The sequence below is a fragment of the Sinohyriopsis cumingii genome, chromosome 5 (assembly GCF_028554795.1).
Source record: "Sinohyriopsis cumingii isolate HCF-2022 chromosome 5, ASM2855479v2, whole genome shotgun sequence".
NCBI lineage: Eukaryota > Metazoa > Mollusca > Bivalvia > Unionida > Unionidae > Sinohyriopsis > Sinohyriopsis cumingii.
Window position 1 is genome coordinate 137,786,011 of NC_142965.1, and position 144,179 is coordinate 137,930,189.

A 144,179-nucleotide genomic window follows, 5' to 3' on the forward strand; every position below is an offset into this window, starting at 1 on the left:
GATTGGGAAGCAGGTAACCGATGCAACTGCTCAATAAAATGGTCCACAATTGTTTGTCTCCTTGTTGCAAACTCAAATTGGCAATGGCTGCCCCGATGACACAATACACCACGAAGATTTGGCAGAAAAAGACGATTTGCGTTTTAGGCACACGTTCTCCACACCACACCCACAAGGGTTGTTTTTGTAAATCTTGCACAGAAGAACTAGGTGAAGAAGGAGTGGTCGACGTAGCTGCGTCTGTGTGAAAGGGCATGATGGTCACTTCTTTTTATAGTCGATGACTTGCGAAGCGTCGATCCAAGAATCAAAACTGGGTGGATATCCTTTCCAACGTACTTTGACTTCTTTGACACGTCGTTTGCCCACTTTACGGGTTCTGCGTTCGAGAATGCTTTCGATGTCGTACACGTCGTCTTCTTTATTGGTGACACGTTGTAACTCAGGTAAATAAAACGTTCCTTTGAGCACTTCTCTGTTCATGTCTTCCAAGTTATAGACGGTAGGATGACGGCCATGCACTCGTCCAGTGACGCGAAACAATTCGGTCGTCCAGTTAGGTAAGTAGCCTTTGTCGAAAGTGCGTTTGGTTTTGCCAATGCACACCCAATCTCCTACGACCAAGTCTCCACTTTTCTTGGGGACAGCCCTCGTCGGGGACGTACCAAACAGGCGCTCAAACACCAACACTTCGTTGTCGGGAGTCACGTCTTGCGGGGCACGTCCGATGCTTCGATGGTAAGATTGGTTGTACGCTTGCACCAGGTGCGGTAAGATGTCGATGTACTTCAGAGTGTGGTGATGCGTAAAATATTTCCACATGCGTTCTTTCAAAGTGCGTTGAAAACGTTCCACGATGCTGGCTTTGGTTTCGGGATTCTCGGTGGTAAAAAAATGAATGTCACGTTTCTTTAATTCTTTTTGGAAAGCTTGGTTCAGAAATTCGGTGCCTTTGTCCGTTTGCCATCGAAGAGGCTGACGACCGCTTTGTTTCAACACCCGTTGCAGGGCTCGCACTAACTCGCTGCTCGATTTGGAAGTCAAGGGCACGACCCAGGCAAATTTGGAAAAGACATCGATGACACAAAACAAATATTTGTAGCCACGATTGTAGCTGGCCAAATGAGAGACATCGGCTAAATCGGCTTTCCATTGATGATCGATGCCTTCCACTCGGGTGCGACTTCTGGCAAACTTGCGTCGAATGGGTTTGTGTAAAGTGTAGGTAGCTTGTTCTTGCAACCATCGTTGCACTTGAGGTAAACGGAGACTTTTCAGTCGAGTTTTGGCAGCACGATACAATTTTTGAACTCCTGCGTAACCTGCAGGATGCGAGGGATCGTAGTAAATGCTGGCTAAGACTTTTTCCATTTTTTATTTTTTGTGTTAATAAGGCACCCACTCTTGGAGGATGCTACTTTTTTTCTCTTGGGGTATTTTCTTGGATTGCAATGCTTTACGTGTGCGACCGGCAATAGGTGTTGAAGAGGAGGATGTCTGAGCGGGGGATATCGGTTCTTGTTTCACTTCTGTCTTCACTTTCTTTTTCTCTTGTGATGAAGAAGGGGTGGCCATCATCTTTTTAATCCATCCAATTCTGGAGGTTGGTGGTGTTGTTAACTTGCGTACTTTTTCTGGTGGAGTTTGAAACCCTTCTTCTTCTTCTCCTTTTTCTGTCTTGGTCACTGGTAGTGATGGTACTGGTACTGGTACTGGTGATGGTGCTGGACTTTTCATCAAGCTCTTAAAATCATTCAGAGTGGGTAGAGCTGTTTCGTCTAAAGCTTTCTGGTGAAAGAGTTGCAGTCGTTGCAAGAGTTGACCGTACTTTTGCGATTTTTCTGTTTCGGACAAATCTTGGCGATCCATCAAGGACTGCAATTCGTGTTGTAACTGGGACATCTCGCTCAAATTGGGATTGGGAGGTAAATGCGGGGTGCGTTGTTCTTGCCACCGATGGTATTGCATCCATCGTTTGTAAGGCACTAAAGCTAGTTTTCGTCCTTCCATGGGGTTGTCAGGGGTCGATTCTGAGATCTTGGGACTTCCGAGGGCCTTTTTATCTTGCTCCCACCAGTCCTCCCAACATGGTTCCCAAGACTCCTTTCAGTATGGGACCTAACAAGAGGGGAAAATACCTCCACGTTGGACCAACATCTTCTTCTTTTGACGAATGGGAATTTTCTTTTGAACCATTTGGCGAAGAACGTGACGATGTTTGCCTAAGCATTGTTTCTGGTGTTTGGACAAAGGGATCGTGCCTTTCAAGACGTTCAAACAACATTCGCACACGGTATCGATGACCTCTTTGGAGGCCGATTGAATGAGTTTTTTTCGTAGGGGTGGAGATGCTTTGGACAGGACAGATAACATGTCCCCATGTTTGACTAAACGTGGTGGCAGTCCTTTCCTTTTCTTTCCTTGGGGTTTTCTGGAGGGTGACATCTTTGAGTCTTCAGGAGCACCAAAAACACTGATACCCTACTTGGTCACACGCCTTTTTTTATACTGGAACGCGTCGCCACTGATTGTCTTTACGTCGTATCAGTTTGAGGACAGGCATGACACGTCGTTCAGGGGTACGTAACGGACTAAATCGAGCCAGTTCTTGCTTGGACAAATCCAGTAAACTTTGTAACATGCCCGATCTTTCTTGGACATTGATTTTGGGAGAAGGTACTTTGTGAGCAGCAGCCACTGCCACTAAATTAGAGGGTCCTGCCACTGGGGAAGTTCTTTTGGGGGTCATCAACGGAGAAGTTCTTGGTGTGATCAACGTCTCCAAGTACTCTTCAGTTCTTGGTGTCATCAACGGAGAAGTGGATGAACGTGAGGCTGCCGGAGACGTAGTCACCGCCGTGGCAGGTCGTGGTTTGCGAGTGTAAGGTTGCGTCCTGGCCGAAGAAGAAGTGCCTCTCTTGCGACTAGTTTTCTTCTGTGGACTTTTCTTTTTCTGGGGACTTTTTCTCTGTTTCTTTTTCTGGGGGCTTCTTTTCTTTTTCCGGGGTGGTGTCTGGTCAGAGGAGGGTCCCGCCACTGGAGAAGTTCTTCTTGGGGACCTGGTCTTTTTCTTCTTCTTGGAGCTTCGTTGGACTTTTTTCTTGGGTATAACTTTGGGGGCATTAGGATCCCATCTTAAGAGTGAGCGAATGATGACCCCTCCTAGAGTACCGCTCCCTCCAGGTTTCAAAATGATTTGTTTTTTGGTTTGAGTGTCGATGCGGGGATCGGCCAGTTGGACCAAAGCGACTTTGTTTCGATCGAAAAAGCGTTTGGTTTGATGAGGAATCTGAATGATTCCTTGGAGTATTTGACGTGCCGTCACCGTGAACCATCGTAAGACTTCTTTGAGACTAGCTTCTAAGACACGAGCTCGTATTTGTGGATTTTTTTCTCGACTGATGCCATACAAGGCACGAATCAATTTGACGGGAAGATGCGACTGAAGGGACGTCATGTTCACACTGTGTGAGACAGACGAAAAAGGGTCTGAGGTTTTTGTAGATTTTTTTTTATGTGGAGTGAAATTAAGTCGAGGACGGAGACGTGTACAGGACAGGCCCTCCGTCTTGGCACCAGTGGTGAAACAAGTGGGTACGAAATCGCAAATCCTCGGGGGTCGTAGGTTTCAAATCGACGAGTAAATAGGCGTGTGGAGTTTGAGTGGCATCGTCGTACGCCTGAGTCAGCCAAGACGTTCCTAACTGTTTGGCTAAGACTTGCACTTGCGATTTATCTCGAGGGCTTTTAAACAAGACCACGTAATGCGCATTGAGACTGATGGTGCGATGGGCTTTACTTTGTTGAAACAAATTTTGGGTGATGTAAACGACACTGGCATTACGGTGATGCCCTTTGCGCGTGAACCACAGTTTAATTTCTTCTTCGTCTTCTCCTAACATGTCGTCGAAAATGACCAAATGGGTTTGACGGGAGTCAGAGACGATGCCGTCGTCTTCTTTAGGAATGCCTTCCACAAACACGTTGGAATCGCCTTGACTTTCTCGCAAGAGGCTGTACGCCGATTGCCACTCTTTGTAACACCACACGATGCGTTCAGGTGGCCGATCGATCAAATGATGTTTATGTTCGATCAAACGTTTGACGAATTCGGTTTTGCCTGAACCGCTAGGTCCAGCAATGTTAAAGGGATGGCGAAGATACAAAGCCTCCCAACTGGCACGATCTAAGTGTTCGTCGATGACTTTGACAGTAGAGGAAGAGGGAGCAGAGACAACAGAGGTAGTCATAGTGTGAGAAATGTCACTTGTGACACGAAAACAAACAAGACAAGAGTTTATATACTTTTCTCAGAACACGTTTATTGAATGTTTTTTTCAAAAATGAATACGAAAGACAAAAATACATAAAAGCCAGAGGCTTAAGTACAAGAATAAAAGGCACATGATAACCATTAACGTGGAATAAACACAAGTGTCTGTACAACAACATGTTTTGGGTAATGTTCTAACCAGTACTATAGTAGGGGGTAAGGTCACACAAGTGTCCTCCCGAAAGGGTCTTTCAGGCCTGTCCTGGGTGACGGGTTCTTCTGGCACCGTCACTAACACGGGTTGAAAAGTAACTTTTTTCCTTGAACAACTCTCGTGCATACTGGGCCACTTCTTGGGTCCAAGCTTCAAAACCCCATTCTTTCCAGGCACGGACATCTGTCCAATGGGGATGTAAGTCACAAGCTACACACACATCGTCATACACGTCTTGGGTAACTAAAAGTTGACGAATCTTTTTTTCCTGTTGAGGTTGAGAAGTATCCAGATGAAAACGCAAGGCTTTGAGCAAAAGGAGTTTTTCGTGACCATTTAAGGCCATTGAGGTGGTAAGTACTGATCGTAAAGAGTCCACAAAGAATCGGCTGGTAAACGAAATCCCAGAAAACAAGTCACTAAGACACACACCACTTGTCGACCCAAATTGAATGGATACAGTTCTTGTAATAATCGATGGTAATGATCCACGGTTTGAATATGGTCATTGAGTTACCTCCACGGAATCTGTTCAATAATATGTGACATAATCCGTGGCATGGCAACTTGATTTTATAGTGTCTTTGTTTCGGAAGCAATAAAGGTAATTTCTAACTAAACATGTTCGTTCTCCAGTAGGGAATTTAAATGTTAAATACTGTAACTGAAACGTCAGAGTTTGTCTAGATGTTTCGTCTTTTTCTAAGTAGATTCCATGTAACAAATGTTGGTAATCCTTTAACTCGTCTTCCTCAATACGTTGCAATAAGTGAATCTCGAAGTAACCAGAATTACGAACGTCTAGTTCATCATCATTCACAAACTGAAAGTGTTCAACAAGGTCTGACCACTGAAAAAATTTCTGACGAATCAGTCCTCTTATACCATTCAGGTACCAGTGGTTAAAGATCTGGTGACGTAACGGATGCAGTTGTTCTTTACGTTTGACTTGTATTTTCACCAGCTCTCGGTAAATCCTTTCTCTCAACTCCTCAGGCAAGCCCAAAATGTTCTCTTGTAAAGTATCCATAAGTATATACACTGTTTTTGGAATCCTTTTGTGGTGGCCAATAGCCTCGTTTAACTTTGTGCCTGATGTAATATCCACTCATAATCAGTCTTCTTGTACTTTGGAACAGAGCATAATTTAAAAACGGTTGAATAACTTTGAGTTTGCGTTTCACTTGTATTTTGATCAGTTCTCGGTAAATGCGTTCTCTCAACTCCACAGGCAAAGCACGAATGTTCTCTAGCAAAGTATCCATGAATAGGTCATACTAAATCCTCTTTGGTCTGACACAAGAAATGTACTCTTTGCACAAACATGGTTTTACTTCAGTGTCGAATTTAAATCGTTTAGTCACTAATCTACACATTACAATTCGTTCAGAAGTTTCCTCTTTCACTAAGTTGACATTGTGTTCAAGATGTTGGTAATTCGTTAACTCTTCCTCTGGAATTCGATGCAGTAAGTTTACAATGATGTAGTAGATAGAATCGTCCATAACAAACCAATCCTTTTTAAAACCAGGGGATCGTTGATCAATGTCTGTCCAATGGAACACTTTCAATTGAATCAGTCCTTGTATAGCCTTCAGGTACCAGTGGTTCAAACACCGGTGACGTAACGGATGCAATTGTTCTTTACGTTTCACTTGTATTTTGACCAGCTCTCGGTAAATGCGTTCTCTCAACTCCACAGGCAAAGCACGAATGTTCTCTTGTAAAGTATCCATGAACAGATTATGGTAAGTTACTTCAATGTCTCGGTCCCACTAAGGGTAAGTAATGACAATTCGGTGACCATCGAGCATGTTCAACGTAGGCCGAATCTTGCGGTTCCCAGTGGTGAAGTGACACACCGCAACTGAAGCACTTGACTTTATCTCCTTCGCCCAAGTAGAAAAATCCGGCTCTGGCTAATTCTTCGGGGGTCGGTCCTCCCAGATACTTAGGCCATTTTCCTTTGAACGATTGAAAACGATTTTCAAAGTCGCAGTATTCCGACAAACTCACAGGAAACGAATATTCGTCTTTCACAGGTTCGTTTCGATGAGGGTTGAGTGACATGGGCAGGAGTTTGCTCAGGGCTGGATGACATCCGTAGGGGGGTAGACGTGAAGGTGAACATTCCTCTTTAAAACGAAACCCAGTAAAATGTCCAAGAGGACGAGCGGCATCACTTTCGCATTCCTCAGGTTTGACACGCACAGTATCACTTTCCATGATAGGGGCAGTGAGAACAAAGTTCCCATGATGCTTTACGGCATCGCTAAGGTCACAACGTACACCATTGTACCCATCGCAAGGCTCACAATCGCATTCCACTTCCGAAGCCTCACACTTGAAGTGTGCCTTTCTAAACAACTTGTTCTGTGTTTCTCTGAAAGTATTCATCTTGTTCGCTCGGTCTTGGTAGTCACAATGAACTATCGATCTTGACCATAGCCCCCTTTTTATACTAGTCGCAATTCAGTCTCCAGCGTGTACATCTTTCCTTTTTTATGTTTTTTATGTCTTGTTCTGGGAGGTACCGTCTCTAAGGTACCGTCAACATTGTACCGTAGTGTGATGGGCGGAAAGGCCATAGAAAGGTAAGGGCAGTGCGGAGACCATCGAGTATGTTCCAGAATAGCTGAATCTTTATAGATACATAGATCCATTCGTAACTTCAGTCCGCAAGCAAAACACTGTACCTCGTATCCCAATCCTGACTCAGGTCCCAAGTAGACAAATCCTGTTCTAGCTAAAACATGCGAAGAAGGTAATCCTTCCCTATCCGTAGGCCATTTCTGAAACGTGTCCAATCGACGGGCACAATCACAATAGTCAGGTAAGAAGACTGGAAAATGGTAGGGTTTGAACTTGGAGTTCTCATCGGGTTTCTCACTCGATTCTTGCTGTGGCGAAGTCATCCTTCTAGCGTGTGACTATCCTCTTACAACCAATGTTTTATACCAACGTGTCCATACGGTAAGTTGAAATGATTGGGAAGTCGCACTCTCTTCTGGTACACGATTTGATAGACTTTTTCCAAGGGCCGACTGACGATGTGGTGAGTGGGTAAACGTACAATCTTGTTCGGTTGATAGGTGGTCACTTTAAAGTTTCCATCCTCTCCGGATTGCAAGGCTTCTTTCAATACCCCAAAGTTGACCACTCGACTGGTACGATAATTCAGAGTCAGTCCTTTCACTTTGCACGTCGTGTGCACTTCTCCTTGTTTGTCCCGGTATTCGTAGCCGTAATTTTTGGGGCCGCCACTGACGAAACTTAGAATCTTGTCGTCGGGATGCTCGTCTGTCCAGGCTCCTAAACGGTCTCCTTCGATGTCAGGGTGCTGTTGACTCGGGTGATGGATGTAAATGCAACTGTCCGTGTCAAAGTACAGGACGCGTTCTCCTAACAGTTCTAAAGCTTCGTACAATTTTAAGCGAGCATGAGCTGTCACGTAAGCCGCAATGATGACATTTCCAAAAGGGTCGTCTTGTACAAAGTCCAGATCTTCTTCGTAATTGACCAAGATCAAATTCTCTCGAACGACGTCCACGTGTTTCATGTATTTGGTTTTGTCGTGAATCATCTGGAAGTAGCGGGAGGGTTCTGTCAAATATTCCGTCTTGGGTAAACACGGTCGTTGTGCCATTTTACCCCACAAGCAATTTAACATCACTTTGGCAAACGATCGCCTGCCTTCGTTTTTCTCGATGTGGTCAAAAGTGATGCCTTCTTGTTCATAGTATTTCTCTTTGAATTGTATTTGGTCTTCGGGAGTGTGACAACAGGACGGATAGCCGCTGGCTTCTTGCTTCAGTTTCAAAAAGGCATCCACGTAGTCTGCGAAAATGCCTTTCTGACTGGGGTCACCCTTGTGGTATTGTTGTGTCTTGGGAAAGTGGCAAATTTCGTACACTTCTAACAGTTGGTATCCCATGTCCAGAGCTTTGAACAATTCTACGCTGACCCAGGTTCCCGTCAAAGCACGTTCTTCCTGGGTGTGATGGCAAGGCTGGTCTTGGTTGCACGTTTCGGCACAAGTACGGCACAATGGAAACATCAGTTTGCCTTGACAATGGTGAGGTAAGACGGGATGGTACAAGTCCTTGGGAGGCAAAACTTTGCACTTGATCAAGCCTTCGTATTGTCGAATGTTTTTCAGGTCGATGTGTTCCGTCAGCAATTGTGGGTGCCCTACAGGAAAGCGACAATATTTGCACACGTAGGGATACAGCGAACACACGTCCAAGTATTTGATTTCTTCTCCTTTCTCTTCGTCGGCTTGGTACAGCAAACAGGTGGCATTGGTCCTTCCTCCGTACAAACTATCCCTCGGGTTCAGCGGGTCCATGAACTGGTAACTTTCCACGAGGCGTTTAAACTCGGGATCGGTTTTCATACGGTGATCGTACTCTTGTTCCCACATTTCCACCACTTGGTATCCTTGCTGTTCCAACTTTAGGCGCCGCTGACATGTGTCCTGGTACAAGTCTTCCATGGTTCGTTGTAAAAACTGATTTTTAGTGCTACGATCAGGGTAACAGACGGGACATCCGTGAAATAAGCAACCGTTAAACTCGTACACGATCTTGGGGTTTTCTAAGTCCCAGCCATCGACCGAATACGTTCCGATGGTCTTTTCACCCCCTCCGTTGCGGGCATGCTGAATCCACTTGTCTTCCTTGTCGCACAAGTAATGTAACCAACGTAGGGCTTTGACCGAGTATTGACGTTTGACATAGTGGGTCGTTTGAGGGCTGATGACAGCCACGGTGTTTTCAGGCATGAATCGTTGTCGATACACTAAGGAACACGCTTTGGCAATGGTGCAAGCTTCTTTCAAAGGATCGACCCCTCCGTGTTCCATGAACAGTTCTCGAAATTTTACACAGCAACGCCGTAAAATGTCCCCGTCGGAACGACAATACTTTAGCATTTCTTCCTGAAAGTCGAAAGGGTCAGAGGCGTGAGCCTGGTACCAAGCGTAGAAAGCTTCTCGTTGTTCGGTACGCATGTTGTCGGGGTCGTAATAGTGAGCCTCAGGTAAATGGGGTAGAACGGCGTGTTGATTGGCTTCCGTATTGAAAAAGTGTGGAAAGTACCCTTTAGCCATTTCTGTCATTCCAAACGTTTTAGGCATTCGACTCAAAGGCATGGCCAAATAGCTCATCGAATCTTTAAACTGTACTTGTCCCACTTGCATGAAAATGATTTTGGCTCCGTTCAAAGTCACTTTAGGACGCTCGGTGCCTTGTTCCGTATAGTATCTCAAAAGAAACTGTCCATCGTATCCGGAAAAATTGTGAGCCATCACCGTGGCATGACGATGACAATCTCCGTAACGTTCGATGTCCTCTTGGCTCCACGTCTTGTCGATGGGGTCTAAGACCCATTGGGCAAAATCGGCTAACGTGTTCGGTCCCTGAAAGATTTTTTCACGCCCTCCAGGAATCTTGCTGCAGTGAAAGCAATGACTGAAAATAGGTTCTTGAATGCACTTCTCGCACGCTCGATGAGCCACGCAGAAATTAGGAATGTGAATGCCGGTCTCTTGCATGCATTCGAAATCGAAAAAGATGAAATTGCCTTTCTTCTTGTGACCGTCCTCTTTCTCTGGTGGGGGTTGGTATTTTTGCACGTAGCATTCGTGTTCCAAGTCCACGATGTGGTGACAAATGTGACAATTTTTCTTTCCCCGACATACGTGTGCCTTGGCATTATTGGTAAGTATGCCTTGTCCACAGGTAGGGCACAATCTCAGGAGTTGACAAGCACATTTCTTCTGTGAACCTTGTGTTTTCAAATGTTGTTGGTAACAGGTAGGGCTGACAAACGTGCGCAGACAAGTTGAACAAGGCACTGGTTCTTCGCTCAGACAGGGTGGAGAGGCCAAACATCCTGAGCATTTCATTCCACAATGCTTGTGTTGCTCTCGATTGTTATAACCATAATCACATTTCTCACAATAATAAGCATATCCCAGGAATCCGGTGATGGTGGTAATGGTATCGAAATGGTCATCGTGATAATAAACATGAATGTATTTTCCGTCCTTAAAATCTTGGCCTCGAAACAACAGAGGTCCGCGCATTTCTTGAGGGTGCACTTTCAAGGTGTATCGTGGAGCTAGGACATCTTGCAATTTTTGCATCTCAGGAATGCCACAGGGTGTGTCTTTGGACAGGCCAGCTTGTTGCAACAGGAGTTCTGCTTCGTTTCGTTGTTTGGCTCGATATGAACGTTGAATAGTGTTCCAGGTTCTTTTCCATTCTACCGTATCGTTCTTGTTGGCATAGGTTCGTCCCACCACGATGGCACGGGCTAAACACATCTGGTCATGAGGGTTGTGAATTCGGACGAGACTCTTTTTGGTGTTGCGAAGGTCGTCCACCAATAACATCTTTTTGCGTCCAGTCCCTTGAGGAGGAGAGACGTGGGTCATGTCCAGTGTGGCTTGACCATCGGTGATGTCAAACTGATCATTAGATTGTTGTACGTGTTGAATCTTGTCCATGACTTTGGAAGCAGTCAATTCTGCAGGGGTGCTAAACTCGATCCAAACAGGGGATTTCAAACCGTCGTGTTGTATGGAAAGTCTCAAGCGATCGTCTTCTTTGGGTTGACATTGTCGCTTGAGTGAAGTGAGCAAAGAATCCCACACCCCAGTGATGAACACTTCTGCTTTCTCTAACGGCACTTCAGCCTTGAAATCTTTAAACTTCACCGTGTATTTGTAAGCCGTGGTTCTAAATTTTCTAGAGGAGCGCTTTTCCGTCTCTCGAATGGAATAGTATTTTTCAGGGTTGACTAAGGGCGGTGAACTTGGTTTAGAGGTTTCAAATTCTGGTTCACTCATGTCCTCTTCAAAATCACTGGCATGAATTTGTGCCAAGATTTCAGCCCTGGTACGAGGCGATAGATCACGTTTCTGCCTCTTACTTTCTTCTTCTTTCTTCTCAAATGAATAGGATCGTTTCATCTTGAGTGAAAAACGTCAAATGACTCAAGTTTAATCACCATAGACTAATTTATAGTCATGGCAGACCAGCGTATATAAAAGGGTGTGTGTCTCGTCCTTTCACTATTCATTTCACTCTCAAGCCGAGCACAACGATGGAAGAGACTAACCAAATTGAACGTTTCGTCAGAGCTTTGCGAGGGGTCATTAGAAAATTCTCTTCAGACCAGCCCACGGACTACTCTCCTTCCTTTCGAGATAAAAGTCAAGATACTTGCTATATCTGTCAGAAGAAAGGGCATTGGTCTTCAGAGTGTCCAGACCGTCAAAAAAGAAAAAAAAACAGGGACTAAAAAAGACAAAAGTCAAGATACCTGTCATTATTGTAAAGAAAAAGGACATTGGTCTCCAGATTGCCCAAAAAAGAAACAAGAGGAGTCAGAAGAAAAGAGGGATTCTTCAGAAGAAGAGAGGGATTTTTCAGAGGAAGAAAGCAGACAGGTGAAGAAAAAGAAACATGAGAAGAAAAGAAGAAGGGAAGAAAGCGAGGAGGAAGAAGAAGAGGACAAGAGTGTGACGGTGAAGAAATTTAAAAAACAGAGAGACTAAACAAGGAGAAAGAAGAAGTCAATGAACTTTTAATTAAAGTGTTCTGTTGTGAATTGTGAATTGGATTGTAACAATGGATAAAAGAATAAATTAATTATACAAGGTAAGTGTCTTTGAGTTTTGATTTTAAAATAAGAAGCTACACTCACGCACTCACACAAAAGACACGTACTATAAGGGTAAAATGGGTGTTTTTTTTTTTTTTTTTTTAGTTATTAGCAAATTGAAATTGTATTTCTTTTCGAGAAATGTGGGTGGCCCTGAAAAGGGCCTTTTTATTTTGGTGTAGGGGTAAGTTTAACTAATCAACTTTAACTGCCTTAAGCCTTTGCCACGGCCAAGGCCTACTTCTGGACTGCGTAATGTTGATGATGATGATGATGATGATTGGGTTGAAATCACTAAGGGTGTTACGGTAGGCTTAGTCACAGGGTTAACGTGTTTAGCTCGGGAAGGTCGTATTCTCTTCGGTCGTAATAAAGAAGTCTGATACATTTGTTTCAGACTTCTTAACTCCGCTAAAATGTCTAACAGTACCGTGACCGTTTGATTTTCACCCTCTTGTTTCTTTGCTGCTACTTCTTCTTGCTGTTGTTGCTGTTGTTTTTTTCTTACCTCTTCTTCTTGCTGCTGTTGCTGTAGGAGAAAAGCTTCTTCCGCTTCCTTTTGTCGTTGTATAAATTTCTCCAATTCTTCTTTCTGTCTCTGTCTAAAATTCTCCACTTGCGGTAATGAAGAAGGTAACGAAGGTTCCGGAACAAATTCTTGCGAGGTAAGAAAATCCACAAAATCCCAATTCACCTCTTCTGAAAGTAAGTCCAGGTTCCCTTGGGCAGTCTCCCCTGTTGGTGCACCCCAATGGATCGTTTTCTGAATTTCCGTCATGTTGAATCACTGTCATATAGATTGACTGCACACAAGCGCTAGCGAATCTATATAGACCAACTGACGTCACAGACTGCTCTCTTCGGATTGGATGCGGGCTGACTGAATTTTGTAATGCGTGTTTGGATTGGTGAATGAACTCAATCCGTTTCAATCCTTCCTCTACCTATAAATAAGCGCAGTTCACTGCATTGATTCACCTGTTCTCGTCGCTTCAAGATGTGGACCACAGTCGAATCATCCACCCTTGTGTCTTCCATGATGTTTAGAACGGACATGCTCATGTATGTCCGATCCAAGTGGACCGTTGTCTACAGGACAAACACCAGTCTGTGGATACGTAGGATCTACGTAGAAAGACAAGGATGTCTCAAAAGAGTGCTGATTTACGGGCCAACAGTGAGACGCAGCCCAAGGACAAGAAGAAGACCAATGCGGTGCCCTTTATGTTAATGGATACATTAACATAAACCCAAAGGCCCTTTTCAGGGCCACGCATATTTCTCGAAAAGAGAATGACTTTTCAATTGCCTACCCCTTTTTAAATTTAAATTTAAATTTAAATTTAAATGTAAAAAAAAAAAAATCCCACCCACGATTTATTCCCATATTAAATTCCCCTTGTACGTAAAGTGACCCACGATTTATTCCCATGTTAATTCCCCTTGTACGTAATCTGACCCACGATTTTTCGCCATGTTAAATTTCCATTGTACGTAATCTGACCCAGGGGTCTCTGTAATGCTAATTTCCATTGTACGTAAAGTGCCCCACTTCACTACTTACGGATAATTACACGAATGAATTAATGGACTTCACGTCTTGTCTTAACTACATAACTTACTAACTAGCAATTCACTAACATACATTTCCATACATGAAAAATCAATTCTCAAATACATGATACATATCGTATCAGAAGTAATGCATGAGATTCTTAGGATACATGATTCCAATTACATTTGAACGAGGAACATTCGAACAAATTCATATCAATGAAATATTTGAATAGCGTTCTTAGAACACATGAGTGATATAACGTTCAAGATACATGAAACAATTGACTTCCGAACTCAGTGAAAATTAAGTAGGAATTTAAAACGAATAAATTCAACAAATATTTTACAAACTTATTTCAATGAACATATTGTATGAGACTGAGACGAAAACCTTGTGCTTTTCGAGACTCGGTCTCTTTTCTATGAAGACGTGTCTCTCTTTTTCGTGTCCCCAACTTTCCAGACACCCGTCCCTTTGACAATTTAACGAGAAAAAGTACTTTGTACCAGTCTCGGAGTCAGGTTCCCTCATCCACAGAAAACTTGGACTGACTAATTTTGCGAAGAAATTACTTAAAACATTGAATTTTGCATGGGAATCAAACACCCCTCGTTTAACCTAATTAATCAGGATTAACTTTATCTAACCGCCACAAATTTAACACGCCCATCGAAATTTGAATAGTTCTCTCTAATCTGCCTATATTAATAACAATTCTGGAAAAACTCATTCTCTGACGCTTATTTCCAAATCGCACGAATTTTGTTTCAGGTTTTGTTTAACTTTGTAATTTACCACAACTTTAAAACCGCGTTAACATCAACTCTTCTATACGTCTAACCGCTATCCCAGCGGGTCCTAGTTATAAATCAATCATGCCTCCAAACATGAGCATTCCGTCCTTCCCAGGCAGCGATTTTTTACGAGCCCAGACCATATTCAAAGTTAATATCTATCACAAATATCCCATATCTAAAGGAGCAAATTTTGGCCATTTTTTCAGACACAACCTGTCTTCCACTAAAAGTCTTATAACTGTAAGCCACCATTGATACTGGCCGCCATGTATAGCCTATCGTGTGCTGAAAAATGGTGTTAAACCCCACAACAACAACAACAACAATATAACTGTAAGTACAGAAGCTTTTGACCCAAGGTCATATAAATCGGTTCGACCTCAAAATGATTAGAAGAAAGCAGACAAAGAAACAGTAATTTGTGTGAGTCGTTATGTTTAATACTATTATCGTTATTATTATTATTATTATTGATAATAATTTCTTGTCGATAATTTTCAACTTTCAGTGCCTACCAAATTTAACTAGCATCTTTATATCCTTTGAAGCACTGCTTGATCCTTCATAAACTCTTCTGGTACACATTTTTTGCATGATGCAATGTGGATAGCCCGCAGACGACTGTCTCCAGTTGGTCTTATAGTCACCACGAAGAATTCACCCACCCATCCACACACACACACACACACACACACACACACACACACACGCAAACACACACGCAGACACAAAAGAAGACATACAGCCATTGCTTATATTAAAAGCGTTTAATCTGTCCGTCCCTGACAAAGTGCGTCTGTCTTATCTGTCTGTGTTGCGTGTCACCATGCTTTTTCCATCAGCCGATATATCCATATGTTTATTCAAAGAAATATACCCATGATATTAAAACGACATGACATGGAGAAACAGATAATTTGATGTTTATGATTACTGCGCTAATGGCCTAAAATAAATTTGTTGCCACATTCAATTAAAATATTAGTAAAAAGAAATTATCTAATGAATTATTCTTTGACTCTGTCTGTCTGTCTGTGTCTGTCTGTCTCTCTCTCTCTCTGTCTGTCTGTCTCTTTCTCTGTCTGTCTGTCTGTCTGTCTCTCTCTCTCTCTCTCTCTCTCTCTCTCTCTCTCTCTCTCTATATATATATATATATATATATATATATATATATATATATAATCATTTTGAAATTGCTTGTGTTCATTAAATCTATTCAGAGTAGATACAAATGCATTGTTTGCGTGAAAGAGTTGTTGACCGAAAGATTGTATCAAAGGTCAGCCTGATCCACTTCCAGCCCCACCCCCACCCTCTCTGTCTCTCTCTCTTTCTCTCTCTGTCGTACTAACAGCAGCAAATATCAATCACGAGCAGTCCATTTTCAATATTTGTTTAAATAATATTGTTTGTTTTATCCTTGCAATATAAGCCTTTGGACGTCTTCAAAATTTCTTTCTTTAATTTGGATGATATATTTTTCTTTGAATGCGAGATAGATCTGTTTGTTGGCCAACACTGGTGACACGAAGAAAGGTTTACAGTAATTGCCGGCCTTTTCGCGATAAGATTTACGACGACATCAACATTCTACTTTTCCATCGTTCTTCGTATCTAGCCGTAGCCACTAGTTCATCGACTATGATCATGTGTATATGATATGAGGAAACGCTTTTCCTTAGCTATTGTCAGTACCACTGGACATTGAAAGGTATCAACATCGTTAAGGTAATGGGACTATTTGTAAATAATTAATAGCTAGATGTATGTGGTATTAATTGAGTTTTGAAAAAAAATTGATCATGAGGACATGGTGGGCAGATTACCCTACCTTGAGAGGGCCCAGTGTTTTGTCATACTCGTTTGTATTTCTTTGCATTTCGGTACATGATAAAACAAAACCATATATTAAAATTAGAATTTGTTTTTTTATTCATTAATTCAGAGGTCAGTTTGATTCTTTGTCTGTCTGTCTGTCTCACTCATACTAACAACAGCAACTAGCGATCTGTAGCAGTTTATTTTCAATGTTTAATGAATCATACTTTTTCTTTCTCAATACATTTTAAATCTTTTTTTGGACTGTACTCAGATTTTCTTTATTTAATTTTTATCATAGGTACTTTCTTTGAATGATACTGATATCTAAACATTATTGTATCAAGGTCAGTACCAGACGTCATCACTCTTAGACAGTTGATTATTCAAAACTGGTGTCAGAAAAGGGTTACTATCAATTTTCGGCGTCAGATTTATGACGTGAACAGCGTTCTAAGTTTTGATCAACATTTTGGTTTAGTCGAAACAAGATGTAGTTCATCAAATGAGGGAATTTTTTTTTGGCGTATAAGGAAGTGGTGAATAATTTTACGTCGCTACGGTCAACACCGCTGGATAGTGACCAATAGTAACACTGTTAAATAATGGAAATATTTATAAAGTGTATGATAAGGATAAAGACTGCATGATTATGAGAATGTAATGTTAATGGAGAACACACACACACACATACATACATACATACATACATACATACATACATACACACACACACACATACATACATACACACACACAGACATACATTCATAAATACATACATGCATACATACATACATACACACACACAGACATACATTCATAAATACATATATATATATATATATATATATATATATATATATATATATATATATATATATATATATATATATATATATAGTCAACGTGTAGTGTTAAAAAATCATTGGACGCACGTTTAAACACACCATCGTAGTATAAGTTTTAGTTCAAGTCTGAAGAGAGAGAGAGAGAGAGAGAGAGAGAGAGAGAGAGAGATTTGGGGAGCAGGATGGAATGGATCAATTCATTTCCAACATTACTATTAGTGAAAATTAAGGTAGGTGGACGGGTGAAAGACTTCTTCTTCGCATGCATATCGATTGGAGATAGGTTGAGCTATATTGTTATGTTTTTGAAATAATCCTTGTTAAGACATGGCAAGTGACACGTGAGTTCTCTTCATACGACTGCCTAGTTGAGATATTACTGTCAATAGTTACCCGCTAGTGCATAACGAACAGCATACCTGATTACTACCTGTACGAGTAAGGACAGCTGCTTTTGTTACACTCATGGAGCCTACGATTACGCTTTTATAATGGAGTCAGAAGTGTACTGTAAGTATAATACACGCCATTTGTGTGTTTAATTTTAAACTCTGCACGTGTACACGTTTTTATTATATATAATTTGGCATGCCACATTTGATACAACTATGCAGGTAACACTTACAAATATCAATATGCTATTAGTTCTTGCTCATGGTACGAAACAAAACACAGTACCCCCCACCCATCCCCGTTTATTGTGGAAAGAAATGTATGTACTTCTTGACATGCATGTGCACGTTAGCAGCCGTCGCTTAACTATGGTGTAGAAAGAGGGTCAAAACTGCCAGTACCGTTGCAAAGGAATAAGAAATGTCAGTAGTTTTGCTGTTGTAACAGCATCCATATACTCTTGAAATATTATTGTTTTCAGCTGTATCAGTATTCACGTACACTGCAGTCGTATTGTTTACTGCAGCAACAGTATTCACGTACACTGCAATCGTATTGTTTACTGCAGCAACAGTATTCACGTACGTTTGCAATATTATAGAGTATGCATATGTTGTTGCAAAAGGACAGAATACTGTTACAACGTTACATAAATATTGTTGAAAGGACACTAGTTGCAATAGCAAATACTTTAATGCCGCTGTAAGACAAATTGAATACCTTTACAATGGTACCGGTTGGTTTGGTTCTTTTCGTACAATGTACTTAACAGCTAATTTATAGGTATGTCAATTCGCCGCCAGAAATCTGAAACCTTTGATTAGGGAAAAGAATATAAAACCGTATATATCGTTTTAATATGTTTTTAATTCCAGCTATATACCACCGGCTGGGAGACGAATGTTCTCCATTTCCAATATTCGAATAAGTTACTAAGCACAGTTTTGAAATGACAATATGAAACCGTTGAGCAATGACATGTTCAGCCACAGTCGGTTTGGTACTTGGTACATGAAACATTTACACACTCAATAGTCATACCATGTATTCATTCAGAGCTTGACAAATATTTTCCCTTGCAATTGTGCCAATTTAAAATAAAATTGTATATGAACCATCGCAAATATAATTCTAATAATTTGAGACAATATACCCCATCCCCGAAAACAAGAAAAAAGAACAAACAAATGAACACAATCCAAAGAAAGTCAAGACTAGGGAGAGTGTTATGGCGATAAGAAGGCGTTGCTGCCTCGGTTCATGCGATTCTTCAATTAGTGGGATATATTACAAAATTATCGACCACTATATACAGAAGTTGCATATGTATATACTCATATCGTATGGAGATGATATCATCAGAAATTCATGAAGCATATCTTTCAAAATACAGAAACTCAAGACACGATTCCTATTACGTGATCTTTCTTAATAAATAGAATAAACGTATTTTACCAAAACGTGGACCTATACGAGCCCGTTCGTTCTTGTGAGCGTGCATTAATACAGTAATGGCTTGCACAGTTGTTAAGTAACTCCTCGTACAGGTTACAATGTCGACTCTATATCTGTATTTCTTTTACAATCAGAGGAGTTAAGTATATGTTTTGTATATGTATAAAAGCAATATAATACCCCACGGGGACAATAAGATGGAGGGTGGATTCTAGCTTGAGTGCGCGCAATTACGGGGGTGGGGGTAGGGATGAGTGGTCAAATGAAGCAACGTCGGTGTTTGGGAAAATCTGCGAGAAATTAACCCTTAGAAACGATTATGTTGCTCAAACCCTTCGGGAGGAGACGAATTCAGGGTTGCTTGGTATTCACACCCTGCACTAAATTTTCGGAAGAAATGTAGTCCAGCATTTCAGTTTTAAAGTTTACTTCATTGTTATTAAATTATGCAAATGAACGGGACAAAACTAAAATACGCTGATTTGAAAACAAAAATCTTTAACATAGCAAAGCACAAAACGGTACACAAAATAGCGAGATAATAATTTCATACAAAAAGGTTTATGTAAGTCACGTAACATTCAGGCAAAAACGACAATGGATGAAAGAAGTGGTACGTTTGTGGGCATTTGGGCAAAATATCACCATTCACCCCCTTTCCCCATCCCCGTCATTACCATCTTCCTCTGCCTCTGACACATGACGCACTTTTCCTATATGCAACCCATGTGACTCAGGCATGTTTAGTAACCACGCAACCCACGTAAGTGGTGAGTCATGGGACGGAGGGCAGTGACGCCTGTCCGTGCTATCAAGGGTTCAATGGACCAAATTCCCGGGCATTCATACTACTCTACTTGCAATGGCAAAGTGTGTTGTACTCAGATATGCTAGCCTACGGTAGCGATCAATACAAAAACATCAATGAATGAATGTACTGTCTGTATAATATTAACAAAAAGCTCTCTGTTGATTTATCCCACAGCAGTACAACACAGTGCGATATAGCTAATTATGGCTTTGTAATTGACAAAATGAAAGGAAAATATAATATTGAAAATATGCGTGGCGTTTATAATATACAAATACTGAGAATTGACTAACATAATGATTCCCAAACCATGCTAAAGAATTTATGGATGTTAAAAACAGTGCCTTAAAGCTGTCAAACGAATGGAATGTTAAATACGTGACAGATAAATTGTGATAGTTGTATCGTTTGAATGCATAATACAGGTTCATAAAAGAAGCGCAGAACATGTTGTTCCTATTCTCTGAAACAAAATCTAGAACTCATTGATAAGCTGGTAAATTTGGCAATGACCTTAGAAATGGAACAAATAAACTTAGATTTTTTAGCCAAATAAAACTAAACAAAATTTCGGCATATCGTGTTTGGTTTGCAGCGATAAGTTAAAGAATAAAATCCGAACTCGATTTGATTTACAGAACAATATACCACGATGTAAAACATAGGCAGTGCGATTATATGAGAAAATGTTTAGACGATCTCATCAATGACAAAGTGGATGAAATTGACGAGTGGAGGTTTAAAATTATTTGGTAATTGCGACAGTCGCCTGACAAAATTAAAAATTATGTTGTTGTCGTGTTCGATAATGGCTTATCTGCTGTTACTGGGGCGGACTCGACTCTGAAAGACGTTTTACTCCATACCGCAAAATGATTTGCTGTCGATACTATGAGATATGCTTATTTATTTATTTGGCAAGGGTTGATTTACATCTTCGTGTTCGCCATGGTGAGTGCGAGTTGGAGTGCTTCTAACAACATAGAGCAGAAAATGTAACAGTGTTTCCGCAAGTTAGATAAATGATCGCATGTCTGTAAATAAGTAGCCACATGTCATTGAGACGCAACAAATGAAAAACTGTCTGCCTTGGAAAGAAAATACGAACCCTGCGGCAGAACATGTCATTATGAATATTGTAGAACACATACGCAAATATTACGTGAATGATTAGGGGCACGACCATGTCTGAAATGTGGCATCGGAGTCAAATCAAGTAATCAGCTTTGCCAGCCTTGTGGATCTGTTTGTGAAACTATTAAGCGAGCAGAAGCAAATCAAAACCACAAACACATGTGACTGCACAAGCACAAGAAAATACCACAGCAAGATAAATACATGAAATAATAACTAGGATTAAAGCTATCAGAGTTTCTGATCCTGGCAAAATACCCAAAATAAAAGAAGCCATCGACACAATATCTCAATTAGAAAATCCTTTACCCTCCCCTTAGCATATACATACCTCAGTGCCACAGCTAAAACAGCTTCCAAGGCATGATGGAATATACATACCAAATCGTATGAGGAAACTAGACACACTTGAAATATTGAGACCCATATTTGTAGGCAATCCTCAACTATCACCAAGACCACCGATTACTACAACAATAACAACAACAACAACAATAACGACAACAACAACCGTTAAACAACTAAGACGACTTGCAAATGAACATAATATCCGGATACCAAGAGGCGCTAGAAAATCAGAGTTCCTTGCGGTATTAGACACGTTTGAGCAAAGCCGTCTTCGTGCAGAGGATGGAAGAAAACAAAACGTCGTCTCGCATTTTCTATCGCAACTGAAGCGGTTGAGTATGTTCATGCAAAAACACGACAATCATAAATACCAGAATTCAAATTTCAGAAACTTAGTGGCGAGTTGGAAAATCACGTGGTCATTACCCCCCCCCCCCCGGAAAGACGATCGACAACTGCTGAAAAATCTGATTCCTGGAATTGTAACAGTGTTATAGCACTTTGGCTACGCAGGAGTAAAAGCAGACAATGTTCTTAGCGCGCAATTGGGTATGCCGCTTAGTCGTGACAGGACTGACTTAAAACCACCACTACGTGTTTTCATAGCGGTGTACGCACAATTCTTAATTGCAAAAAATACAGAGTATTTAAACGATTCTTCGAATCATTAGAGAAATACACCAGTACAGGATCGGGATGGACTCTCGAAACATGTGCAGAGCTTGAGACTCACCATATTACTCATTTCGTGGATCCAGTTATATACCAGTGCCAGACTTGGTCCCGCCAAGGTCAGTTATCAACGTGAAGAATTTTGACAACGTATGTTTTGAATGGGCAATTTTGTTCGCATTATATCCGGCTGATGATCACATAGATATGCCTCGAAAATATCAGCAATATTTGAGCGAACTCACCTTTGGTGATACCGAATGTCCTGTGCATGTGACTAAGGCCACTCTAAAAAATTTGAAACATTTAACCCAGTTATCGCTGTTTTTATCCACTGGCATAATCGCCACATAGACAGCATGGACAAACACAGATTGATTTATTACTTCTGAGTGAAATGAAAAATCAGAACAGGAATCGCACTACCTGTAGATAAAAAACAACAAAATCTTGCTCGATTACTTTACCGTCACAACATGCATCGCAGCAAGAAATATCCATGCAGACTTTGCATGCATGTATTCCGTACCCAACAAATGCTCACCCGTTTTGACTTTTACTGTGGTGGGATTAGCGAAAGCCACAGAGAATAATCATGCCACAATCAAGTAGAAACCTTAATAATTTTCTGCAGTGCAACGAAATATGAAAATCCCGTATAATCTACTTGGATTTTGAACGGCGGAAACGTATTGAAACAACAGAGGTAAATGCGTCTGATGTCGATCGAACAGGGCAAGTCACTGAATAAATTCCACGCTGAATCTGTTACATAGCACTGCTACGTGATGGAAAGACAGACCAACTGGTCCATTTTTTTATTAAAAAAGCAACAATTTTTATGTAGAGAATTGGTTATCAATCGAAAACACATTAGCCGGCAGTGTTTGTAGTGTTTGCTACCACAGGCGTGCCTGTCTGAATGCAACACATTCTGCCATTGCAAGTAGAGTAGCATGAATGCCCGGGCTTTTGGTCCCACTGGAGTCGAATGGACCCTTGGGAGCACTGACGGACGTCTCTGCCCTCTGTGCCATGACTCACCACATACCTGGGTTGCATGGTTACTAAACATGCATGAATCGTGTGGGTCGCATATGGGTAAAGTAAGTCATGGGACAGAGGAAGAGACAGATGGCAGTGACCGGCGAGGGGGAGGGAACCAGTGACCCAAGCACCCACAACTATACTATTCAAGTGCATTTTGTTCGTGATATATGCATTCTCAAAACATCCTAGGGCTAAAAAGGTGAAAATGAAAATCGGTGACGAGATATACGATGTCTGAAAGAAAGTATCCAGGAGAAACTTGTCAATAGAAGAGTTAACGATGACTTGGAAAAGGAATGTATCGAATACTTGTCTGTTTACTAAGACAAAAGAACGTCAGTCAAAATGAAACCAGATTTAATTGATGGTTACAATATCACCCATCATGTATCAATGCATATTACTCCTGTTGAAGCAGAACAAAGGGACGGAACAGTTTGTATTTCATACAAATAGAAAAATTTGGAACTTCTACATTTTTAAAAGGCAAATCAGTCAGATATTCAAACATCCTAATTTATAAAAGGGCTACATTGCTGTGCGGAGGAAACATTTATTTTCAGAGAAGTGATTTTTGGCTGATCCAGTTGATATAAAACTGGAAGAGGTAAATTAAATAATGCTTTGATCCAGTTTGACGCAAATATCATTCATGAGTGGCATGAATTAAATTTTCTCAGGCAAGTCTAGGGATGAGCCAAAATCAAATTCTAGAAAATCCTAGCAAACAACAGTACATTTACTTGTACTTCCGTTGGTGTAGTCTGGTAATTGTAATACGTTTAATAGTATAGCTGGGTCGATGCTTTTGTTTTTTCAGATTTCATTTGTGTATGATTAGACGTTATTTTAAAATGTAAAGAAAAATGACTGGTCCGGCACAGTACATTCTCCACCCTGCACAATACTGCATCCTCTTTTAACGTAAAACATAAGGTTTATTTAGTATCACGCTTTGCATGGTCTCGCTATTGTATTCGAGCAAATGTTTTACCTATTGTATTGAAGAAAAATCAAAGATAATCATCTATAAATACATTTTGCTGACAGACTTTAGAAATTAAAATCTTTGCCAACAATTATTCATTTCATATCATCACCGTGACATTTTCGGATCATATCCTTTACACATTAACTTAGGCAGATAAAATTTCCTTAAAGTGTAAGAAATGTTCTTTAACGTTATATATATTTTATTTATTTTTTGTGCTTATAGTGTGCCCACGATTGCAAGTTTTAAATTTTATCTACAATTGGAGGCTGCAATAAATAGAATGTTAACATGTTATTTCAGTATCTAACACGTTCTCGAACCAGTCTTGTTTAGGTGGAATGATTCTCATCTTGGTCAAGTGAAAATGTGTATGAATAGAGATTTGATAAGCAGATAATAATTCCCGTTTAAAGTCAGTATGTGGGAATCAAATTGTGTCAGTTTCCAATTATGTTCAAATATTTATTTATCAATTTATCAAAGATTTATTTAAAATATTAACTGGAATTACTAACGTGCTCATTAGCTTTTGGATTCATACACACAACTTTGATTTATTGTGAACCCCTTCAATCCATTCTGGATATCATCGTTGTCGTATAGCATAATATTAAATATTTTGAATTCATTCGCAACATATTTTTGGACTTTGTACGGGACAATAATGTCAGTGTCACTTCAAGTTTCAAATTTTATCGTATAGAAATGAAACGCTTGTTAAAGGTACTTAAAATGGTTTGTTTCAATTCTTTGTTACTTAATTCAAGACTTAGAGTCATAAAAACACTCATAATGATATTTTTCCTTTCTTTCTTTAAAGAGAGTGATATCAATCCGCCTGTCAAGATGGGTAAAGTCTATAGCCGGTGGATCAAAAATACTGTTGCTAATGACTGTAGAGAACAGTATACCCCGAGAGTCACTAGTGTAAGACTTACATACTCCTTTGACCTTTTGTCAGTAGAACTAACGTCAAACCTACGCCAAGAAGATCCTTCCGAAAAAGTGTATATATTTTTCTCTTAATATAGATGACCGCTAAATAAATATTTATGAATACACTGTTGTGATCTAAGGGGTGGAGCGGGCCCTAGAAACGGAATTCTTACACGACTGTATCGTCGAGCTTCTGAAAGGATCACTACTATACGAATTTTCAAAATTTTAACTTTACTTTCTTTCTATTTCTGTTAGATTCAAAGTGTTGAAAATATTGAAATTAGCCACGTGTTCGATCTAAAACGGCTGAACATCGTATTTAAAGGAGGTCAAACTTCGACGTACTTAGGGTTTTTCTTATCTAAAAACGGAGCTTGTCGACAAGAATGGTCACGTGACAGATCGAATCTGTAATCTCTTGCGCAAGTGGTAGAGGTGTATGTTTATACTTTCAGATTAATTTATATCATAATAAAAGAGCATCTATTGCCTCCTCCCATGGGATGAAAGCATTTAAATACATGGTAATTTATTATACTGGGACTAAAACGGCTTTAATATGCAGTTTTAGAGCAGTGGATAAGGAAATACATTTCTCGTGTAATTATATCAGGGGGTCAGTTGAAAGTGGTACCGATTGGAAGTTTACGTCATCACATCTCTCTCTTTCTCTCCCTCTCTCTCTCTATCTCGTACTCTCTCTCTCTCTCTCTATCTCGTACTCTCTCTCTCTCTCTCTCTATCTCGTACTCTCTCTATCTCGTACTCTCTCTCTCTCTATCTCGTACTCTCACTCTCTCTCTCTCGTACTCTCTCTCTCTCTCTTTCGTACTCTCTCTCTCTCTCGTACTCTCTCTCTATCTCGTACTCTCTCTCTCTATCTCGTACTCTCTCTATCTCGTACTCTCTCTCTCTATCTCGTACGCTCTCTCTCTATCTCGTACTCTCTCTCTCTCTATCTCGTACTCTCACTCTCTCTCTCTCGTACTCTCTCTCTCTCTCTTTCGTACTCTCTCTCTCTCTCGTACTCTCTCTCTATCTCGTACTCTCTCTCTCTATCTCGTACTCTCTCTATCTCGTACTCTCTCTCTCTATCTCGTACGCTCTCTCTCTTCTCGTACTCTCTCTCTCTCTATCTCGTACTTTCTCTCTCTATCTCGTACTCTCTCTCTCTCTCTATCTCGTACTCTCTCTCTCTATCTCGTACTCTCTCTCTATCTCGTACTTTCTCTCTCTCTCTCTATCTCGTACTCTATCTCTCTCTCTCATAAAATTAAAGAATGAAAATATGAGCCGTGTATCTGTTTATCTGCAAAGTAAAACTATTTATCCCACGTCCACCCTTAGCGAAAGTTTGATGGCAATAAGCGAAGATGTACACGAGTTTCATAGTGGACACAAATTATTTGAACAGGTTGCAACCATTGATTACTTTTCGTTAAAGAATTTAATTTTATTAGGGTTAATGAAACATACGTTAAAAGAATCAAGTATGACCTTGAAGATGACACAAACCAAAGAAAGTCAGATCTCAAACTACAAGCCCTTAAATCTTTAACAAACATTAGCCATTAACAGAAACTGGTCCCATCCCTAGAGCTATATGAAAATTCTAATGCCACTATGTATATCTATAGACCCCAGGGGATCTTATCCCAAAATCTCAAGTTTGTGTCTTTAATAGTGAAGGACATACTTTGCATTAGTAATGGAGGGACCGACAGACAGGCATAAAGACATAATCTCCACCTTTTTAAAATTTGCACGGGGATGACAGTCATCTGTACTGACGGATTTACACATAACACATCTCGTCTTCTGGAATCTTGGTCTTCATCACGCTAATGTTTACACAATATTATCAGCTTCTACGGTAACAGCAGCAGTTGCTCGAATATGAGTAGCATATTGCTATCCGCTATTTATAAACTCAAAACCGAAAATCTGAAATTTGATTTCGATTGCCTACGTAAACTATCTTATGGGACATAAATCGTGTGTTTACAAGGACTACAATTTCCTAAAGTTTTCTAGATTTTTCCTCATATTATGTAGTAATGCTTCTTTAACGGAAACTACTATAATCGAGCACATACCCAGGATAGTCTCGAGAAATTCCGATGCTAATAGTTACAGAAGAAGAGACAAATTTTAAATCGTAAACTTCAAGAATAATAATTTAGTTTCAGTTCAAAGAATTCTATGTGTATGTATGTATGTATGTATGTATGTATGTATGTATGTATGTATGTATGTATGTATGTATGTATGTATGGATGGATGGATGGATGGATGGATGGATGGATGGATGGATGGGTATGTATGTATGTATGTATGTATGTATGTATACATGTATGCATGTATGTATGTATGTATGTATGTATGTATGTATACATGTATGCATGTATGTATGGATGTATGGATGTATGTATGTATGTATGTATGTACGTATGCATGCATGTATGCATGTATGTATGTATGCATGCATGTATGTATGTATGTATGTATGTATGTATGTATGTATGTATGTATGAATGTATGTATGCATGTATGTATGTATGTATACATGTATGTATGTATGTATGTATGTATGCATGTATGTATGTATGTATGTATGTATGTATGTATGTATGAATGTATGTATGTATACATGCATGACATACATGTATCCATACGTACGTAACTTAACTGCGAACGTACGTACGTACGAAAGTACCTAAATACCTACTAACCTACATACGAACCTAACTATGTACCTGCCTACCTACCTACCTACCTACCTACCTACCTACATACATACATGCATACATACATACATATAACTTTTAAATGCCACTTTTTTTTAAAAGGATCCTGAATTGGGACGATGCAGTTTGCCTGATGGACATGCCTTGGAGAATATCTCATACAAGTAAGGATATCTGACTTTGTAGCTTAATATAAAAAATACTCTTATCGAAGACAGTAATTCCTCTCTTGACAAATATTATACAGATTTGGTTGTTTTCTTAAGAAAACTTGGCAATGATATGTTAGCATTCGTTTCACTGATGCCTATGACACACACACACACACACACACACACACACACACACACACACACACACAGTATATAAAGGAACTATATTTTACAATAATAAAGAAAATGTCCTTAAAGATCCAAAGGACTGTACAAATGACAAAGGGACAGACAAAAAATATAAAATGAAAATTGTTTTATATATTGCAGCAACAATATATATTAATGTAGGGATTATGTTTTGCTGCCTTTTTTGTCATATTTCGATGACGATGAGAAGGATGTTGATGGTGTTGTTGCTGTTTATTATGTTATAATCCACTGGTTGTTTTTTACAGAGTGATCATAATTCGTTATTCTTAACTCTTCTAATTATATTGCTAGATAAACCTCCTTGCTGGCCAAGTCAGACACGGAACTGCTTAGGATTTAACTTATTACTGGCATGGCGCCGATTTTTTTTTACTAACGTATCCTTGGCGTTAAAGTACATTTTTAGGAAAGTATTTCAGATATCATGATATGGAATATAACTGTATTATCTGTAACTTAGTACATCAACGAATAAGCCGGGACGAGAGCGGGGGAAGGGAGACTGACTACTGCGTCATTCTTAGCTTATATAAGAAGACAACATTTTGAAAACTGAAATGAATGTGAAAAACCCACTTCTCAGTTTATAAGATACGTTTTTGTTTTATAATAAGTGTTCTATCTACTAGGGATTCATCATTAGGTAAATAAAATAAAATAAAATGATGCACTGCAGCTATATATACATATTAGCATGATCAGTAAACAATCTCACACCTTCCGCCGTGAATATCAAGTCTCCTAGACTTGGTATCGCGAATATCATCCACCCCCTTACAAAAAATATTGATAGCACGTGTCCCAACATTTCTAATCTCCACAATTCAAACATTATAGTTTTCTATATACATGTATTAGAAACTCCTCAACTTTACAAGGAATAAACTGAATGTAAATATTTACTTTGGAACACTTACCAATGCAACAGCTTTCTACGTCACGAAAATGAAACTTAGTTTGAGTACCTTGGCTAGAAATATGCTAATATAAAGAACATTTTCCCATGTACATTAGCAAGCTTGAGTTGGGTCATGACAGACTATCACTGATAGTTATTGATTTGGTAAACGTTTCTGTGCAATTTGTATAAATTTACGCCAAGACCAGTTCACGGCCTTGCACACACACACACACACCTTTCTCTTCTTATTCTTGTTCCTGTTCTTCTTCATCCTCTTTTTCTTCGACCGCTCACGTGGCATAATGATTAGAGTGTCCGCCTGAGATGCGGGAGGTCGCGGGTTCGAAACCCCGACCGAGACATACCAAATACATACATTCAGCATTAAGAGCTAGGACTGGTCGACTTGTTGTCAGGATAATGTGACTGGGTAGACATCATGTTACATGTCTGCGGCATGACGCATCAGTGCTAGACATGACTATAAACTGTCATACTGCAGACACCGTAGCTACATGTCTGATATTTTTTAAAAGTTAGGTTAAAAATCCAAATCACATCCACACCCACACACCCACAGACACAGGCTTCTTCTTCTTCTTCTTTATTATTATTATTATTATTATTATTATTATTATTATTATTATTATTATTTCACAACCGTTGTCATTTGTTCTATATTTAGTTTTTCTAGAGATCTACCAGAATAGCTCATGGGATGGTTTATTCTCCGTAGTCCGTCCTTTCCTTAGCAAACGTTTTGATCTCGCTACTACCCCTAAACTAACTGGATTGTTTTAAAACTTCACATACACATTAATCTCATGTTCTAGTTAGTCCTAAATGAATATGGTGCCAATATGACGTCCAATATGCTTGCCATATTGAAAATAAATTCTGCTATCGCTACCTCTCCCAGAACGCATGGTCATGCTAACATAGGGTTTTCAATCAAAGACGTTGTATGATGTCCTCTTGGTCGTAAATGAAACTGATGCCGATCTGACGTCCAATGTGGTCTCCACAACATCCATCTTGAAGACATTGTCATCGCTACTCGTCCTACATGAAACGTTTAATTGACACGTGGATTTCACCATTAGACTTCTTATTATGCCAAAATAGCCCTTGATTAAAATGACATTAATCGGATGTCCAATATGGCTGCCGCAGCATCCATCTTGAAAATCTTGTTATTGATACTCCTACAGAATGGACGATCCTATCAACATGGAAATTTCACTGAAAATGATTATGTCTACTCGGTTCAGTATGAAAATAGGACAGTTCAACTATCCGATGCGACCGCCGCATGGACAGCTGAAACATTTACTCATTACCGTTTCTTCTGAAGTATTGGTTATATCAGCATGAGATTTTCACTAAAAGACTTATCTTGAATTCCTGTGTATTTTTGTTCCTTATTTGGGCCAGAGTGGTGGTGGCTGTGAACTGTTTTCTTTTCTTAACGTAAAGCAACCGACTATGACTAGTAGATCACAAAGATTTTGACTCGCATTATTGCTGTCCATGTGAACGTTATGTTCTGCGAAGGCCTGGTGTAATTGTCATTTCTTGGTTTTTGATGCCGACTCTGAGCCATTTGGTATTACTTCGAGTAGTCCCAATATAATTAGTGCAAGGTATCTCTTTCTTTTTAAGGTATTTGTACATTTTCTTGCATGGTCATTGTAGTTTGCTTATTTCCTATTTTCTTGTGTTTTAGAGATGAGCGATTACAAATAGAACAATGTGTATCGTACCTGTCAATGTTTCTGCAGACGATATTATCAATACTTCTATTATTATTACTATTATTGTTATTATTATTATTATTGTTGTTGTTGTTGTTGTTTTGATAGCTTCTTTCATAGGAAGTTACCATTTTGTAGAATAAATTAGTATTTCCTTTAATTATTATTAATATCATAAAATGTTCATTTCAAACTTGAGAGAAATATTAGATCCAGCTTTTATAAAATCACCGTAATGTCAATACATTTTTATGTGAGTCTCAAGCACTGACCAACACAGAGCAGTCACGAATATAAAGAAAAACTGAACAAAGAAAATTATAAGACGTTATTTTCTTTCAGCCTTCGTCAGCAACATAAACTTGAAAAACTGGAAAGAAAAGTACAGCATCTAGAAGAAACTATTGCCACACTTAAATTAGAAAAGCAATCTTTATTAGGCAGGTAAGTGCGCACAAACATAAAAGATTTTGATTTTGACAAAATTAATCATCATCATCATCATCATCATCATCATCATCTTATTATTATTATTATTATTATTATTATTATTATTTCAAGGTCATATTTTAGGAGTATAATGCACCTTCATATTCAGTCTTTAGAAAATACAATACTTAAAATTTGTATTAAAATCTAGAGAATGTTGCCAAAACTTCGTCATCAGTAGTAATGGAGAAGATACTGGGTCCAACGCGATTGTAGTTGGAATTAACATTACGCCAGTCATCTTGAAATAGGACCATATTGGCTCAAGAGCTTTATATCGGGGTACTCTATGGCGTGAATGGGAAATGTAATGTGAAAAATGTATATTGGTTAAATGTGATGAGACGGTGTGCGATCAAGGGGAAATGTATGTGTATGGTATTCGATAGATGGAAAATGTAATGTTAAAAATGTCCTTTGGGTAAATAACGTCACAACAGGGTCACGAAAAAGATAATGCATACAACTCTACGGCTACTGACCTACAAATAATATGCTGACCAGCATCCACATCTACTATACAGCATCTACATCTATTAACCAGCACCATACTTACTAACATAGGTGTAAGGATATCATATAAAATCAATTTGGTAAATATAATCCAAACGCTACCAAACAAAACTAAACGTCTCGATTATCCAATATATTTCCATACAACCCTAAAGTTTCTGTAGAAAAGAACTAAGAGTATAAGTTCTTGTAATGAAGATTAAATAATAGGAAAAGAAGTAGACAAAGCATCAAACACAAAACACATACCATTTGGCAATATTGGGGTATTATATATGTTACTGAGAGAACTGATTAACTCTGAAAAGGGCCGTAGTGGGCGGGGACAAAATATTTATAACCTGCCCCAAGCCTCTTTACTTCTCTTCTTCTTAAGTTACTACTATCCTTCGGTCTTTTCAGCAGGGCAGAGGGTGTGATGCGTCTGCTTTGCCAGCGTTGATTTTCCATGCATATGGATCTCTGGATCCTACAGCATGCTAGAAATATGCGTGGAGGGGTCGACGTTATTCCAGAGCCTGGTTTAACGTAATGGGCAAACACGCCTCTTTATATAGACTAGCCACGAATCGAAACTTAATTTGAGTTTCCACCAACCAGAGCGTTTCTACGATTCACAAGTGAAGAACAAGTAAAATATTGTATATATAGCTGAATTCAGTATCAAAATCTTATTATATTATGGAGCTCCTGTAGTGTATTGTTATACAAGGGGTAACAAATCTAACTAATGCAGCTGTGGCTAGCATTTTTGCACCAGTGGTATCTTATATTCCAGTGAATGACTCCAATTCGGATTTTTTTTCCTGTACTTTATCGTTCAGACATTTTTATGACACCCCATCTCCTCCTCTTTCTGCATTAATGCCATTACTTTACTATCAGAATAGTATGTATCTAAAATGAAACAAAATTAAAACACCTTTCTACAGGACCAAATAGAAAAAAGCGCAGAATGTTGAACAAACATGAAGACGAAAATAGAAATCAGCATGAGGTGAAAACAATGAAGTGTGAAGTGAGTGAAAACATAATTTGAGACACTTTTCACGGCTGATATGACATTCTGACTGAGATAAAACAACTGTAAGCAATGTATGAAACCTCTTTGGTTGCCCCTGAGAAAGAGACACACACCTCCAAGAATTCCAATCCTTCCAAGACATGACTACATGGACCACTAACGACACGACTGCAGCGACAGAAAAGGCCACCACCACACGATGAATTGGACGCATGTATGCTACATGCATAGAGCAATAAAAACAAAAAAGTTGTCGAGTCTACTTTTAATAATGTTCAGACTAATCTATCCTTCGCAGGGCCACCCATATCTCTTAGAAAAGAGAAACCACTTACTATTGGCAAATCGAAATTACTCATCTCCACTAGGCAACACACGTATTTGTGTGTGTTAGTGTGTGAGTCTCTATATTTTATGAATAATGACAATTATTATTAATAAAAACAACCTCACATTCCAAAACAATTAACGACATTCACACACTTTCGGTTTGACACATTATCGTGGATATGAACACGTTACATGTCAAAGAAATTATTTCACAACAGACGATTTCCTCCCTTCTTTATAAAATTGTCTTGCTTGTAATTTTGTTGCTGGAAGAATTGTTTTCTAAATATTTATCCTTTTATCTTCCTTTACCTTCCTTTATAGTGTCCCACACGGAATGGGTTTCAAGCTTCTGAACTCCCCCCACCCTTGCGTGTCTTCCTTCCTTTTCTTTAGACATTTTGGACGCTCCGAAGACCAAAACCTTTCTTTATTGATGATAACAGGTATATTTACGTTTGTCGCTGGACCTGATGTATCATTTCTTTGATGTTCATTGTCTTTGATGATTCTGACATTGTTTAGCCCAATGTTAATATCTTGGGCAGATATAACGATTATTTTCATTTTTGTCTCGAGACGTTTCGTTTTGAGTTTCCAGGTAATTCATGATTGGCAACAGGTATATTTAAATTATTTGCTGTAAATCATTAATTAAAAGGGCTATTTTATGTGTCTATTTATCTTCAGAGGTTGAAACTCTAAATAATAATGTCCTATCACGTAGGGGCTCGATATATAAGGAGAAAAGAGAGATACACTTGCCTAATCCAATGCATAATGTTTGACATCACGAAACAATCACACCTTTCCATAGATAAACCAGAAACAAAGCTACGATATTATGTATCACATAATATCATCATATACGTTCTGATATAATTTTACTTTAATGAGTTTGAGGAGGAATTGATTGATTCATATCCATCACCATCCTCTTCCTTCTTCCCAAGACCAAGATAATCTAGATCGGCCAGGAAATAAAATCATTCAGTTTCCAATAAGGATTATATTTGACATATAGGCCATTTAGAAAGTAACCTTAAGAATTTTTATTTGTTGTAGATTGACTCAACGAACACGTACAATGACACTTGGACAAACATGATCACGACTATTACTAAATAATAGTATTAACGCATGCCAATCCCGGATTGAATGAGTATGTCATGAAAACTCCTGGAGGGTGTTATTATAATGCTTGACATATCATCTACGTGTTTCAACTAATTTCAACAATATATTTGACAACATAATCGATAAAACCAAACACAGCAGACTGGTTCACAATTAACCACTTTATCGTTATCTCGAAACGAATATTTTTCCAACAGCAAAAGGTTTCCCAATACATTGTCTCCTAGTTTGTTTGCTACTCACGGAATTTAAAACAAAGGATGACCCTCACAATGTATGATTAAATGAGGGACAAAATGTAAAATTAGTGCGTATTTTAAAAATAATGGCTCGCTTACAATTAGACCTGTGGTTGAAGACATGCATTTGACGAATGGCATCAATGCACACCTGACATTGAATATAAGTAACACAGTTTTTGATAGTAACGAGCCAGACTTTACCAGCAACGTGTCGAAGTCTCCCCCAGACTGGCAACAACAGAAATCAAGTATCCCGTATGACGAGAGAAAACAAAAACATTTACTATTACATCTATACCCTATTGAACTTAACTTTGCCCAGAAAAATACTTATGATTTTGTTTGACATTGCTTGAAACCACGGGGTAATTGGAACCCATCAGTACGATGAGTATGCAGGCCGATGTTGTTTGTAGGAATTCGATTGCATTCCCGAACAAGGCATTTAGGAGTGATATTTCCACCCGTTGCAATCAGGACATTGAAAGTAATATCGTTTGCAGAATTTGGAAATGACCTTGAAATCACTTATCTCGGATCGTATATAATTATGACATGAAACAAGAAGTTTTAGACATGGATGATGATTAAGAACGAACAAAAACCACATCATCATTTCAAATGAGTGGGGGAGAAGATATTGAAAGAATCTGAAATAAACCAAAAGAAAACAAAACAAGAGAGAGTAACAAAAAACAAAAAGAAAAAAATTACAAACAACAAAAAAACAAATAAGATAAAAATACCCTCGAACACAAAGGTGTCATTAGGGCCAAATCAAGAGCAAGCATTGGTATCATGATTTGTTCTTTAGTTGGCTCAACTAATCAGGTTAGAGAACGTTGTATTGGTTGGTAAAATCAGTGTTCCTAATTGAGAGCAACACGATAGACGTAAGGAACTTGAAAGAATGGAACGCATCGAAGCTGTCTTGCAGCATGGTACCAATACAATCCATTGTTCGCCTCACTGACAAACCTCTTCTAAGAAATGTCTAGTGTAGAATCATTGCTTAGCATAACGTGTGAGAAGGAAATTAACACTTTGGAGCTTCAAGATTTACTCCTGACTCGCGCACTCCTTAGAGTACAGTAGTATGTGCTCAAGATGAAAGTCCACATCAAAATCCTAAAGACATTCGAGGCTATGTCACCAATACGGTCGACAGTCATGAAGTAACACACTGGGTGGCGAACTACATTCCAAGCGATCACAATGTTTAATGTTTTATTTCGTATCACATACCTCATATGAGAGACGATATCACAGACATTATGAGAATGAATTCCATTCAGTTCAACTACGTGAGATAACAAATATCAGATCTGATGGATTCTGGACAACATGGTGTGCATTTGTGTCATCAGCTAAGTCTACGAATCCGATGAAAACGTCTGCTGACTTGATTTGGAATGTTTATTTGCTAGAAGCCATGACATAATTTGAATGTACATCGGTCCCCATTCGTGGATATCTGTTTTCTTTAGATGAGAAACATATTGACTTTTAATGGGAAAATGAAACTGTCCCAGGTAATTGGAAACCAGTATTCATTACAGAATCTTGCCGACCTTGTTATTACATTCATGTTTATCTGTATATGAACATGAAAATTGTTCATGATTATGTATTTGTACTTTAATATTTTAAATGAAAATGTATTTTACGAAGAGAAGAGATCAGAGCAACCTTCACTCTAAATTTGTGTTTCCTTGTTCATGTTTCATTTAGCGGCGCTTATTTTTTAAACACAATGTTGATTGTGACAAAGCTTGTTGGTTGTTTAGCTTCTTGGATTAATCCATCATGTTCTTGTATCCTATTTTCATATATCTGTCTAGTTTTGTAACCTGGGTATGGATGAATTCTAACCTATATGACATTTTCTTTCATTTGACCCCTCTCTTTCTCTCTTTTCTATAGACTGTACTTAAACTCTTAAAGTCAGTCAATGAAACAGAAGAACAGTATGCAACGGCATTAATATCATCAGCCAGAGCGACCTCTGACCCCGCAAATTGAAAATGGAACGATGAAATTCGAGGCTCCGAATCGAAGACTTCAAGATGCCTTCTTGAGATGTAAAAAAAACCCTAAAGTCAGATTAGTTCGTGTTTGATAGCCCATCCGGGAGGTGCAGTTCTCGATATCTCAAAGACCGCACAAATATCTTTTCCAGAGCTTCTTAGAAATAGTCTTCCCCAATATTTCCAGATACCCTGTGTTGGATGCTTTATGTTTTGTTTATTTGTCTGTATTTTGTCTATTGTGTCATCTTCATAAGGCAACTTAACCCCCTACTTGTCTTTTGATGGGTGATAGTATATGACCGAATCATAACAACATGTGAGTGGCGTAAACATTCATACGCATTTCACCTTTCATTTCCACTTTGAGTATATTTAGTTACACGAGATGTAGGGTTGTACGAGTGTTACGTATATCTGATTTAATTCCAGAAGATCGGTTGACCTTAATCATTCTTTCGTAAACACCAGGCATGGGCTAGGATGCTGACCTTGATTCAGAATTAGTAAACAATGTTCTATTTTTGTTTTAAAATGACTGATTGTTGTCAAGGTCATGATGGGACTTTGGGTTTAAGATGTAAACAACTTTTTTTTATTTTTTATTTCTTAGAGAAAATGATTGGTTTTCGTCAGGGTCATTTCAGGTGTACGTGACATAAACACGATCACGTGACCCCCCTTTGATTTCACAATTCTGTTTTTTCCATAACTACGCATTTGTTAGTTTTAATAGAGATGTGTAGAGAAAGATTTCTCAGTTTTTGGCTTTTACACATTGTACCAAGTTGTTTTCTTTGTTGTAGCCATATTTTTTAAGTTAATTATCCTCAAATCATTTGGATTTCAAAAGGAGTAATTCTTTATTCTCTGGAAATATTTGAAGAGTGCTCATATAGAATGTTTGGAAAAACATTGATTACAAAGTTTATTCTGATTTCCAACACAGTGTTATTTACAGGGAACTGTAAACGACAACATTGTATAGGATACGGTTTACGTCATTGCCTTCCATCTTGGATTCTTCGTCGGGACTCGAACTTGAATTCAGTAGAACATTTTATTATTAGGATTTTTGCAATTTAATTCATGGATTATTCTTGGACTATTTTTTTTATTATTCTTGGATTATTTGTGGATTTGATTCTTGAAACCGTAAGTTCGTAATTTTTTAAATTATATTTTCAGAATTCTTCCAGGGAAATAAATTAGATGTTAAATTTTAAAAAGATTGTCGTTTTCACTCTTTCTGTGTTACTGTTTATTCGAGCCTAAACACGTAACACAAGTTTTAGTTTTGTTTATAAAGATTGCTGTGGTTGTAGTTTTATGGTCGTAGGGTTTTAGTTGTATTCATAGCCGTTTGAGTTTTATTTACCCCACCCACTTTACATCTTGTCATTGCACCTCTTTTAGTAAATGTAGGTGCTGGTTCGTAGACGTTGTTATTGGTTAGTAGGTCTTGGTGTCGGTGCGCAGATGTAGGCGCTGAACAGTAGATGTTAGTGCTTGTGTTGATCGGTAGGTGGGTAACGGGAGAAATCTACTGACTTTGGATGGGAGATATGCTCTAGCACATATCTCGCACAAATACCGCTTTGAACTTGAGCTATGCTCCTATCATCCTCAACGCTTGTTTTGAACTATTGTAATGTCATGCTATTGCATGTTTTGTACTATTGTAATGTCATGCTAATGCATGTTTTGTACTATTGTAATGCCATGCTAATGCATGTATTATTCCTTGGTCTAGATTTAGCGAAAACGCTTCGATGAAACTGAAGGATGGCAATCCCAACATTACGGATCTCAGTGATTGTAACAGACCCGAAAAGCTGGCAGAACACTTCTCAGAGCTATACGACAACCAGTGGACAGACAGTTATGAACTCCTGACAACCAAATTGAAGATGAAAGATAAAGACGCCATCTGTTCCTTATTAAACATTGTTCAGGTAAAATATGCACGGCTACCATTATGTTGGAAGAAATAAAGTTATTTTTCCCCCTTAAGTGTCAGTTAGATATGAAGGTACGTTAAATGTTGACGAAAAAGCGTTGTTAAATGGTTAATGTTAACTTTTGAACCTATTCTGATTAAATGTCAACGTTTGAAACTATTCTGATTATATGAAACGAAAATGAGGGGGAAATAGTTGATAACCAGGATAGATAGATAGATAGATAGATAGATAGATTCTTATAAGAAAACAAAACTTCATTATAATTGGATGATGCTGACATTCCGTTCTCTTTGTGCTCTTGCAGTTTGGGGATTTTGTAATTGTCCCCTGTTCAACAACATTAAAAATTAGTTTCTGTTGCTGTCCGCAGTATTAATCTAGTGTACGTATTTATTAATATTTGTCAACATATCAGCAAATTCGACATCCAAATTTTCCACAAATCTAAGTATGTACATATTTGACATTCTATCCTCTACTTCCAATATCAAAATTTTGATGGTTTGACATTGAAATCTCCAGTACCTAGTGTCAAATTGTTGCATATTTTAAATTTCAAAACATTATCACGTTTCTTATTTTCCAATATCCATGTATTTGGGTCATTAGAAACGTCAACATGCTATCTTCAGTAACTATTTACATATTTTAAAACAGGAGATCCTATTTTCAACCCCAAATACATGCAACTCTATATTTGACAAAAATATTTAGAAATTAGACATTTAAATCTATATGATATTTTCTGATAATCAAGGATTGGATATGTGAGTTTGAAATTCTAAATATCCTATATTAAATATTTGTATATTGGAGATTGAAATTTCTGAAGTTCATAAGTGATTGGCATACGTTATGTAACTATTTTGTGTTCGTCGAAAAGGTTAATGCGTAAGTTGAAATATAAAAAGGAACATGATTATATCTTCCGCATTTTACGCAGTTGTTTCCTTTATTGTTATGGATGATATGCTGTAAAGAGACTTTACTTGTTTTCTTGTAGCTGATACATGATACTTGTCTGTTCAAGTCAGACAGTTTAGAACAACAGATGCACACAACACTTGCATTGTATTTGGGTCAAGAATATGAGGTAAGCATAGTAATTAAGTTTAATTTAATATTAATGATATTCTTTGCTAAATCTATTTTTTAAAATCGAACTAAGTACAGTCAACTCTCATTACAACGATGCTTTTTAATGGTGTCCAGTGATAAATTGTATCTTTATAACGGAATCTTTACCTTCTGACCACGCCTGTGGCTATCGGGCAAGAAATATTCATATTTTATTCATATATTATTTTTAAGAACCATATTGTCATGATTTGGGATTTTACCTTCATCTGGTGTATGTTAGATAGTTGTTAAAAAAGAGTGACAGTATTATTTTATTTTTATTCAAATAGTTTTCAAAATGTCACCTGCGCAAAAATCAATGCATATATATATATATATATATATATATATATATATATATATATATATATATATATATATATACATATATATATATATATATATATATATATATATATATATATATATATATATATATATATATATATATATATATATATATATATATATATATATATATATATATGAATCTCCGCTTGACCTTCTCAACAAATTTCTGTTATTAGTAATAATGGCAGTGAAAGGTAATACATCGAAACAAATTTGTCTTAAACACAACGATCCATCTTCCTTTACTTATTCCTGTAGCATAAACGTCCGACAGATGATCAAACATGGATATCACAAAGGAAATTTTTACTTTGGCTGCTTCCATCACTTTAGGCTAGATTTCATCGAGTCAAGAACTTTGAAGGACTTGAAAGGCTAATAGTTTGTTCTGCGGATTTGTTTTTTTTTAAGTCGGCTGTTTGCGAAATTTTATAATGTTTTCTTTCGATCATTTTCTATCATCAAAGAACTGGTTGTATTGCATCGCCACGTTTAGCTAGTAACCAAGGTAGTTATATTCAGTCTATATGGGTCTACTTTCATATTTTGATATCGTTCAAATATCAATCTTTGCTTCATAAATTATCTTCTGTCTTAATATTTTTTTTATGTATGTGACTCTATTCAAGTATGTATATACAATAAGACATGTATAAATGGAATTCTGAATGGCTATATCGACAGTTTCAACTATACTATGAGTGCATTAATACTTTCAGAGCAAAGGAGATGAACATTATTGTGCTTTCAGGGAAAAGGTCATGTATACCATAAGGGACTTCAGGGGAAAGAATTACACTATGTCTATGAATGATGTGAAAAAGGTAAGTAAGATAAACACATAGTGAAACGTGTTAATTATTTAGTATGAACAACCCGGTAATTGGAAATGAGAAATGATTGCGTCATGAGTACCTATACCCTTAGAAACAGCATAGGTTAGTGAACACTATCATAATAGTATTAATCATAGTATGACATCTTCATATTAGCTTTAAAAATGGGTAGCCTCTAAATCTATCCTTAAAACACATATTACCATTTTCATCGTAAAGAACGATAATCCAACTACATCTCACGACTCTTCACCAAACGCATGCAAATATTTTAAATCAGTTCAGCATTGTTTTTTTCTTTATCATGAATGGACAAAACTAAAATTCAAAGTTCATTCACACACTCAGCATCCTTTTGGCTCACGGGCAGAATCCGAACTTATTCTTATCTACATATATACTAAACAGGACGTAATTTCAAGGATAGCCATGGTGCTAATTTATATTTTGAAAATATATCAATCAATCAATCACGATTTGCAATGATTAAACGATAATTCTTTTCTCTGTAGGATATCAAGGAAAGGTTAAGGGGAAATGTGGATGAAAAGATACGCCAACTCTGTAAGGAATACATATCAGAATGTTCTAGAGTGTGTTGGCTTATGTGCATAAAGAACCCACCCATGTATCTTACGTCGGAATCTGGTATTCCTTTTAATCAAGATATTTACCGCAGCTACACGGCAAATGGCCCTTACATAGCATATGTAGTGTGGCCAGTTTTGTACCTACACAAAGATGGACCACTCTTGAAGAAAGGTGTGGCTCAGGGTAAAAGGAAGAAACCAAAATCAGCAAAAACGGAAGATAACAATAGAGACCACGCAGAGGAGGATGCATCTTTAGCACTAATTGGTACATCAGTACGTAAAAGAAGAAATTCAGATCCTCTATCAGTGACGCATGCCAAAGTGCACGAAGTAGGCACAGGAAGATTAGCTTCAACATCACTAATGCTTAAGACACCGAATAAAACCGAAGAGTGTCCTACCGTGATTCCCGGATTTATTAAAGCTGATCAGACACTGAAGAAAGGTATGGCTCAGGGTAAAAGAAAGAAACCAACAATAAGAAAAGGGGAAGATAGCAATAAAGGCCACACAGAGGAGGTCGTATCTTTAACACCAAATAATACATCAGTGGATAAATCAGTCTCAAGCAATGGCGTGACATATAATGATAAAGAAGTCTCTACTATTCGGGTACGTAAAAGAAGGAATTCAGATCCTCTATCAGTGATGCATTCCAAAGTGCATGATGTAGACACAGGAAGATTAGCTTCAACATCACTAATGTTGAAGATACCTAATAAAACCGAAGAGTGTCCAACCGTGATTCCAGAACGTATTAAAGCTGATCAGACATAGAAGGTCTCCACGGTGTCTGCTGAAGCTTGTAACTTGTAAAATTTATTCCCCGTCTTTCATTTATTTTATGCGATCGAAAGTGAGATTCTTCGGTGGTATGAACAATTGGAACCTGGAGAATGCTGTCGATCGGCAACATATTGTACTGTCTTCATGTGTTTAGAAAAAAATATTTTTTGACTACTTGATACTTCAGACCCATACTCGAGTATCTGAATGCTTTACGAAATAATGATGTTGCCTAGTTTCTACACTGGTTGAGAAATTAAAACAGTTTTTAAAAATACAAAGCCATATATACTTGGCTTTATTTCCGTTTTTCATGTTAACACATGTTTCCTAATATCTAACCCAACCCTAATCAATTGATTATTTTATGTTTGCTTGGTTTGGTTTAAACTGCATTGTAACACATCATGCCCCCGAAATGAATTCAATGAGGAAGCCGACCTGAGTCGCCCTTGCTGGTACCGAACCAGTGACCCTCTGATTGCGAATCCGATGCTAATTCAACTGTACTAGAATGCCCCCATCCCCGGTCAGGATCAAATACTGACATATTTAGATAATTTTGCTGCAACTGTCCTGGTGTGTAAGGATTCTAGAATAATTGATCTTTAATATTGGAAAATTCATCATAAACGCTTGCATTATTTAAACACATTTCAAATGCAGGTATCTTCAATGCAGACAACTGCTCCTATAATTCAGTTCTGTAAATATCAACCTTTTCAAAATACGGCGATAGTAACACGAGATAATAAGGTTGGTACTCGAGAAAGGTGCCAACAGATGATGCAAGAGTAACGGCATGTAACAAAGTTGTCATTGACGTTACGCAGCGATGATGAATGGAGGAGCTTATCATGTGCATATAAGCAACAATAATAAAAGAAGGCCAAGACGAAATATAAATATGTCTATTAAGTATGAATACCATAAGTGTGTGTGTGTGTGTGTGTGTGTGTGTGTGTGTGTGTGTGTGATTAAGATTTTTAACGTAGCTTTAACAATGTTTCCGTCGTATCGCTACGATGTCTGCAATGTGGCTGTTTATAGTGATGTCTAGCACTCGGGCATCATGCCGCAGACATGTACCATGATGTCCCACCCAGTCACATTATCCTGACACCAGGCCGACCAGTCCTATCACTAACCTCTTAATGCTGAGCGAGGCAGCTGTTAGTACCATTTTTGTAAGTCTTCGGTATGACTCGGCTTGGGATCGAACCCACGACCTCCCGCTTCCGAGGCGGACGCTCTAAGCACTAGGCCACCGGAGCGGTAATATCATAATTGGAGAGTAGGGTATATTGATTCTGAGGTCAGTTTGAAAAATTAAAGTTTTATCTCTGAATACTTAATATCATTCTTCATTCGTTCTGAATATACTTTATAGTCACGCTATGCCAATACATAATATGTATCCAGCATTAAGCTGTCGGTACATACCCAAAATTAGATAAGTATTTTGTACCGAATCGGAGGAAAGAATAAGTATGAAATTCTGCTACACGCACAAACACATTAAATGAGTTGTTGTTGGGTTTAATGCCATTTTTCAGCACACGATAGGCTATGCATGGCGACCAGTATTAATGGTAGAGGAAAAACCCGGGAAAACCCCGGGAAGAACCACCGACAAACGAGAAGATACTGGCAAGCTTTCTCACATACCCGCATTGGCCGAATCCTAGACTCGAACCCACGCAGACAGAGGTGAGATGGCAGTGATCCGTAACGGAGAGCGCTTTAGACCACTCGGCCACTCGGGGCCCCTCATTAAATGAGTCATAATGAGCCAAACAGAACAACTAATTAAAATGTACATAAACTACATTTTCCAGTCTCCTCGAACATGGAACACAAATTTATTTCCATGTATATGCTTAATTTGTCATGTTCCTACGAAAACTTACATTTACTTAAAATATGTAGGGGCATTATTTTCTGACAATAATTATACCACTGTCAAGCAATACTTATGGCAAAATGACCTCGAGATCTTTAAATATAATGCAACCAGGTCAAGAGTCTCCCATATTAACGCGCTTGGTTTTACAATTATGCGGTCCTAGATTAAATGCCAGGTTTCAGTATGTGCTAGTGAAAACCACACTAGTCACACATATGACACATCGAGAGCGTTTTGTATAAGTTATGAGAATGTGTTGTGAAATGCTATCTTTACGGATTTAAAGTCTATACATGGCGTCTAGTAAATCTGGTGGAGGATGAACACGGGAAAACCACGAGAAGAATCAGTAACCCACGGGACGCTACTGTCCAATACCATATTTATATATATGGTAGTGTGAGAGCTTAAAATTATATTTTACCGTGTCAGTGTAACAACGGGGGAACTTGAAATTCGAGGCATACGGTGCAAAGAGTTCTACTGAAAATAACACAATGCAGACTTTTACCTGTGAATTCCGTACCTGTATTGATTGCTTCCCAATAATTTATACACAGTGTTATGCTTAATAGAAACAAAACTGACATGCACTTGATTGTGTGTGTGTGTTTGTGTGTGTGTGTGATTTTCATCACCACAGGTCTGAGGTTTGGTAATATCGATTACGATGTGGGTAGTGCTATTTACAAGTCTAATATATATATTTTTTATCTAATGATCAGTACATATTGACCAACGCCAAATCCACTCATGTATGTTAGATAAGGATTCTACCATGTGTACCATATTTTAAGTCGGAAGAAAACAATATCAAACTTTTGTACACTTGACATATCTGAATATAAATAACACGATTCTTAAGTAACGCACTTGTGTAATACTCTGAGGCTGAATTTTTGCTCAATAATTATTTAGAGGTTACAAGTGTATACATTTACCAGTTATTTTAGGAATAAATCCCTTAGCAACGTTCCTGATTGTGGACACAATCCTATAACAGTTTTGTTTATCACCGATACATACGCTTATTATTTTTGACCTAAGCTCATACAAACTCGATGACGTAAGGTTGCTTGGAAATCGACAAGGAAGTGAATTCAAAACTATTATCACCTTTTCTGCCACACTAGTACAGTCAGAAGTCCATACAGGTACGACAGCATAAAAGGATATGACTACACTGAAATTAAAGAGGAGATTTAATAATTAACATCATAGAGTGTCGTCGCTTTTGTATTGTGGAAAATGCGGCGTGTTGTCAGTAAACGTATGTTCTCTCTCTCTCTCTCTCTCTCTCTCTCACACACACACACACACACACACACATAGAGTACAAAGATGAATATTTTGGACCTTTTGGGGAAGGTCTATTTTCGGAAATGGTTCACACTTGCGAATTAAAAAACTGTATTGATCCCGTTTAGAGCCGCAGCTGGCAGAAATGAATAACGTGCTTATTGTTTAAATACAGCGACATATCCCATTGCAATGGGGCGGTCAAGATACACCGATAGAGCGGAGGGTGGGGCGTAAACATGTCGGTGAGGGGTCTGTGGCACAGAACTCCGCTTGTGGCCTTTATGACTGCGCCTTGGAAGCTCTTCCATTTGAAGCGTTTCCAGGGCAAAATGTAACCATTTACCTGTACAGAAAACATACTGTTACTTGTAGGAAAACGTCTGGTTGTATTCAAGTGCTCGTTTTTAAGCTACCAGGTGTGGACAGAATGGGTGTGAGCCGGCCTCCTTCCCCCTCCTCTGCTCTACCCTCACCCCCATATGGCAGTGATTGCTAATGTTTCCATCAGTTCACTCTATCGGTGCTATAGCTATACCAAGGTGCTATTGTATATGTTTAATTCGTCAAACTATCTAATTTCCTGCGAGGTGTAATTTATTTCAAATATAATGGTGATCTGCACCCAATTATTATTAATCACGTATATTTAGACAAACAAAATAAATAAATAATTAACAGGAAAGTATTTCACTACGGATACACCATCAAACGGGTGAAGGTTATTGGTTTTGCGTCATTTGCATATGTGTGGCCTGGAATCAGTCTGTTTCTCCAGATACTTGTCAAAATTCTTAACTAACACATTTTGTGTTATTATTGTTATTGTTATTATTATTATTATTATTATTATTATTATAAATTAATGAATATCTTAGACTGAATCATTAATTACATGACATGAAATAATCACATGTTTATGTGCTTACATCTAAGGATGACCAGCATGCCCATATCGTTACATGCTGTTACAAGACTATGCTCTTAAAATAAGTAACAGAAAAGAGTGAAAAGCAACAATCTTTGTAAAATTTAACAAATAATTTATTTCCCAAGAATACAAAATGAAAATGACAAATAAAACTTGCTGTATTGCGAAACGAATCCCAAATGAATCCAAGAATTACAGACGCAATTCCTAATAATATAAAGTCCTGAATAAATTTCAGTACAAGTCCCCATGAGTTCCAAAACTGAAGTCGATGACGTGTCTGTGATAGCTATTAACGTGTTGATGTGTCAACAGATTCTAGTTAAATTACATAAATATCATTGCAGTTTTGAACTCAGTATAAATTCCAGTGACTGTCTTTATCCAAGAATGTTATCAGAGCACTTTTGTATTTCCAGAAAAAACAATCACTTGAATTCAATAATTTCAACAAAATAAAATTCAGCCCAAACTGGTCACAACATAATACAATTTGAAAGTGTTAGATGTTAAAGCACGACTGACCAAATCATCACAATCACAAGATTATATCGTTCTCTACTTGACCTCAGGTCACAATTAGCATTTTCTGAAAACAATTACCTAATGGAAAATAACCTTCTAGAATGATCTAATGAGCTTGTTTATTTACAACACAACAACCAGTAAAATTCACGTAGAAATCTCCAAACTCCAGACCCAAATAAGATCATGATATTAAGCTCATACACATAGAGAATAATTTAACTACGTATTAGTTGTTGACATAAATTAAATGAAAAAAGAATTTAAAAAAATCAATCAGGTCAAGCAGAAATAAATTCAATATTGGACAAGGTCACGTCCAGCATACAATGTTACATTACAATAGCATGTAATGAAATAAAAAAAAATAAAACTAACAAACACACAATTAAGTTAAATATACCTAACAATACAAAAATGCAAATAGCAGAAAACGAGTGATAGTTCAGGTTTTGATGCTGTTCATTTTGACCCATTAAAACGTGACACGTATTTTCTTCTATCCCATAATTTTAGCTATGACACCTGTTTACAAATAAAATCTAACTTTGGCATGCTATTCGATCCATGTTAGCTTTTTTTAAAGGGTTCTACGGTATTAAGTTTGAGCTGTGTTCAAATACCTTAACAGTCATGCTCTTTTATACCTAGCTTTGTAATAATGTGTGCTTATTAAATCTGGTATTTTCATTATTCATGGCAAGGATTAGCTCGAATTCGATAAGACAATCCATTCTTACATTATTCTGGTATATATTTGCCTCGGCACTAGACGGCCCTAAAAATGATGAAGATAGGGAGAGAAAAAAGCCATAAAAGTCAAGCGCTTTATGCCGCAATTGCAAAGAACGCAAAAACTGGTTAAACTTTGTTGTATGTATAATAAATAATTGCATAAATTAAAATGTACTGAATTCAAGTTTTTAGAAATGTTTCATGAAAACAGCAATGCCACTCTCTAGAGATACTTTTTATTTATTTACAATTGTGCATGGAAGAAAACTGTTGTGAAAGGTAGTATGGCATCAAATGGTATGCAGCAGACAACAATATGAATTTGTTGATAGAAAATATCGAAAATGAGTGCAAGACACTGTTTCTGAAGAAACAAAGTTCAGATATGCATATTTCATTTTATAAGGATAATATTGAGATACGTAACTTCACCTAGAATAGGACGATAGTAAGAATGGGCACATTTTAAATCTAAAATCATTAACACATTAAAAGGATTACCTACCTAAAAATAAACCCCATCTCCCCACAAAACGTATTGCAAATTATTGGAAGTAAATGCTCCAGTTTAGAGGAATCTCGTGTTAGCACGTGACAATCAACAAACTACAATTTATTAAGCATAAATCATCACTTAGATATTTAAATACCGTCTGAAATGACTGACGTCGGAAATTTCGCAGAGGAAGGGAAGCAATAGTATTTAAGACATATGTACTGTCATTCTGAAAGTCATATTCCTTACAAAATAGCAAGAAGTGACGAAAGAAATAGAACAAGACACGAAATAAGATATAGCGAATATAAACAATTGCTAATTAAATAAAAATAATTTCACAGTCAAAATAATACTTCCCAATAAATCGTTGATGAAAGTATGCCCATGGCAGGCATACATCTGACATGCAGACACACAAAGAAGACCGCAACAAAAATAAACTCTTTAGACAGTGAAAGCTGTGTTCTCAAAATACAATTGATCTTAAGAAAGTCAATCGAAACTGTCCTTCACAATATGTTTAGCCGACCTTAAAACGGTGAAAGCGAAATGCTTATAAAAACAGTTTCTGAGAGAAGAGCAATGTGGATGATTGCTGGAGAAATGAAATGCTGAATATTTCTCAAGATATCTGTATTATTATAGTTTTACACAACCTTAACATCTAGAATATGAAAGCATTAGCTGAAAATAGAACCAGAAATTGTATTTATTGTTTTACGAAAGCTAATTGTTGCTTGTAATCATAATGGTAACGGATAAATAAACATGACTCCCTTGGTGCAAGCCAAGAGAAGAAAAGGTCAAACGTAACATAAGTTTTTGAAAAGTTACACTTGTTTAAAGCACATTTTGCTGTTTATAATAATCATAATTTGGTATAGTTGTTTCGATAAAAATTTCAAGACTAACGATGTATTTATATTGATAAATGTCTTTCTTCTAATCAGTACATTTTATATCTCTGAAAGGTTTAGTCTTTTCATATAACTTCGTATCACTTAAATTTTCGTATTATTTTGTTCTGTTGACTGCCCTGTTTTTAAACCTACTTGTCCTTGTAACTATCATTTTTCCAAATCATCATTTATATATTATAAACAATATCCTATCGAATGAACTATAATTCTTTACGTTGTTTCGCATGATGTTTTAAGTTTCATTTAGATGAAATTTAACCGATCTCTTGAAGGATATTTCCTGTCTCAACCGGAAACGTTGCGAATGAACAGTGTATTTAGCATCTTTAAATTTCAATTTCAAATTACCTTCTCTATATACCGAATCGCTAGATACTTCTGTTAAAAAATTGTTGTCTAGAGCTTTGTTCTAAGTGTAGATTTATTTTCTGAAAGACTGAGGATACATTTTTTGAAACACCTTGTTTTAGTGTTTCTCTATGAACAGTTGAGATTTCGCATTGTTTTTCGTTTAATTGAATTCACTATAGTATTATTATTCTTTGCTGGGGTGTCGGGTATGTCAGGGAAGGGTATCACCTCTGGTATGAAGACCTGTCGTGTCTTTCTCGGGACAGTTCGATCTCTTTTGGATAATGCCAAGGCAGATATCCCAGAGAGACGGACTGTTCTGGTTGCAAGGAACTGGCACGATAAATTGTGGACATAGCAGCTTTGAGTCAGACTCGCCTAGCAAATGAGGGCTAGCTATCAGAATTGGTCGACAGCTATACATTCTTCAGGAGCGGCAGCGGCAGTTACGAACGTCACAAGACAGGTGCCGGATTCACGGTGAAGTCTGATTTAGTGCGCAAGTTAACCTGGCTTCCCAAGTGTCACAATGATAACCTAAACACACACTGGTTTCAGAAACTAGTGTGCAAAGAGTTAAGAAAGCCACAAGTCAGTTTCCTGTGCAAAAGCCGCAGGAACGGCTCACACCCCTCTTCCAAATGATATGGAATGAAATAGGGGTCCTATATAATCCACTATACAAGTGCAATGGCAACCGTCAGTGCTGCAACAACCATAGAAGAATCTTCCTACTGTGAATCTTTGGCAAGATACCTGCTCAATTGCCTCATTCGCCATATCGAGCATGGTTAACTTCTAGAAAGTCCGTGTAGTTTCCGCACAGGCCGTGGAACAGTTGACATGATATTAGCAACTCATGGAGAAATGCCTGGAACAACATAGAAACCTCTTCTCAAACTTTGATGGCGTCACCCGGGCAATCGACATAGTTAGCAAAGATGGACCTTATAAGATCATGGCAAACTTCGGTTGTCCAAATAAGTTTATCACAGTCGTTCGCCAGTTCCATGATGACACGATGGCCCACATAATGGACGACGGTGATCCCTCAGATGCCTTCTCTGTCATAAACGGCGTCAAGCAGCGCTGAGTTTTGGTGCTAACGGTATTAAGCATGACGTTTAAAGCAATGCTCATTGATGCATTCCAAAACATTGATGAGGGTATCCATGTGAGATTCCGGATTGACGGGAAGCTGTTCAATCCAAGGCGACTGCAGTTACTTACGAAGGTGAAGGAAACGATGATCAGGGACTTCCGTTTTTCTGACGACTACGCTCTCAATGCCATCCCATAAGAACTGCAGACCAGCATGGACAGGTTGGCTGAGGCATGTGACATCTACGGACGATCAGCACGAAAAAGATCAAAATCTTGTAACAACCTGCCCCTGGGAAAACATATTTTGAATCGTGCATTACAGTGAAGGGCCAGAAACTCCATGTTGTCGACAGCTTCACGTACCTTAACAGGAGCCTCTCAAAAGCAGTCAACATAGACACTGACATCAACAACAGAATTACCAAAGCCAGCTCACCCTTATGGAGACTACGTGGAATGTGATGGACCATGGATGAAACAGTCTTACCACCAAGCTGAAAATGTACCATGCTGCAGTGCTCACCACCCGCCGGTATGCCAGCGAGACGTGTATGTCTACAACAGGCATTTCCAACAACTCAAACAATTCCACAAGTGCTGTCTTCGTTAGAGCATGCGGATATGGTGACAAGACAAAAGGGCTGATATCTTATCTGTCTTCACTATGCTGCAGAGGGCCCAAGTTAGATGGGTAGGACTTATCGTCCGTAAGGCAGATGAGCGTTTTTCCAAATCAGCTGCCCTATGACTACTAAATGTAGTCGTCCTTAAGAAACCTGCATATCAACAGTGCCTCATGAGAGACTATTGTACAAGTCCGTCCTCCTTGCACAGCACGGTCTCCTCTGGCGTCGGCACAGCAAAATATCAGCATATTGAGAAAACGTGCCACTCGTAAGGCCAGAGATATCAACGTCTCTACTTATATACCAACTCTTGTGTGATCTATGTGCGGAAGAGACTTCGTGCCCAGATTGGCCTCACTAGTAATATCCATACTCACCGCCTGACAACTAATTGAAGATGTGGTCTTGATCGACACCAGTGGAGAAACATATTCTTTGCCAAGGCGTCGCGCAAAGACATTTAATACAAGCTGTATCCCGGTAACGCATTGCTTTGTATCTCTTATGTTTTGATAACTGTTTAATCAAAATCATGGTGGAATTTATTTAGTAGATTTTAGTGTCTAGGATTGGACCAAAAGCTCTGTTTTTCTTTGGAAAAATGATACCTCGGGTAAGATGGTACTTTGAAAATCATAGTTAAAAACATGCATAACTGATAAGTTACATTGACAATTTTGAAAAATATTATAACCAAAATTTCTGTAAGCATCAATTAACATTGAGCAATCCATGTTGGAACATAGCATATATGTTCTGAAAATGTTTCTGGTATGTTTATAAAACAATGAAAATGAAAGAAAGGGAACAAAAATAAAAGAGAAAAGCCACAAAAATGAAATAACAATGAAGCATTTTAGAGATATATTTATATCCGTGATGTCTGTCGTCTATGATGATACTAATCTTGAAATATGTGTTCTTCCTACATAATTATTTCCCCCGAATACACCTCAATGTTCTCCAGAATATGACCTGCCTAGGAATGTTTTCAAATGATACTACCAGGTGATTCATGGGAGCAGAGTTAGAAAATCCGATTTAATCACATTGTTCATTGTACAACTGGTTTACGAGGATTTAAATTATCAACCAGTTTATATCCTTAATTTTAATTTGCACCATATTTAAACTGTTTTGCTGAGGTACTGCAAAACGGCACTATATGCACAAATTATCTTTGGTTTAATGATTGTGCTTGCAGCTACATATTTTAGTTTTCTTTCGTGATGATTGTGTAAATAATAACAAACTTTTCTATATTATTACCTCGAATTATTGTAATAACATAAATGTTCTTTGTTTCATATTCAATTCGTGATATAGGTATTCCGCTCGCCTAACGACACATTCAGCTTAAAGGACGGATTAATCTCCTGATATTTTTAAGGTAAATACAATCATTATGTAAAAACAAAAATAAAATGTAAGCAATACCATTTGTGTTTCTGTTCCAAATATATATGAAAAGTAAAAATCTATGCAGTGTTTAATGTTATATCAAATCTATAGTAAATGTAAAAACATTTAATATTCACTTGTAGCTAGATATTCTGCATCATTTTACTATGATTTTATTTTTTAGTACAAATTGCTTTAACAGTATGACCCGTATGAACAAAAGTATCTAAGTCCGGTTCTGTAAAACATGGGAAACTGTGGCAGTACGGCGATAGACAATGCGCAAAAGCAGAGAAAATGCACGAAGAAAATTACATTCTGCGCCATGAAGGAGACGACAAGAAACTGCGAAACTAAAGATAAAATGCATGCCAAATCCAAGAGAGAACTTAGGAAGGTAGATGAAATGACAATTCTTTGCGAAATGACAAAAATAGTTCCGACTATTTATGATATGTAATCTAAAAAATAATCATGCTGATATATATATTCTAGTTTCATATGTTTTCCTTGAATAATCGATACAAATGGAAGTAAAATGTCAAAAGAAACATTTATACGCGAATATAAAGTATTTTTCACATAACACTAATTGTGATATGAAAGTACCAGACATGCAGCTCCTGTCCAGTATTTTAAATTAGTTTTCATGATGTGCGGTTGAGAAAGAAAACGTAATACCAAGCGTAATCATAACGAAATAAGCAAACGCAAACGACATCAGCTGATATTTTTTTCTTTTATCCGTTAACAAAATGTTAAATATATGTAAAAATAGGCATGCGTCGACTATTGAATATTTATGAAATATAACACAAACATATTTTGCATCGAATGTATTTCATTTCTTCATTGTGATCAATCAAATTGGTAGAAGGAAAACCCTTATTTGGTAATATTATATTATGGGTAGTTTTAGAATTTTCATTTTATTTTGAGATATTTGGACTATTTATAATGTTTCTGTATATTTCAATTAGAACAAAATACAAGACATGTTTGCTCGAGACGTATATAAGTTTCCTATTTGTGTCCAAAGATCTTTCCATCAAGCGTTCATTTCATGTACAATACCTGTATGCAATTTTTTGTTTCATTTTAGTTAGACGAGGGCATGAAAAACGTTCTAGGTGGACAATTTCAAAATGACTCGTAAATATAGAAAATCCTTTCTTTAGATTCTTTTCCTTACGCCTAGTACATTTTAGTAAGGTCACTGGGGCACTGTCGTGAAGAGGGAGTTCAAAATCTAGTTTTTTGAATTACAAAGGTATCGACCTTTCTTAATTGCGATGGATTTAAAGAGTCATTCAGGGTTATACATGAAAATTGCATAAGGAGCATATTATTCTAAATAAGTATTAAACAAAGATGAAACGTCGGATTATTATTAAGACATATAAATTGTATTGTTAGTTCTAAATTGCATGTTTGAAGGACACACCAAAGAAACAAAAAGGGGCAAATAATCGAAGATCCATACAATATATCAAGATATGGTTTGATCTTAACATCACAGGAGTAACGGAGTAAAAATATACGCATTAATTTTACTTTTAACAGCAAAAATAAACGAACGCTAATCATATAATATCAAATGTAAATGAAGTGTCGAATCTGAATTCACAGCGAGGCAGACGTACAAGGGACGGCCGAGCAATATGCCACAGAAGACGAAAAAGAGCGGTAAAGTAGCATTCTGAATACACATGAAAGTATTATGTTTCAATGATTAAAAAAGTTTAACGTGTTTTATCTGAATTGGTACTCAAAGTTTCTTGTTGCAATTAAAAACAATAGTAAACTAATGATGCTAAAAGAGATTTTATAGCACGTATTGAATGATAGCCAGCGGACACTAATAAATAGGGTCTTCACTTTTAAATTCATTTCAACTTACAGGGCATTACTATGTATAAAGTTCATCAATGATGAGAATTAACTTAAGAATGTATTACAGTTCCCCGTGATTTTAAATGACATTTTGCTTATCAGATCTCTTCTTGAAAAATAATCAACATGCATATTTAGGCCAAGGAGAATTAAAAGAAAAGAAAAACATCTTGTAAATGTAGGTGCACACAAATATAGCATGTCATCAGATACAGACCGCATCTTAAAACATAAATATTAGCTTGTTACGTCATCGGTTTAAGTCCTTCTTTCGATATAAATGATTATTATAAAAGAGGCTTTTAACGAAGTTATAAAAAATTCCAAAATATGTAGAAATATAATTCTATTTTGGGTTCTGTTTATCTTCTTGAACGAATGCGTCATAAACAAGTAAAAGGGTTTATTGTTCTTTAGATACTAGAAATAATATTTTGTTTATTAAACATTTACTCACAGTTTTCAGGATTCTTTAAAAGGAACACGTCCTTAAAACACAAAATGTGCAGTACAGCTCTTACCAGCACACATTTTAAAGTTCCAATATAAGTCTCATTAGAAGAGTTTTAAGAAACAGTTATGGTTATGTTACCTACTTGCACATAGTAAATATTAGAATGCAAATTCGTAAAATAGGACTGTTGCAGCTAAAAAGAGTTTTCGGTATTTTAATTTATTGTTATTCATGTGTTTCGTACAATGATATATTTTGTGTAAGATATTGTCATATCTGAAGTGAGAGTATCAAACGCCATTACAAAAAGGATGTAGCGCATACTAGTTCGCAACATAATTATATTCTGATGTCTTTAACAAATTATTTGTTTTTGACTGAATTACCTAAAATTAGGAGAATAGTTCGCTTGCATTTACAGCTTTGTATTTTGTTCATTATTAGAAGCATATATACAAGTTTCATTCGAGTTTAATGATGTCAAAGGAACCCATTATTGTTTTGGAAGACGTAAAGTAAGTTAAGACCGAGAAAGAATCGCATGCGATCAAATTGACAAATATTTGCAACTAGGAAGTAAAATATAACTTAAGATACTATAAATCTTTACTGAGATTATATGGGTTCCTAATATATACAAATGTGCCTGACTACGACAGTTCTTTACAAAGAGTTCCACGCTTTCTAATCATACTGATATGCTTTATAGTTCAAGGCTTCTCTTTAACCACTTGTCATTATCGTGATCGTTGATTTTCAGTATTAAGGTCACGGAAGACCAGACAACCTCCCGAGGTGTACGAATTGTTGAGGTGCTAAGCGAGCAAGAAAGGTTTGACAAAGTGTTTTTTTTTTTCTTTCTAATACCTTTTGTTCGTTTTACAAGAAATGAATGAAGATTTGCTGGGAGTATCTTACTGTCTAATTGCCGAATGATAAATATCAAATTACAATCACTAATTTTCAACCGATAGCTATCAATTCTATTTAAGTGCTTACCAGTGAAAGATGATTAAAATTATATATGTGTCATGTTACTGCGACTCTTAAAGGACAACGATTCCGCTTAATGTTGTGTTACTCACACCAAACGTGCATGTGAGCAAACTGATATATTAAATTATATGCAATATCATTTAAATAAATTTTATTGGTGCATCCGTTGTGGAGAGATTACACTTTTAACCGGGATAGATATAATCTCATAATGTTAATACAACATATGTATTAAAACGACGAGTCTTCTTTCGTATTTTCACTAGTAGCAAGATTGCTTACATATAGCTTAGTTTTTGTTGCCTTGGTTGAATTAGGAAATACTAGGCTGCTGGTAGAGTTGGCACTGTGACATTGGATCAGCTGTATTGCAGTTTATGGAGAGTGCACTGCTATTGGATGTACTGGATAAAAAATATATTGTAATCGACGTTCATACGTTGGGTGGAGTTAACAAAAGCCACAATCTTTTTGCTAAACGAATTCTTAGCCTAATATGTAAATCATTGAGGTACAAATAGCTAAATGCAACTCCTACGCGCTTACTAGAATAGTAACGTTCTGTTTCAAGACAAATGTAATAACCTTGTCATTAGTAAACAACGTAACATATTTCACAATGTGTTTATCTAAGATTTTAATATGAATACCCAGTTACCTCTGTCTTCTAGTTTTTCGAGACATGCCGCAAACAACCAATGCAATATAGCTTAAAGTCCTAATGTGCCGATGGAATTCCAGTATAATGATATTTGTCTTCGCATATGCTGTAAAATGGCTTTAGAAATATCTGTTTTGCTTTTATATTTTCTTTCGTTTTTGTTGTACCAAATTGTAGCACTTTGCACCGAGATAAGAAACCTAGAGAATTGATATAAATTATGTTGATCATAATTCAAGCAACCAAGAAAGGGCGACTAAGAACGACATATGCTGATATTTACAAAACGATATGAGTATTATTTCTTATACATCGATACCTAATTACAACTAAGTTTATATTCTGGAAACATTCCCAGCTCGTAGTTTAATCTCAGACTGTATGTGGACAACGGGTTTGTTTTGTAAACTTGATGTAAATCCTTAACTTTGGTTTTTAATTGTCCCGCGCGTTTCAATGCCATAAATAGCTTTAACAATTTTTCAGTCGTATTGCTACGATGTCTGCATTTTGGCAGTTTATAGTGATGTCTAGCACTGGTGCATCATGCCGCAGACGTGTAGCATGATGTCCCACCCAGTCACATTATCCTGACACCAGGCCGACCAGTCCTAACACTAACCTCTTAATGCTGAGCGCCAAGCTAGGCAGCTGTTAGTACCATTTTTGTAAGTCTTTGGTATGACTCGGCCGGGGATCGAACCCACGACCTCTCGCATCCGAGGCGGAAGCTCTAACCACTAGGCCACAGGAGCGGTGATTTGAGGGTTGTGATCATGAACTTGACTGTTGTGCCAAATGTATTTAGGTACTAAGGGTCCTGATTGTTGGTCGGGGCGGTGAAAAGACCTGATATGAGAATAAAATTTCATAACCTTCCGATTACACTCTCATTATTATTATTATTATTATTATTTAGCCTCGTTAGCTCGCTTTTACGCCAGATAGATGATCTAACCAAAGATGTGAACAAATATAAGGAAGAAGCAAGAAAGAAAAATGCACAATACGATATTGTCTGGTAAGCCATTACGATACTGTAGTTTTAAGATCTCAAATGTATGGAGAAAGTTCCTTTATCATCGTTTGAAAGAATCCAGTAGTAATATTGTCTTCATTCAAAGTGTATTATTTTTATAATTAGAATGATAATGCTCTTATATAGATTACTATTACATGTAAACTACTCATAAAGCAATATGGCAACTTTACTCTAAAACACCATGTTGTACAATGCCCATGATAATGATGCATGACTTACTTTCAAACAGACAAACATACTGAAACCATGATATATAGATTATTTGTTCTTGCTGCATTGGAAGAGACAACGATATATAAGAAAGATCACGTCAATACCAGAAGAGATTAGTAATAGCTGACGGAAGTACTGACACGACAACATAGCACGGGGTGAAAAATTATGTTTAAAGCAGTGTGCTGTACTTTGATCTTACTTAATATATGACACTTCCGAGATGTGTGTACATCTGCACATTGATACAATCCTTATCGTTATTAGATATTTTGTTGGTTTTTTTTAGTACTGAGAAAGAGAAGATGGATGCTCGTATGCGACGTCTGGAAGCGCAATTGGAAGAAGTCAGAGACGAAAAGAGACAGTTGTTAAATAGGTTTTATTATTATTACAATTATCTCGATTTGATTTCTTTTCTCTTTGCAAACAGGATGCCAATAAGGAATACCTATTTAATCATCACGCTAGTAGAATGTTTTTAAGAGGCCGCTATAAACTGTTTGTTGTTCTTATCAGCTTTGTTAGCTAACATAGTCCCAGGCTCTTCCGTAATATGTGTAAACGTGAACTGAGGTATGTGTTGCCAAGTGAATGCATCACTATCAAGCTTGCATTTTCTTTCATGTTGAGTTATTCCCGGTATAGCAAGGAGTCACGATGGCTCAGTGAGTAGAGTGCAGAGTGTATGGATCCTTCTGATGTATTCATATGAGTGTAACTTAGATTCCTTTAATGACTTTCATTTCACAAAGGAAATTATATGCCCATCTCCACTAAATACAACTCCATAATTTTTCTTCTTCTTCTGTTTCTGTGTATTACTGCTTGCAACTTGCGATTGTTTTGGTTTTATCATTCATCCTGCATATGTTGCGAATGTGTTCTTCGTCGTACTTGCACACATAATGCCCGATTGAGAAAGACACATAGATGAAAATCGTCATGAACTGTTTTATCTAAAATGCAATATTCATTAGGATAGTTATTTTTCTCTGGTACCTACTTTATTATAAATATGTACGTTGATATAGTATTATTACCTCCGACCAAACATTTACGTCGTTTTAAAACATTACTTTTTTACAAAACATCTGATTCAGTCTAATAGGTTCTTATATACAGAACATCTTGGACACTAGCCCTGGTAATCGTTCTTATTCCTATATTAGTTTTTAATGTGGTCCTGTTGCTAACTAAAAAAGAATTTTAGTTTAGTTTTGTTTCGATAGTGTAATATTTAGATTTTTGGATGACAGGTTTCTTACTTTCCTTCCATCTTTTAATTAATTACTTTAATGCGTTTAAGATTTATATTATGTTAATAAATTTCCTATAATGGACAACATTGTGCATTATCCACAGACTGAGTGAAATCAGTGCGATTCGTCTTTATGACAACAATCCAAATATTACGGATCTCAACGATGCTAATCGTCCTTTGAAACTGGCTGAACAGTTTAGCAGTCTCTATGATGACCTTTGGACAGATTCTTTCCAGCTTCTTGAAGAGACGAAAATGAACGAGAGAGACATCATCCGTTTGCTTTTAAAAATTGTGCAGGTAAGATATATACTCAAATATAATGGACTTTCAAGATACACCAGAACACTAGATTTCATGTTTGTTAGAGTTAATAAATTTATGAAACAAATTAGCAACACAAATCAAACACTAATTCATTCTGGCAATATCAATGTCCAGGCCCATGGACCCCGGTGCCAAAGGCAAACACTCACGAAAACCACAAACGAAAAGAAAAGAATAAGCACAGACAAACATATAAAACGCCCCAAATCATTCGACTTTTATGCACATGGAAAAGTGAATACGCGCAGTTTAATAACAGCTTGCTATCACGATACGTGTTGGCTAGATTGTTCTTTAGTTTAAAATCGAAACTTCAAAAACATTTCCGATGGATCGTACGGGCTGCTCAGTGTAAAGATGGTTGCCAAGGATAAAGACAGTTGTTCAAAGGTTGCATAGTTCACATGTTACCAATGTAGCCCGCATTTGGATAGAAGAAGACTTCACATACATGTCACGCAATTGCCATGGAAATTACCTTTTGAAAACAATGTCATCTTTTGTAATGAGACCGGTAAAGCTCGTGCTTTGTTCTTTCGACCTTTTTGTTATGCAAATAGGGATTTCAGCGCTAATTTGCTCCGGTGCTCGACATAATATCATTGAAAGAATGGATAAAAAATCTTAAATAATATTGATCTTGTCGCTGTGTTGTGTCTACAAATTGCCGACCATACAACGTTGCTGGCTGAAACTAAAGATGGGCAGAGCATCTCATCAGTTGTCGATCAGTGTATTTCTACTACATCTTTTGACGCTCATAACGCCTGTCGTTCGAAAAATATAAAGGATATTTTCGCATGATTCACAGTACACATGTGACCTTAAACGTTTTGTTGACTATCATTAAGTGTATCTCAACACTGTTACGATTGGACAAGCTTTTCATGATCTAGTGATGCAGTAAGTTGTTAAGTTCAGGCCAAATTATTGGCAGAATATTTCGTCGTCATACAATGATCCACATGTTAAATATATCTTCAGTGATGGTATCAGTTAAGTTGTGTGCTATATTGGTTAGGTGTGTTCCAACCATCCGTAATGCCTGTAGTGTCTTTGACATACAGAACTGAGTATAATTTGTAAACTAATGTCTCATTATAAGGCCTGGGAAGAATAAAGATACAATATAACATAATACTGTGTTGATACCTCGTCCTCTAGGTCTACAATATTTCTTTCAACATTTTCATTACGTTACTAGAATGTACCCGTTATGTATTTTAGACAAAATTTTGTCCATAAAATAATGCAAAGCACCACTTGAGAAAGAATACTCAAAATTGAAAAACAACAAACAACGAAAACATAATCACACGACCTAGTGATACTTTTCTTAACTTTATCAAATTAATAGCATTACGTCATTTTGCCCCATAGAAAAGTATTGTTCAACTCGTCTACCCATAGTTTTGTGTTGTCCTTGAGTGTTGTTCATTGTGAGGAAGAAATTTATTTGAAAAGGATAATACATGTTTATCGGCATTTTAATTGTCTTATATACAGTTTTGTTTCTTCCTCAGATGGTTTTTGAAATCTGCAAAGACCACGCCAGGACAACCAATTTACAACTCCAGAAAGCTATATTGAAGTACATCGGTTTAAATGAAAAGGTTTGATATGAATTTCTAAGAAGTATACATATACTCATATTCATAACTTATTTGCTGATATTGTTTTCCTATTTTGTAATACCTGTGAAAAGCGAATTTGAACTTTTGCGCAGCAAACGCCAACTCTGAAGGAAATGTTATCTCAGCGGAAACTGAATATGTATGTATGTATGTATGTATGTATGTATGTATGTATGGATGTGATTTGGATTTTTAACGTAATTTAAAAAAAATATCAGTCATATCGCTACGATGTCTGCAGTGTGGCAGTTTATAGGGAAGTCTAGCACTGGGGCATCATGCCGCAGACATGTATCATGATGTACCACCCAGTCACATTATCCTGACACCAGGCCGAACAGTCCTATCACTAACCTCTTAGTGCTGAGCGCCAATCAAGGCAGCTGTTAGTACCATTTTTGTAAGTCTATGGTATGATTCGGTCGGGAATCGAACCCACGACCCATCACATCCGAGGCGGACGCTCTAACCATTAGGCCACCGTATCGGTCGAATCGGACGTATGTATGTATGTGTATGCATGTGTGTGCGTGTGTATGTGTGTTTCTATGTATGAATGCATGCACGTATGCGCATGCGCACATGGACGCACGTATCCATTGTTACTAGTCTATGCGCTTAAAATAAGTGACAAAAAAGAGCGAGAAGTAATAAGCTTTGCAAAATTAAGCAAATAATTCATTCCCTTAGAATCAAAAATAAAAATAAAAAGAGGATTTACTGTATTGCGAATAAATTCAAAATTAATCATAGAATTATAGATACAAATCCTAACAGTAAAATGTTCTGAATAAACTTAAATGAAAGTCCAAATTAAAAATAACTCTGAAAGTTTCGATGTGTCTATGATGGCTTAAAAAGTGTTGATGTACCAGTATTCTTTTGTTGGATCACAATAATCAAATCCAAGAATTAAACAATTATTTAAAATCTCACGGTAAATTCAAGTTTCCTTTTCCAAGAATGTTATCAGAGCACTTTTGTATTTCAGAGAAAACATAATCTGAGAAAAATAATCTGAACAAATAAATTTCAGCCCAAATGAAACACTCAACACAGCAATTGATACAAATTGATTCTAATAGATCGTAATCACGAATAAGAGACTTTCAGAGAAACATCAGTATACGAACAGCTAAAACGCAAGAAAAACCCGGATGAGTGTCAAACGTTTTGTATTCTAGGAATATCTTAATTATAATTATAATGTCCATTATCAAGGTCACAATACAGAATGAGAAAATCGCCACGTAGTCTAGCTGTACAAATACAATGTCATTGACTCAGCTTAAAATAATGATCCTTAATCTGTGAAAAAGAAAGGCAAATATTGTTTGCCAAACTGTCAGTCTTTCGAACATGTTCATCAACTAGATAAAATGTTTCGTTACCCACAGCATAAAATGAAAAGAAACAACCTAACAAAAAACCTAACAAACAATGAAAATTAAATGTACATAACAGTTTGTGTGTGTGTGTGTGTGTGTATCTATGTATATGTGTTTGCATGACAATTTGGTATTGAGCGTTCGACCCTACGTACAAGTATGTAATTTTTCTTGTGTCTTGTAGGGAATATTTCCTTTAGAAATAAATAAAAAAATGCCGTGTCATTTCCCCTCTTTTCCTCTTAGAAATACGATGAAACTGTTGTGAAGGAAGCGATGAAAATTGTAAAGGATTACCGGCAGGAGAATCTTATGTATAGTCTGAAAAAAATCCGTAAGGTAATTGCATTCAAATATTGGATTTAGTTATTAAGATAAATCATTGTCGCATGTCCAGAAATGTAATCATTCTTTTACACACCCTTAATTTGATTGAAATCTGAGATTCCGGGAAGCATACATGTAATACAGATCACAAAGATTGGAGACCAGTGAGATTGTATACATATAGCTTGATATCTGATGAGCAAGCGAATAACATAAAAGGAATAAGTATGTAATACGATGTATAAATAATAATTGAAACAAATCAACACAAATTTTCAGCTTGTTATCTTTGATAGGTTGACATAAATTATGATTTGGCAGACTGGAAAAGTATATACATGACAGGGGAAATATAAATATGGCTATGCTCATCAAACCGTTCGCACCAGCCATATTATAGTTGATTCTGACCTTGTTTCTTCACTATTTCTCATTTCAGCATGTACAAAGTAAACTCAAGGATGAGCTGACAGATACACAAATGCAACAAATGAATTCTTATACAGAGGAATGCACACGTATATGTTGGTTGATGAATATTCGGGATCCACAGATGTTTTTATCGCTTGGACATGTCAATATCAGAGAAGGAATACCAAGACCCTTTGACAACACGTGTTTTGTATCTTACACATGTATAGGAATGTATGTGGACTTCGTAGTATGGCCAGCCATATTTTTGCATGAGGGAGGTCCACTTTTGAGGAAAGGTGTGGCCCAAGGAACCAACAGCCCTTTAGTGACTGAATGGAGTACCACATTATTAAAGTCTGCAAACAGCAGTGAAAGTAGCAGTAAGAAAAAAGGACGTCATAAGCCATCTTTATTGAAACGAGTTACAGGAAAATTCAAACGCAAAAACCAACATGGCTTACACGATGAAAAAGAGATGAACAAGATACAAAATGAAGATGATTTAGAAACAAAAATAGAGAATGACGAATATAATTCTGGTCAAAACAATCAACATGTGAATCATTCTGTAAACGCTCCTTCCAGCCCTACTTCTATCACGCACGAGACAAATAATATCGTTTTATCGACAAAAACAAATATTTCGCAGGTACAAAATTACTCTTCTGATATAACCAATGTTTGGAATTAAAACTCAATCTCTCTTCCTTGAAAATATCATATCAAATTGCAAGCTTGTTCCATCGGGCCAAAATGTCAACAATGACTTTAATAAACCATTGATATTTTGCTGTCCTAATCCAAGATCACAGCCTATTCAAAATGATGCATTGTGTAGTACTTGACGAAATATTAAGTGTTTGTTGCCATGTTTGAACCAGGTTGAGAAGTAAGAGAGATTAACACACTGCAAAATTCTGAAGGTCCGGAAAGGAAATACAGAATGGTTTAGATAATGCCAGACAAAAAATAAAGATGTGAATCTCGCTGCAGACAATCCATCCAGTTCCAATTATATAATTAATGGGACAAGCAACATCGGTTTATTGATAAAAGAAACAACACAAATACTTCTCAGATTACGCATTACTCGTGTGACGTGGCGGGTGTCACAAGCTAAAGGCTGATATTATTTTATGAAAATATTGTTAAAGCAATTACTGACACATTTGTTAATGTGCAGTATCTCATGCAGTAAAAGAAGAAACACAAAAATCATAAACACAAACAAATCAAAGCAAAACAAAAAACTAACAAAACAACCCGTAATTTAAAGAAACCCAATGCATTTTTTAAATCTATGATATTACGATGTTTTGTCTTATTCAGATCTTGAATATATTAGTCGATAAAGAAACATTGATTATCTGTTTATGTTTCTTTTGGTGACCTCAAAAGCAATGTAAATACTTTGAAGACTAGAGAAATAGATATCAGATCAAATTAAATTATGTTGAAAAAATTACTGGGACTAATATGAAACCACCAGTGGAGCTATTTAGTTCCCAAAGTCGAAGATCCTATATTGGAACAAAGCATCATAAAGCAGAAGGTGGAGAAGTCATATTCCGCTAGTGATATTGGTGAAGCAATAAAATGCAGTTCAGTTTAAATGTATGTGGCTTATCACTATCAATGCGACATTATTGTTGTAGCATGATTTATGATTGATATTATCTTCAAATACGCCTTTGTACCTCAGTTCAAGTTTGGACCTGTTAATCAAGACAATTTATATTATAATCAAGACAAATTCATGAAAGCAGTAAATACAAGTAAGTAAAAAGAAAAGAAGCGATATAATTAATGTACGCAGCATTAGTTATGCAATGGACAAGTAGATTTGTTTAATATGCCCAGAACATAAGCAAAATTTTAAAGAAATATGACTTATCTCTGAATGAATTCTGTTAAATACAGCCAAATATGTACTTTAGCGTTTGATGAATCTGGAGAAATAAATGAAACGAGAGGTAAAAATTTTTTTAACAATGCATAAAAACACCACTTGACTGTTAATATTGATTCCAAACAAACCGATGCTCTGTCGAATATTACCATCCACAAGTTGGCACCTTCACAACGAATAATTTAATAAGAGTCGTTGCACTCTGATCGACAAGAGAGAAAACGCAGAATTTTGATGATTCTTAACAATTTTATGTTGTGATTTTTGTTGAACTTTTCTACTATTTATTTCAAACATCTTCTTCTACAACGTCGCATCTCTTTCGTTCGCTTTTTCTTAACCTTATCAGAGAGTAACTGATGAGAATCTGACCGTCCATACGTTATGCCGTTGATCGTGTGTTGTATCATTTTTATATTTGCTTAAAAGTCATCGTCTAAGTTGTTGTAACACTCATCTCAGTAATCGTTGATGTGTGTTTTATTTCGATAATTAATAATTAATATACCATTTCTGGTAAGTATCACATTTCTCTTAAGGCATAACTTTTATAGCAAGACCACAATAAGAAACGAGGTGCACGTGCGACCGATGTTGGTATATCACTAGTATGTTCGAGAATGATTTTTATTTTGAAACAATACAAATGTTGTGATATTCTTATATTCTCTACAAATGAGAGTTACGCGGCATTACTGGTATACCGGTTTACAGAGGTACTGTGTCCCCGTGGTACGTACCAAGGTACTTGTTGCTACTGTACCGGCGCTTCAGTAGTTTCAGGCAGAAAGGAAGTTACAGAAATTCCCGAGTAATCTTGTTGCGAATTAAACGATAGCAACTAAATATCTTTCATTTATCATGACAAAATAATTGAAAAATTATTTAAAAAACAGACTTATTTGTCACAAATTGTTTTCGAATATTACAAAAGTTTTTATTTTATGATACTTTACCAAAATGTTTGACACGCGTCACGTATGTCAGCATCGTCGACAATTTGATGCTGTGAACAATATTTAAGTCATATCCAACGTTTGGAAAAAAATCGAATTTGAAAACAAAAAGAACAAAAGAAAACATTTCATGTATTATTTGTGTACTAGCTTATGATAATGTTTTAAGTAGATGTATTCCTTTGTAAGACTGCGAATGATCATAATATTTGCAGAAGAACAGTTGCTTTGTGTTTGAAAATTACATAATTTCTTAGTGCACAAACTATTTTCTCGTTTGTTGTGTAAATGTTTTATGTTTCCTGACCCTCTCTCATGAATACATTGCCTGATTGTTGGCTTCCCACTCAAAGTTTCCTTGCCTATTTTATCAATATTGTAGGAATAAAGTGTATATGCTTCAGCCTCAACATTCCTATTTTTACCAACACGATCTTTAATCTCAGCACAATGTCTTTCACACTGTGCAAGCTATATTATAAGTTTATTCATCCCACTTTAGTTACACTGTGTAGATTACAATTTGTGTAACAATTAACATACATATAGCAAATTCATCTACTATAAAATCCTGACTAAGTCATTATTTCCACAAGAACAGCAAGCTTACATTTACTTGAATTTTGAATGTAGATGAGGTGCATTTTCATTTGCTTATACACCTCTATAATATAGTCCTTGTATTGACTGGTCAAAGAGCCGATGACAGCATGTAGATCTAATCAAAAAGGGTGGATGGGGGCATGATTTGGCAACAAATTTCTTTTCTTTCATATCTATCTCTCTCTCTCTCGCTCTCTCTCTCTCTCTCACACACACACATACACACATGTATGTATATATATTGGCCATATTTAATAGCATCTTCATCTCATATTACAAATATGTGTGCACACATTGGATGGCTGATGATAATTTACACTGCATCCCTTCATATTACATTGCTTTTTGAAACTTCATTATACTGGTCAAATAGTTTACAGCAATGTATCATTTAAAATAGATGCTCTGGATTCCTTTAGCGTTGGGGGTATTATGCAGGACAATTATAACATGCTGCTAATTGTTATATTTTAGTACTTTTTTACGACGAAAGTAGCACAATGATTATTGAATATTTAAATGTTTATTTTATAATTTTGCACACTTCAGAAATCAGGTACTTACAAATACCTATTTAGATATGAATGCGTTGTTTTCTTATGAAAAGGCAATACGCTAATTAAATTATAAAAAGAAAATGTAAAAGGGCGTAAAATTAACAGTTATATGGTATTGACATTTATCTAAATATTTCCATCAAACGCAACAAGGATGGGTCTATAAAAGTCTTTCACTCACAAAGAAATTAAGACATTTTAACAATGACTAGAAAAACAGATTTGTCCTCGTCAAAAGTGAAAGATATTTTCAGAAATGACATATATTTTCAGTTTCTTATGCCCAACATTGTTGTATTCCTCTTGCACTCAATAACACAACTGTGTCCCTGCTCCGCATCTTACGAGGGATTTAAATAGCAGATTTGTAAAATCCTTGATTGGTGTCTTCTTCGATCAGCGGTTCCAGCATCTGCCAACGTCTATGGGTTTTTGTGCGTGTGTGTGTGTGTGTGTGATTTGGATTTTTAACGCAGCTTTACCACTTTTCCAGGCATATCGCTACGATTCGTGCAGTGTGTCGGTTTATAGTGATGTATAGCATTGGGGCATCATGCCAGCATATGTGTAGCACCATGTCATGCGTGTACATCAAGTCGCGATAATTTCTTGTCGTATCGATGAAAACTGAAGTGTAATAATAAGATAATTATAGCTACAGGGTATAACGTTGACTTATTCATTTGAAAGAATAATAATAATAATAATAATAATAATAATAATAATAATAATAATAATAATTGTTATTATTATTATTATTATTCCAACTTTTGAAATGCAATACTTTACCAAGATACTTATTCAAGATCTATGTGACTTGGTCACCATTCTCAAGTCAACAAGACGATTGGAGTTATCTCTCTTAAACTACGATGTATTTTATTGACAATATATTGGAATCAGTAGCCGGTTCGGTCAGAGGTCATTGTACAGTTCAAATACTACACTTTAAACTGACAAAAAGCTTAGAATGGTGAATATTTTAGTGACAACAAACTACCACTTTATCAAATTCAGCCCCCCCCCCGCTATAAAATATCTGATCCGCCCTTGACTGTTACCTTTTCATTATACTGTATCTGATACACCCATTATCATATAATATGCAGAGATATCCTTGATACCAAATGCGGTCACTCGATACTTGAACATTTTTACGAATTAAAATGTATTAGGACATACTATGTATTTTCATGGATCCATTCACATCGATTATCCGCCAGCTGTTTGTTTTCAAATGACCAGCAAATGATTTTTGATTAAAAAAACACATATGAACAGGTTATATATAATTGTACACATTCGTATAGCAAATTTCGTACATTTGTATCTCTTCCAAAAAACCTAAATTAGTGATTTTCACGCAACTATCCCAACGAAGACGTAACATCTGCATGGATTATGCTTCTGCACGAAACAAAACTTCTGTAACTCTATTGTGCATTATGCGTCTGTAAGTACACACAAAACCTCTGTAACCCTGTTGTGCATTGTGTGTCTTTAAGTACACGCAAAACATATGTAACTATGTTGTGCATTGTGTGTCTAAGTACAGACAAAACCTATGTAACTCAATTGTGCATTGTATGTCTTTAAGTACAGACAAAATCTCTGTAACTCTATTGTTCATTATGTGTATTTAAGTAGCTCCATTCTGCATTATGTGTCTTTAAGTACACGCAAAACCTCTGTAACTCTGTTGTGGATTATGCCTGTTTAAGTACACACAGAACCTCTGTAACTCTGTTGTGCATTATGTGTCTTTAAGTACACAGAAAAGCTCTGTAACTCTATTGTACATTATGTGTCTTTAAGTACACACAAAACCTCTGTAACTCTGTTGTGCATTGTATGTCTTTAAGTACAGACAAAACCTCTGTAACTCTGTTGTGGATTATGCGTCTTTAAGTACACACAAAACCTCTGTAACTCTATGGTGCATTATGTGTCTTTAAGTACAGACAAAACCTCTGTAACTCTATTGTGCATTGTGTCTTTCAGTACAGACAAATCCTCTGTTACTCTATTGTGGATTATGCGTCTTTAGGTACACACAAAACCTCTGTAACACTGTTGTGGATTATGCGTCTTTAAGTACAGACAAAACCTCTGTAACACTGTTGTGCATCGTGTGTTTTTAAGTACACAAAAAACCTCTGTAACTCTATTGAGGATTATGCGTCTTTAAGTACACACAAACCTCTGTAACTCTGTTGAGCGTTGTGTGTCTTTAAGTACAGACAAAACCTCTGTAACTCTGTTGTGGATTATGCGTCTTTAAGTACACACAAAACCTCTGTAACATTATTGTGAATTATGCATCGTTAAGTACACACAAAACCTCTGTAACTTTATTGTGAATTATGCGTCGTTAAGTACACACAAAACCTCAGTAGCACTATTGTGCACTATGTGTCTTTAAGTACACAAAACACCTGTGTTACTCTATTGTGCATTATGCGTCTTTAAGTACACACAAAACCTCTGTAACACTATACTCATTATTCTTGGATATTACCATTGACGCTTAAATGTTTTCAATGCGCATCATATTCTAATAATATTAATATAATGATGTTTCTTCAGTGTGATTCGCCAACGTTACTGAACTATTTGTTTTATCTGTGACGCGGTTCATAATTTTAATGAGAAAGTAAGATAGTTACGTAGACATAAAACGATATTCTAATACAAAATCAATATATATATATATATATATATATATATATATATATATATATATATATATATATATATATATATATATATATATATATATATTTGCGAAATTATTTCTCGGGATGTGAAAAAGACATACTTAGCAGACGTAGCACTAGTAATCGTAGCTGTAATACTACTACTACTACTACTACTAATGATAATAATAGTAATAACGATAATGATAATAACAAAAATAATGTGGGCTTAGTATAGTAACAAATATTTTTAAGCTTTAATAGCTTTACAATATTAGATAGCGCATAAAACATAAAACAACATGTTTACTAAAATAAATACCACGAAATTACAAAACAAAAACATGCTGACAATAGTTAAGGAAGTAAACATTATTAAGTCTTTAAGTATGTTCTTAAGTCTGTTGTAGTAGAAACACATACAGAGGTAGAATATAATTACACTAAATCTTTGCGGATACAGCAGCTATTAGTATAAAAACAGCAATCATGTATAAAACAAAACTGTTTGTTTCCTTACTCTAGACATGTTTAATTTCTGCTCGCGCGTATCTTAATAAAGAAGGTCACATCGTAGTCTGTCTTCAGAATAGTCGTAAAGGCGTTTTGACAACACACATAAGAGTGTTTATTTTCTGTGTTTCGGTTATTGATCACCTGCAATATTACATGCCAGTAGTAATAATGCAAATCATGTGACTGTAACACAAAGGCGATAAGACCATAATTCAGTACTCGTCCACTATTGAAACAACGCGCCCCTCCCGGACTCCCTGTACCGTGACGAATATGTGGAACAATTTCCAACCGTCAAACCCAGGTGATGTGACGTCATAGTAGCAACCAATCGCAACGGGCGTCACATACTGCTCTGGTAGACACCTGGATCAGTAAAACAGACTGCTGTAACTCTTAGAACATGAGTGTGTGTTGGGTCCATTCCCTGTCATGAAAACCCTCCATTCAGGTCGTTAGGGGCTTACTGTCCCACGACCTGAGGCTAAATTAACAATGCTCCTTGAGCACTTTAACGCCTGGGGGATGTGGCTCTAATTCCTCCATTGTAATGGCCACTCAAATCTCTGGAAAAGAGAGACACTAATCCTTATCTAACTTTTGTGTTCAATGTTTTGTTGAAGTTTGTGTGCGTTTTTGTCTTTCCAAAAACTAAAACTTAAAAGTTCGTACTCCTTCTGTTTAATTGTGTGACAACATGTGTGAAAGGGTATAGTAGTGTGTCTGTAAACATGTCTTACCCTTATGTGATAGAATATTATTGTTGATACAGATATATGGTGTGTAAATAAACAAGCGTTCCGTTTTCGTTGGGCAGTATGGATTGTAATCAAATAGCGATTGCTGGGTCATAAAGGTGTGTGCTGGATAGGAATCATAAATCTCTTGTTGCTCATGGGGTGTGTTGGGGGTGTTATTAAGAAGCAGTTGCTGGATAGTATTTGTGTGCTTTATAATAATCAACAAACAAGTGCCACACAGCAAGGGAGTGTGATCTGACTATGAATCACAAAACAAAACGTGGTTGCTGGATAGTTTGGGTGGATTGCAGATAAAAATTAATTTGTCCCTATTAAACATTTCACCCTATAAAGCTTTTAGACCCTATAAACCTTTTGACCCCATAATACCATCCCCACATTAAACCTATGGACAATTTTAACATAGGATTTCCCGTATGATTCCATACCGACCATAACATAGACATATGGGCTAATGCTAATTCCCATGTGACTCGATATGCGTCCATATAATTATTGATACAATGTATGAATGATTTCATCACCCTGAGCTATGGATTCTGTTGGCAGTCAACTGGGATTACATAATTCCGCTACAATAAATATCAGCGCTTTCGAAGGATTTTCGTGAATATATCTAACCTGCACATTGCTCCTCACATTCGCTCATATATGCCATAGATCTTAAAGTTCTTAGTTTCTAAATGTTGTTCACAAAGAAAAGCGCTTGAAATAGAGAACCGGTTGAAAGGTCGTATGATATACTCAGGCCATCTGTCAACAGGTAGGAATGCTAAATGAGTTCTTTATTGATCTCTCAGCATTAAGAGGTTAGTGTTAGGACTGGTCGGCCTGGTATCAGGATAATGTCACCTGATAGGGACATCCTGCTACATCTCTGCGGCATGACTCTCCAGTGCTAGACATCACTATAAACTGTCACACTGCAGACATCATAGCGATATGACTGAAAACATTCTTAAAGGTACGTTGAAAATCTAAATCACACACACCGACACACACACAGACACACATACACACAAGTCTCTGAATCTATCAACATGGGTACATAAGAAATCTTTCAAGTAACTTCCAGTGGGTGGGTGAATATTCTCGGATGTTTTCCTGGGTTCTTCCCAGACAACATATACCGGCCGCCATGTAAAGCCTATCATATGCTGAAAATGGTTAATCCCACAAACCAAATCTTTATTTTCCAATGTGAACATCTTGATGGAAACAATCGAAGTACCGGTACAGTGAAAAAAGTACCTTGATAAGCACCACCGGAATAAAATACCGCGGTATACCCGTATGCCGGTAATACCGGTCACCTCTATGTCAAGAGACTTCCTTATTTTAACCATGGCAAAAACTTCAATTGTAGTTTTGTTGTCTATGTCTGAACAAAATGGTCCATACATTAAGCTCCTCTGCTCCCCCGCCCCTCTTTTGCCTTGTACAATTTGTACCGTTATACTTCTAGTAACCAGAGCAGATTTATTTTTCCACAACAATCATTCCTTCCTAATACCCACAACGTAGCCACATGAGTTCCACTATTCATAGGCGAATCCATGGATCTAAACCAATATTTTGATTTTTGTAACTCGTAACTCGTCACTATGTTGCGATTAACTGTTTGACACTTGTTTCTTGCAGAATAGCCATATTTTATGCTGCATTGTTTTTCTTTTTAATGTGTTATATTTGTAATGGCATCACTTATCCCCGCATTCCAGTATTCCTCAGCGCGAGTTGGTGGTGTTCACGCTTACATTTCCGCAATCGGAGACATTGGTTGACTCCGCTGGGTATGGTTGTTTAAACATCTGAGGTTCTCCGAAGGTGTGGAGAGGGACAAATTAGGTCATGCTATCTCCAGAGTTCAGACGCACAACATCTACGCCATGATTCGTTGTTGTTGTTGAGTTTAATTATAGTAGCGTTCGCACAATTGTGCATGTGCCACTTTTTTCTGACTGCACCGCAGCCTGCTAATTGTTTCTGGGGAAGGGGATGGTGCCACCTCCCCCATGCTTTTATGGATTCAAGGAACCCTGATAGTTTGGCCTCAATCTGTGGGTCCATAAAGGTCCCTACAGTTTAATGGTTTGCTGTCATTAGTGGGAAGGAGAGCTCGGGAACGGTCCTGATTGCTTTATATCGCTGGTTTCTTATTGCATTTGCCTGGTGTTTCTTGCAATTTGTTTTTAATTTTTTTTTCGATTTTTTTTCTTCTTCAAAATGTTCTAAAAGGAAGGGGGATGTTCTATGCTGTTTACAGAGGTTCTTAGTAAAAATCATGTATGAAGAGAGATTTTCAAGGTTATTATGGTATTACTGGTCGAGGTGTTTAGGGTGTGTTTCCTACGTTATGTCATTTATAAGTTTTTAGATATTACCTCTTTAAGTTATTTATTAATTAATGTTTTTAGAGATTGAATGTTATTTATACTTTATTTAGCAAGAGACCGGAGTCCTAGCCGATTACACGGTTCGTTAAGGACATCTAGGACCGGAATCCTAGCTGATTACTCGGTTCGTTAAGGACATCTAGAACATCCGATTTTGCGGTTTCCTTAGTTTTTTATAGGCGCTTCGTAAGTGAATTATTTATTTATACTTTTATAAAATTGAATGATACGTTATGGGTTTTTATGTGGTGGCTTCTAAATTTATTTAGCTAGTTACTGGGTCTTTTGGTTTTGTGGGGATAGTAATTATATTTTGTTCCTAAGTCGTGCTGAGTCTATGAATTGATTTATATTTTTATATGCTGATTGTTTATTTTTATTAGAGTCCATAAGTAACTCTGGGTATGTGTGTGGTGATCCAATCTCTTTTTGGTTTTTGATAAATATTTTCCGAGCGGGTTGATATTTTGGGCATATATTGAATACGTGGTGTAGATCTTCGGTGGTGTGGCAGTTAAAGCAGTTAATGGTTGCTGGTTTGGGTCCTATAAACCTTCCAAAACTGCTTGCTAGTTTAGTTTTTCCAGTTATTATCCTGTTTATGGTTTTCTGTTCTAAATAGGTACCCTTAGGTAGCTGTATGTTCCTATCTACGTTTTTTTGGGTTTCATGGTGCTTTTTACCTTTTGTGGAGGAGTTCCAAAAATCTTGCCATGTTTGGTCTATATATGTTTGTGCGAAGCTTATTGCTTCTGTAGAGCTATAGTTAATATTGATAGAGTTTTGATCTCCTAGTTTGGTTTTTGCAACTTTGTCTGCTGTTTCGTTGCCAGAGATTCCAATGTGCGACGGTATCCACATGAGCTCGACTAATTGATGTGCTGTGGTGATATCGTCGATTAATTGGCATGCTCTGTTGAGGAATTGTTCCCTAGAGTGTGTATTGCGATTTTGGATCGATTTGATAACGCTTAAGGAATCGCTTCTAATGACTGCTTTAGGTATTTGGTTGTCTTTGATCCATTGTAGTGATTCAAGTATAGCCCAGAATTCAGTGGTGTAAATGGAGCAATAGTCGGGCAATCTGGATCCCATTTGTATATTGAATTCAGGGATGACTCTTGCTGCTGCTCTTCTTGGTGGGTTGTTTGTTTTTGATCCATCGGTATATATTTTAACATAGCCCGGGTATTTTTGGTTGATTTCGTTTACCAGTACAGGTTTTAGTAAGTTTTCTTGTCCTTCTTTATTGCCTAATTTGGTAGCTTCAGTGTTAATCCTTGGTGGTTTTTGTAACCATGGTGATTTGTTCTGGTCTGTATTGTTTGTTACCTGGTTTTTTAGTAGAGGTATCTTTTCTTTTAGTTCAAGGATTACTTTGCCACTTGGTGTGATGAGTATGATTTTGGGTTTGAAGACAACTTTACACTTATTTATAGCTATTTTGGTGGGATGGTTGTCTGGGTGGGTATCTAATCGAATGGAGTATCGGAGGAGCAGTTCTTGCCTACGTAATTTTAAGGGTAGTTCTCCTGTTAGTGTTTGTAGTTCTTCTAATGATGTTGAGGGGAGTGTTCCTGTGCATAATCGTAAGGCTTTTCTCTGGATAGTGTCAAGTTTTTGTAGTACAGGTTGCTTAGCCGAGGTATATGCTTGGCAACCGTAATCCAGTTTTGATCTAATTAGGCTTTTATATATGGTGAGGAAGGTTTCCTGGTTGGATCCCCAGTCAGTCCCTGTGATGTTTTTAAGTAAATTGAGATCTTTGTTAAAATTCTTTGTGAGTTGTTCAATGTGCTGTTTCCATGTGAGGTGGTTGTCAAAGAACATTCCTAGGAATTTTACTACTGTTACGTATTTGATTAATTGATTTTGTATATAGAAGCTTGGATAGACTAGGTTGTTATTTCGTTTGGGGGTGAATATGATTGCCACAGTTTTTTCATGAGATATTTTGAAACCCCATTTGTCCTCCCATCTCCCTATGTTGTCTAGGCTCTGCTGGATTTCTTTAACTACTGTGTTATTGGCAGGATTTCCATTCCTCCATATGCCACTATCATCTGCAAATTGTGACAAGTTTATTTTTGCGGAGGCTGCAATGAGGTCAAGGTCATTTACCATTAGGTTAAATAGTAAGGGACTTATTACACTGCCTTGCGGTGTTCCATTTTGAAGTGAAAATTCTTTCGAATGGGTGTTGCCTATTCTTGTGGTAATTTTCCGGCCTGTGAGGAAATCTCCAATCCAGTTGAACAAGCGTCCAGTTATTCCAAATTGGTTTAATTTGGCCATTAGTCCATTGGTCCATACTAGGTCGAACGCTTTTTCTAGATCTAAAAAAACCGCTATGAGGTTGCGATCGGTTTTTCTATGTGCGTTAAAAGCGAGTTTGGTGTCTGTTTCCAGTCTGAGACGTTGGTCAATGGTGGACCGTTTGTTCCGAAAGCCACATTGATTTATGGAGAGTAGGTTATTGGTTTCAAGGTGGTGTTTTAACCTATTTGCGATTATTGTCTCCATTAGTTTGCAAATATTGTTTGTAAGGGAGATGGGTCGGTACGAATTTATGTTGTTGGGATCTTTACCTAGCTTGGGGATTGGTATTCCTATGGTCTGTTTCCATTTGGTGGGTAGTTGACCTTTATCCCATATCCTATGAAAGAGTTTGATTATGGCTATTGTTATATTGATAAGTGATTTTTTGTAGATAATGTAACCTGACTGATCCTTACCAGGGGATGTTTCGTTTTTGGATCGTACGACTACCTTCCATTCATGTACTGTGATGTCGCTATTTAGGTGAGATTCTTTTGTTCCTTGGTCTTGAAACATTTGAGGTTGGGTTCCCTACATTAGTTTTTTGTGTTCTTGAAAGTTTCTGGTGTGATTATTGTTTCTACTCATGTTCGAAAAATGCTTCGCTAGGAGGTCTTCCTTATCTTTATTTGTTATGGCATTTTTAATTTTTGGGGCTGAGGTAGTTGCTTTCCCTTTTATTGCTTTTATCTTGTCACATATTTGTTTTGAGTTTGATTTTAGACTTAGTTTAGAGCAAAAGGTTTGCCATAGATTAATTTTAGCAGTTTTTATAGTTTGTTTTAGTGCTTTTTCTTTATCTTTATATTGCTGGAAGTAGATAGAATTTTTGGTGCGTTTATATTTATTTAAGGCCCTTTTTTGTCTTTATGTGCTATAGTGCACTGTTTAGTCCACCATGGTACAGGGTTTTTATTTTGCATATTAGTTGTCTTTGGTATGCATCGGTTAGCTTCTTCTATAATTGTGTCTGTTATGTTATCATAATACATGTCAATACTTGGGCTTTCGAAGTTATTTGGATTTACTCTAGCTAGTAATAACTGGAATTGATCCCAGTCTGCCTGTTGGTACCTCCAGTTAGGTGGGGTTTCGTTAGGAATGTGTTGAGTTTTTTTTGAATATTGATTGTGATGGGAAAATGGTCACTTCCTAACGTATCTTCCTGATCCACCCACCAATTTGTGATTTGAGCCAATTTTGGGGTAGTGATGGTTAGGTCTATGGCTGAGAGAGTGCCATCCTCAGGGTTTAATCTACTGTTCGACCCGTCATTTAAGATGACAAGATTGTTCTCAGTTATCCATTTTTCAGCCATTTTCCCTCTTTAATCTTTCTTTTTACCTCCCCATAATTCACTGTGTGCGTTGAAGTCGCCACAGATCATTAGATTGTTGTTGTTGTTATTAGTGATTGCCTTTAGTGAGATTAGGTTGGTAGGGCAGGAGGTACCCCATGGGTCGTATGCATTTATTATTTGAATGTTTATGGTTCCTATATTTATCATTGCTGACATTATTTCGATGCTATTATTGATGTTTAGGTTAGGGGGTACTTCTATTACTTCATAGTAGATTAGTGTATCTATTAAAAAAATTGCTAGTCCACCCCCTTTCTGCCCCATGGGTCTGATTTTAAAGATTCCCTGGGTATAGCCTTGTAGTTTGGGGAGGCGTTTGTGTTCTTGTGTTGTGAGGGTTTCCTGTAGGCAGATTACGTCTGGTTTCACGGCCGTATTATTCAGTTTGTTCTGCAGTTCTGATAGGTTTTTAAAGATTCCTCTGCAGTTCCATTGCCAGATGGTGATTTTATTATTTTTTGTACTATTCATTTTTGAGGTTGTCTTTATCTGTTAGTCTTGTGGTCCAATCAGCTAGTATGGTGAAAATGGATTTGAGGGTTCTCATTATGCTACTGAGATCTTGCATTAGGATTCCTGTTGTTAGGTTCATTACTTCCTGTATTAATTCTGTGTTGGGGTGTGGGTTAGGTTTGGGGATGTTTGGGGTGACAGTTTTGTTTGTATCTGGAGTGTTATCAGGGTGGTCATGGTTTGTTACAATGTGGGTTGTAGTTTTTGGTTCTTTTGTTTCCTGATTCGAGGGTATGTTTTGTGGTGCAATGTTTTCCCTTCTGATTCTGCGTGGAGAGTTTTGGTGCTCATTGATTGTTTCAGAGGTAGATTTTGGTGTGTTGGGGTTGTTTTTACACATAATGTTTTTGGCAGAATGGTAGGTGAGGTGTTTTTCGTTCATTAAGTCCACTATTTGTTTCTCTTTTATTGCACATCTGCATTCTGCCGATCTAGGATAATGGTTTTCTTTACAGTTAGCACATTTTTGTTTAATTGTGTGGCATTCTCCTTTGTGTTGACCTCCGCAGTACTTACATCTTGGTTTGAATCTACATCTGAGGGCATAGTGTCCCCAGTGCAGGCATTTGGTGCAAAATCTTGGCCTATTTATGCAGTTTTCCAGCTTATGGCACACTCCTGACTGTCCTAGTTTTATTATTGAGGGTATTGGCTCGGTAGCCTCTATAACTGCTTTCTTTGTTCCTTGTCCCTTGTGATTTTTAAGACGATATACTTTGGTGGTCTGTGTTCCATTTGCTGTGAGTTTATGAAGTAGGAGTTCATTGCTTATGTCCTTGTTGTATCCGTTTAGTGCTATTACTTTTTTAAAAATATTGGTTTTAGTGGGTTCAGACAGATTAGTTGTGGTTTCACTGTGTTTGGTGTTCGAAGTGACTCCTGTTTTCCTCTGAGTGCTATGGTGTCTCTCTACTTTGATCTTTACTGGGCCTATAGTTTCAATTTGGATGAATTTTTCCACCTGTTGAATTGTGCTGCATTGGACAATCAGGTAGTTTCGCCTTGGTCTTATCAGTTTGAATTGTCCAGTGTGAATTTTGGCCAGTGCTGTCATAATACTATTGGTACTTAGACTAGCAATTCTGTTGCACCTGCTGCTTATGTATATACTGTGTTCGATGGAATGATAATTGTAAATTTTGTTTTGGGGTTATGTTGTTGTTTTATTTCCTGTTTTGAGTTAACCTTACTTGTGGTTTTTTTTTGTTGTTTTGGGTTTTTAGCGGGCCCTTGCTATTACCTAAGCATGTGTTTTGGGTTGTTTGGGGTCTTTGGGTTGTCATATTAGTGATGCTGCTGGGTAGTTTTGTAGTGTCTAATTCATTGGATTTTTTCCCATAGGTTGGTGGTTCCCTTGCTGTTATTATCCCAGATGGTCCAGGAGTTTGGCTTGAGTGTATAGTTTCTTTCCTGATGTTTTGGTTTATTGTTGTTTGCTTGATTTCCTGTTGTTGGTTTGTTTGCATATTTCTAGAATTGGTTATTTCATTTTTGATGAGTTTTGGGGTGCTGGTTATGGTTATGTGGTCTAATTATGGGGAGTTTAAGGTATGTAGGTTACTGTCAAATTCATTTGTTAGGTTTGGAATAGTGGTGTCTATATCTTCATTTGTGTTTGGTTTTTCCGCTTACTTGAAGAGGATTGGCGATAGTATTTGCATTGTATTTATATTGTTCCCTGGAGTGTAGTTTTGTATTTCTAGTAGTTTCTGTTGGTGGGGTGGGGGTGTGTTAGTTATATCTGCTGGTTTGTGATTTGTTTGGTCTGTGTTTGTGACCAGAATTTGGGGTCCCAGTGTGATGTTGGTTGTATTCGAGTTTGCTGTGGTTGGTACGACTTGCGTTAATCTTGCTTGTTTTACATGCTTTATTGGTGCTGTGTGGAGTTGTGATACATGCAATATTTTTACTGATTTATTGATAGGGTTGTTTGGTGGTTTGTGTGTTTGCGTGTTTGGATTGAATAGAGCCATTTGTTTGGACCTAGTTTGCATTCTTCTACTTAAATTGCGTATAGCATTGAATGATGACTTATCTTTTGTTTTTGTCCTAACCCAGTCTGCTCCTACGCTAGAAGTCTCTCCTTTGTTCCTTTGTTTTCTGTTACGTGTTCCTATCGTTCCTTTGTTTGAGAATTTCTTTGTTCTGTGCAATTCCTTTGTTCACGGCTTGGCGGTTTGCTCATCGTTTCGTCTTCTTGGTATTATTTCTTTGCTCTTGTTTTCCTGTTCCTTTATTCTATTTTAATTGGTGATGGTGGTGGCCGCACTCAGTAGAACTTTTAAAATTATACACCAAGCCGGTTTTACACAGTAAACAAATCAAGCAAACTGAGAGATAGTTTTCAAACTTGACGTTATCGCCAGGATTCGTCTGGTTCTTTTCTAAATACAAATTCGCACGTAAAATAAAAAACTCGGAATTGAGATTTTTATCGTAAGGTAAATTTAACAACCATAACAAACAAATTTTCAGGTAAAATCATTTGTTAAGGTGTCACTTTCGAACATATAAAAATTATCAGAACTACGTATTTTGGGTTTTCCTGATTCCGGTCGGTTCGGATTTTGGATTTTCCAAGAATTTTAGTCGTCCATATTTTGGATATACCCAGATTTAGAGTTTGTCCAGATTTTGAGTCACAGAGAGATTCTAACATGCATAAAAAATTCTAAGAAATAATATTGAAAAATATAAATAGTTAAAGAAATATGCTTTGTATTTCTTTATAAAAATTTATAAAGCTAGTTTCATAAGATTTTGGCATTTTCAAGGTAGAATAAATGCCAGATTTCCATAGTTTCTTTTGCCATGATGTTGGAATCTCTTTAAACACCTAATTGTTAGAGTCTTCATAAAAATAGGTTACATAAGTCATCACTTAAGTGATCACATAAGTTATCAAATAAGTCATCACATAATAAATTGTACCTTGATATATAAACAATATTATTCATTTAACCAAATTTAATTTAGAAAATTAAAATTTAAAAGAAAGCTGTTGTTTCTAAGCACACAAGAAATTTTAATGTACTCAGTTTATTTTGTATGAAAAATTGTTATATGGCATGTAAATAAAATAAGTATTGTTGGATTTAAATGAAACTGTGATGATTTAATTAGGAGAAAGAGAAGAGAGGACATAATTAAAAGTCAATCTAAATTTATACTTTCAAAATTAATTTATAACGTCATAACAACATACATTTCTTTTTCGTTGTCTCGAATGTTCTTTCTAGCCATTATCATACAAACGTATTAGTACCAACGCAACATTTGTACCCTCTGTTTACCTCAAGCCAGTACCTGGATGTGTTACATGCATACACACTACTAACAAGAGGGATCGCGTGATGTTGAATTTCTTTTAATACCAGACAAACCAGGTTCGGGTCAGGTCAAGTGTGTGTGTGTGTGTATAGGTGGGTTTGTCTTGAAGCAATCAGGCGCTGTCTGTTGTCTCCCTTATAAGTACTACCTGATTTTGACTCGGCGACGCGACGCATTTTCTAAATGACATTCAAGTTATTATAAGTTATAATTCTACATAACTGTCTCAATTATTTAAACATAACATTTCCCATAATATTATGGCAACATTATCTAAACAGTTAATATGGTCAGTACTTCAAAGTTCTGAACTTAATGAATTCACGAATTACAGAGTTCACGAGTTACAGATGAAGTCTTCATCCCCGTCGATTGAAAGATCACATCAGATCTTCCAAAGGTAACAGGTGCCCTGTAACTTCCAATGATGATCATATAGAAAAAACAAAGTGGCAAAATATTGATTAAGTTGAAATGTTTTTATTTTAGATTTTGACACAGGCTAGTACAGAAAAAGTTTGTGTTTAGATATATTAATCATCTATTTCGCAGTATGTTATACAATTTAATTTATACATGACTGTCAGAAAATAGGTGTCATTTATGCAGGCCTGCTATTATCGCAACAGCATGAAAGTATTCCTAATTTTCTAATATGACAATGTATACGATATCTCTCGGAAAGGTTGGGTAATATCTCTTCTTAAGCAGAGAGAATTTGATTTTGCAAGGATTACATTTCTCAGAAACTGTGGTCAAATAGAATAGGCAATTGTGATTAAACATTTTCTCTGACTAGGAACAACTGATTGGAAAGACAGAGATTCAATAAGCATAAAAAATGACATAAAAGAGATATAAGGGTAATACGTTCGAACATGTCTGATTTCGTCTTCCAGAAGGGATGCCTGATATCGAAGTTATATAAAACAAAGATGGCTATAAGTATAAGGGTAGTCCCGCCACCGCCTTATGGACGCGTCCTCCTTAAAATGCATATCCAAAGCAAACATAATTTTTATTATTAAAAGTTTGATTATTGCAAGACAAGTAAGGCAAGAGGATTACGCCTTATCTGCTCTTGTCCACCATTTCCTCTGGACTCGTCTGTGACATGAAATTGGTATCTTTACTTTGTTGTCCATCCTGGACTATTTCTTATAGATTATCTTGAAAAACGGGAATTATACTTATGCCCTTGTTGCCTATTATTGTCTTTCTTATTGCATGTTTTCATTGTTAAATTTGGAGATGATATCTTTAGTCTCTCTGGAGATTTTGTTTGCCACTGCAGCTCCATACATGATTCGTATAATCTACTTTTGAAATTCATTGTAAAAATGACATTCCGAAATGACACGTTTATAATTTCAGACGTATTTTTTTAAACAAATGTAGATAGATTACTGGTTCTGTTTTCACAGTTTGATAGAATACTCTGTTGTCGGGGATGCAAAAATGAAAATGATGATAGCAAATGATCCCTTAACTTGCAATAATTAGATTTTAATTTCTGCTCATTACTCCAACAACTATCGCTTACCATGCACAAAATGCTGACCAAGGTTTACTCCTCTTACATATACAATATATATATATATATATATATATATATATATATATATATATATATATATATATATATATATATATATATATATATATATATATATATATATATATATATATATGTGTGTGTGTGTGTGTGTTTCTAATATAAATCTCTGTGTCACTATATATTTCTCTGTTTATTCAATGGTAAATTGATCATCATGTGATCTAGGAAATATAGATTATTCCTTTATAATGCATGAGTGTTCGAAATTCTAACAGAAATAACCTGTACCTCAAAATAAATCTTCATACGCAGAGCGTTTTTTTCCCCATGCCGTCTATTCTTAAATCCAGCCTTGGAATTTAGTTTTAAAAGGGCAAAGTGTTATTGCTCTCTACTTTTCTTAAAACTAGCGTCGTATGCAAATTTGACTTAAACAAGAAACATAGCCGATACCTATCCAGCACGAGAACTATCTTATACTGAGAAAGCGTTTGCTTGAAATTAATATACGGATCTAGAACTGTCCGCATATTTAAGTCAACATATCAGATAAAATTAATGAATTAAAAGATTGGCAAAAGCCTTAATGTTAGCACAAATACTATGAACTTGTGGGTACAATTTCATAATTTAATAAACAACGCAGAAAATTCATGTGCGCGCATGCGTGAAACATATGATTGCATTAGTATTTGACCCTGTCTAGGCTCTTGTCATTATATGTTAAGCTGATTTTGGAAGGGGATAGGTAGATTTATGTTGTGTTTCGTGTAATCCGTACGCTGCTGTTGATGGTCGGTTAGGAGGACGATATTGGCTTTCTCGCAGACGAGGGAGCAAGTCTTCGGGACCTGCGGGTCTGCAGACTGGGAGAGATGGGCTATTCCTGGTCGCTCACTGATCATTCCACGAGAGCTGAATAACCGGAAATACGTTCTTAATCATCAACTGGACGCACGAGTTAGAAATGTTCCGTTCTTAAATCAATATTCAATAATGTTATGAGCTAAATCCGCTATTCAGTATCGCTATTGGTGAAAATCAAATCAATTATTTCTATATAAAACAGTATTCATATTTTTTATATAACAAATTCTACACTTTGATCATCCTTGGTAACATAATCATACCTTACTCATAGCTGAACTGTTCCTATATTTCGATACTGTTGATGACAGATGAAATTGTGTTCAGTTGTACATTTAAATTCTAAACATTGCTGATACATTGCGATAGATCCATATATATCAATCATATTTTTTTAAGTTACTCAAGTTGATTCTCGTTTGATGACTCGTGGAAATTATATGTTCTGGATAGTTCCAGTTAAGAACGAGATCAACAGTTCATTTTCGTACAGAAGTTGTTTAACTCAGTACAGCTAATTCTCTTAAATCCGTTGTTAGACTTGTGTTTAGTGTCCGATTAATTCATCATTCAATTATTAAATATAAGAAAAAGAACAAATGCTTGAAGGAACTATTCAAATTACTCATTTAGCAAATGTCCGAAGAGCTTGGTGAAACCATCACGTCAATAATACAGAAGAGGCGATTATACATTTAGGAAGCATACCGTGAAGGACATACACTATACAATAACCGCTCCCTTCTACCTACAAGGAAGTAATATGTACACTGTATTTCTGCCATTTTGCTGAACGGACTGCTAAGTAGATATGGATACAAGAATGTGTTGATAGAGGTGATGATCAAGTTATTTAAACTGCCTTCAGTTTCTGTATTGTAAGTACGGATATTGCAAAAGAGGGTAAAATAGTGCAAGTATTATTGTAATTAAAATTACTTTCGCTTTAGGTAATGATATAGAAGTAGCTTGCTGGTATGTACAATACTATATAATACAACGTAAACTAGGTCAACTACAATGCAAAGTATCTAATCGTTAAATCTTTATAAATGTGAATAGCTTTAAGTAGTTTTCAGAAATTAAATTCAAAGATATAAGATCTGTGTTAACGACGAGCATTTCTAAGTTGATGACGTACGTCTAATCTCTAAGCGATAGATTTCTCTTTCCTACTCATACCACCTCATTTACTCACCCCACAAACATGAGGACGATTCTTCTTTACGCTAACTTCAGTCGTTATATGTACCTGTGTTTTAGTCAAAGGTTCTGTCCTTTTTATCGTTTACGAATAATAGAAGTAGTATCTTTTTCTTGTATCGCGCATACTTCATTTCCAGCTACAAAGGTTACTTACTCAGACAGTATACGTTGCAGAATTGAGCGTGTACCCGTAATACGTACAAACACATGGCCTGAACGAGTAGAGGATGGGTATCTAAGTGGTCAAGATGACAACTTGTGTACATTAACATTTCCGTATTAACATAGTTGTGAGTTAAACGATATGGGTATATTCCACATTTGCTCCGTCCCGGTCTGGCTGATTTTGTAATACCGTTTTAAATATGATACCATGATTTACAAATTCCGTCCAGAAATTAGAGGTATGGGCGATTGGTCAATCCATTGGTTTAAAATAGGCATATTATACTGTTCAATGCTTTCAGCTCGCATGTGTTGATGCCTCTGCCAGAAACATGAAATAGGTGTAGGTATTTAGTATTATCCTTATATGTACTTCGGTCAGTTTCGGTTGAGTTTTCTGTTTAGGTCAGTTTTGTCTGTTATTCATAACTAGTAATCGTAGGTTAACGCGACTGAGCAAATAAACGTATTTGTATCATTCATTACTCCTCTTTAGTTTTCTACTGAGATCAGTTTATTGCTGTACTGATTATATGTAATCATAGGTGCATACTACTGAGTATGCAACAAAGACCCATGTGTGTGTTAACTTTGTGGTGGTGATGCATTTATATCATTTCATTGGACCTTCTGCTCAAATCATATTTACTCTCAAATAATTAATATCAAAATGCAAAGACGAGTGACAAATGACGCCAATTTTCCATCTGTTAGTTAAAGTTAGATAATGCTAAAATATAACATTAGTAGTTTTCTGCTGCAAAAAAAAAAGAATGTTGATGTTGTTTATGAATGTGCTTTATTACTATGGAGACGTACATTTGAATTGGTGTTATTTTATTCAATTCTACCTCATGAATGCAGTTTCATTTTCTGTGTAAGTATTATTATGGGACATACTTTTAAATTCCGTTTGACTCTATATGCGTCCATGTAATTACTAATTCAATTTGTGAATGATTTTATCACACTGAGCTATTGGTTCTGTTGTCAGTCGACTGGGTCTATAGAAATCAATTAAAATAAATCTCAGAACATTCGATGGATTTACGCGAATAGATTCAACTTGCACATTGCTTCTCGTAATGGCTTATATATGCCATAGATCGTATGGTTCTGAGTTTCGCAATGTTGCTCACAAGCAAAAGTGTCTGAAATAGAGAACAGGTTGAAAGGTCACTTGGTAAACTCGTGCCATTTGCCAACAGGAAAGAATGGTAAATGAGTTCTTTATTGATCTGATAGGTGGGTTTTCTTGAAGTAATCAGACGCTGTGTGTTGTCTCTCTTATAAGGCCTACCTCATTTTGACGCGGCCACATCTGAAAAATGCTGGCAATTTTTCATCTGTAAGTTAAAGTTAGATAATGCCAGAAGATAATATTATTAATTTTCTGCTGCAAAGAAAATAATTTTCATGTTGTTTATGAATGTGCTTTATCAATATGGAAGCTTACATTTAAATTGATGTTAGTTTAGCCATATCTGTCTAATGAATGCACTTTCATTTTCTTTGCAAGTAGTATTATGGGACATACACTTTAAAGTAATGTATGGTTTAGGGTTAGAGTCGGAGTTTTATTACAAATTAGAAAACAGGAGGATGTAAACTCTCTCTCTCTCTCTATATATATATTATATATATATAATTAATCTGCGCATGATACATTTTTAGAGTCAACGTCTTTAATCAAGCATGGGTAACTCTTTTGGCCAGGAGACCATAATAAATGATATCGAGCAACAACAGGCTTTAGTCAAACGGGTAAGTATAAAATTAGATGAATTTGGATGTTGCAGATGTATGTTTTATCTTTTCTTATAAGATATGTACTCAATCACATTCTGAATACTTCATGATTCAGCCTAAATTATATCATTATTGAGATTTTGCTTTGTCTATCATTTTCCCATATGTCACAACCAAATAAATAATTTTATTGATATTTTGTTGACATTACATGTAGCTACTCTGCTCCATCAAATAGACTGAATTTATGTGCTTGAAATGTGCCTAGTTATCTCAAGTCTTGTTTAATATCAGTGTTATAATATATTGCAATCAGTTTAAGCCGTTGTTACGTACCGGTAATACTTTATTATTTGTATCGTTGCATACTGATCATCAGCCAGCTGGAGGATCGTAAGTAACGTATAATCGCACATATTTAATTAAAGATTCCTCGTTCATTGCCTTTCTATTGCGATGTATGATACGATGAGATAGTGAAATCAGATTTCGGAGATATCATAGTCGTGAAAACCCTGAAACTTTATCTGGCCATCCAAATCACGATGTATTAGTTTTAAGGGGATGATAATTGTCGTTGCTCAAGTATGAACATGCACTTGACACGTTACAGATAACGGTAAGACGCAGTTATAACTATTCTGGCGGATTTCACAGGAATGTGTGGAATTATATGATACCACGCGTCTGGCAGCACTTGGAAAACAGTTCACGGTAGAGATTTTTTAAGCTTCATGTAGGAATATGGGTGGACTATGGATATGTTCATCCATTATAAAATTTAGAAGTTGTCCCTAGAATTTGGGTAGAGGGGTGGGGTTCTTCTCTATAAATGTAAAATATTCCAACATTATGATACGATTAGGTATCTCCAACATGATGATAAGATAAAGTACACAGGATATGATGTGCTAACTGACTTAAGGGTCAACACATCTCAGATTGGGTCGGTATCAAACCTTTGATCATGACCTGAAGGCGTTCAGTTGTAGCCACGGCTGACATATTTATGTGGACAAGAACCCCACACACCATGAATGTAGGGAAAAATGAAATAAAACATAAATTAAGCTCTAACGATTCTCTGGATAAGTTAAGAATTATAGCTTTTCTATCCCACCATTATGACTATGTTGAAGTTATCTTGCAAATCCAATATATTAAGGATAGCCGATCCATCTGAGATGGTGACACAGGGACTGACCTGCCTTGCGACCCAAATTTCACCCTATGACATATATACACAAGTCACTCTAAACGGTAAAATGCGATCAGGTTTCTTGCTTACCTGTCTTGTACATAAATGTTATGCCTCATTATAACCTGTGGTTAATTCTTCGATTTACTATTGTCAGAAAAGAATTTATTATTGGGTTTTGTATACGCAAATGGGATACAAAAAGAAAACGATCGACCGGAACAATCTTATTACATACGATATTGACGATAAAAGATAGTATTCTTATTTCACAATATGGAATTTACAATAATATGTAGTACAGCACACACATGAGCGGTGCGAGATTCGCGCAATATCTATAACAAAATCGTACAGGCCATACATCCGAAAGCCTTTATTGTGGTTATTGCTTTTTTAAGCTAATGACGTCTAGTATTAATGTCTAAACAAGAATGTTTCTTCTTCTCTATTTCTATGCCTGTATGTTTAAGTCAATCAGTAAAAACAAAGAATATTATCTCATAGATATTAATTACAGTAAATCCTTCTTAACATTATATTAATTTATGGACCAAGACCTGGAGCAGCTATTAATTTTAGCTTTTCAATGGGTATACGTAAAGCAGATATATATCCAAATTATACTGCATCTTGAGAAAACATTCGTCTACTCACAAATGACAAAAGTTTGACTTTCGAAATATCACCAGAGGAAATTATTAGCTTTTATCTTGTCGATAGCATGTTTTATACTATTATGCATGACTGCGAGTTATATTATATGTTTCAATTGCTACATTTATCGACGTTTACTCCTCAGGAATACATATTCATTTATCAAAGCTGCTTTAATGTTTTGTTGATGTCCAAATGGGGATAGAAAAATAGTTGTATCACAGAAGTAGATAATTGGCGAATATTGAACTACCACGTGCGTCAATAGTACATCTTATATTGTCGGTATATATGTCATTCAGCTGTTTGTTTATTTACTATAATTTACATCACGCTTTTCTAGTACTGGCTATCCTTATTGGCCTTGGAGCCGAATGACAAGGAATTCCGGTGATGAGAGACAACCTGTAACTCAGCAGGTACTTACATCTAATTAAGGCGAAATTGGCTCTAATATTCTTATGATAATACTTATATATTACATTAGGAGAAAAATTCTTAACTAAAGAATTTGTCTTCCTTATTAAAGCTATCGTTTTAAAGATGAAGGCGTTATGTAACGAAATTAAGTGTGTCTATGATTATATGCACCATATCTATTTTCTTGTATTACATGAGTGAAATTGCATTTGTTCTGAGTCAATCATTAACTCCAGTGTCACTACTAAATATAATGTTTTTGATTTTATTCATGTACTCAATCTAATCCTCCATTAGGTGGCATTTTGTGGACTTAAATTTGCCTCGATATTCTAAGTTGTGTCTTGAGCATCATTATCGTATTATATTGTATTATGTCTTAACCGTAATGGCATGCAAGCATTGCTATATTCGTTTCGTTACAGAGCAATGATGAGATGCATGCAAAATTGTAAGTAAATTATTGTCGTTATTGTCTATTATTGTTACCTATTTAACGTCTTTACTTTTATTATCAAGAGTTTGGTAGTAACTGTATTTTTTAATCAGTTGCATTGCTTTTCACTACACTGAATACAAAGTGTAATTTCTGGCATATTGTTTTGTTAAAAGCCATATCATACACACATAAAACATAAAACAAAAAGAGACATATACTTACACAAATTGTAACCATCTAATCATGCAACAATATTTCCTTTTAATAAGTCTGGAAAGCGCATGATATTTACAACATGCCCACACTTATATGTATTCTGTTAGTCATGCAAGATAGGGTTCAATTGATGGTTTATAAGATATTATTTTATTTAGAGTTAAACGGATTTTTCCCAAAAAGTATATTATACAAAATAAATGTAAACACTGAATGAAAGTTGTGTGAACATACAGTGAAATCGCCCCATATATGATGAATGCTTGTGCAAATTATAATTAAGGATATCTTTACATTAAAAATATGAAGACAATTTATTTTTTAGAGCGGATCTAATTAAAGAATGACCATTAATTCCGAGAATTTCCCTATAATGAATTGCCTTATGCTTTACGTAGCTTTCAAGAACAAGACCTAACCGATGATGCTGCCACTGAAGAACGGATAAGAAAATTGAAAGCTGTGGAGTACGGAAAAGCTGAAAATCAAATGTTTGTATCGTCTTGTAAAGTATTACCATAATAATAATGGAAAAATATTTAATACATCAAGGGCACGGATTATTTTCGACTTTCGATTTTCATACATAATTAGAAAAGTCATTAATTCCCTCTGGTAGATAGGGTTGATTTGGTACCTAAAATAATCCGCTGGCTTCTCTATAAGACGTTCATTGACATTACTAAAAACGAATAATGTGTTGAGAAAAAGAATTATTGTTGTACCCAAAGGCGTTTTATGTGTGTGTGTGTGTGTGTGTGTGTGTGCGAGCGAGCGAGCGAGCGAGAGAGAGAGAGAGAGAGAGAGAGAACTTCAAACACTGCATCTCGTTTTGTAGTAGCAACAATTACTTTTTACTATGCTTTGTTCGAAGAAGACTTTGCACATTCATTGAAGTAATTGACTGTTGAAACTACTTCCCTTCCTTTTGCTTTGTTATGATGACCAATACAATTTAGATTATACATGCACATACACCTATCTTTTTGCTGGTTGGTATTGCAACGTTGTATGTAACCAAAAGCAGATGTTAAAATAATTAAATGAGATCATAACAACTATTGGATATATATGGTAGGTGTAAATGTGATATTTCATTGCAATTTGAAATATGTACATAAACTTTCTAAATGCTATGAATCAGTACTATTGGAGCAAGAGAGAGAGAGAGAGCGAGAGAGAGAGAGAGAGAGAGAGAGAGAGAGAGAGAATAAATAGTCAGATTTGCAATTATCCATTAAAAAGAAGTCAGCTTGATGGTATAAATCATTGTATAATCTAATTTTATTGTTAGTGGTTATATCTTGTTAATGTTTGATATTATCATTTAACAGCAAAAACAATATGCACAAAATATGTATTTAAAGCTGCTTGAAAATTGAACAATATCTCAGGAAATAAGTTTTTAATCATATGTTTTCCTTAATGACAGGACAATCAGCAGCCAAGATAAGATAATAGCACAGCTCCGTTCCCGAATTTCAGCTTTAGAACAAGAAGTAGAAGTAATAAAGAAGAAAAGGCAGTGTTCTCCCACTCGGTTGTGTAAAATGATAAAGTTGTAAAATATGACAAGTTTTTTTTATTCAAGTCGATTTACAAATATAATTTAAGTGAATTAGATTCAATAGTGTTTTGAAGATATCGCTGATGAAATTTGAAGTATTTCGTAGTTTGCAAAGTGTAAATATGTGAATGAGCGAGATTAATAGCGTTTCGTGATTTTGATATACATTAATAAGTTGATGTATATATAACCTCTACAAATTTGCCAAATCTTTCAGAAATGGTTTCTCTGAGGAAAAAAGGAAGATAAGTCAAAACACAACAAAGCACGGTGGATTTTAGAGAAGCTAACAAAGCTCTTTTAAGATTTATCGATCTGTTTTTTTAGGCGGACGACATAAGCAAAATTCATTCAAAACAACACAAATTTCAACAAAACATATTTGCACACTGTTTGTAATGGCTAAACTAAGATTACAGACTGTGAAAATCATTTACAAAGGAAAGAAAACAAAACAAAGCGAAACGGTATATTTTGTTCTGCTTCGTTTGGATGTATTGGTTTTCGATTCTGTGGGTTCATTTTCATCATTCCAAAGCAGTATGTGAATAGATATTGTGCTTAGGTTTCAGTGTTTGTAACTATTATTTGCTTGCGTGATGAGTAGCGATTAACCATTATGCCAAGACTAAAGACTTGTCAACGTTATAACAATGCTTTACAACTATATGACTTGACTCTAAATGGATGTAGATCGTGGTAAAAAACGAAATATTAAATTCCTAATATAAATGTTGCGTAACATCTATGTACAGTATAACCGAATAGGTGTATTCAACCGTGCGGTATTGTACCTCTGCCACTAGCCATAAATATGCATGTTTGTTCTGCCCATACAACCTATTGTAATATACGTTTTAAAGTAATATTTCAACATATCCATGGAGAAGGTTGAGATGTCATGGTATGTGCCATTATATTAATGTCATAGGTATGTATCAGTTCTTTTATTCCAAAACATGTTTTCTTTAATGCTTAGTTTCAACTGCTTATATTAGGAACAGCAATAACTCTCAGGTTATAATATTGAATATTACAACGGAATGTGGTACAGCAGAAAACGCATCAACAGAGCAAGATTCACCTACTATCTAGGACAATATCCAACAGGCCATAAATCAGAAGGCCTTTGAGTATGTTGTCTATTTAAGCTCATGAACTCTAGTATATAAATGAAATCTATCAATATCAAAACAAAAATGTTTCTTCTTTCTGTGCGTGTTTGTTTAAGTCAATTAGATAATCAAAAACACAATCCCGTAGAGATTAATTGCAAGCATACTTTCTGTAGATTCCGTTTATTTATGGACCAACAAATACGTTATAAAATACCTATCGCAAGTATATTGTACCTTGATAAAACTTTCGTCTACTCCCGAATGACAATATATGACTTTCGAATTATCAGACAACAATGGGGCCGAATTGCTAACTTTAATCTTGTCGACAGCATGCCGAACAACAGACTGTATTAATGTGAATTATAGTCTATGTCTGAATTGCTACAGTTACACAAGTTTCCTGCGCAATAATACATATAAATGTATAAATGCTACTTTGACATATTATAATGTCCAAATGGGGATAGAGATATAATTGTATCACAGAAATAGATGGTATAAGGATGTTGACCAAACTCATGCGGCAAATAGTATGTCTTATATTTTCGCTCTACATATCATTGTCTTGGTTCAGTTGTTTATTTATTGTAATTTATATAACTATTTCCTAGCACGGGCTTCATTGCGGCAATCAGTGATTGGGTGTCTGTTCTAAAGCCATGGAACTCTGGCGATGAAAGACAAACTTTAACCCAGCAGGTAATTATACATAATGTAGACGCAATTTGCTCTAATTTTGCTGATGTCAATAGTGATATAATTATTTAAAAGAAACGTTTCCATTTGAAGACCTAATATAATTATTTGCATAATATTTTCGGCATCTGTTAATGATATCTTATTAAAAGAGAATGCGTTCTATAACGAAATTAATTGTATATACGATCCCATGCAACATACCTATTAGCTTATCAAGCATTTTCAAAGTTGTATTGTCCAGCGTCTACCTTTTACTCCAGTGCCAGTACTAAATATACATTTTTGAATTTATTCATGTAATCAATTGAATGCGTCAGTAGATTGCATTCAGGGGACTAATTCTCCTCCACATTTTAAATCGTTCTTTACACATCACTATCATATCTATTGTGTTATGCCTTAATTCGTGATTGCATACAGGCATTGCTATATTTGTATTGTTACAGAGTGATGATGAGATGCCTTTAAACTTGTAAGTAGATTATTGTCGTTACCGTTCATGAACCTCTTTCTTTTATTATCAAGAGCCAGCCGTAATTATATTGCTTATTGTTAATGGTATATAATACCCACATGAAACAATGAGAAATGCACGACTGTTGCAGTTAGACAGAATGTTATGGATGCATATCGTATGAATGAATCCTTCTTGAATAAACGTTCAGAGGAACAAACAAAAAACGGAAAATGTGAAATCTAAAAATAAGAGAAAACAACAAAAATCTTGTGAAAATGTTTCAACAATCTTTGGATAAATCATAATGACATAATCGATGACTTGTTTGTTTGAAATCACTATAAGTCAAAATTAACGTTCCAGTCCAAGAATTGCGCAGATGAACACTTTATTTTCCAGTGAATATTTGTTTGAATAAATAATTACATCTAAATGAAAATAATGAACATTTCAGTAAGGCATATTCTGCCTCAAAAGTTAATATAATAAAGAATAATTTCTCAAGTAAACAACATTATATGATAACTAAGACAAAATGAAGAACCAGGATGAATGTCACATGTTCATTTCTAAAAACCTCTATGTTATCAACAAGATAACATCTGTTACTGAAATTATAATAAAGAACATGGTAAACATCAGCTGCAGCAGGTTTATCCATGGGAAATGCAAATGTCTTAGACTCATGCACAAATAAACATATTTACCTACCATTAATAGTACTCCTGATACTTAACCCCACTTATAGTGAAATATTAACAATGTATTATTTGTTAACAAAAATAAAGGCACTGGCAAGGTATACAATGAACTTGATTTTGGCCAAGATAAAGTCCAAATAGAATTATACATAACATGTAACCATGCAAACAACAGCAAATTAAATAAACATATCAGATTAAGATCTGTAACGATGAATTTGAAGCAATCTACTTGATGGTATGAAATATGGATAAATATAGTTGTATTGGATGTCATTATATCTTGTTATTGTTTGATATTATCATTTAGCAACAAATGCTTGCATCCGATATTTCTTAAAAGTCGCTTTAAATTAAACAATAGCACGGGGAATTAATGTTTTATACCTATACCGTTTTGTCCATGACAGGACAACGAATGGACAAGAGGAGATGATAGCGCAGCTCAATTTCAAAATCTCTTCATTAGAGCACCAACTCGAAGAGGTGAAGAACGAAAAGCAGATGCTTCTCACTAGGTTGTGTAAATGATTTAGTTTCATAAAAACGTTTTGTATTTATTTCGACTTTGAAAGATTAAGTCAATCTATTAGATTGATCAATATCTTGTTGATTATCGCTTATGATCTTTTAAAGTATTTAGTATTTTGCAAAGTGTAAATATTTGAATCAGACTAATAGCATTTCAAAAATTGATATCCATTAATAAGTTGATATTGTTTAAATTCACATTGGTATCTACAAAATGTATGCCTTGATATAATACACTTCCATATATAAACATATACGCATTGTGACATGTCCAAACATAGTTCCATTACTCATTTGGCGAAATATACCTGATTTATTGTATCAGGATTATTTTAAATAAGAATTATGCCAGATATTTTATACATTAAGGAAAGTGTATGTGCTTGAGTGAACGATTTACTCGTATTATCGATCAGTAAAATTGAGTATCAATTTAGGAACGACCTTAGGTTCCTAATAATTGAAACAAGAATTGTGTTGAGCTTAAATTGTCTGATACTTTTTCAGTTCCTTTCACTTGCATTTAGAAAAGGTCTATTTTTACAATATAGAAGAGGCAAACGCTGTTATTTATTATATAATACAAATAACGATAAATACTTGCTCTAATTCCATTGACTATCCTGCAGAGATATTATGAGTAATGTCCTGAAGCTGACATAACGCTTAGTTGATTTATGCGCAGTTATGTCTTATAGCAAACGTTCATTTATCGCACTGAACATGTATATGCATTCTATTTTGGTACTGAAGAAACAAACATGCATGATACGTGTTTGCTGATGGTCCAAAACAATCAAGTTTAATTTTCGCATATACTATGCTTTATTTTCGATTCATTTTATTCTGTCTATTCCTGAGATCATTGTTGCACATAACTAGTTAGAAAACATGTACATAATAAGTGTTTAAGGAAAACTCGACTGAATGAATAAAATAATGACCTGGAAGCATTTCTAATTATAATCTTATTCTGAAACACAACTCTTTTCATCCCCCAGGCTCAGTCAGGTAAGTTCAATGCAACTTACGCAAGGCAATCCTAACATCGCGGATCTCAGTGACCCCAATCGTCCGGACAAAGTAGCAGAACAGTTTTCTGAACTTTACGACAACCGATGGACAGATAGTTTCCAAGTGTTATATGAAGATCAAGGCCAAAAAGAGGAGGCAGCTATTACCATTTTGCTGGATATAATTTTGGTAAATTGTAAATGTTATCTCTCTGTTTCTCACTATCTTTAATATATATATATATATATATATATATATATATATATATATATATATATATATATATATATATATATATATATATATATGTGTGTGTGTGTGTGTGTGTGTGTGTGTGTTCGCTTTTCGTGACGTGTTTGAAATTGTAAGAAGAGACAAGTCAAATTTTGAGAGAAACAAAACAAGAGTTAGCAAATCCTATTTGCTATTCTTGCTCTCATGACTTTTGTAAGGAATATGTTATGAAAATGACGAATAGATGTCATTCTTTAGATTTCGAAGTGAAATAGATTCCAGTCTTGATGCAGCTGATAAAAATTTAAAATTATTAATATGTTACATATATGATACATTTACATATTTTGATCAATTTGACATTCCTCGCTCTGAATGAAAGACGCAAACGACAGGTGTTTTATTTGGTATTACATTTGGACATTAAAGTGTAGTTAATACTACGGAATAGAAGCTGTCAACAAAAAATGTTCTCTCCTACAACGTAAATTGTGTTAAATTATGCATTTAAATAATACCTTGAGAGTAGACAATTACGTGAAACGCTGAATAACATTGCAGCTAATTCTTTAGGCATATTTGTCTTCATTTGCAGAGAGTGTATGAAGTATGTAGAAATCACGCCGAAAACCAAAATAGCCAGATAATTGAGTCTATGTGTATGTTTACTGGAGTGGAGGTACGTAGATGTTATGGAATCGAGACAAATATATTCGCCTCATTCATACATTGCTTCATATGTTCAAGGTATTCCAAATCATGGAAAAACGTGTACAGCTTTTTGAAAATGCTTTTCAATAGAAAGGCAAAATAAGCGAGACTTGAAATGCAATTTCGTGCATACAGATGGTATATCTATTGAAATAAAATCATGAGAACATTATATTGCAGTGACTGCGCAGGGGCTTGAGACGCCCGGGGGCAATGATCTTTAGTGGCTCCTCTACCATGGTGGATTTCGGTAATATTCGTTTGTGGCGCCCCTACTTTGCCACAGAGGAAATAAATTTTGTTAGCTGCCAACTTTTCACTCCTTGTAATAAAGTTTTATGTGAATGTGTAATAATAATAAAAAAGTTCTAGATGGTACCACCTTCACGTGTAGACGAACTCCCAAACCAACCTTCAAGACCGTACTGTAATGTTTTCCTGTTAACAGTTTTGTTCAGTTTAAAAGCTCGGCAGTACAAATAAGAATTAATACACTGAAAGACAAAATGTATCTTGGGAATATTCGTGTTTACTTAACAAGATTACTTAAGTCTCCAATGTTTGTAGATGCAGCAATGTGGCTAAAATTTCAAGATGTAAAACTATGCTATTGTATTCAACTTTTAAATCTAATATTTAACACGCTGTAAGCGGTAAATATATAAGACTTGTAATTTAAGAGTGACAAAATCAACATTACTGTGATAATACCATTATATTGAAGCTTCGTTGTTCATTGATATTGTTATTTATTTCAAATAGTTGCACACAAACTTCGTTCTATTTACTCTTGGTTTAACAATGTTAGGTCGGAGAATCGATCATTCGGGAGTCCATGCATAATCTCCACAACTTCAGAGCCAAACATTTTTCTTATTCCATGACAGACATTGGAAAGGTAAGTAGGAAGTAGTACACAAGTTTTCACTTCATATGCAATCTATTAAACAAGATGCTATTCTAATCTTCAGCGAGTAAATCATGTACAGGAAATCATACAGCAGTAGATATAAACATAACACATGTAAAACATGTTGTCCCGTAAATGTATTGCTTATGCAATGTATAAATACGAACCAAAATACTTTTAGTCATTTAATAATTATTATCAGAAGTATTAAATGAAATTTGGAATCGGCTTGCATATTTTCATTTCTAGAAGGTTAGTATAGTGGTGCATTTAAAAGTCAATCGGAACCGCCATGGTAAAGGTCGAAATAATTATAGAACTAAACGGTAATTTATCAAGGGAATCATTTTGGTTGATAGGTAAATAATAACAGTGTAAGAAGTGATTGACCTCGATGGCAGGTTATATTGTAAGTGTTATCATTAGTTGACCTCAATGGAGACAAGTTGCAAAGTTTATCACGTTTTATGTTTGAATCCCTTATATGGGTATACGGGGAATCATATTTGAATTTGCTGGAAAAGTTATAGAATTCAGCAGGATATGTAATGTTACAATTTACAGACACACATGTACATAAACACACATACTATCCAGCACCCAATATTATAATTACAGTCCACACATCTCTACTAACTAAAGATAATTTTAGGGGTGTTAATACACGCGTCATCTTTACAAGACATACAAAGATACAGTAACACAAAAGGGTATAGGACATAAATAGAAACAGCCTCGCAGACAAGCAAAGGGAATGAATCTAGGCAGAACATATCCTCACACAAATATTATAAGTGTGAACTAATTTATGGGGGTGGCTTCTCTACCGGAAAGGTCGTTTCCAGTTTGAAGCAACATATGTGTCTTATGCTTCACGAAGGCAACTGTAGGATCGTCTCTTTTAACAAGTACGTGTTGATAAAATTTTCCCCTGGCATCAAAAAACAAAGATGCATCTTTAACAGTATGCAATCATAAAATTATCGTCCCTCTCATCTTCTAAACTTTTGTCATCGATGTCGAGCGACTCCATGATATATAAGACACATATTTGTCTGTTTTTAAATTTACTGGAGAAATGTTGTCTATAATATAGTTCTATCACCACGTTTACCATGAAGAATATAGCATTGCATCCAAGATATCTTTTTTATTAATACTGACTCCATAGAACGCTATACTCGTGCACAAACATCAACTAGAGTCAGTCGTTCAGTTCGTCAGGTAGCGAAAAGACTTGTATAATCGATCGTGTTGGTGTATGTCTTGCATGGAAACGAGAGCGGTGTTTCAACATATAATATCAAACAAAACCGGGATAAATAGTAATGGCCATCGTTTGGCCTTTGGAAAAATCCATTTCAAGATCATATGAAACTCTATGGTACTCGATCTGTGTTCTTCGGAGAGTTTTATCCAGTTTCGCATCCAAACTAGCCCAATATAGCGGAAGAACTTCGCACGGTGTACGTGGTATTGGTTGGTTATATAGTTTTACTCGTAAAAGCCAGTCAGTTTTGCCTCACAGTTCTTTGACATTCTCGCTCGGGATATCGATGCCAAAGGTGTTTTAAGCTGCGTAGATATTCAGGACTTGAGCAGGATGACTGACTTATATAATAGTTACATCCCAATTACTGTCTCTAAGAATCTCCTGTGTCTCTTGACATTTTAATAGGGATGGGATTGACCAAATCACCCATGAGTGATATAGAAATGGTTCATAATTCCCCATAATACAATCAGACTGGGGTTTATTAGACCCAAGAAATGTATTGCTTTCAATACATGACCGTGACCATGACCTCTTAGAAATAAGAGCATTTTGAATAGGTCTGTCTTGATACTGTTTCTTATTTTTCCATGTGTAGCAATCAAAAATAACGTGTCCTTTGTTCTTATAATTGGTACACATAGGACGAGATAGGGACTTCTGATCATTCGTATGGGAAACTTGAGTTTTAAAAGTTGTGCAAGATTTAGAAATTACAAAGGGCTTGTATTAGGCTGTAATACATTTTTTTACCAGAAGTCTGCTGAGTGGAAGACTTGCTTACAAAATAAATTTTATGAGCTAAGGAATACTCGTCAGCTCTCCGAGCATCATATTCCAAGGTCCCTATCTTATGCTCATCAAGATGAATTTGAATGTCACTATTGACACAGTTCTTGAACTCTTCAAGTACTACGAGTTGTCCGAAATTTTCGTAATGTTGATAAACTTTCTTTGCTAAGCACCATCTATAAAATAACTGCTCTTTTTCTCTAGCAAATTCAACATGAGTTTGTTGTGCAGCTTCTTTTTTATTGTTCCTGAATTTTTGCAGATAAGCCTCAAGGACCAATTCATAACCCTTTAAGATGCATTCCAAAACCAGATGATAGTCGGCACTTTGCTGTACTGACATGGATGCATATCTATCTCGGGGTTTGTCTAAAAGCGCACATTGTAATAACTGAGTCCAGTGCTTTCTTGGTCATTTCAAATTTTTAGCAATTTCTCAAAATAAGAAAATATGTTTCTGTTTTGCCTTTTCTCTAAAAGTGAGCACTAACCTAATATTCTTAGGAACATCACAAATTTAATTGCATCTAAAGTTGGAATGTGTATTTCCAGCCAGCTCTAATTCTCTTAATCTGAACTGATATTCCCCTTCTTTCTTCTCTCTTTGCATTTGCACCTGTCTGTCTCTTTCTTCAATTGCAACTGCACTTATTTCGCTTCTTTCTGTATTTGCATGTATTTTTCAGTAACTGCATTTATTTTTTCTGTAACCGCCATTGCCTTTTTTTTATCTCCTATTGTAACTCCATCTGTATCTGTTTCTCCTCTGTTTCTTTGTGAAATTTAAGCCTTCTTAACTCTAATTCCATCTTGTATTTTAATTTTAATTCTTTTACTTTTATTTAAGAGTCTGATACAGACTTACCTCTTGAAATCAAAGCACTTTTATCCAAAATATTATTTTCCACCAAATACTGGACCAAAATATTTTGTATTCCTTGCTTCGTTAAAGAAGCTTTTGCCTGAGAAAGATAGTAATTTCTGGCAAGTTGAAGCAACTCTTTTTTTAAACCGTCCAACTGCTCCTGCGTAGGATTTGAAAGATAGATCTTCACTTTTGATGACATTGTAAAAAAGCCTGTTGATTTCACTCAGTATTTCTAAAATGTGAAATAATTCTTGGTATTTTGAATTCCGAACCTGGGGAAATTAAATTTCAAAAGAATGTTTTCTGAAATATTTTAGCTCTTAAAATAAGTAACAGAAAAGAGTAAAAACAGCAAGCTTTGTAAAATTTAACAAATAATTTATTTCATTAGAACACAAGGTAAAAACAAGTCCTAGCAATAAAACGTTCTACGTGAATGACAGTTCAAATCCCTATTCAAGGCAATGACGTCTATAGTAGCGTTGTACTGAAGTGTCAACAGTCACTTGTTGAATCACATAAAATATTAGATTCCAGTGAATGTTTTTGTTCAACAATTATCTCAGAGCACTTCTGTATTTCCAGGGAAAATAATAACTTGAATTCAATAAATCCAGCCCAAATACAATATAACACAACTTACAGTGCTTGGTGTTAAAGCACGACTGACTAAATTCTGACAGTCTGAAGATAATATAGTCCTCTGTGTGACCTCAGGTCACAAATTAGCATTTTCTAAAATCAGCCATTATCTAATGGAAAAATAACGTTCTTGCATGACATAATGAGTCTTGTTTTTCAAAAACATAATAGCCTATAAAATTTCTTTTGGAATCTCAAAACTCCTGACCAATATCAACATATTTACTTGAATAATAATTTGGTCAATATGTTTATATACAATAGAGAATAATGAGACTATATGTAGTTGTTTAATTAAATGAACAAAACAATCAATCTAGTCAAACAGAACTGAAGTCAAATTTGGTCAAGGTCAAGTCCAGCATACAATGTTAAATTACAATAACATGTAATGGAGTAAAATTATTTTAAAAATATCACACAAATTTACATATACATAATACTATCCAACACTTGCAACGGATTTGTTTCTTTGACAAGTAAAAAATAATAAATAATAGGCACCAAGAATGATGGTGTGAGTAATATAGTTTCTTGAAATACCCTGAGAGTGATGTAAATAATGCTAGCAGCAGGATGGCGTCCTTCTCATAGAAACCAATGTTCTCGTTTTCTCGTGACATGCCATAGACGATGACGATAAGTGTTTAAATAATTCAATAATGATCAAATCGTGTTTGAGAGGACTGCTTTCAGCAAACAAAATGGATTCGTATCGACTTTCGTGTGTAATCCAACTGCCACTCTTTATAACACCACAACATACTCTGAGGATGACGGTAGAGCAATTTGATTTATGTTGGATAGAACGTTTGACAACAGTTGCGATTTTGCTAGTAACTGACCAAGATTAAATGTATATTACGGGTTTTCATGTCTTGCACAAGTTCAGAGCAACCTTGGACGTTGCGCCAAATAATACCCGCCACAGTTCAGCATAACTTAGCAAACAAAACGTCTTCCTTGATTCTTTATGATGTGACCCAAATTGATACCTACCTTAGATATTTATTGTTTTTCATAAGGTATACTTGTCTCTTAGTCTGAAACCTAAAAGGACATCCGCTAGTTTCTTGTTTGAATTTTAGAAGTTCTTTGACACAGCATGAGAAACAAATTCCTGGATAATGATCACCGTTTTCTTCGGTGTTGTTGTAGAGGGTTGGGCAATGGTGTGGTAAACCAGGATGGTACAAAGTCGTTGGGGGTAACAGTTTGCATATGTGGAAGCGCTTGTTTTGACAAATATGTTTCACGTCAATGTGTTCTATACACATTTAAATTGATTGTATTTGCACACCCGTGTATTCAAAGGTTCTGTGGTCACCTCGTCGTACTCTTGCTTCAAAAATGTGCCCAAAATCGGAATCGGTTTCGAATCTGCGATCGTTTTCTTTTTTCCACATGCAAGCACTTGGTATCGTTGACTGTCTAAACTCTGGCGTTGTTTGCCAGTTCAATTCGTCCAATAAGAACAACGAGAAAGAACATTCAAGTCTCGTTAAGGTAAACAAATCGGGCATCAGCAAAATAAGCGAAATAAACATCCCATGATTGTCTTTGACCAGTTGGGCGTTTTGTAAATACATTAAATCCACAGAAATGTTTCCAATTTTCTTTTCAAGACCATTCCTACATTAGTGTATGTATCCATATGTCTTTATGTTCGGACAAGTGATGTAGCCAGCGAAAAGATTTGGAGAAGAATCGGCGGATAACCAACTTATATTACTGAGTGATAGCTAATATGTTCTCGGAAATGAACTTCTATCGGAAGATAATCCTCATACATTTGTAATGATGGAAGCGTCCTTCGAGGGAGCGATATCTCTGCGACCAAGAAATAGTGTTTGAACTTTTCCACAACATTGTAGCAAAATTTCCAAAGAAGATAGGCAATATTGCAATATGTTTTCATGAAAGACAGAGTTTCGGATAAGCGAAGGTGATACCAGGGGTAGAGTGTTTCACGGTCTTCTTACTGAGGGATCGCAATAGCGTAGCAACCTGGAAAATATACGAGCACAACGTTTTGGTTACATTTGGTATTGAAAAGTTGTTGCAAATAACTTTTTTGCCATCTCAGTCACTCCAAACATTTTAAGCATTCTACTCAAAGGCATATATGTAAAAAAACTCATGCAATATTTAAACTATATGTGACCAATTTTCGTGTAAATGAGTTTATCTTCGTGCATGGTGACTCTTGTACATTCAGTGTCTTGTGTTGAATAATAATTTAAAACAAATTGTACGTAGTATCCTGAGAAATTGTGAGCCTGGGCTACAACATATCACTGTCATTTTCCGTAACGATGCATTTTATTTATTGTCACCAAAATGTATTGGTAGGGTCTTCAATCTATTCGACAAGTTCAGTAAGAGCGTTGAGTTCGCTCGCGAAAGAGATATTCTAGTCCTCCTGGAATATTGCTACGATTTGTACAATGAAATGGTATGCATATTTGAGTTAATTATAACGGATTTAATATATATTTATTTCAATTTAATTGTTTGTCAGTTTTAATTTTTTTTAATTTTATTACATGCTATTTTAATTTAAATTTATTCACTAGAGACGTTACTTTCTCCAGGAAATAGTTTGAGCTTGACTGTTCGTTTTGTAAAGAACCAAGTGCTGATCAAGATCAAAATTAGTAGCAACCACGTAAATAAGTTCTATTTTTATTTTAAAATGGCTGGTTGTTGCCGAGGTCATGATAGGACTACGTGTTTAAGATATAATGTTTTGTACATTTTTGTTTCTTAGAGTAACAGTACTGGTTTTCGTCAGGGCCACACCGGGTGTACGTGACCTTTAGAAATTACCTAATTTCTACGAGGTTCTAGAACATGATCACGTGACCCCTTTTTGTGCTTTGGAAGACGATATAACCTTTGTTTTGGAGAATTATTCCAAGAAGACGCTGGGCTTTTTCTTACACCGGAAGTTGTAAGTTGAACTTTTGAAGTTATTTCAAATTACTTGGATTGGAGATATTTCAAATTACTTGGATTAAAAAGGATTAATTCTGTTATTTTCCTGGAAAATACGTGTGCTCATATGAAATTTCTGAGCAAAGACAGCTCTTATACAAATTTGTTTGGATTTCCAAAACCGGAGTGATAATTCTTGTTTCTGAAAGGAACTGTAGACTTCAACACTATATGATACATCATACGTCATCATCTTCCATCTTGGATTCGTCGTCGGGACTCAAACTTAAAATCATTGAACATTTTGTTATTGGGACTTCAAAAGTTTTATTCATGGATTATTTTTGGATTATTTTGGATTTGATTCTCAAAACCGTAAGTTCATATTTTTTTCTTCATTTTTACAGAATTTTCCAGGGAAATAGATTATTACATTTTGTTCAAAGCTTGTTGTTTTTACTCTTTCTTGTGTTACTGTTTATTCGAGCCTAAACAAGTAACAGAAAGACTAAGGTTATTGTTTACAATTTTTTGACACATGATCACAAAAGATAAAATCCACTTGTTTTACTTTAGATTGTTCTTGGCCTGATCGTCCATTACGTCGTCCTCAATTTCATTTTGATATTTGAGTTTTAAGTCAACGAATGGGTCACAAAAGCGACATCTTGACTTTCTTGGACAAACATTTGACTTTTAGTCATTCGTAGAAACATGTTCTCCACAAGATGAAGACACTCTCAGTAACGTGCAAGCACTTTTCGATGGTTCGCATTAATTTAAGAGATGCTGTTCGGAGCAGGCGGGACTAACAAAAGTTCACTTGCAGGTCTACTATGAAATCCTCTCTTTTGCTTAAGTAATAAATGGCGAGGAAGCGAAACATCAAGACATATCTCTTCAAGATAAATATACTGCTGCCAATTGTTAAATCGAATGCTACAGTTCTGGCCATAGTAGCCTGATCCGAAAGTCTTCTGCCATCAAAATGCTTCTTATCATGAGAAATGCGAATGTATTTTCCATCTCCAAAACCATTGCCCTGAAACACGAGGTATGCACAAGCCACCTTCAAAGTATATCGGGGACGCGACACGTTTTGAGATTTTGAGATTCTGCATGTCGGGTATACCACATCATGTCTCTTTAGAAATGCTTACTTCATGTAATGAAGTTTTTGCTTCTCGTTGTTGTTGGGGTCTTCCGATTGTCTTCTTTTTATCAATCACTGATTCAATTCTGCAGCATGTCTCTTTTCGGTACATGTTGGACACGTGCCCATAACACAAGCTGGCGACATCGCATTTAGGTGAGTTTTAGTGTGAACCATTATTCTTTTGATTCTGCGAATTTTATCCGCCACATAGCACGTTGCGTATCTCACGTTCTTGTCATATGAAGCGTTTCTGGATGATTTGCAATGTTGCTAATTCTGCTGGTATATTCAACATAATACAGAGGGAAGCCTTCAACAGTCGTCATTGATGGAAAGTGTCAGAAAGTCTCATATTTACCTGGGCAGTGTGATTCTAGATCTCTTCGATTGATTCTCACAATTATTTAACCTGCTTCTTCCTTGGTTAGTACTTGAGCTTTGAACTCTTAAAAGCTCACTGTGTACGCAGAGGTCATGTTTAGTGTCTCTCTAATGTGAAAATAATCTTCTAGAGACACTGAACGACATTATTTATTGGTGAATCTTGATTCTTTTGTTCCTAGGGTAGAGCTAGATGGTTACATGCACTTGACTGCGCGACCACTTTACTAGGAGTATGGGCAGGACCTAAAATCATCGTCGTCTCGTAACATATTCAGGTTTCATCTCAGCAAGGTGTGATCGTTTCATCTTTATTCACATTTTATTTTGACTTAAATGTACACACTCATTCCATAAAGAGAAATAGATTCTATCCCTTTGTTCATTTGGCGATTACTGTTTGAAGATGGTAGATTCATAACAGATCTCCAGTCTCGTCAGATATTTGTGAAGAGCCATTCGGAAGTATACCTCTAGTAAGACTATCGACTACTGCATTCGAGATAAAAGTGCTGATACATGTTACACGTGTGAAGAGAAAGGGTATTTGGCTCCAGAATGTACATAACAGCAAGGAAATTAAATAAATACCAACGCAGGAGATAACAGAGACAAAGTAAGGATAATTGTTATTAATGTCAAGGAAAAGGATATTGGTCCTTAAAGTCTCTCAGAAAGGAGATGGCATGGAGACTGAGAATGATGAGGAGGAGTGTGCAGAACATAAGAACAACCCATACTCGTGAAGAATTAAAAATTAGAACAAACAGAAGAGGATGAATTACAAACTCAAAGAAAGAGACAAACAGTGAACAAAACAATGAAAAAGAAAACGGACTTTGTAACGGGCTATGAACTTTCATTTCATTGTGATTTCACTAGAAAATGCCTAAGAAGAAAGGATGAGTGTCTCTTTGTCTTCAATTTATATGCTTCAGTATGGATAATATCTTGATGAAATATATGAGAATATAAGTCACGTACGAGCGTCCAGATGGTGTTCTTCTGAAAAAGAATTTTTTTTTATAAACTTGACATCAGTAGCTGTAACTCAGCCAGTTCACACGGCCAAGTCATATTATAGCTGCTGTTGATGCTTTAGTAGTGGTAGTATTAACTGTTGCTGCTGCTGTCGGTGTCTCAATGCCGGCTACAGTTTATCAAGTCACGCAAGGTTTTGAAGTCTTATGTCGTGAGGTCTCTTTCTCTTGGGTAATGCTAAGTCAGTGGCGTACTTTTCTCTCAGGTGCCTTAACTCCAAAACAATGCATTGCAACAAATTTGCAGTGTCGTTTTCACTATATTCCTTCTATTAACTATTGAAAGATTGGAAGTTTTCATTTTTCCTTCCATGTATTGTTCTTCCTCTTCCTTTCGCTTCCTCTTTTTCTTGTTGTTGCTGTTGTTCAACAAATATGTGTTCAACTTTATAATGTTGCAACAAACTCTCCAAATATTCCTTCAGTTTCTTTCTGAAATAATCACACACTAATAATGATATTAATGCCGATGCAGGCAAACCTTAATCGCGGAAACGACATGGAATAATCCAAGTTATCATCTTATGAAAGTATGGAAGACGAATACTGTCTACAGCAGAAGTTAATGTATTATCACTCCGACACATCAACCATCGTTCTCAGTAGCACGTTGACTCTGAAGACCTCCTCTGTCTGGCATCGACGGTCATTTTGATAATTACGGTAACAGACACATGCAAAATAAGGAATTATGTGGAGAGATAAGGATGTCTGGAAAGGGTATTAATCTTCAGTAGCACAAAATTTGAGAAGACGAACAGTGAATATGTGTCACTTTTGGTAACCCTCCTTGGTAAAAAAAACAAAACGAAAAGGTCCCTTTCTGGGCCGCACAGATATAAAGAACAGAAACTTTTGTTTCTCAGTATTATTGATTTAGTGTGTGTTATGTTTGCGTATCTCTTCCGTATGACTATATCGACAATTAAAATTTGACACCCCTTACGTCCTTGCTTGTATGTAATAACGTGTCTCTCCGAGGGCGTATAGTGTTTATAAACTTTCGCACCCTAGTATGTATACATGCATGAATGTATGTATGTATGTATGTATGTATGTATGTATGTATGTATGTATGTATGTAAGCAAATATAGAGTGTCTGTAAACCCGCTTTTGTCTTATAATAAAATAATAGTCGTGCGTGGGTATAATAAGTCTCTAAACACTCCTACCCTATACTTTTGCTTGATAGTCCCTGAACATTTCATCCCTTTCTCTACACCATACTCTCCTCTTGTGTGATGGTAGGTTTATGTGCTTAGTACGTATAACGTGTGTATTAACACTCCTGCCATTTTCTTTAGATAGTAATGGTGGGTGCTCGATAGTAGTGTATGTGTGTGATAAACATATTGACGATTATAACATAGTATTTCCTGTAGATCCCGATGAATTGTTTCAAACATGCCACTCGTATAACACTTCTCAAATTAACATGACATTTCGTGTCGACCCCTACGTAACACCCTTCACTTTCAAGCTGCAACATAGTACTAATTCGTTTAGGCTCTGTAAACTTTGTCTTTCTAGTCTCCATTGAGATAAACTAATACTAACATTCTTACAATACTGCCTCCAAACGAGGTCAATCATCTCGCACACTGTTATCATTTACCAACGATCAAACATAGATATACATTATTGTTATCTACTTCCTTAAAGGTATAAGCTTTATTATGCGTTCTGGTTACCTAATGAACCGTACCACTTTGCAGAGTGTATATGATGTCAGGAATCATTATAAAAGCTTTTTAATCCTATTTTTAAAGTGTTTGCGGCAAAATAAATATTGAGTTATGTTGCAGACAAATGCTAACACTGTCTTAATAATAAACTAATAATATGCATAAATATAAACCCATTAAATCGTTGATCTGTATTAAGTCAAGAATACGTGCCTTGCAGGGCTTCTAAAATTGCCACCTGATATATGGAATTGTGTACCAATTGATGCATTATAAACTAGCAAGTGCATTCGTGTATGCCTTCATATTTTACAGATAATAGAAGAATCTTTGCCAGGCATGATTGGTTCCAACGTGTACGCTGACTGTCAAGATTACATTGCAGAGTGTACAAAGATTTGCTGGCTGATGTGTATCAAGTCCCCGCCGATGTACATTTCAGCAGGAACGACAGACAAGTTCGACCACAATTTGTATACGAGCTATACAAAATCTGGGAAACATGTATCTTACGTAGTCTGGCCTACTTTGTTTCAATACGAGAATGGTCCAGTAATGAGAAAAGGTGTTGCACAGGGAACCAACAAAACTGAAATGGACTGATGTATAAGCGGTATGAAAAAAGAACCAATAATGTTGCACAACAAATGATGTTTTGAGGCTTTCACATCACCAGTTGCTGGGACCATTATCTGTTTTACCGTATATGTATTAACACTATATTTAAATTGACACAATAAGAAAGAACATAAAGAATAATGTAGTTAACATGATTCAATGTGCCGTAGATTACGGTATGTATTGACCTAATGAGATTGCGATATGGATTGTGATATTTTTCTTCCGATTTCATGAGACATGTTCGCGAAACCAATGCTCTGTCTAGAATACAATGACTGTTCATAAAATAGTTTAATTTGTTCTATAAAAAATGCACATTATTCTGCATGACATATCTATTGCAGATCACCAACAGTCTTGCATGCTCACCCACCAGAACAAGAGATTTCGTTTATCATGAACTTCCAACAGTGATATTAAGGGTTCTTCAAAGGTGGATTTCTCTCATTGCAACTCATACCTTATATCGGTCATAAATATATCGCTCTCGCCCTCCCTCAAACATTTAGTTATGAGTAAAACGGTGTAAAAGGTGCTTTGTTCCTGAACTTTGCGAAATACAAAAACAGAACTCAGTTATTATTAGTATCTACTTTATTATTAAAATGGGGTGCAAAAACATGTGGCCTCTCAACTCTAATATATCAATTATGTTTGTTCCAGCCTGCATACAAAAGCATCTTGCTATAATTTAGATACGCGAGGTTGTCCTAAACTGAATTGCCTGTACGAATACATTGGGATCTGTCAGGATGACTTGTAACTTAATTTGAATAAGTATAGATCGATATATATATGAAGATAGAGAGATCTGCTGATTGAAGGTTTTGAATTTTCATTTTTTGAGCACCTGCTGCAGTAGGTGTTTGCTTGTTTGAGATTCGTAGAAAATTAAGTTGATCATTCATAATGCGCAAAGCTGAAATGTAATGAAAATAGTGATTAAGATAGAGAAACTGAGAGTTAGAAATACATACAGAGATCATTATCGCTCTCTTATCAGTAGGAACGTTTTTTGTATGAAAATATGGTTCACATTACTAAAACGGAATAGGCCTGTGTTTGAAGATGATCTGGTACACATCATTAAAATGAAACATTCGTAACCTAGGTGCATTATATAGATCACCAACTCTAATTGCGTTTATGTAACGTGGAATACGGGGGGTAAATGAGTTTGAAAAATTTCTTCTTTCTCTTCTCAACTAATAATTTTCATTAAATATACGAAAATTCTTCTTGCACGGCATGCTTGACTAGTTACGACATCGGAATATCGGGAATGCTGCTTCACCTTATGAATGTTCTGGCACTTATAAATAAATGTATGCAGTGAAAAGTTCTGTAAAGTTGAATTTTTATTGTTGAATACGCCTGTTCAAATGAGATACGTTGTATAATAGTTCCTACATTTTAGAAATTGTTTCCATTTAAGTCAGCGGTGGCTTTTGTTTTCGAATATGAAGTCAATCAATTATTCGGGGTTTCTGGTGAAGAAAATGCTAGTAATACTAATAATGCTAATAATACTAATGCTAATAACAGTAAGAAGAAATAGAAGAAGAAGAAGACGACAAAGAGGAAGACATAGAAGACGAGGAGGAGGAAAAGAAGAAGAGGCATGTGCTAATCAATTTAACTAAAGTTACCTACCCACAATTTATTCTCAATTAGTGATTGAGAATTACTCACTCCAGATATATTGGGCATAAAATGAACTTTTCTCGCTAGCTTTTTCTTGGCATAGCAACGAAATAATTTGTTGAATAATTTATCCGGATGAGGACGCAATTTTGACCTGCTTTCTTGATGACCTTTATAGTGCAACATGTTTGAAAAGGTCACGGAATTATTTCCCTTCCATACCTTTTCATCTTTGCATCTATTAAAAAGTTTAAAATTTGAATTTGCATCGAGATCTTAACTTTCTTAGATACAGGAATGTCTATTAAGTATCTTGCAAGTCTCATCATATAGATATCTGTAACCATTTATTTACGTCTGGAATGAACGTTATGTTAGTTTGGAACCAGGTAGTCTCCTCTATAATACAGTAGAAAGTGCTTGCCTTACCCCAGATAGTGGGAACATCCCCTCCCTCCCTCTCTCTCTCTCTCTCTCTCTCTCTCTCTCTCTCTCTCTCTCTCTCTCTCTCTCTCTATATATATATATATATATATATATATATATATATATATATATATATATATATATATATACATACATATATATATTGCTAAACCACTCTCTCCTCACGAGGTCGGATGATTTGCAAAACTGTTACATGTCCCAGTGATTAGTTTCTTTGATAGAGTACACCTGAACAAACTAGTACTAAGCAACACGAGACAACAAAATCAAATAAGAAGCTCTAATTGAATGCAGCTTGAATGAGACAGAAACAGGTACATTCTACTAGACATTCGCAGAGTTTGAAAGAGATCTGATATCAGACACAGAGTGGCTTTATCATAATTACTGTATGGTAAAAACATCAGCTATGACTGATCTGTTATGTTTTGCAGATTTATCACGTCCCCTAATGCATTTCGTGTTTCTCCAGTTTATCATCATCATCATCATCATCTTTCGTTCTGTCTGCTTGCTCTCATTTAATTTTCTGCTCCGCTACTTTGTATATGCTCTTATTAAAATACGATGTATGCTTTCTTTGCGACATGCTATAGACTTATTCGGAACTCATTGAGATCTTTCCTCTAATAATGCAAATTTTGTTAAAAAAGCAACTAGGTGTTCTTATTGCACACAATATAAATTTCAAAAACATTTATATGTATGCGTGTAATGGATTTAAAATGTAGCTTTAAAAAAATTCAGTCATGTCGCTACGATGTCTGCAGTGTGGCAGTTTACAGTAATGTCAGTAGTGAATAGGGGCACCCTACGTACAATGGGAATTAGCATTACAGACCCCCCTGGGCAAATCTACGTACAATGGAAATTTAACATGGCGAAAAATCGTGGGCAAATCTACGTACAAGGGGAATTAACATGGGAATAAATCGTGGGCCACTTTACGTACAAGGGGAATTTAACATGGGAATAGAGTTTGGGCTTGTTTAGGGACAAGGGGAATTGAATATGGGATTTATTTTTTTTTTTTTTTAAATTTAAAAAAAGGGTAGGCAATTGAAAAGTCATTCTCTTTTCGAGAAATATGCGTGGCCCTGAAAAGGGCCTTTGGGTTTCTTCTAACACTTCCACTTCTTCAACCATCTTCTCACTTTTGTCACTATTCCTGTCTTCTTTTTCTCTTTTTCTGGCATACAGTCAGGATGACCTAGAGCTCTAAACGTTTGCTGAACTTTTATCCAATTCTGATTCAACCTCTCAAACTCTGCCTGTTTCTTTTTGTTTTCCACATCTTTTCTTTCTTCTCTCCATTTCTCTTTAATCTTCTCTACTTCTTCCTCCATTACTTTTCTCATCAGATCTTCCCCTTTCTTTACCTTTTCCAATCCCCATTTTACATTTCTCCACTCTGTCCAGTACAATATTTTTTCTAGGAAGCAACGGACTTTGATGACATTATCCAGTGCTTCCTTCAAACTTCCCACTCTGAAGTAAGGTGGGTTAATGAAGCCTCTTGACTTATTGACTTCTTCTTCAATCATCCCTGCTATGATATCTCTTGCTGTCTTTAGGCCTTGAACTTGACTCGTTACAAAGTCTTTCATATCTCCATGCCTCCATTCCTCTTCTATTCTTCCTAAAACATATTCTACATCCATTATCCAGAAATAGATGTCTCTCAATAGATTAAATAGAACTGATACTTGAGTCATTTTGTCTCAGTTATTCCTTAGAATGGTTCCAACATCAAACTTTGTGGGTTCTAGTAGTGAAAGCGCGGACGTGATGGAAAACATCCCCCTAAAAACATAAAATTAATCTTACCTAGATCATGACCCAACAACGCGCGAACGTGAAGGAAAACATCCCCCACTTTTTCTCATTTCATATAATAAAACCCAAACTATATTCTTCACATACGCTAAGAAACAATAAAGAAACTACTATTCACACAAACTTACTTGAGCATTTACAAACACAAACACAAACACACAAACACATACACTCTCACTATGAATAAAGAATTAGTGTTTATATTCACACTACTCTACCTACACACACTGGCAAATTGATGGTTATTTCTTTTCTAGAGTATTGGGTAGCCCTTAAAAGGGCTGTTTTTGTTTGAACTCCAGATGCGCCTATCTAATGATGGCACCTTCCTGGCCTGGCGCCACACACGCATCTTCTTTCCCAGTCTCCTTTCACCTTTCTTCTGGGGAGCGCAGAGGGAGGATGATTCGCTTCAGCACCCCAATCCTCTGTCTCGGGAATATTGTACGACATCCTCTCTCCTATTTTCTTTTCCTCCTCTTCCCTCTGTCTTCTCTCCTCCTCTTCCTTCTTTATTCTTTCCTCTTCTACTATAGCCTCCGCGGCCAGTTCATTTAACAGGCGCCTGACATATTCCAGATGTATCTGGAGTTCAAGAAGTTTGCTTATTCTGCTATTCATTCTTGTGTTGATCAATCAACAAGGGTAGCTAGACTGCCCAGCGAGTTTCAATTTATAGTGAAAGCGCGGACGTGAAGGAAAACATCCCCCTAAAAACATAAAATTGATCTTACCTAGATCATGACCAAAGAAACAACGCGCGGACCTAAAAGAAACACTCACTCACTTTTTTATGCTACCCATTCCTATTCTAAATTTTTTTCATTAATCACTTCAATAGACTATTCAAATACGCAAAACAATCCAATCCAACCCCCAAATCTACTCTCCCCACGCCTCAAACAGCCAAAAAAAAAAAACAAACATCATATTAATCTACTATCCACACCTACATACTTGAGCACTTACAAACACACAATCTTATACACCAACACATACCTTCACATTTTTTAAAAAAGAGTTAGTGTTTATATTCACACTACTCTACCTACTCACCCACATTGGCAAATTGATGGTTATTTCTTTTCTAGAGTATTGGGTAGCCCTTAAAAGGGCTGTTTTTTTTTGTCTTTTTTGTTTGCTATGGCAATCTTTTTTAGTTTCTAAGAATGCGATGTCCTCTGAGGATAGACTTTCTGGCGATAGGTCTGCTTCTTCGGAAAGAGAAGAAGAACTCTTTGGTGTCGATACGACAATCGACAAAGCCTCTGTCAGGTTCAGGTTGCTGCTGCTGCTGTTGTTGTTGTTGTTGCTGTTGCTGCTGCTGCTGTCTCTGAAGTCTGTACTTCTCTGTCCATTCTTCTTTCTCCCTGTTCACTTCTTCTCTGAAGAGCTCTTCTATCAGGTCTTCAGTGACTTTTAACATTCTCACATTCTCTATTTCTTCTGGCTTCGGTATCAGACTGTGTCTGACCCTATGCAAATTCACGTAGGCTTCGTTGAGCTTAGCTAGTTTGGAGCACATCTTCGTAGGAGGATGAGTCGACAATGGATGGTTAGACTGGAAACAACCCGGTTCTTAAAATCAAAGCGCGGACGTGAAGGAAAACATCCCCACACGGTTTTCGAGTCGCAACGTTCAGTGAGTGTCATGAGAGGGATAGTAAGAAATGAAAGAGCATCAATCGAACATTCTTATACCTAAACAAAAGACAAAGGCATTTTATTCAAAACACAACATTTTTTTTATTCAAAAATATCTTAACACTAAACAACAACAACTCTAACATATTTTTAACAATAATCCAACATTATAACATCAAACATTTTTCTTCAGTTACAGTCTACTTTAAACAGGGCTGACAACGTTGTGAATGAAATTGTGATTTCCACTGTTGGAAATCATTAGGCCATTGATGGACACTACGTTTCCTAGCTTGAGACAAAAGATAAGCATAATGGTCACAAAACCATCGATCTACTTTCACATCGTTTCTAGCAGAAGAACGAGGATCAAAATGAGTCACTAAATGTTCTAAGGAATAGCCCAAGCTGCGATGATGCAGAAAATACACACAGTACTGTCCACACACCAATGAATCTGTGCCTTGTAATTTCACGTTATTGAATCGGGTAGTCTGAGCATTTCTTCTCATAAAGTCAATGATATCGTCTTCCAAAGGGGGCAATCCATACGAATCGAAATATTCCACACATCCTTCTTGAGGAAAGTAGACAGCTACCCAGTGGGTTCCTGGGAGATGACTGTCGTCCGTGTTGATCACGTAAGCTTCATGGTCTTTAGGTTTGCGATGAGGGAGTTCATCTTTAGCACAGACGACAGGATTCCAAGAAGCCGTATACGAACTGTGGTTCAAAAGGTAATAAAGTTCCCATGTATCCATTGTTTTGTGTTTTTCTTCTTCTTCACAGGCAATAATAAGTCGTCAATTCGATCCTGACTTTTTGCTTGAAAATGTCTGACAAATAACCGTTTCTTCGTTTCGTCTCCTCACTCTGATTCAGGAGAGCGTCGATACGATCGATCTCTTGAGTGGTTAATGGTGGACAAGAATGTTCACTCAAGTCTTTATACCACTGATGCAACACGTCTTCGTCCGAGATGAGACTCCAAGCTTCGTCCAGATACTCGTCCAATTTTTCTTCTTGACTCAACATCAGGCATTTATCGTGTTGAATTTGACTGGGATGAGCGTTTTGACATCCATAGCAATTTTTCTTGATCAATTCCGTCATTTTTTCGACCAGGTGTTTGGCAAAACAGGAGACTAAATGGGCTTCTTGTTCTGGCCATCTTGACTTCATCATGAACACTTCTTCTTTTTCCACGGTCTCCTCACATTTCATGTCCAAAGTTTCTCCACTAGGTAAAGAGGGATAACAGTCTTCCATGGGTTCTAGTAATCTAGAATAACTTCTCTCAAACTGTTGATTTCTATAGTATTATCGAATTCTGCATACAGGATGACGTTCACCGTTTCATCAGGGTCTCGGTCTTTAAACTGAATTTGCACATGAATCTGGCCGGATTTTATAGGGTGGAAATGTCCCTCGTCGCTGCCTTGGTCTGGAGTGAAATCGAAAGCCCACAAAGCATAACCTCCTGCATAATCCTCGTACGTAATACCGTGACTGGTATTGGTTCCTAACTGTCCGGTGGCTTCGTACAAGGACAAGTACGATCTCAAGTAATTCTTCTTGGTAAAGTCAGGTTCAAACGGTCGGGTACACAAGGTTTTGCCATCGCGACTGACTTCGATTTTGGACACGCCAAAGTGTTGAAAGTAGAAAGGATTTTTTTCGGCAGCTCCGTTGAAGGCTGTATTCTCGACGATACCAACGATCAAACGTTTGGGTAACTGTCCTTGGAACAGATGATCTTCGATCATGGATCGCTGTCCCTTGGGAATGGTGAAGGTTTTCACTTCCACGCGTCGTATGGGATACTTGGCGGTCGTTCTGCTCAACGTCTGACTGATGTCGTTTCCCACTTTAGGTAACACTTCCACACGGCGTACGTAGAGTCTGGCTTCTTGGATTTTGGTTTTGTAACCGTCACTATCAGCCAATAAATGGAAAGCGGCACTCCTCCGATTCAGTCTCAGGCGGACATCCACCCCGTTCAGCAAATACTTTTCTTGCAACCACATGTCCAAATGCAAACGATCCATCAGTTCTAAACTTGTGTCGACTCCCGTGATTCTCTTTCTTCGTTCTAGAAATCCATCATTGTTGTCTTTCTTTTCATCAGTTTCCAATATTTCAAACTTGGTAGGTTCGTCAGCTTCCCATACCACACAGGCATTGAGATGAGTGTTCTTGGCATCTATTCCGTACGTCAAGAGATTTTCCAGGTAGGCACGATAAGGGTAAGTATCCATGCTGCTACTAACCAGTTTGTTATTCAAGTACAAGTCCACTCCACTGAACAAGGAATGCATGAAATTGTTGACGGGAGCTACTGCTTCATCGTCTATAGGACCTCCAGTCTTATCTAGAATTTTGACTTTCAGGTACAAGTGACTGCTATTCAGATCGATGTAATCTTCGGGCTGTCCTTTGATTTCAAACTCGATGGGAGCGGAATCCGTCAAAGAGGAGACAGGGTGAAATTCCACCCACTGGGATTCTTGCATGGTCATCATGGTGGGGGGGGGGGCATGGCAAACAGATCCAGTTCTGACTTGGAACAAGCGCAAGACTCTCGGTGCATCATTTTTTTGTTCTTTCTCAATAATCGAAAACGTCTAAGTCTCGAACGGTTCTTCTTTTCTTGGCCTTTCTAGCTTGAGGTCTGGTGAAAGGGTGTTTTCTGCGTCGTCTCTTTCTGCCTTGTCCTTGCTGAATGCCTGACTCGGTAGCGTGCAGGGCATTTATAGGTGTTTCTCGGCGACCCCAAATGTCTTTGCCCGTTTGCAGCAAGACATTTTTGCCTGCCCTCATGAAGGCTTCTTTAGGGTTTTGTTTGTCGATGATGACATTTTGGAGAAATTCTTTGCCTTGCGTCAGTGCCGCATCTTTCAAGGCGTGCAATCCGCGTGTCACCATTCAACACCGGGGCCGCCGAACGAAAGGCCGATTTTAACATATCTCCTAAACCGTGTCCTCGCTGTCGAGCAACCCCTCGGTACACTGGATACATGACTTAAGAGTCGTGAGAAAACCGTTTTCGAAAATGGAGTTTCACCGTGACTTTCCCTTTGGTGAATGAAATATTTTGTCCCAAATCTCCTTTTACAGCAATGTTGACCGTGTCCAAATACGACTTGCTGACAGGCAAATAGTGAGGATGGACAAATTCGCGGTGGACGTGGTAAGTGTTTCCACCCTCCTCGTCAGCGTTCGTGGCAGAATCCACTTTGAAAGGAATGACACGTAGTAACGGTACGGAGGTGTGTCCCACCACGTTGTACTCCACCACATCGGAATACACGAACATCAAATTCAGTCCTTGATTCAGTTCTACTGGGGTACGAAATAACTTGCTAAACGACTCGTTGTCGTAAACGATGGGTAATTCGTTTTTCTTGAGCATGGCCATTCTCATGTTTATGTCTCCGCCCAACATGTCAAACAATTCAGGACAAAATAAAATGGACATCATTTTACTCCGTTCAAATTTCATCGAGAAGCGACGAGCTGCTTTGTGGTACTCCATGGTGACACTTTTGTTGATATGCTCCAAAGCTTTCAGAAACACGCCATTAAACCTGGAGGTTATGGTGCTGACCAAATGTTGACCACTAAAATAATAGCCTGGGGGAATAAACAAGTGATAGGTGGTGTACTTTTGTGTACAGATTTTCTTGTCATATTTGACATTGCTATCCATGCACTGTTGCATTTGCTCGTCATGAACTTCCACATCAAAAAAATTTTGATTGGGAAGGATATTGAGGACTTGGGTCGGGTGAATGATTTCTACTAAAGCCACTTCCCAATGGGCTTCGTGATCTAAGGGGATGGCCTGAGGTAATTTGGCCGTGTAACAGCACAACGTGTTGTGGGGAAACACCTCCATGGAACTGTCACTGGGTAAGGTTAAGTAAAATTGGTTTTGGTGACTCATAATTCCAGAGTTCTGTGGCTGTCCGAGGGGTTACTGGACGTCAGAGGCGTGTCTCCGTTCAAAATGGGGTTCTGGTTGTGGTTGGACTGGTGACTGGCACTGACACTGGCACTGGACACCAGGTTCCCGTTCGAGGAGAATTTCAGGGAGGGATTGGGAATCAGGTAACCGATGCAACTGCTCAATAAAATGGTCCACAATTGTTTGTCTCCTTGTTGCAAACTCAAATTGGCAATGGCTGCCCCGATGACACAATACACCACGAAGATTTGGCAGGAAAAGACGATTTGCGTTTTAGGCACACGTTCTCCGCACCACACCCACAAAGGTTGTTTTTGTAAATCTTGCACAGAAGAACTGGGTGAAGGAGGAGTGGTCGATGTAGCTGCGTCTGCTGTGTGAAAGGGCATGATGGTCACTTCTTTTTATAGTCGATGACTTGCGAAGCGTCGATCCAAGAATCAAAACTGGGTGGATATCCTTTCCAACGTACTTTGATTTCTTTGACACGTCGTTTGCCCACTTTACGGGTTCTGCGTTCGAGAATGCTTTCGATGTCGTACACGTCGTCTTCTTTTTTGGTGACACGTTGTAACTCGGGTAAATAAAACGTTCCTTTGAGCACTTCTCCGTTCATGTCTTCCAATTTATAGACGGCAGGATGACGGCCATGCACTCGTCCAGTGACGCGAAACAATTCGGTCGTCCAGTTAAGTAAGTAACCTATGTCGAAAGTCCTTTTGGTTTTGCCAATGCGCACCCAATCTCCTACGGCCAACACTCCACTTTTCTTGGGGACAGCCCTCGTCGGGGACGTACCAAACAGACGCTCGAACACCAGCACTTCGTTCTCGGGAGTCACTTCTTGCGGGGTACGTCCGATGCTTCGATGGTAAGATTGGTTGTACGCTTGCACCAGGTGCGGTAAGATGTCGATGTACTTCAGAGTGTGGTGATGCGTAAAATATTTCCACATGCGTTCTTTCAAAGTGCGTTGAAAACGTTCCACGATGCTGGCTTTGGTTTCGGGATTCTCGGTGGTAAAAAAATGAATGTCACGTTTCTTTAATTCTTTTTGGAAAGCTTGGTTCAGAAATTCGGTGCCTTTGTCCGTTTGCCATCGAAGAGGGTGACGACCGCTTTGTTTCAACACTCGTTGCAGGGCTCGCACTAACTCAGTGCTCGATTTGGAAGTCAAGGGCACGACCCAGGCAAATTTGGAAAAGACGTCGATGACACAAAACAAATATTTGTAGCCACGATTGTAGCTGGCCAAATGAGAGACATCGGCTAAATCGGCTTGCCATTGATGATCGATGCCTTCCACTCGGGTGCGACTTCTGGCAAACTTGTGTCGAATGGGTTTGTGTAAAGTGTAGGTAGCTTGTTCTTGTAACCATCGTTGCACTTGAGGTAAACGGAGACTTTTCAGTCGCGTTTTGGCAGCACGATACAATTTTTGAACTCCTGCGTAACCTGCAGGATGCGAGGGATCGTAGTAAATGCTAGCTAAGACTTTTTTCCATTTTTGGTGTGTTTGTGTGTTAATAAGACACCCACTCTTGGAGGATGCTACTCTTTTTCTCTTGGGGTATTTTCTTGGATTGCAATGCTTTGCGTGTGCGACCGGCAATAGGTGTTGAAGAGGAGGATGTCTGAGCGGGGGATATCGGTTCTTGTTTCACTTCTGTCTTCACTTTCTTTTTCTCTTGTGATGAAGAAGGGGTGGCCATCATCTTTTTAATCCATCCAATTCTGGAGGTAGGTGGTGTTGTTAACTTGCGTACTTTTTCTGGTGGAGTTTGAAACCCTTCTTCTTCTTCTTCTTTTCCTTTTTCTGTCTTGGCCACTGGTACTGGTGGTACTGGTACTGGTACTGGTGATGGTGCTGGACTTTTCATCAAGGTCTTAAAATCTTTCAGAGTGGGTAGAGCTGTTTCGTCTAAAGCTTTCTGGTGAAAGAGTTGTAGTCGTTGCAAGAGTTGACCGTACTTTTGCGATTTTTCTGTTTCGGACAAATCTTGGCGATCCATCAAGGACTGCAATTCGTGTTGTAACTGGGACATCTCGCTCAAATGGGGATTGGGAGGTAAATGCGGGGTGCGTTGTTCTTGCCACCGATGGTATTCCATCCATCGTTTGTAAGGCACTAAAGCTAGTTTTCGTCCTTCCATGGGGTTGTCAGGGGTTGATTCTGAGATCTTGGGACTTCCGAGGGCCTTTTTATCTTGCTCCCACCAGTCCTCCCAACATGGTTCCCAAGACTCCTTTCAGTATGGGGCCTAACAAGAGAGGCAAAATGCCTCCACGTTGCACTAACATCTTCTTCTTTTGACGAATGGGAATTTTCTTTCGAACCATTTGGCGAAGAACGTGACGATGTTTGCTTAAGCATTGTTTCTGGTGTTTGGACAAAGGGATCGTGTCTTGCAAGACGTTCAAACAACATTCGCACACGGTATCAATGACCTCTTTGGAGGCCGATTGAATGAGTTTTTTTCGTAGAGGTGAAGAAGCTTTGAACAGGACAGATAACATGTCCCCATGTTTGACTAAACGTGGTGGTAGTCCTTTTCTTTTCTTTCCTTGGGGTTTTCTGGAGGGTGACATCTTTGAGTCTTCAGGAGCACCAAAAAAACACTGATACCCCCGACTTGGTCACACACCTTTTTTATACTGGAACGCGTCGCCACTGATTGTCTTTACGTCGTATCAGTTTGAGGACAGGCATGACACGTCGTGCAGTGGTTCGCAACGGACTAAATCGAGCCAGTTCTTGCTTGGACAAATCCAGTAAACTTTGTAACATGCCCGATCTTTCATGGACTTTGATTTTGGGAGAAGGTACTTTGTGAGCAGCAGCTACTGCCGCTAAATTGGAGGGTCCTGCCACTGGGGAAGTTCTTTTGGGGGTCATCAACGGAGATGTTCTTGGTGTGATCAACGTCTCCAAGTACTCTTCAGTTCTTGGTGTCATCAACGGAGAAGTGGATGAACGTGAGGCTGCCGGTGACCGTGTCACTGCCGTGGCAGGTCGTGGTTTGCGAGTGTAAAGTTGCGTCCTGGACGAAGTGCCTCTCTTGCGACTAGTTTTTTTCTGTGGACTTTTCTTTGTCTGGGGACTTTTTCTCTGTTTCTTTTTCTGGGGGCTTCTTTTCTTTTTCCGGGGTGGTGTCTGGTCAGAGGAGGGTGCCGCCACTGGAGAAGTTCTCATTGGGGACCTGGTCTTTTTCTTTTTCTTCTTGGGGCTTCGTTGGACTTTTTTCTTGGGGATAACTTTGGGGGCATTAGGATCCCATCTTAAGAGTGAGTGAATGATGACCCCTCCTAGAGTACCGCTCCCTCCAGGTTTCAAAATGATTTGTTTTTTCGTTTGAGTGTCGATGCGGGGATCGGCCAGTTGAACCAAAGCGACTTTGTTTCGATCGAAAAAGCGTTTGGTTTGATGAGGAATCTGAATGATTCCTTGGAGTATTTGACGTGCCGTCACCGTGAACCGTCGTAAGACTTCTCTGAGACTAGCTTCTAAGACACGAGTTCGTATTTGTGGATTTTTTTCTCGACTGATGCCATACAAGGCACGAATCAATTTGACGGGAAGATGCGACTGAAGGGACGTCATGTTCACACTGTGTGAGACAGACGAAAAAGGGCCAGAGGTTTTTATAGAATTTTTTTTATGTGGAGTGAAATGAAGTCGAGGACGGAGACGTGTACAGGACAGGCCCTCCGTCTTGGCACCAGTGGTGAAACAAGTGGGTACGAAATCGCAAATCCTCGGGGGTCGTAGGTTTCAAATCGACGAGTAAATAGGCGTGTGGCGTTTTAGTGGCATCGTCGTACGCCTGAGTCAGCCAAGGCGTTCAGCCAAGGCGTTCCTAACTGTTTGGCTAAGACTTGCACTTGCGATTTATCTCGAGGGCTTTTAAACAAGACCACGTAATGCGCATTGAGACTAATGGTGCGATGGGCTTTACTTTGTTGAAACAAATTTTGAGTGATGTAAACGACACTGGCATTACGGTGATGCCCTTTACGCGTGAACCACAGTTTAATTTCTTCTTCGTCTTCTCCTAACATGTCGTCAAAAATGACCAAATGGGTCTGACGGGAGTCAGAGACGATGCCGTCGTCTTCTTTAGGAATGCCTTCCACAAACACGATGGAATCGCCTTGACTTTCTCGCAAGAGGCTGTACGCCGATTGCCACTCTTTGTAACACCACACGATCCGTTGAGGTGGCCGATCGATCAAATGATGTTTATGTTCGATCAAACGTTTGACGAATTCGGTTTTGCCTGAACCGCTAGGTCCAGCAATGAGCATGTTAAAGGGATGGCGAAGATACAAAGCCTCCCAACTGGCACGATCTAAGTGTTCGTCGATGACTTTGACAGTAGAGGAAGAGGGAGCAGAGATAGCAGAGGTAGCCATTGTGTCAGGAATGTCACTTGTGACACGAAAACAAACAAGACAAGAGTTTATATATATTTTTTTTCAGAACACGTTTATTGAATGTTTTTTTCAAACATGAATACGAAAGACAAAAATACATAAAAGCCAAAGGCTTAAGTACAAGGATAAAAGGCACATGATAACCATTAACGTGGAATAAACACAAGTGTCTGTACAACATGTTTTGGGTAATGTTCTAACCAGTTCTATAGTAGGGGATAAGGTCACACAAGTGTCCTCCCGAAAGGGTCTTTGAGGCCTGTCCACGACAGTCCCGTCCTGGATGACGGGTTCTTCTGGCACCGTCACTAACACGGGTTGAAAAGTAACTTTTTTCCTTGAACAACTCTCGTGCATACTGGGCCACTTCTTGGGTCCAAGCCTCAAAATCCCATTCTTTCCAGGCACGGACATCTGTCCATTGGGGATGTAAGTCACAAGCTACACACACATCGTCATACACGTCTTGGGTAGCTAAAAGTTGACGAATCTTTTTTTCCTGTTGAGGTCGAGAAGTATCCAGATGAAAACGCAAGGCTTTGAGCAAAAGGAGTTTTTCGTGACCATTTAAGGCCATTGAGGTGGTAAGTACTGATCGTAAAGAGTCCACAAAGAATCAGCTGGTAAACGAAATCCCAGAAAACAAGTCACTAAGACAAACACCACTTGTCGAACCAAATTGAATGGATACAGTTCTTGTAATAATCGATGGTAATGATCCACGGTTTGAATATGGTCATTGAGTTCCTTCCACGGAATCTGTTCAATCACATGTGACATGAGCCAAGGCATGGCAGCCTGATTTTATAGTCTCTTTGTTTCGAAAGCAATACAGCTCTCGGTAAATCCTTTCTCTCAACTCCTCAGGCAAGCCCAAAATGTTCTCTTGTAAAGTATCCATAAGAATATACACTGTTTTTGGAATCGTTGGGTGGTGGCCAATAGCCTCGTTTAACTTTGTGCCTGATGTAATATCCACTCATAATCAGTCTTCTTGTACTTTGGAACAGAGCATAATTTAAAAACGGATGAATCACTTTGAGTTTGCGTTTCACTTGTATTTTGATCAGTTCTCGGTAAATGCGTTCTCTCAACTCCACAGGCAAAGCACGAATGTTCTCTAGCAAAGTATCCATGAATAGGTCATACTAAATTCTCTTTGGTCTGACACAAGAAATGTACTCTTTGCACAAACATTTTTTTACTTCAGTGTCGAATTTAAATCGTTTAGTCACTAATCTACACATTACAATTCGTTCAGAAGTTTCCTCTTTCACTAAGTTGACATTGTGTTCAAGATGTTGGTAATTCGTTAACTCTTCCTCTGGAATTCGATGCAGTAAGTTTACAATGATGTTGTATATAGAATCGTCCATAACAAACCAATCCTTTTTAAAACCAGGGGATCGTTGATCAATGTCTGTCCAATGGAACACTTTCAATTGAATCAATCCTTGTATAGCCTTCAGGTACCAGTGGTTCAAACACCGGTGACGTAACGGATGCAATTGTTCTTTACGTTTCACTTGTATTTTGACCAGCTCTTGGTAAATGCGTTCTCTCAACTCCACAGGCAAAGCACGAATGTTCTCTTGTAAAGTATCCATGAACAGATTATGGTAAGTTACTTCAATGTCTCGGTCCCACTAAGGGTAAGTAATGACAATTCGGTGACCATCGAGCATGTTCTACGTAGGCCGAATCTTGCGGTTCCCAGTGGTGAAGTGACACACCGCAACTGAAGCACTTGACTTTATCTCCTTCGCCCAAGTAGAAAAATCCGGCTCTGGCTAATTCTTCGGTGGTCGGTCCTCCCAGATACTTAGGCCATTTTCCTTTGAACGATTGAAGACGATTTTCAAAGTCGCAGTATTCCGACAAACGCACAGGAAACGAATATTCGTCTTTCACAGGTTCGTTTCGATGAGGGTTGGGTGACATGAACAGGAGTTTGCTCAGGGCTGGATGACATCCGTAGGAGGGTAGACGTGAAGGTGAACATTCCCCTTTAAACCCAGTAAAATTTCCAAGAGGACGAGCGGCATCACTTTCGCATCCCTCAGGTTTGACACGCACAGCATCCCTTTCCATGATAGGGGCAGTGACACTAAAGTTCCCATGATGCTTTATGGCATCGCTCAGGTCACAACGTACAGCATCGTACCCATCGCAAGGCTCACAATCGCATTCCACTTCCGAAGTCTCACACTTGAATTGTGCCTTTCTAAACAACTTGTTCTGTGTTTCTCTGAAAGTATTCATCTTGTTCGCTCGGTCTTGGTAGTCACAATGAACTATCGATCTTAACCATAGCCCCTTTTAATACTAGTCGCAATGCAGTCTCCAGCTTGTACATCTTTCCTTTTTTATGTTTTTTATGTCTTGTTCTGGAAGGTACCGTCTCTAAGGTACCGTCAACATTGTACCGTAGTGTGATGGGTGGAAAGGCCATAGAAAGGTAAGGGCAGTGCGGAGACCATCGAGTATGTTCCAGAATAGCTGAATCTTTATAGATACATAGATCCATTCGTAACTTCAGTCCGCAGGCGAAACACTGTACCTCGTATCCCAATCCTGACTCAGGTCCCAAGTAGACAAATCCTGTTCTAGCTAAAACATGCGAAGAAGGTAATCCTTCCCTATCCGTAGGCCATTTCTGAAACGTGTCCAATCGACGGGCACAATCACAATAGTCAGGTAAGAAGACTGGAAAATGGTAGGGCTTGGACTTGGAGTTCTCATTGGGTTTCTCACTCGATTCTTGCTGTGGCGAAGTCATCCTTCTAGCGTGTGACTATCCTCTTACAACCAATGTTTTATACCAACGTGTCCATACGGTAAGGTGAAATGATTGGGAAGTCGCACTCGCTTCTGGTACACGATTTGATAGACTTTTTCCAAGGGCCGACTGACGATGTGGTGAGTGGGTAAACGTACAATCTTGTTCGGTTGGTGAGTGGTCACTTTAAAGTTTCCATCCTCTCCCGACTGCAAGGCTTGTTTCAATACCCCAATGTTGACCTCTCGACTGGTACGATAATTTAGAGTCAGTCCTTTCACTTTGCACGTCGTGTGCACTTCTCCTTGTTTGTCCCGGTATTCGTAGCCGTAATGTTTGGGACCGCCACTGACGAAACTTAGAATCTTGTCGTCGGGATGCTCGTCTGTCCAGGCTCCTAAACGGTCTCCTTCGATGTTAGGGTGCTGTTGACTCGGGTGATGGATGTAAATGCAACTGTCCGTGTCAAAGTACAGGACGCGTTCCCCTAACAGTTCTAAAGCTTCGTACAATTTTAAGCGAGCATGAGCTGTCACGTAAGCCGCAATGATGACATTTCCAAAAGGGTCGTCTTGTACAAAGTCCAGATCTTCTTCGTAATTGACCAAGATCAAATCCTCGCGAACGACGTCCACGTGTTTCATGTACTTGGTTTTGTCGTGAATCATTTGGAAGTAGCGGGAAGGTTCTGTCAAATATTCCGTCTTGGGTAAACACGGTCGTTGTGCCATTTTACCCCACAAGCAATTTAACATCACTTTGGCAAACGATCGCCTGCCTTCGTTTTTCTCGATGTGGTCTAAAGAGATGCCTTCTTGTTCATAGTATTTCTCTTTGAATTGTATTTGGTCTTCGGGAGTGTGACACCAGGACGGATAGCCGCTGGCTTCTTGCTTCAGTTTCAAAAAGGCATCCACGTAGTCGGCGAAAATGTCTTTCTGCGTGGGGTCACCCTTGTGGTATTGCTGTGTCTTGGGAAAGTGACAAATTTCGTACACTTCTAACAGTTGGTATCCCATGTCCAGAGCTTTGAACAATTCTACGCTGACCCAGGTTCCCGTCAAGACCCGTTCTTCCTGGGTGTGCTGACAAGGTTGGTCTTGGTTGCACGTTTCGGCACAAGTACGGCACAAGGGAAACATCAGTTTGCCTTGACAATGGTGAGGTAAGACGGGATGGTATAGGTTCGTGGGAGGCAAAACTTTACACTTGATCAAGCCTTCGTATTGACGGATGTTTTTCAGGTCGATGTGTTCCGTCAGCAATTGTGGGTGCCCTACAGGAAAGCGACAATATTTGCACACGTAAGGATACAGCGAACACACGTCCAAGTATTTGATTTCTTCTCCTTTCTCTTCGTCGGCTTGGTACAGCAAACAGGTGGCATTGGTCCTTCCTCCGTACAAACTATCCCTCGGGTTCAGCGGGTCCATGAACTGGTAACTTTCCACGAGACGTTTAAACTCGGGATCGGTTTTCATACGGTGATCGTACTCGTGTTCCCACATTTCCACCACTTGGTATCCTTGCTGTTCTAGCTTTAGGCGTCGCTGACAAGTGTCCTGGTACAAATCTTCCATGGTTCGTTGCAAAAACTGATTTTTAGTGCCACGGTCAGGGTAACAGACGGGACATCCGTGAAATAAGCAACCGTTAAACTCGTACACGATCTTGGGGTTTTTTAAGTCTCAGCCATCGACCGAATACGTTCCGATGGTCTTTTCGCCCCCTCCGTTGCGGGCATGCTGAATCCACTTGTCTTCCTTGTCGCACAAGTAATGTAACCAACGTAGGGCTTTGACCGAGTATTGACGTTTGACAAAGTGGGTCGTTTGAGGACTGATGACAGCCACGTTGTTTTCAGGCATGAATCCTTGTCGATACACTAAGGAACACGCTTTGGCAATGGTGCAAGCTTCTTTCAGGTGGCGCTCACCAGATAATATGTACTTTTGAGAGAGTGACGTATGTAAGGTGAAGTAGTTGGCATTTAAAACATGCACAGTGGAGAGAATCTTTGCATACCTCTATGCTACATTAATGTAATGTGGATGATATTTCTTTCTGATATTGTACTTTTGGAAATTTTACATGATTTAAGCACACTGCTAACTAAAATGGCTGCTCCCTTGTGTTAAAAAATCAGTCTGAATTAGTCTAAAGTACACTATACATAGCAGCTATTAAAATAGGGAAAATGAATTTTGCCAGACTAGACAATACCAGCTTCTGAAAGTGCAATGAATGAATTACCAAATATATAAAATGTAAAAAAAGTTATCGGCTCTTTTTTATACAATTGACCTCTGAAGTTCAGGAAGTGAAAATGACCAAGTAGAGCTAGCACTTTTTTGAAAGGTGCACATTTGAAGTAAGGCCAAGCTGTATACTCTATAACCCATAGTACACCCATCAATCATACACCAAAATAAAGGGAATTAAAGGTTCTTTGCAATATACCTAAGATATACAAGGTCTTTTTTAAATAGCCAGTATAACCAGTGAGGAAACCGGGGACATTCTTTTTCTTTAAATTCCTAACCCTATGCAAAATGCGAAACTGTATAGCGCCACCTTAAAGAAAATAAAAAAATGTTTGCAATTATTTTTTTTTATTTTCATATAATTATGTATGATGTTCTGAATAAAATGGTACATTCATATTGCATTTAAGCATGAAAATAAGCTAATTATGATCATTTTTCTCTTGCTTACATAATTTGCCATGAGGTATGTTTGTGTGAGTAGTGACCTTAATTATGGGGAAATTAGAAGACTTAGAATATAGGAATAGAGTCAACTTAAATTTAAAACTGTTGCAATAAGTGACAGAAATATATGGTGAAAATGTTTCTTTTCATTTATTTGCAATGAAATAAAAAAATAAATGAAGAGAAAGTGAATTCGCCTCTTCCATATTAAACAATAGGCAAATATTTTACACTTTGACCTTTGACCTTTATGAAGCTGATGAGTTACCTCCCTTTTCTAATTGTAAAATTCATTGTTGATATCTCAGAAATAATTCTGGCTAGTTTCATGTTCCTGTCATTCAGCATAACATTGGTTGCTATGTTTACAAAATGTAATGTGCATTCTTAAAATAGCTCACTTTTATCATGGGGGGGGGTAGGCTGGACTTGTTAGAGACTCTGACACTCATAAATACTGTTCTGTGGGGAAAAAGGCAGGAGAATTATTCATAAGGATTGTTTTGATGCTTGCGACTTAAATGTTTCAGCCATATAAACATAATTAAATCATAAAAAAATAATACCTACATCTTCTTTATGGTGGCGCTCACCAGATAATATGTACTTTTGAGAGAGTGACGTATGTAAGGTGAAGTAGTTGGCATTTAAAACATGCACAGTGGAGAGAATGTTTGCATACCTCTATGCTACATTAATGTAATGTGGATGATATTTCTTTCTGATATTGTACTTTTGGAAATTTTACATGATTTAAGCACACTGCTAACTAAAATGACTGCTCCCTTGTGTTAAAAAATCAGTCTGAATTAGTCTAAAGTACACTATACATAGCAGCTATTAAAATAGGGAAAATGAATTTTGCCAGACTAGACAATACCAGCTTCTGAAAGTGCAATGAATGAATTACCAAATATATAAAATGTAAAAAAAGTTATCGGCTCTTTTTTATACAATTGACCTCTGAAGTTCAGGAAGTGAAAATGACCAAGTAGAGCTAGCACTTTCTTGAAAGGTGCACATTTGAAGTAAGGCCAAGCTGTATACTCTATAACCCATAGTACACCCATCAATCATACACCAAAATAAAGGGAATTAAAGGTTCTTTGCAATATACCTAAGATATACAAGGTCTTTTTTAAATAGCCAGTATAACCAGTGAGGAAAGCCGGGGACATTCTTTTTCTTTAAATTCCTAACCCTATGCAAAATGCGAAACTGTATAGCGCCACCTCAAAGGATCGACCCCTCCGTGTTCCATGAACAGTTCTAGAAATTTTCCACAGCAACGCCGTAAAATGTCCACGTCGGAACGACAATACTTTAGCATTTCTTCCTGAATGTCGAAAGGGTCCGAGGCGTGAGCCTGGTACCAAGCGTAGAAAGCTTCTCGTTGTTCGGTACGCATGTTGTCGGGGTCGTAATAGTGAGCCTCAGGTAAATGGGGTAGAACGGCGTGTTGATTGGCTTCCGTATTGAAAAAGTGTGGAAAGTACCCTTTAGCCATTTCTGTCATTCCAAACGTTTTAGGCATTCGACTCAAAGGCATGGCCAAGTAGCTCATCGAATCTTTAAACTGTACTTGTCCCACTTGCATGAAAATGATTTTGGCTCCGTTCAAAGTCACTTTAGGACGCTCGGTGCCTTGTTCCGTATAGTATCTCAAAAGAAACTGTCCATCGTATCCGGAGAAATTGTGAGCCATCACCGTGGCATGACGATGACAATCTCCGTAACGTTCGATGTCCTCTTGGCTCCACGTCTTGTGGATGGGGTCTAAGACCCATTGGGCAAAATCGGCTAACGTGTTCGGTCCTCGAGAGATTTTTTCACGCCCTCCAGGAATCTTGCTGCAGTGAGGGCAATGACTGAAAATAGGTTCTTGAATGCACTTCTCGCACGCTCGGTGAGCCACGCAGAAATTAGGAATGTGAATGCCGGTCTCTTGCATGCATTCGAAATCGAAAATGATGAAATTGCCTTTCTTCTTGTGACCGTCCTCTTTCTCTGGTGGGGGTTGGTATTTTTGCACGTAGCATTGGTGTTCCAAGTCCACGATGTGGTGACAAATGTGACATTTTTTCTTTCCTCGACATACGTGTGCCTTGGCAGTATTGGTACATATGCCTTGTCCACAGGTAGGGCACAATCTCAGCAGTTGACAAGCACATTTCTTCTGTGAACCTTGTGTCTTCAAATGTTGTTGGTAACAGGCAGGGCTGACAAACGTGCGCAGACAAGTTGAACAAGGCACTGGTTCTTCGCTCAGACAGGGTGGAGAGGCCAAACATCCTGGGCATTTCGATCCACAATGCTTGTGTTGCTCTCGACTGTTATAACCATAATCACATTTCTCACAATAATAACTGTATCCCAGGAATCCGGTGATACTGGTAATGGTATCGAAATGGTCATCGTGATAATAAACATGAATGGATTTTCCGTCCTTAAAATTTTGGCCTCGAAACAACAGAGGTCCGCGCATTTCTTGAGGGTGCACTTTCAAGGTGTAGCGTGGAGCTAGGACATCTTGCAATTTTTGCATCTCAGGAATGCCACAGGGTGTGTCTTTGGACAGGCCGGCTTGTTGCAACAGGAGTTCTGCTTCGTTTCGTTGTTTGACTCGATAGGAACGTTGAATAGTGTTCCAAGTTCTTTTCCATTCTGCCGTGTCGTTCTTGTTGGCATAGGTTCGTCCCACCACGATGGCACGGGCTAAACACATCTGGTCATGAGTGTTGTTAATTCGGACGAGACTTGTTTTGGTGCTGCGAAGGTCGTCCACCAATAAGACCTTTTTGCGTCCAGTCCCTTGAGGAGGAGAGACGTGGGCCATTTTCAGTGTGGTTTTTCCATCGGTGATGTCAAACTGATCATTAGATTGTTGTACGTGTTGAATCTTGTCCATGACTTTGGAAGGGGTTAGTTCTGAGGGTCTGCTAAACTCGATCCAAACAGGGGATTTCAAGCTGTCGTGATCTATGGATAGTGTCAAGCGATCGTCTTCTTTGGGTTGACATTGTCGCTTGAGTGCGGTGAGCAAAGAATCCCACATCTCGGTGATAAACACTTCTGCTTTCTCCAATGGTACGTCAGCCTTGAAATCTTTAAACTTCACTGTGTATTTGTAAGCCGTGGTTCTAAATTTTCTAGAGGAGCGCTTTTCCGTCTCTCGAATGGAATAGTACTTTTCAGGGTTGACTAAGGGTGGTGAACTTGGTTTAGAGGGTTCGGATTCTGGTTCACTCATGTCCTCTTCAAAATCACTGGCATGAATTTGTGCCAAGATTTCAGCTCTGGTACGAGGCGATTGATCACGTTTCTGCCTCTTACTTTCTTCTTCTTTCTTCTCGAATGAATAGGATCGTTTCATCTTGAGTGAAAAACTTCAAATGACTCAAGTTCAAAGACCATAATTTATAGTCATGGCAAACCAGCGTATATAAAAGGGTGTGTGTCCTGTCCTTTCACTATTCATTTCACTCTCAAGCCGAGCACAACGATGGAAGAGACTAACCAAATCGAACGTTTCGTCAGAGCTGTGCGAGGGGTCATTAGAAAATCCTCTTCAGACCAGCCGACAAGAGGAGTCAGAAGAAAAGAGAAATTCTTCAGAAGAAGAGATGGATTCTTCAGAAGAAGAGAGGGATTTTTCAGAGGAAGAAAGCAGACAGGTGAAGAAAAAGAAACAGGAGAAGAAAAGAAGAAGGGAAGAAAGTGAGGAGAAAGAAGAGGAAAAGAGTGTGACGGTGAAGAAATTTAAAAAACAGAGAGACTAAACAAGGAGAAAGAAGAAGTCAATGAACTTTTTATTAAAGTGTTCTGTTGTGAATTGTGAATTGGATTGTAAATATTCATAAAAGAATAAATTAATGATATAAGGTAAGTGTCTTTGAGTTATGATTTTAAAATAAGAACGTACACTCACGCACTCATACAAAGACACGTACTACAGGGGTAAAATGGGTTGGTTTATTAATTTTTTTTTTTAGTTATTGGCAAATTGAAATTGTATTTCTTTTCGAGAAATGTGGGTGGCCCTGAAAAGGGCCTTTTTTCTTTATGGTGTAGGGGTGAGTTTAAACAATCAACTTTAACTGCCTTAAGCCTTTGCCACGGCCAAGGCCTACTTCTGGACTGCGTAATGTTGATGATGATGATTGGGTTGAAATCATTAAGGGTGGTACGGTAGGCTTAGTCACAGGGTTAACGTGTTTAGCTCGGGAAGGTCGTATTCTCTTCGGTCGCAATAAAGAAGTCTGATACATTTGTTTCAGACTCCTTAACTCCGCTAAAATGTCCAACAGTACCGTGACCGTTTGATTTTCACCCTCTTGTTTCTTTGCTGCTGCTACTTCTTCTTGCTGTTGTTGCTGTTGTTTTTTTCTTACCTCTTCTTCTTGCTGCTGTTGCTGCAGGAGAAAAGCTTGTTCCGCTTCCTCTTGTCGTTGTATAAATTTCTCCAATTCTTCTTTCTGTCTCTGTCTAAAATTCTCCACTTGCGGTAATGAAGAAGGTAACGAAGGTTCCGGAACAAATTCTTGCGAGGTAAGAAAATCCACAAAATCCCAATTCACCTCTTCTGACAGTAAGTCCGGGTTCCCTTCGTCAGTCTCCCCTGTTGGTGCACCCCAATGGATCGTTTTCTGAATTTCCGTCATGTTGAATCACTGTCGCATAGATTGACTGCACACAAGCGCTAGCGAATCTATATAGACCAACTGACGTCACAGACTACTCTCTTCGGATTGGATGCGGGCTGACTGAATTTTGTAACGCGTGTTCGGATTGGTGAATGAACTCAATCCGTTTCAATCCTTCCTCTACCTATAAATAAGCGCAGTTCAGTGCATTGATTCACCTGTTCTCGTCGCTTGAAGATGTGGACCGATGTGCAATCTTCTACGCTTGTGTCTTCCATGATGTTCCGGACGGACATACCCATGTATGTCCGATTCAAGTGGACCGTTGTCCACAGGACAAACACCAGTCTGTGGATACGTAGGATCTACGTAGAAAGACAAGGATGCCTCAAAAGAGTCCTGATTTACGGTCCTACAGTAAGACGCAGCCTTAGGACAAGAAGAAGACCAATGCGGTGCCCTTTATGTTAATGGATACATTAACATAAACCCAAAGCCCTTTTCAGGGCCAGCCATATTTCTCGAAAAGAGAATGACTTTTCAATTGCCTACCCTTTTTTAAATTTTTAAAAAAAAATAAAAATAAATCCCATATTCAATTCCCCTTGTCCCTAAACAAGCCCAAACTCTATTCCCATGTTAAATTCCCTTTGTACGTAAAGTGGCCCACGATTTATTCCCATGTTAATTCCCCTTGTACGTAGATTTGCCCACGATTTTTCGCCATGTTAAATTTCCATTGTACGTAGATTTGCCCAGGGGGGTCTGTAATGCTAATTCCCATTGTACGTAGGGTGCCCCTATTCACTACTAATGTCTAGCACTGGGGCCTCATGCTGCAGACATATAGCATGATGTCCCACCCAGTCACATTATCCTGACACCAGGCCGACCAGTCCTAATACTAACCTTCTTAAGGCTGAGCGCCTAGCGAGACAGCTGTTACTACCGTTTTTATAAGTCTCAGATGTGACTCGGCCGGGGTTCGAATCCGCTACTTCCCGCATCCGAAGCGGACGCTCTAACCACTAGGCCACCATTGATGCTCAATGTGATCTGTATGTCGGAGTATTAGATTGTATTATGTTGCGTTAAAAGCATATATTCTTATTATTAGTTTTTTGCATTAAGCTGAACTTGGTTGTACTTAACCCTTGTAGGCAACTGCATATATGGATTTACTTTATGTTTATAGCTATCTGTATGCAGCTTTAAATATTCAGCCTGTAGAACCTGCATTTCGAACTTGCATTTATAATCTCTGTGGTGGAAGTCCTTGGACTCTGTGATCTTAAACTAAGAAATATATAGGATCAAAAGCAACAAATTTAGTAAACTGCAACAAATAATTTAGTATTAAAGAATGCAAAGTGAAAATTTAAAAATGACTTACAGTACTGTGATTTAAATCTCAAAGAGTCGTAACGTTTGTTTATACTTCCAAAAGTATACAATTTTCCGAATGAATTCCTTTGATATTGGGAACGAATTCCAATCTTTATTCTGGTGATTTACAAATACTCTGGAATATTGTTGATATGCAAACAGTCCTAATCTAGCATAATGATACACTCCAAAATCTCTCTAAATATATTTTGAATAATCGCAAAATAGTGATTTAGTCCTAAAATTTTACTAAACACTTTTTATTTCCAACAAATAAATAAAATAAATAAATCCTCTCAAATGTTCAATGAAATTCAACCAAAACTGACTAATTCCTTTACATATTGTTAAGTTACGAATAAATGTTGTAAACATCCTTAATATAAAACCCAAAACAGAATAAGACGATCTGTGTGAAGATCAAAAGTTCATTACCAGAACATCCTAAGATGTAAACATGTTTATGTCATTCATTTATATTTTAGCAAGAAACATGACCTATATTAGGGAAACCATGAATTCCCAACAATCATGAACAAAACTAAATTAAATACAGTTTAGATATACAGAAAAGAAGTATTTCAAAGAGAGTTTGTATCACCTTTTCATTTCACCCTAGCTCGTTATGCTAGTAGGACTGTTTTTGGTAGAATCTCTCTACGTTTGGTTCATCATTGGTACCTCGTCTTAAATCAAGTCAAACTGTACCTTAGAAGAGATAAACTAACCTAAGTTATACTGTTAATACTGTTTCGTTTTGGTTAATGTTACTGAAACTTCACGGAAATATTTATTATATTCGCCGTTGAATGTATGCTTCTTAATTGTGTCCTGAATGAATCTCCAGATTTTCGGTCATATATAAATTTAAACTGAGCCTAATCTTACATCTTATTTCTTCTTTTGGTGAAAGGCTTACTAACGTATCCTCCATTGTTGTCGTCATTTGTTTTTGAATCGGTAAAAGAAGTAGCTATGTCTTAATCACCAATCTATTTTACCTTGACCATGAGCCGAGCAAACCCGAAATCGAAATATGTCGAAATACTCATTGGTGATCCACAAAATAAAGCATTTCACATGTATATTGTATTTTAGTAGTTCAATTTAAACTCTCTAGTTAATAATGTATAACTAACTGAAACAAATTATTATAATTAAATGATATTGCAAGATGCTTGATAAAGAAACTATATACTTCACCAATATAATTTATAATATGAAGATTATTATGAGACTGATTGTAATAATAGTGGGAGTTGGTTGGGAGTTTTTATTTTATATATAACTCCCTTCAAAATACAATCATATTAATACCATATTTCAATATATATAACTGACCTTTTCTTTCATATTTCAACTGTCAGTAAAATAAACGACCAAGCTTCCTTGTCTTGATCAATTTGTTATTTACTTCAATGAGGCACCAGGATGTCATCTGTTCTATGCTAGTCCTTGGTTGTCTCTCTTGAAATACGGAGATCGTATATTAACTTCGTTGCGCATCCTGGACCGTTTGTTATAGAGTATCTTGAGAAACGGTGATGTTATATTTAACTGGTTGCCTATCATAACTGTCCTGTATTTTAACTTTCTGCAAATCTGAGATGGTATCTTCTCTCAGTCCGTACATATGTATTGCTGTAGACTGCCCTTGCAGCTCCAAGAAAGATCAATATATTTTTCTTTCGAAATTCGTAATCAAACTTACATTCTTATATGCCACATTTAGTGCGTCAAACATATCTTAAAACAGAAAATGGACAGATGGATCAGTAGTACATGTTTCATACTTTCGTACTTTGTTATCTGGGTTTAAAATAATGAAGATTCTGTTTTCAGATGACTCCTGAAAAAACATAGTACTTGTATATCTGCTTTTGAATAATGCCTGGAAATAACCAAGGACTCGTTTTCCATCCGGAAAAAGCCGATCAAGTTTGTCTCCGCTTACAGATCAGTGCTATATTTTTGTGTGTTTTTGGCCTATTTCGGTAAAGGGCTTTCTCGCACTGCAATTAAACTTTGGCATACATAGCAACTGCTTTGTATAACCAGACTACTTAGCAACTCTGTGAATAATAGTTTGTTCGTGTCACTATGCAGTTTCCTTCAATGCAAACTTGATTAATATGCGGTCTAGGAAATATATAGTGTTTAATACTTTCAGATCAATAGCAGGTAGAGCTAAAGTCAGCCCATCCGCTAAACACATATCCACAGCGTTTAACAAAGCCCCTTCTGTTGAAACATGCCATGGGATTTAAATTTTGTAAACTTAAAGTGTTATTTCCCTCTCATATGCCTAGTAGCATTTGGATGTTCATTTGACTTAAACAAGGAACCTAGCAAATATTTATGAACACTTTCATATTTTAAGAAATTGTTTGTTTGGTAAGAAGATATAAAGATGAACTGTCCGTATAATGGAGTTCACTATTGAATAGGTCAAATTAATGTATTACAAACGATTGTCAAACATTGTATCGTAAACCTAAATGGAACAATACAATGTATATATTGTAGATTTCAGTATATTACACATTGGTATGGGAATTAACAAATTCAGCTTAATAATATAACTTATTCAGATATGAAATGACTTTTCACTTCATTAGATATTAATTGACTGGGTACACGTGTACCGTTAAATCGGTTCAAAATATATAATATTTAGCATTGCTTCAAATGCTCCCCAATAGTGGTGAGATGGAAAAAAGCGATATCTATATCATGGCACAAACTTTATTCAGTATTTGCAAAATCTGTTTGTTCTTGTTTAAACACTGTTATTGTATTATCTAACAATGTTTTCAACTGACTGTATTTGTATTTGAAACTAAATTAATACATTTATTAGCGATAGTGCTGTAATTTGGACAAGACATGGTACCAACGATACATGCAATGCACTTATGGATATTAATTTTACCTCTAAGCATGGCCTTATAGGTAATGGAACATTATGGCATCACATCGTTTGAAACTATTGCTATCTTCATTGTCTTCTAATATATTCAGCTGCAGAGCATGACGAGATGCCTTGGGTTGCTTCATCGATGATTAATAAATTACCTTGCCGGGTTTAGCTCCTGATGGTTTCTTACCTTCTGGACTTGGCACCTGGACTATCACTTTGATAGTGTTGAAAGTTCCATCCTACGCCATATACATATATTCAGTTGTGCAAAGAAAAAGATGAATTCAATGATGGATCAGTATTTATAATTTAACGTTTTCATCCATCTTGATGACTTATCTTCGGGACCACAACCTGAATATTTTGATATAATAAGCTTACCAGCTCATATTTATAGGTAATTGCTGAGCGTAAATGGAGGTATCAATTGACTAACTATAATTTCCACAACCTGAATGACGGTTTTCAAAACTAGGTGTTACCTATCCTTGATATATATTCATAATTAATTCTCGGCGCACAAAAATATTAATTACGATTTTATAAATCACTGTCAACACCATCCGTTTGTATGAAGATGGGTATCTACAACATAAATGAGACATAAATAATTATTATACCCTGCATGAGTTATTACGTGAAATCGTACTTGTTTTTTACGTTTTGTCTTAACTTTTGGAAAAGAAGAAAATAGTCATTGTGAGGTCGTAATCCGTGGCGTTGATGGCACCAACCCAGAGGTATTAGTGTATGCAATACTGTAACAACAAGCACATTGCAAGCAATTTTAAATTTGTTGTCTATATTTGAGGTGAACAGAAATGCTTTACACTGATAAATTGAGCCTGTCTTCCAAAGGTGAAGATTGTTGTATTATAATACAATTTACTGTGAGTCTATACCTCAACAAGGACCGTATGGCTTTGATGATGTTTATATTTATTTCATGGCTATTAAAGTTTATGTTCCTAAGTCAACTTAGTACACTTACACTATTCTCCACGATAATGGGATAACGATGCTACAGTTTCTTTCCTTCTTTCACAATTGTATGTTGTTATTGCTAAATGTGGTATCAGTAGCTGTTTGTATCAAAGTAAATTATGTTGTAGGAACGGATTGAAAAAAGGACATAGAGCAAGCGTTCATATAGCTTGGGAAATCAGCGTGTCAACAATGCAGAACAGGTGATTATCAATGTATTAAACATATACTGTTGAAGGAGATGCACTATACAATAACCGCTCCCTTGACCCAACAAGGAAGTACAATACACAAGTAATGTCTGCCAATTTGCTGAAAGGACTATTGTCTAGGTATTGTTAAGATAATATATTGACGGAGGGTGATGATCAATCATTTACGCTGCCTTCAGTGTTTGTATCGTAAGTACGAATATTGCACAATAGGTCGAGAAGGATAGATATTAATGCAATTAAAAACTATTTTCACTTTAGGTAATGATATAGAATTAGCGTGCTTTTGTGTACCAGACTGTCTGATACATTTACAAGTTAAGTCAACTATAATGTAGGGTATGTAAATCGTATCTGTGTCAATAGATGTAGCTAGTTTTCATACATTAAATCCAATATATGAGATGTTTTTTAAGTACAAGCCTTCCCAAGTTCATGTCGTATGTCTCATCACAGAGAGCTACATTCCCTTTCCTATGCTTCGTTCCCAATTTCACAACCCCAACAATGCTGACCGGATTCGGAAGAGCCTTTCTGACACGCACTTCAGTCGTTGTATATACCTATTTTAAGTAACGATCCTGCCCCTTGAATACCTTGTAAACAACGTGAGTATTATTTTTTATGACATGTATATCTTCTTATCAAGTTACAAAGTTTACAGGGGCCTCGAGTGGTCCAGTGGTCTAAAGCACTCACCGTTCCGGATCACTGCCATCTCACCTCTGTCTGCGTGGGTTCGAGTCCAAGGCTCGGCTAGCGTAGGTACGTGGGAAAGCCTGCCAGTAGCTTCTCGTGGGTCGGTGGTTCTTCCCTGGGTTTTCCAGGGTTTTTCCTTCACCAGTTATACTGGCCGCCATGTATAGCCTACCTTGTGCTGAAAATGGCGTTAAACCCTAGAACAACAACAACAGCAACAAAGTTTACATCTTACTTAGAAACTAGGGGTTGTAAATTTGAGCTTGTACTGGTGTATGCATACATGTAGATACCGAATGAGTAAAGAATGGGTATTCTACAGGTCAAAAAAATATTTGTTGTATTATATACACATTAACATCGTTTTGAGTTAAAGATTATGTTTATATTATACATGTTCACGATCACGGTCTCGGGTATCGTTATCACTTTAAAACGACATTGTCATTTACAACAACAAACAATTAAACATTTGGCACAATCTTTTCAATGTATCTCTGTTTGGAGGAAGGAGGGATCTCACATCATGTTATATTGTGTGTCCAGAATAAAGATGTGTGGGTGATCCTTTGAGCCAGAAGTGAAAAAAAGCATCTAGATTGTTAAGTTGATAATTGCTTTCAACTTTGATGTACTGTATACAACATATATAAATGACATTTATATTTGTCTGACCTATATGTCTCTTCATCCTGGACTGTTGCTGTTTCTATTTTGGACAGTTTCTTGTACTATTAATCATTGTGAATATCAGGTTCACGCGCCTGAATATATAAGCCTAGATGTATCGATTAGTTTCTGTTTAGATCAGGTTCGTGTTCTCCTTTTCCAGGTAATCATAGTTTGACGCGATTGAGTGTAACATTTAGGCCCTTCGGCGTGTTAATAAATTTGCGGTGACAGTTGATTCATGCTCTATAATCATAGTTTGAGTTGCTTCATGCTCTATAATCATAGTTTGAGTACAGATCAGAAGTGTTCTTCAGATAATTAATAGCAAATATAAAAAATATAACGCACGTAGGAAAATGCACTTCATTGTTTCGTATATTTATTAATATAAGATAATGTGAAACATTAACGTTATTTACTTTCCGATGTTAAAGGAAATCAATGTTTGTTTTTGCTGTGGTCTGTCTTTTGTGCGATGTTTGGTTTATGATTTTATGAGTCCATCGCTATGAAGTTTTACATATACATTCGTGTTTTTTTAAAACCAGTTCTGCCCATTTTCATTTTCCTTGTAAGTTCATGTATTCTTACGGGACTTAAACTTTAAAGGCTTATCACTTTTGGGTTAGACTTTGAGTTTTATCATAACGTTTGGAAAGAGGATGGTGTACACTGCTAAATGTATGTCGCAAAATGTTCGCCCTATATTATTGCTTTACATATGTTGTTAATTGCGTGTCTTGTGTCTGTTGTCTGTAATGTTATTCTTCAGATACGGTATTTAAACGGTCAGAGTGTTTGAATAGATCACGGGTAACACACCAAGCACCATGACCAGCATCAACGATGTCGAACAAGAAGCTTTGATCCAACAGGTAAATATAAGGGTCTAGGGAATTAGTATTTACAGTGCATATGTATATCTTTCTGTATCTGATGTATCATAGAAAATTGCTGAATCACGTTCAAAATATGTTATATTTCAACATAAAAATGTGAATATGAAGTGCTTTATTTATTATCATTTCTCAAATGCCACAGCTAAGTATAAAGTTTTAACAAAATATAGCTATTCGGATCCAGAATTTAGTTAGACCGTACGTACCTAGTCATCCTAAAACGTGTTTAGCAGTAACATATATCTTGCTTTTAGCCACTGTTACATATGGTAATACTTTATTATTTTTATATTTTTGCAGCCAGCTGAGGAAACATCTGGAATCTCGTATGTTACGTATACTATCACCTATTAAAGCATATATTCTTCTGTTATAAGCTGTTTGGTTGTTGTGATGCATAATGTGATGGAAAGTGATATCAGATTTCTACAATATCATAGTCATGAAAAATGCGAAATTGTATCTGGTCATACGGATCGTTATTTCTTTTTACGGCAAGAGATAAGGATCGTTGCTCAGAAGCAGCAACATAGAAGGTTTACTGGACCGGGCTTACTGATAAATATCAAAGCCTTTTATGCCCCATGACAGTCCCTTAAATCGCACGTCAGTGCATGATTTACTCGAATCCTTTGTGTGCCCCGCCCCCCCCCCCCATGGTGAACCTTAAGCGAAGATACTATATCAGGTTAGTGAAATGTTAAAAGTGTTGGCACAGTAGTCAATATATGCTAGTTAACAGTTATTCGATTTTTACCGCCTGCAAATGAACCATCTCTCTGTTGTCACTGGGTTACTTAACTATGCATGAAATTGTCGGTGTCATACGAATCTATTGTCATAAACATAGGAACAGAAAAAAAGCAAAACTAGTAAGTTTTTTTAAAACTTAACAACATTTAATAGACATTAATTCAAGGGCGCCACTAAGTCTTATTATTAAGATTATTATTAATAATTGTCACCTCATATGGAAGCATATATATATATATATATATATATATATATATATATATATATATATATATATATATCCTATGTAATAATACGGTCTAAACATGCATTGGTCACGCAGGCAGGATCTAACTAAAGATATCCTGTACATAAAAAATAACAATTTAGAAATGAAATTAAATCATGTAAAAAGATGGGTCTTCTTTTTCCCATTTCACCAGTAAGTATTCATATTATGCGTTTCTTTGGTCCTCATTAGCAACAGGTTAGATTAGATGTGAAGCCAAATACATTACGTCAGCGTTTACTAACATATCGGCCTCGGATATCCAGGGGTATGCGGGGTTATTTCAAGGGGTGAGCGAAAATGTATTTTCTGATTTAACGGAGTTTTGAAGTACAGCTATTATCATGTGGGGATCCGAGGAATTTTTTACAGTTAAGAAGAGGTACACATGCTCGAAATGGCTGGCATCCACTGCTACAAGTAATTTCATGTCAAGAACACTAAATTAAAAGATACTGAAATGCATTTAAACATTAATGAACAAACGAGTGATTTCCCCTAGTAGTCGTGTCAGTAATTTATCCAGCGATAAAAATGAAACGAAAAAAGCCAAAAAAACAAACATTACAATCGACTTTATCTAAGTTGGATAATCTAGGGCATTCTTGAATGAAATTCTTTAATTCCTGACGTTTAATCTAACTGTTGATTTCTCTGAACATTGGGTGCAAGAACCAGGTAGATGTTGCTGGAAGTGTCTTCTTTGTGTATGTAATTGTATGCATAGGAGGCATAGTGAGATTAATAGAGAGCGAGACAACAAAATGAAAGGTAAGTACATTATTCACTGATGAATTGCGAAAGGAAAACAAGGAAAACAATCATTCATTCATAACATGGAAAGACATTCATAATTTTCATCTAACTGAATAATCTCTAAATGCATCGTAGTATAATTTTTATCTTTGTTACAAATTTCGTAACATTTACAATATTTCTACACATCATTTACAACATTAAAAGTTGTGTTCGTCCATTGTAGGTATCATTATAGTTCACACTTTCTAAAGGAAACAAGACAAAGATTAATATTTGGTTCTCGCTTTTGGAGATGTGTTAAGATTATGTGAAGCTACTTGCACCATACCAACACTGTACATAATCGATTTTGTTAATTATTCTTTTATTCTTGTCTTTGTTTTTAATATTTGTTTATATTTCGAAAGCGATTTGCCAGTTTCACTGAACTAATGATTTTGTAAATACAAAGCAAAAGTGTTTACAAACTATATTTCACGACGATAAATAAAGCTGAACGCGGCAAGAAACGAAATAATACAAATTACTAACATATTAAGATATGTAAATGATATATATTTTCGAGTAATATTTCGACATGCACTAGGAAAGGACATTGCTTGTCTTGTGTGTGTTTTGTGATATGAATTCCATGCTTATCTAACTGTATTTTGTTTCTATATTATTTAGTTTAAATATTAGCTAAGAACAATATTGTCTAGATTAGGATCAGCCCAAAAAGAATTCTACATCGGATTTTCTGCCCATATATTGGATATGGAAAAGAGAACGATTGTAACAATCTTGTTAGATAGTGAATTAATGTTGAAAGACGGTATGCTCATTTTTAATACAGGATTTACATCTCTCATCAGGTGTAAAGAGGACAGAGTTTCTAACTGTTATCTTGTAGACAGTAAAACAAAACATTCGGAATGACCATGAGTCATTTGTTATGTTTGAACAGTTGGAACTGTCGACCTTTCATTCTCAGAAATACATATAAATGTATTAATGTTATTTCGCCGTTTTATTAATGCCCAAATTAGGTTAAAAGTTTAGCTGTATTACTAAAATAGAATGTGGTATGTTGGCCAACCACGTACGGCAGATATAATGTACTATGCTGTTGCTATACATGTCCTTATCGTGAGTAACCTTCTGATGGAGTTTTGTGCACCACCCTTATCTAGGAGTTCCGTCTTTGGCTTTGTGAGCTGCTGCTGGTCCAGTCGAACGAAGCAGAGTTACCATGTTCTAAGACAACCGTTTACCCAGCAGGTACTATGAAAACCAAGCTGCTTCTGTCTTTGCGTATAATAATATTTATATCTTATTTAAAGAGAGGTCTTTATCGTAGTAAATGTAGAGTATGTGCACTTGGTTGTAGTGCCCCGTTTTAAGCATTTCTTAGATTTGTGTGATTACTTGTTTGATTATTGGAATTCGGCGCCATGGAAATATTCCTGGCCCGAACTAATGAGCTAATTAATAGGAGCAAACGTCACGGAGTGAAGTGTTAGTGTGTTTCCATGATGTCCTGGTTCACTAGTAGTGAATTCCGACCAAAACCGAATGAATGTCCCTGTCGTAAAATAGTACATATTAAAATCTAGTGGTATACATTGGTAGCGTGACTGCAAGGACGGTACTTACGGTATTAAACCGGTAAATTACACAAGGGCATAAATAAAAATGGACTTGACAGACACCGTTTATGTCGCCATGTGGGCGAATATGGTGCA

At 37.1% G+C, this 144,179-nt stretch overlaps 3 protein-coding genes across 9 annotated transcripts in view; all 3 read left to right on the forward strand.

Moving 5' to 3' along the window:
* Nucleotides 1-17,538: 17,538 nt before the first annotated feature.
* On the forward strand, nt 17,539-42,445 carry LOC149800336 (uncharacterized). Of its 2 annotated transcripts, XM_089959933.1 has the most exons (8): nt 17,539-17,692; nt 24,860-24,966; nt 27,828-27,889; nt 31,088-31,189; nt 38,261-38,462; nt 39,475-39,564; nt 40,661-40,765; nt 41,290-42,445. In XM_089959933.1, the coding sequence occupies exons 2-8, from the start codon at nt 24,886-24,888 to the stop codon at nt 42,145-42,147; spliced, it is 1,500 nt and encodes a 499-aa protein (XP_089816059.1). In that variant the 5' UTR covers nt 17,539-17,692; nt 24,860-24,885; the 3' UTR covers nt 42,148-42,445. The 2 variants fall into 2 exon arrangements, with proteins under 2 accessions (XP_089816059.1, XP_089816060.1); XM_089959934.1 differs by lacking the exon at nt 24,860-24,966 and having other exon boundaries at nt 17,577-17,692.
* Nucleotides 42,446-45,201: 2,756 nt separating this feature from the next.
* LOC149800337 (uncharacterized) lies at nt 45,202-110,140 on the forward strand. Its single transcript, XM_089958390.1, has 25 exons — nt 45,202-45,332; nt 52,379-52,442; nt 52,638-52,850; nt 53,556-53,605; nt 54,083-54,139; nt 55,561-55,632; nt 57,377-57,478; nt 58,002-58,091; nt 59,078-59,276; nt 60,827-60,916; nt 62,572-62,664; nt 63,092-63,751; nt 86,468-86,542; nt 86,907-86,920; nt 88,726-88,801; nt 89,228-89,253; nt 89,856-89,948; nt 90,890-90,997; nt 92,757-92,844; nt 93,291-93,316; nt 94,413-94,520; nt 95,535-95,736; nt 96,377-96,460; nt 97,301-97,390; nt 108,493-110,140. The coding sequence occupies exons 3-25, from the start codon at nt 52,701-52,703 to the stop codon at nt 108,778-108,780; spliced, it is 2,841 nt and encodes a 946-aa protein (XP_089814516.1). The 5' UTR covers nt 45,202-45,332; nt 52,379-52,442; nt 52,638-52,700; the 3' UTR covers nt 108,781-110,140.
* Nucleotides 110,141-138,456: 28,316 nt separating this feature from the next.
* Nucleotides 138,457-144,179, forward strand: part of LOC149800338 (uncharacterized) — a 20,814-nt gene continuing 15,091 nt past the window's right edge. Inside the window, exons 1-4 of one of the 6 annotated variants that reach the window (XM_089959936.1) lie at nt 138,457-138,594; nt 140,549-140,651; nt 140,976-141,001; nt 143,628-143,715. In XM_089959936.1, coding sequence (XP_089816062.1) covers nt 140,607-140,651; nt 140,976-141,001; nt 143,628-143,715 — 159 coding nt within the window. In that variant the 5' untranslated portion in view covers nt 138,457-138,594; nt 140,549-140,606. Of the gene's footprint in view, nt 140,652-140,975; nt 141,002-141,725; nt 143,716-144,179 lie in introns of those variants that run through there. The other 5 variants (XM_089959939.1, XM_089959938.1, XM_089959937.1 and 2 more) reach the window with 5 other exon arrangements.

Bases quoted from the DNA above. Each gene is read 5' to 3' on its own strand.
- LOC149800337 (XM_089958390.1), top strand. From the start codon at position 52,701: ATGGGAAACTGTGGCAGTACGGCGATAGACAATGCGCAAAAGCAGAGA. The intron at 53,606-54,082 runs GTAAATATAGAA...CTGAATTCACAG, and splicing joins GGACAATTTCAAAATGACTC to CGAGGCAGACGTACAAGGGA. The intron at 90,998-92,756 runs GTTGTGTAAAAT...ACTATTTCCTAG, and splicing joins AGGCAGTGTTCTCCCACTCG to CACGGGCTTCATTGCGGCAA.
- LOC149800336 (XM_089959933.1), top strand. From the start codon at position 24,886: ATGGGTAAAGTCTATAGCCGGTGGATCAAAAATACTGTTGCTAATGAC. The intron at 27,890-31,087 runs GTAAGGATATCT...ATTTTCTTTCAG, and splicing joins TTGGAGAATATCTCATACAA to CCTTCGTCAGCAACATAAAC. The intron at 31,190-38,260 runs GTAAGTGCGCAC...TCCTTGGTCTAG, and splicing joins AAGCAATCTTTATTAGGCAG to ATTTAGCGAAAACGCTTCGA.